This window comes from Lynx canadensis, chromosome D1, assembly GCF_007474595.2.
Source record: "Lynx canadensis isolate LIC74 chromosome D1, mLynCan4.pri.v2, whole genome shotgun sequence".
Taxonomy (NCBI): domain Eukaryota; kingdom Metazoa; phylum Chordata; class Mammalia; order Carnivora; family Felidae; genus Lynx; species Lynx canadensis.
In genome coordinates, this window is record NC_044312.2 from 115,310,570 (window position 1) to 115,432,465 (window position 121,896).

Below are 121,896 nucleotides of genomic sequence, written 5' to 3' on the forward strand. Positions count from 1 at the left end.
TGGACACAGCCAAGGTGGCTCCCAGCCCAGCTCCACCCTTCTGGCACAAGGCAGAAGTGTACATTTCGTGTATGTTCCTGCTTGTGCTTTGGAGCGGGAAGGCAGCATGCAAGCAAGGGCTTCAGAGTGCAAATCTAGAGGGGCATGTGGGCAGGGTGCACACATGTGTCCTTGCTTGGAACTAGCATGTGAGAGGTGGCAGGTGGGTGGCTAGTCATTGTGCACTGTGGTGATAGTACTGATGGGGGTACAGTAGGTGTACCTACTGTGGGGGGGCATCAGTAGGTGGGAGATATAGGTACGTATGTGCCTATGCTCTCAAGAGGTACCACCTATATTCAGTTTGGGCCCAGACCAATGGCTCTGGGCACTTTCCTGAGAGCACGTGTCACATGTGAGCACAGGTTGACATGACTGGGTAGGCTGTGCTCTGCCCAGGGATGCCTGCTGAGTAAGCCTTTTTCCCATTGTGGGTGCATATGTTTATTATGACAAATGTTCAGCAGCCCCTGGGGAACATCTGCACATAAAGGTAGGAAGAACTGCCGCCTCTTCAAAAGGGCTCCAAGTTGGCTATAAGCTGCTGCTTCAACTCTTTCTAGGAGGGTCAGCAGGGTGCCCCTACCATTTGGTAACCTCTGCTGGGTAGCGTCCTCACATCCAATGGTTTTTAGCAGGCAGGCATGTGTATGTAGAAGGGCCAGCACATGCCAAGCTCCAAGCTGAGAAGGAGGGGGCGGGGAAGGTGCCTGATTGCAGGGTAGTTGCGATGCTGGACCCCACCTGAAGTGCTATCCCAATACTCATCCATCCAGCTCTCAACCTCCCTGTTTTACAGCCAAGGACACTGAGGCACAGAGAGGTTGAGAAGCTCTCCGAAGGTTACGTGACTGATACACTGGGAGCCCAAGTGCCCAGGTTCAGGCACCTGGCCTGGGGGACACCCCAGAGGCACTATACTGTAGCAGCCACCCCTCCAGACCCCGACCCGATGGCCAACAGAGAGGAATCACTCCAGAGTCCCCCACCATCCATTCTTCCTTTCTGCAAAGTCATTTACAGGGTTTGTAAACTAGCCCTTGCTTCTCCAGTTGTAAACATAGAAACAACCCTCCCTTGACTGGCTCCCTCTTGGCCACCCCTGCTCTTCCTTCCTTTTGCAGTGGAACCACTTGCAAGAGTTGCCACTGCTGCTCTGGTGACCGGTCCCATTCTCTTTAGACTCCCTGCGGCCCTCCCCCGCCTCCAACGCTGCTGTCCTCAGGGTCACAGGGCCCCCACCTCACTCACCCAGGCCCCTGCTTGATGGGCCTTCCTTTTCCTTCCCTAACTTCCAGAAGCTCCCTGCTCCTGGGTTTACTTCGCACATCCCCCAACACACCGCCTTTCTTCAGAACCTACCAGGAACTTCTTGCTTCCCGCACCTGCGCTGCCCCCACCCGAGCCCGGGCCATGGTGGTCCCTGAACTGCGGTCACCGAAGTGGCCTCCTGACCGGTTCCCTTGGGTCTGCCATCGCCGCCCCGCGGAGCCCGTAAGCCAGCACACGTCATCCTGCCCTAAATGCTCCTTCTGGGCCCCTAGCGCCTCTGGCCACTCCCCGCACTGGGCCCAGCCATCCCAGCCTCCTTCCCGAGGTCCGGCGGCTTCTCGGTGCTCTCCCCACAGCGGCCCAGCTCGGCCCCTTTGAGGTCCAACCTCACCACTTAACACTGGCTAGTCCTCCCAGGCTCCTGAGCCCCGGATCCTACCCTGCTTTATCTTTCCTCCTAGCACGAGTCAGCTTCTCCCACACCACACGGTGTAGTGATTTACAGTGCTCGTGGTTTCCTGTGTCCGGGTCGGACGCGACGCGGGGCTGCGGTGTCCTCCGGCTGTGGCCAGCACCCGGAGGAGCCCGCGCACGTAGGACTCCGTCAGTGTTCGGTCGGGACAGCAGGCGCCCGGGGCTGGGGGCGTGGCCAGCAGCGGGGAGGGCCGGGCCGCCGCGTGGGGGCGGGGCCACAGGCGTGGGGCGGGGCTAGATCTCAGGGGCGGGGTCTCAGGTGTGCCGGACCGCCGCTTCCATTCGCCCTGGGCCGCGGGCGGGGGCTTGGGCCGTACCAGCTCCCGGCGGGGGAGGGCGGCCAGGAACAGCCTACCGTCGGAGGCCTAGACACCACAAATTCCTCCAGACACTGGTCTTCCTTGGCGGTGGTCCAGCATTGAACAGTGTTTCCAAAGTCTCGGGGCCCTCGGCTGCGGCGAGCGGCGCCATCCGCCACCTCAGGCTCTTCTTCCCCTCCCTTGTCCCAGTGGTTCCCGCCAACGGGCGGGGCGGGGCGGGAGGGCCCCGGAAGCCGGCACCGTGCACTTCCGGGTCGGGGAGCGCGCGGCGGTGGCGGCGGCGGCGGCGGCGGCCTAGTCGAGGGTGTCGCTCGGGCGGCGGCGGTGAGCGCCCAGGCGCAGCCGGAGGGGCACGAGGTTCTCGGGTACGTGCGGGGCCCGCGGCGGTCCCGGGGTCCCTGCCGCGCCCCGGCCGCGTGGGCCGTCCTCGAACGCCGCGCGCTTTGTCTGAGGCCTGCCCGGCGGTGCGAGGCCTGCGCCGCGCTGGCCCCGGGCGGGCGGCGGGGAGCTCGGCGCGGGCGGGCGGGCGCGGGGCAGGGAGGCCTCGCGCCGAGCCTGGGCGGCTCCTCGGCCTGCGGGCGGGTTTCCGGGTGGCCCGCCTCAGGTCCCCAGTCGCGGGGAGCGCACCCCGCCCCGTCCGGTGCCCCCCCCCCCCCGCCAACTCCGCGTTATCGCTTTCCCGTCTGAGCGAGGTGTGACCCTTTGCCAACTCGTTTCCAGCTCCCGGTCGTCACTGCTTTCGTCGGCAGCCCGAGTGGTTCGCGGGATGATTTCCTGTTAACTTACGTAGTCTTCACAACAAACCCCGGGAGTAGGGGTCGTCCTTCCTCTTCTACAAGTGAGCCGAGCCGAGCCCCGGAGAGGTTAAGTAACTTGCCAACGGGGCGCACAGCTGCTGAGCGCGCAGCCAGAGCGCCGAGTTAACGCAGCCCGGGACTCTGGGGCGGCGCTCTCTTTAGCGGCGCTCATGTTACCCCGTTGTCAGTTCAGGAGACTGCATGCCGTTCTGGCGTCTGCCTGGCGCGCCGCCTTCTAGCCAGTGGTCATACGGGTAGAACGTGAGGTTGAGGTGAGGTTTGACTTGGCACTTAGCACACCCTCCCTGTCCCAGGACCACCGGCAGGCTTCGTGTTTATGGGAGAATGTGGAGTCCGAATAACAGTAGCTGGCGTCTTCCGGTGCATTCTCTGCACCCGGCCAAGTGGCAAGGCTCTGACGGGGCAAGCTTGGCTTTAGTCCTCTCTGCAGCCCCCCAGCACGGACCCTCCGTGGCCATCTCAGCCCTGCGAAGACCTCAATGGGCTCTAGCTTTTTCACTTCCGTTGCAGTTTGCAGTTCCAAGGTCTCCTGTCCTCTGTGGCAGACGGTGAATGGAGAATGACAGCCCTGGCCCAGTGTGCAGTGTTGGACCTGGCAGCCTTGCCCAGGGCCTGGCGACGGGCACTCTTGCTTCCGGTCTTGGCATAGGTGCCAGTTAGCACCGAAGCTCTTGCTTCCTTAGTGACGGTTGGAATTGTAGGTGCTTTGGGTTCCTGCATTTGAAAAGAGAGAGAAATACTTTTTCTGGCTTAATTATTCCCCCTGGATGCCCTGAGTCTAGAGTTTGAGCAGGAGAACCCCAGAGCACCACCAGCACTGCCGAGGGCGGCCAGCAGCCGGGAGGGGGCCGTGGGCCTTCCTGCCAGACAGCTTCCCGGCCTGTTATCTGGAACACAGGGGCAGAGGTAGGGACGGTGCATCTGGGTTGGGATGTCTGGGCTGGGGCTGCTGGTGGGCCATTAGGTCCTAAGCTGGGGTCCCCGTTAACGAAGAGTTCTGATTGCAGTTCTGACAGGGAAAGGGCTGTAGGGATCTCTAGTTGTGGCCTCTGCCTTGGTATTTGCACAGGTGTTTGCTCTGGAACGTAATTTCAGGGGCCACCTGGGTTTTTTTTCCCCAGTGTCCTAACTGTCGCGTGACGGAATAGGAAGGGACGATGTTCAGCCTCCTAATCGACCCTCCCCTGCCCTGGTAGAGCTTTCCCTCCCCAGCAGTGGTGGGATTACAAGGCCACGGGACTGAACCCCACAGGGGCGGGGACTCAGGGATTCGACCCCATTCCTGGGCTGGCATTTCTGGCAAGTCCCCGGGTACCAAACCCCATTATGGCCTTGTTGACCTCTTCAGGCAGCCCTCGGAGGCAGGCCTTGCCACTGCCCGTTCTAGGTGGACCTGGGTCGTAGTGCACCGGAGAAGCAGGGGTTGTTTTTCCTTTTGAGCTGGTGCTTGTGTGACACGTCATCAGGGTAAGGATTTGCACCCGGAAAACTGCCCTCAGCTGTGCTGTGTTGTGTCTTCGGTGGCCTTAGGGGTTACATTTTCTGGTGTCTAAGGGTTCACTGGAAGGTCTACGTGTGATGGTATAGTCGACCCTTGAACAACACAGGGATTGGGGTACCTGTCCCCATGCAGTCCAAGTGCCACATACAACTTTTGACTCTGAAAACTTTATTGTCAATAGTCTGCTGTTGACTGGAAGCCTTACCGATGACAGAAACCACTGGGTGACACGTGTTTTGTGTATGTCACAGGTCATGTTCTTATAAAGTAAGTTAGAGAAAAAAATGCTGCCAAGGAAATCCTGAGGAAGGAGAGCACATTTGTAGTATGGTACTTATCCAAAACAGTGTCACGTGTCAATGGCCCGGTGTACTTCAAACCCGTGTGATTTGAGGGTGAGCTGTATTTACCCCCCTTGTGGGGCAGGAGAGTGTGCTGCACACAGCAGGGGCGGGGTAGGTACTGGAGCAGCTGTCCCAGGATGACTTTGTGGAATCCACGTGTGGGAACGCTCACGACAGTGGCCAGAGCGTTCTAGGCCCTCTTCCCTGAGCCCTGAAGCCATTGTGCCCACAGAAGTGTCATTCTCCTGGAAGGTCTGTGGCATGTCGTGCCCCATAGTCTGTGTGCCTCTAGCAGGAGTCATGGCCAGGACTTGTAGGACAGGCTGGGTCCCTGCTGTGTTGCTGAGTCACCAAGCACCGAGGGTGCAGACCAGACCCTTTGTTGAGTGGGACTGTGGCCATTTTCTTTGTTTTTTTTTTTCTTTTAATTTTTTTCTTAACGTTTATTTATTTTTGAGAGACAGAGACAGCGACAGAGCACGAGCAGAGGAGGGGCAGAGAGAGAGGGAGACACAGAATCCGAAGCAGGCTCCAGGCTTCGAGCTGTCAGCGCACAGCCGGACGCGGGGCTCAAACTCACAAACCCTGAGATCATGACCTGAGCCGAAGTCGGACACTCAACCGACTGAGTATGGCTCATTTTCTTAACCTTAGAGCACTAAGTACGAGAAAGGTGGTAGCTTTAGGGGGTTAATAACTCCACAAAACCATCGCTTAATGCGTTATTTTCAGGTGGAAGCAATATAAGGCAGTTGACAGTTTCATCACGTTAACATGCCCTCACTGTTTTAGGAAACATCATCCTAGAATCTGGGGTTTGTTTAAAAAATTTTTTTTGAGTTTATTTTTGAGAGAGAGAGAGCATGAACAGAGGAGGAGCAGAGGGAGAGGGAGACACAGAATCCTAAGCAGGCTCCAGGCTGTCAGCACAGAGCCCGACACAGGTCTTGAACTCACAAACCACGAGATCATGACCTGAGCCAAAGTCGAATGCTTAACCGACTGAGCCACCCAGGCGCCCCTAGGATCTGGGGCTTTGTTAGGGAAGCTAGGTAGGCACTCTGGAATCTGAACCTGACCTTAGCCCCACCAGGAGATTGTTCTCTGGGCGCATCTGTACAAAGGTGGTGGTGATAGCCCCTCTCCTGGGTGCCATGGTGCGTGTGAAGCTCTTGACGGGTGGCCCATGGCCCGTGGGAGAGAAGCCTGCACGTGGGATCCGCGAACGAGAACCTTGCCTGGCGCTCGGGCATGCTGGCCTAACCCAGCTTCCTGCTTTGCCGCTCTGCCTTCTGGTCTTTTGTGCGACCCCTTTCCTCTGACCGTGGAGAGTGGACTTGGCCCAAAGCACACTGTGCACGGAGAGGGTTTTCTTCATTACGTCTTAGTTAAGTGTGTCCTCCAAGAGTCATCTGGGAGACGAGGTGAGTGTGTTGTTGAGAAAGGAGCCCTTATTTGGGCTCCAAAGTTGGAGGCCTGGTGAAGGAGGTGGATTGTGTCTTCTGCGTTTGCAAGGTCGTTTGTCTCCGTCTTCTGTGTCATCTTTGCAGCGGTCTTGCAGAGTAGGCAGGACAGGTGTCCCCACTTGGAGATCAAGAGCCCGAGAGCAAGTGGCCGTGGTGGCCGAGTGGTGGAGCCCGACCTCCGCAGGACCTCCGCACTCCGTGCTGCTCTTGGGCGGTTGCGTCTCGCCAGTGCCCTGTGGATGCTCTCGGGGTGAGGTCAGAGCAGCCCCGGCTGACCCGCAGCCTCCCAGCGGTGGTCTGATGAGCCGAGGTTGGGCTGGCCAGCTGTGGCTGAGAGTGACATGGCAGGGGATGCAGGGAGGGGGTTTTGTTAGTCACCTAGGCCCTTCTGGCACCCCCCACCCCCCTGCATCAAAAACCCCGCTTTGCCTCAGCTTGTGATAAGCCATTTCATTCGTGCCTGGTGTCAGGATTCTTCAGGAGTGTTAAGGTGTCGTGGGTGCCTGACTGAAGAAAAATGTTGCCAGACTGAGCTAAATTAGGTCCATTATTGAGATTTGACTTTGAACATCACTCTGTAGATGGGAATCGTTATCTTTTTTTGCACGTATGCACAGCTTTGTGGTTAGAATTGCTTTGTTTCTTTGTTTTTGTTTTTAATTTGAGAGAGAACCTTAAGCAGAACCTTCATGCCGGGCGTCCCACCACCCTGGGATCATGACCCGAGCGGAAATCGAAATCGAGGGTGGGACGCCCAGCCCACTGAGCCCCCCCACGCGCCCCTAGAGTTGTTGTGTTTGTTCTATATCTCACGGCTTGGCCTCGTGTCTTACAGATGAACACGTGTCACTGGAGTGACTGTTGGGCTTGCAGATGGGGGGAGTGTTGCATCCTGGGACAGTTAGGAATTACCTGACTTTGGTTAATTTCAGAGCCAAACGCCAATGTCTAGCGATGGATGACGACAGCCTGGATGAGCTTGTGGACCGAAGCCCAGGGCCAGATGGACGCTCGCGACTCAACCCTGCTGTCCTGGCCAGCAGCGCTGGTGAGCAGGTCCCCCACTTCTCCCCCGGAGGTGGGCCAACGGGTGTTGGAGCTGGCGTTGGTGGCTTGCACGTTACCAGGTTGTTGGCTCTGGGAAGAGCTGGAGTTCCCTTTGGAGGGTTGTTGACTCGTGTTAATTTCAACTCTCAGTCTTTGTTAAAAAGTTACTCTTTGCTTTTAAGTTGGTTAGTGATACGTTTTATTTGTGTCGGGACAGATGCTAGTGGGGAAGAATGTGCTTTCCCTGCATCTGTCCCCTTCCAGCCCACCTTCCCCAGCCCCACCTGGGCAGCTACGCTTTGGCTGGTGCCTGGAGCACCTCCATGCAGCTCTGAGCCAGCCCTGGCCTTTTGCTGCCTTGATTGTGTGACACTTCCCCTGGGCTTGTGTCTTCATCTCTTTCACCTTAGAAGACAGCGGTGACGGCAGCAGTGGCAGCTCTGAGGATGACACGGGCAGTGAGCGCAGCTACAGCACCGACGGAGAGGACGACGGAGAGGACGAGGAGGGCGGTCTGGAGGACCAATCTGGTGAGAGCGCTAGCGTCTGAATGGCTTCCTGGTATTTCCTCTTGCGGGGGCATAGTGGAGCCCGCTGAGGGCCGTAGAAATTACGAAGAGGCTCCTCGGCCGCTCGTCGGGCCTGGCAGTCCCCTAAGGCGAGCCCTCGCTTTGGTTGTCATCCTCTGCGTCAAGAGTTCAGTTTGACGACACAGCCTCACAGGCCTCTTCCCTGGTGACGGCAGGAGACTCAAATGTCTAAGAGGGCGGAGCATCACGAAGTGGGGTCTTTCCAGGACCAGCACACGGGGGGGTGCACTTGGTGGCCCCAGCTCCCACACCCGCAGGTACAGGGCAGGGTTAGCCTAGCTGAGGTTCGCTGTGGCCCGGGGCCACCTGGCCAGGACTCTCAACAGGTCAGTGGCGTCATCTGTGGTTTGTTCTCGTTCTGACCAGAGCCTGAGAGCGCTGGCAAACGCAGGAGATGACTTCATTGAGGAATTCACAGCGCGGGTTTCCTGGTTGGCATTTGTGCCCTTCAGCTGCTGCGCAGGGAACGTTGCTCGAAGCGACTCTGGTTAGGCTGACAGCGCCTCCTTCACTGTCCCTTCTAGCTGCCCTGGCTGTGCATGGCCTGCAAGGGCCCCAGGCCGGACTACCCTGTCCAAGACCAGCTGTGATCACCTTCCTCTGAGGGAGGGCACGTGTGGCCCTCTGCTGACAGGGTGCTGGACTTTGGAAGTTTGGCTCATGGCTGCTTTCCTTCTGGCATAGTCATTAAGTCAGGAGAGGCATAGTCTTAAAGCAAATACCATGATCTGTGTATTTGACTCTGGCTCCCGTGGTTATCAGTGTTAGAATGTTCCAGAAAGGGAACCTTTCATGTTTGCGACAGTGCTCATGAGGGACCAGGACTGAAGTGGCATGAGCCAGTGTGAGTTTGCAACTTTGTGTGTGTTGGTGACCTATTCTTCCAGAGTTAGATTTTTTTTTTTTTTAAATGTTTATTTATTTTTGAGATAGAGAGAGACAGAACATGAACGGGGGAGGGTCAGAGAGAGAGGGAGACACAGAATCTGAAGCAGGCTCCAGGCTCTGAGCTGTCAGCACAGAGCCTGACGCGGGGCTCGAACTCACAAACCATGAGATCATGACCTGAGCCAAAGTCGGACGCTTAACCGACTGAGCCACCCAGGCGCCCCCCAGAGTTAGATTTTTTAATAAGTTTTATTTTTTTCCGGAGAGAGCAGAGCGCTAGTGGGGGAGGGGCAGAGAGAGGGCGGAGCCCAGACGCAGGACTCAAACACACAAACTGGGAGCGAGATCATGACCTGAGCTGAAATCAAGAGTGGTACACTCAATCGACTGGGCCACCCAGGCGCCCCCAGAGTTAGGTGTTGAATCCTGTACACAGGGATGTGAGGTCCTGCCCGAGTTTGCAGGTCACGACTCCTGCTCTTCTGCATATCCCCCAAGATTGAGTTGGGGCGTCGGTCTCAGGCACAGACAGTCGGCGCTGGCAGGGCTGAAGCCAGAAGACATCCTCCCTCGAGCAAAGGTCTGAGGGCCTGTTGGATGCCAGAGAATCTGGGCAGGGCCCGAGGGAGCGCAGGAGCCAGCTCGGCTGGGGTCCCTGCTGCTCCTGAGCTCACCACTTAGCAGCAGACACAGTGGCACAAAGAAGCAGTTATAATAAGGGTCATACGTGTCAAGAGTGGGTGTGCAGGGGTGTCGCGGGAAGGGCGCTCTATGGCCCTGGAGAAGCAAGAGACTTCCAGAGAGGCCCCGTCTAAGCTGTGATCTGAAGGACAGGAGAGAAGGAGATGCGGGACCGGAGCCTGCAGGTGGCGAGGAGCCCCAGGAAGGGAGGCCGCGGGGCCCTGGGCGTGGCTGGCGGGCCTGGAAGCGTGATCGTGTGCCCTTCGGTCTTTGAAGCGAAAGAGGTGCCGTGTGGGAAGTGTGGTCAGACCTTGAGAAGGGAGTTTCCTACAAGGGCACTTCCTGCACCCCTTTAGGCCTGGCCCTTCCCAGGGGTGCTTTTTCTACTTGTTGCTTTTCTTGCTGTAGTGTTTGTTCCTGAAAACCGCTTGACTGCTGTCTGCTGAGTTTCCAATTTAAGTATTATCTGCTTAAGTCTTACCATAAAACCTGAGGACTTAGGGCTCTGATCTGCGTGTGGCCTCGCCCCCGCTCCCCAGGCTGCGCGCTCACGAGCGCCGCAGGGAGCCGTCGTGGACAAGGGAGTGTGAGTCACGGTGGCCGGCTCCGGGCACGGCCCTGGGCCACTCCAGTCTCCTCCAGCGGGGACCGTGCCCTTCTCCGGGACCCTGTGTTCCTCAGCACTCGGGTTTTCAGGCCCACTGCCCACTGCCAAGCCAGGCTGGCACCCTCATCTGCACTGTCCTCGGTTTGCCCCCCCGACTGGTCGGGAGCACCTCCAGCAGCCCCTGAGAAGGGGTGGGCAGAGGTAGATGAGTCGGGGCCTCACGCATCTGCACGAGTGTCCACCCTCATCAGTGCTGGTCACTGTCCCTCAGAGACTTCGGAGGCATTGCTCTGTGAGCCGAGGTGCTGCACAAGGCCCAGGTGGCCCTCAGGTGGACAGTTCTTTGCCTTTCGGAATTCAGTAGGAAGAGCCTGGTCACCTGGCTTCGACCTGCTCCTGCTTCCTTGGCCCTTTCCAGCAAAGCAGGAAAGCGGAGCAAAGTCCCGTGTTCACGCAGCTTTCTGCCTGGCCTTTTCCAAAATGTTGTACGTGCCAATTTCATTAGTTTCTTTTCTTTTTTTCCTTGCTGTGTAACGAATCGTCACCAACCTGGCAGCTCAGGACAGGGCGCTCACCGTCTCCGTGTTTGCGGGGCCAGCTGTCCAGGTGTGGGTGGCTGGTCCTTCGCGCAGGTCTCACCAGCTGACATCAAGGGGTCACGGGGCCACGATTCCCGTCTGAGGCTCAGGGTCCTCCGCCGGGGTCACTGCTTGTTGGCAGGATCCAGATCCTTGCGGGGGTAGGGCTGAGGTCCTGACTGCTGGCCGGCTGCCGGCCGGAGACTGTCCTCACCGCCTAGAGGCCTCCGTTCGTCCGCACGGCACGTCATGTCAGCCGCGGGAGCACATCCCCCTGACTTCTTTCTCTGCAACCATCTGGGGAGCACGGCTGTTAGAGGAGTCACCTGAATAGTTTGAGCCCCCAGGGATTGTTCCCTCCGCCATGCAGAGGGAATTGAGTCACTTGGTGTGTCCACACTTCAGTGGATTGGATGGGGAGGAGTGCTAGGGCTCGTGAGGACCCTGCCTGCCACACCTCTGGTGCAAGTGAATTCGGGTCTCTATTTTAGTGGAGTTTGGGAGGGAGAGAAAACTAAACGCACGTGTCAACTGCTGTGCTGAACTCAAAGTGTCTCCTTTTCTCCTGGTCAAGTCCCAGCCTTAGAACTTCTCAGAAACCGATCAGAACTGTTGTGGCCAAGTTGCCTAGTTAGGGATCTATGTTCCCTACATCCCCAAAGAAAGAAAAACGAGAGCTATAAGAGCGGTGTCACTCGGAGACAGATGGCTTGTTAACATCATGCTTTGAGAAGGGTTTTGGGGTCACGTGGCGCCGTCTGGAGGCTGCTGTGCCGAGCAGGGCCACCGCAGGGAACCCAGTTGTCAGAAGGGGGTGGCCCCTGGGACCTGCCCTGATCGTGAGGGTTCTGATTCTGCCTCCAGGTGGGGGCTAGAGGAGCTGGTATGGCCACTCAGCCAGTGTCACATCCCCTTAGCTTGGACACAGCTTCAGGGTGAGGTGCTCGGGGATGGTTACACTGGGCAGGGCTGCAGGAAAGGGATCTGTCCCTTGAGTGTGGGGTTTGGAAACACACTTTCCTGAGTGCAGTTGTGGGCTGCTTGCTTCCAGTGTCCCGGCTCACAAAGTTGTGCTCCTTCTTTCTCAAGGTTCTGAAGATTCTGAAGAAGAAGGAAGAGAAGAAGGAGGCTTGGAAACGTTAGTGGCCGTGGCGGATACTCAGGGGACGTTGGAAGCCAATGGCGCATTTAATTCTGACGATGATTCCGAGAGCTGCCCAATTTGTCTCAATGCTTTCCGGGACCAGGCCCTGGGGACACCGGAGAACTGTGCCCATTATTTCTGCCTGGACTGTATTGTGGAATGGTCGAAGGTGAGCGAGGCTCTGAGGTTCTTCCTTCAGGATGGCCTCTCTCCGTTGACTTTTTGTTTTCATTAAGTTTATTTATGGGAGAGGAGCAGAGGGGGGGGGGGAGAGTGAGAGAGCCCCAGGCAGGCTCTGTGCTGTTAGCACAGCCCACGAACTATGAGATCGTGATCTGAGCCGACATCGAGAGTCAGGCTCAACCGACCGAACCACCCGGGCACCCCCCTCTGTCCACTTGCAAGTGACCCTGTCAGTTGCTAGCCTTTTGCTGGCGCTTCTCTCTCCTCTACAGTAGAAATTGGGGCCACAGGGTTGGGTCCTAGACCGGTCTTTGCTTTGTTGGTGTGCCGTTGGGGTTGCTGATAAAGCTCACTGTGGGGTGTTGGATGAGGAGGATTATTTATGGGTTGGTATCCCTGGGGGACCTGTCTGCAGAAATCCTGAATGACCTGGGCGCAGTGTGTGGCCAGCAGAGTCAGCCTAGTATGCTGTAGTCTCACAAGGTGGGGTCATCTCAAAGAGGCAGAGAAAGCACGCGATTCAGTTTGGCAGTGAGTCATAAACGGCAGTGAAGGGAGCCATCCTTGAAACAGTCGAAGGGAATTTACCAGAAAGACACGGTGTATTTCGTGATGAATTTTAGAAGCAGGAGCCCCCTTGTATTAAACTTTCTACCGTGAGACATTTCAAAGAAGTAGAACGGTACAGGAGGAGCGGTGTGGGCCCCCCACCCCCATCTTCAGGAACCGTTAAGTCTGCTTTCCGTGTTTTGTCTCATCCTCTCCCTCCTCCCCTGTAAGTTCACCAACATGGACACAGTGTGAGGGTGGCAGACCTCCATGCCACCACCTCACTCAGCGAGATTAACAGCAGCACCGTAGCCTCTAACCCCAGCCCTGCTCCCCGTTTTCCCAGAGAGCTCAGAGCGTCTCCAGTGGGAGTTTGTGTGACCTGTCCGCATGGCCACGCGGCTGCTGGCTCCCTATGGTGTCTGTCGATGGAGGGTTTCCCCGTCCTGATGCCACTAGTTCCTGCTCTGTGGCGCTGGAACCATAGCACATGTCAGATCAAGGTTTAGGTTTTTGTGGCGGGCAGAGCCTTGGAAATGGAGGAACACCACCAGGTGGTGGTTGTCTCCTAGTCGGTGTTGTACTGGAATAGTGCGAGGAGAAAACAAAGGTGTAAGTGTCATGTCGGAGAAATTATCATTTGCAAGCAGTAAGTTATCGATACAGATATCTTACCGAGGAGCTGCTGTAATGTGGAGTTCGGCAAGATGGCCAGACGCAAGATTAATACAGATTAAAAGTTACAGTATACGTAGAAGTAAGTCCTGAAAAGACACGTGAGACCTTTAGAGAGGTTTTCTAAAACCTTTGAGACTGACTGAAGAAAGCACTTTCTGGAAGGGAAATCCCACCTCAGAGAGATGGCAGTCATGTACAAGTTCATTGCCACCCTAACCAGAGCATCAGGGCCTAGCAGGGCCGTGAGATTCGTAGAGGAGAGAAAGCAAATGCCAAGAATTGGCAGTCCTTTTGAAAAAGGGCAGTCGCGTGCCAGCTGTTAGGATCTGTACAACTCCGGTGAGTATACCAAGTTGGTCCGGGAATGGAGACCAGGCCCCGGGAGCGTGGCGGGGACTCGTAGGGACAACCACACATGGCAAACAGCAGGTAGCGTCTCACACTGCGGGGAGCGGGGCTCTCCAGGCATGTGGGAGAGATGGAGAGGACGGGGGCCCGCTCGTGCCCCGCCCCCCCCCCCCCCCCCCCAGGGTTGGAAGTTAGCAAGTGGTGCTCTGAAGCCTTCGTGGAAAAATGCGGGAACTGTCGGGACAGGGAAGGAGGCTTAGCGCAGTGTAGACCAGAGACCCGGGAGGATGGGAGCCCCTGGACCTCCCAGAGTGGAGGTGGTGTAACGTGTCCAGCCACGTGGCTCATGCACCGTTGCCCTGTGAGCTGGCGAGAGGATGGGAGTCCGTCTGCGCAGACCCTGCTCGGGTGGGTGGGCGGCTTGTCTTTACCCGCCGCGTGGGACACGGCACGGGAACCGGCGACCGTTCGGACGCACCTGCTGGTGAAGAGTGGGCGTGTGCAGCTGGAGTCCCGGTCCTGAGGGCAGGCATCTGGAGCCCCAGGGGACGGAGCAGGGGTGGGTGGGAGGGGCTGGAGGGCTTGGGTGCTGACCACACAGATGTCAATTTGTCAGGTTTCGAGTGCATGTTGTTGGGTATGATCTGCACGATAGAGGTATTTTAAAACAAACTTCTACATGTCCAAACCGTGTTAGTAAAGAAGAAACATTTGTCACATTTGATGGGCAGCCGGCCACACTATATGAAGAAATACCAGCATTTACTAAGAAACAGATGTTGAGCAACCTCGTGCACGCGGAGAACCGCGGCCCAGGGGGTAGGGGACGCAGAAATGGCCAGCATCCTGGCTGGCCTGGCTGGAGGCCAGCCCAGGAAGGCCCCCATCCCGCTTTGTGCCTAGCATTTAGCATGTGCGTGCCACGCGTGCGCGTGTGTGCGCATACGTGCGTGCATGTTATGTGTGCGCTCACAGCTAGCCTGCCTTCCCTCCTCCCCAGCAGGAGAGCAGCCCTGCACGGTGGGGGCTTGTCTTTTGGCTTCGCTGCTGTGCTCCCAGCCACTCGGCACAGGGCACGTGGACCGTAGAAAGTAGATTTTCAGCGTAAGACGAAGTTCTCACTTCTAAGGGAATGTTTTATTTCAAATGTGGTATTAATCGTGAAAACAATCCTATAGGATCCCGATGCAATTTTTATTTCTTACAGAATGCCAATTCCTGTCCAGTTGATCGAACTATATTTAAATGTATCTGTATTCGAGCTCGGTTTGGCGGTAAAATCTTGAAGAAGGTAAGTGCAGATGCTGTGCTAGAGGGCCCCTCCCCACACCTTATCATGTTGGTCCCTGTCTAAGGGGAGAACGAGCGCTCACAAGCTGATTTGCTTTCCTGAAGTGAGTAGATACTGGTTAAGTGCTTTTGAGAAACCCGCGGAAGTGTCTGGAGCGCGAGCAGCGGCCAGAGGGGTGTGCTGTCTTGTCGACGGGCCCGCGTGCGGTGGGCGGTGCAGCTGGCTTGTCCCTCGCACTTCCTCTCCCCCGCTCCCACAAGCCTTCTCTACAGCTCACAGCTTCTCTTCGGCCACGGCAGCCACGGGGGAGGCCAGACCTGGGAGAGGACGCCTGCTGTCTCTGTCTCGGGACCACGCATCTGCTGGTGCTGGGCCGGGGCGGGGCTGTGTGCCGGCGGGGGGGCTGGGGACAGGAAGTGGTTCTCCTTTGTTCTTTTACTTGTCTGCTCGTGAGAGGCTTGAAGGGCCTGTTAACATCTTCTGTTGCTGAGGAGAAACATTACAGAGACTCGAGGACCCGCCTTCGACGTGTGTCGTGCAGCTAGCCATAGACCTGCCGTTTTATTTACATGGCGCACAAAGCCATAGATGCGCGGGGACTTGGCTCTTCGTGTGCAGATTTCTCGCGGGCACAGTGCTGGGCTGGAGGTGGCGGCTCTGCTTCTGCTCGTTCGGGCCCCCGTCACCTGTCCCAGACACTGTCCTCCTTCCCTGGAACCGGGGCCTCCGTTTCCGTGTAGCCGGTCCTCACCTACCTGGAGCATCTGCCACCCAAGTGCATGTCCCCAAGCCCTTCCTGTGTGTGCGGGGACCTGGGGGGTGGGGAGTCCAGGGGGCACACCGGCTAGTGCGGTTGGGGAAGATCGGAGAGTGACTCCAAGGCCAGTGCAGACGATGCCGGAGGCTGGGGAGGCCCCCGAGTCCCATCCTGGCCCCGGAGTAAAGGGCGAGTGAGCGGTGGGGTGTGTGACCTGGGGTGCTGACGCGGACGGACGGAGAGAAGCGCGGAGGCCGTGTTGTTCCGGGGCGCGGGGAGACGGGCAGGGGAAGGAAGCGTCTGAACACCTGGTGCGTCTCAGGCCCTGGATCACGGAGTCTCGGTGGTCGCGCCTCCTTGCCTTCCCGTAGTGGGCTGTTCTCCGTGTGCAGCTGTGACCACCGCTGCCACGGCGCAGCAGCGCGCTTGACCGCCACAGCCACGGTTCTCGAGAGAATGAAGGCCTCCGGCTTTTAGTCTCTTCCCTCTTCACGTCTCCAGCGCCGCTGCCCTGGGTGTCCCCACCTGCTTGGTCTGCGGGACCTTTCCACGGGTCGTCCTTTGTTTTCCGTTGGGTTCGCTGTTTCTCTTGGCTGACTGCCTGCACGTGGTTGCCGTGTGCACTTTGCCCCAGAGCCTCCGGGCCCACGGAGCCTGCGTGCGTGTCGCGAGGCGGCTCAGTGTGCTCTGCGCCAGCCCGGCAGCCGCGCCTCGGATTTGGGCTCCGCTTGTCGCTGACCAGCGGGGCTTCTCTGTTCCAGATTCCAGTGGAAAACGCCAGAGCCGGCCGGGATGAGGAGGAAGACCCCACCTTTTGTGAAGTGTGTGGCAGGAGCGACCGGGAGGACCGGCTGCTTCTCTGCGACGGCTGTGACGCAGGGTGAGCACGGCGGCTTCCGCGGCAGACGAGGCCTTCGTCCCCCGCTCCCTGCCGAGCCCAGCCTCTGAGACTGGAGTGTTCACGTGTCAGGGGGAAGTCCTGCAGGGCTGCTTCTGTGCTTTGTACCCACAGATCTTCTCTGTGATGCTCGGGGGGGCCACGCCCCCCGGTATTCAGAACGCTGAATCCCAGGCTGCTGGTGGGTAACCAGCAGGTCTCCCAGGCTCTTTAGTTCCCGCTATATTTATTTATTTATTTATTTTTTAAATTTTTTTTTCAACGTTTATTTATTTTTGGGACAGAGAGAGACAGAGCATGAATGGGGGAGGGGCAGAGAGAGAGGGAGACACAGAACCGGAAACAGGCTCCAGGCTCTGAGCCATCAGCCCAGAGCCCGATGCGGGGCTCGAACTCACGGACCGCAAGATCGTGACCTGGCTGAAGTCGGACGCTTAACCGACTGCGCCACCCAGGCGCCCCGTTCCCGCTATATATCCTCTACCCGTCCCCCCAAGATACTCTGAGGAGACTCACAAAGATGCACGTGACGCATCGAGACTGCGGAAAGGTGCGGGGCACGTGAGAGATTGGGGCTGGGGGCCCAGAGAAGGGCTTGTGCAGGACCCCTGCTTTCTGTGAGGGCAGGTGACCCTGTGTCCAGCAGGCCCTGGCTCCCGGGAGCCTTTCTTGGGCCTCCTTCCAGCACAGGAGGCGTTGCTGGGTGTCTAAGGAATTTTTCTGCCACCAGGCTGTGGTGAGAGGGCTGCAGAAACTTCTCCTTTGGGGCACGAGTGGCAGAGAATCCCGCGAGGCTGGCAGGTTTGGAACTTTCTCTTGGGTAACAGGTAGCTCCTTTGAGGCCGGGACTGAGAAGCAGCAGGAGGTAGGAAGTGTCAAGCCCTGGTGGGCCCAGAGCTGGCTCTGGAGGCGCAGAGTTTATTCCCTTTGACTGCTGACCGGAGCCCACCTTCCGGGTGCCTTCCTCCCCAGACAGATGCCATGTGCTGTGCGTTTTGTCTTCCTGAGGCACCTCGCAGGGGCCTCCCTCTCCAGTCCCACCTGCTAGGCTCAGATACGCGTGGTCTGGTCTCCCTTCTTGCAAGGCTCTGCCTGTGCGCGTGCTGGATCAGTGCTCCAGCGTGGGGTCTCTGGGAGTCGCCTGGTCTGACAGCCCCCGCTCACTGGTGGCTGTGAGTCTGGCGGACAGGAGAGTGCTGCCTTGGGTGACAGAGCCAGCGCCCTGCTCTTGCTGTCCCTGTGCTAATTTACTGACGGGACTGAGTGCAAGCAGGAAGCTGAAGAAATGTGGTTTCGTAGGGACCTGGGGCCAAGAGGGTAGCTTAGCCCTCAGAACCCTGCTCGCACCTGAAACAGATCCTTTCCCGGTGTGTTCGCGGCCATTCTGGGTATGTGAAGGAAGGGCCTAGGACAGCCGGATGCTGCAGGAGAGGCCCTTCGAGGTGGGAAGAAGGCCTGCCTGTGGCCCTTGTCGCTAGCCCTGCCTCTGCAGCCCACGGCCCCCCAGCCGAGTGCTAAACTTGGGTGTCTTCTGCTGGCCTTGCGGACAGCGCTCTGTACAAAAAGATGCTGGTGGAGCTAAACGTTACGGCTCCTTAAGTGTAGGTCTGACGTGTCCAGACGTCCTCAGACTGTTAATATTTGCAGTCTGCCCAATTTGTTTTTTTAATTTTTTTTTATTTTTGAGAGCGAGAGAGAGTGGGAGAGGGACAGAGAGGGAGAGACAGAATCCGAAGCAGGCTCCAGGCTCTGAGCTGTCAGCACAGAGCCTGATGTGGAGCTCGAACCCATGAGCCGAGAGATCTTGACCTGAGCCCAAGTCAGACGCTTCGGTGACTGAGCCCCACAGGCACCCCTGCAGTCTGCTCAGTTTTCGTTAACGGTTGTTTTTTAACTTAAAAATCAAGTCTGAAATTACTATCCGGAAAATAGAGTCGTAAGGTTTTCTGTAGATAACAGGAACGTGCCACATCCTTTCGTTGTTACAGGAAGTAAGATAAAGAGCGTCTCTGATTTTTTAAACTTCTCTGTTTAACATAGAGGTGCAGTCACTAGGGAGACAGTTGACATCACCGCATCACGTAGCCACAGCTGTCCTTGCTGGGTAGGCGGTCCATTCTCGGGGGCTGTGACTGCTGGGCAGAGCAGCATGCCTGGCACAGGAGCTATGCCCCCATCCTCATGGGCATCTTGTGGCCCTCACTGGGTGTGAGTCTACCCCGTGGGGTGACTGTGCTGGACGTAGGCTGGCCGGGTTGGGCACCCGTCACACGCACCAGTGGCCTCTGCTTGAGGCCCTGGAGCTTGTGTGAGGAGAACGTAGGGTGGCCCATGTCGGATCCTTGGAATGCTTTGTGAGATTTTGTTCCCGAGACCACATAGGGGAGGGTCTTCTGAGGCTGGAATCTACTTGGGGTTTTGGGGCGCTCCCTAGGACTTGACGCTGGGCTGAGTTACACTCTAGGAGGAGCCCCCTCACCCCCGTCCCTGCGGTTCTCATGTGAGGTCCTGGCGAGGGGTTCATGGAGTGAGGGCTTCCACCTGGAATTCTGTGTCCCTGGCTGCTCGTGTGCCAGCACCGTGAGCAGCACGTGGTCTGTAAGCAGAGTTGAGTCTGCCCTCGTGTCTTCGGGGCAGGGTGTCCGCATGGGGTTTTGCCTGGCTCAGGGCTGTGTGGGGTCTTGGGATGAAGTTTGGAGCAGGCTGGCGCAGGTGGCCCATGCCAGCGGTGACTCCTCCCAAACTGCTTTCCATGAAGACTGGATTGAAGCACCTGGAAAACCACGCTTAGGCTACATTTCCATTTGCTTTCAGCAGACAGAACCTTTCTTTTTCCCTGAGCTTCTCAGACTGGAGTATGAAGTGTAAGGTGTCAACGTTTGAAACTCTCGGGGCTGCTGAGTGACAGCCGGGTTGGGGGAGGGCAAGCTGACGTCTGCTACCCGGAGATGAGCCTCCAGCCACAGGCAGGCGCCAGATCCCTGCCACGGTCAGTGGCAGAGCCCCCACAGGACGCAGTGGCCCGGGTCAGGTGGCCACTTTCTTAGCTCGGTCCGTCCACGTAGTGTGCCTCCCGTGCAGGGTTCAGGGGCTGTCAGGGCCCCTTTTGGTGAGCAGAGATCCCCGGCATGCCCCCGGGAAGGACTGCGGGAGTATCGCCAGCCTGCTGTCTCCCATCTGAGCACACCTCTGGGTGGGCTCCAGGTGCCTCAGGGTCAGGCTCTGAGGAGGCGACCCAGGCTGCCAGCAGCACCTTCTTGCTGTGTGCTCGTGGTGTCCCCTCTGCTGGGGAGAGGGAGCTCTGGGTCCCTCCCTTTCCTAAGGACCTGGGTCCACGGTGCCCACCCTCATGACCTCATTTAATTCCCCCCTTCCCCAGAGGCCCCATCTCCAAATACGGTCACACTGAGTGTTTGCTTTCAGGGGACACAGTCCAGTCTATAGCAGGGTGCACGGCGGCCTTGGGGCACATTTGGATGACTGTTGTGTGGCTCACTCAGTTACGGCAGGGAGACTGACGCTTGTCTGCCACCCTTGTGTTCCGGTAGGTACCACATGGAATGTTTGGACCCTCCTCTCCAGGAGGTACCAGTGGACGAGTGGTTCTGTCCCGAATGTGCTGCCCCTGGAGCTGCTCCCACCGCTGGTAATGTTTCCTTCTCCGGCAGGGCGTGCTGAGGGGGGCGGGGGCTTCTCGTCTTGTGGGAGAACTCGCAGGGCTCTCCGGCAGGGCAGCCCAGGCTCCAGGGGGATGCCCCCCCCCGCCTCCCACTCAGTCCCCCTGCCAGGATGGGGGCGTGGCAGCCCCACATCAGTCCAGGGTTTTCTTTCTTCCCAGATGCAGGTCCCGTGACTGAGGAGGAGGTCTCCCTGATCTTGGCTGACGTGGTGCCCACCACCAGCCGGCTTCGGCCTCACGTGGGGAGGACCCGTGCCATTGCCAGGACACGACAGAGCGAGAGAGTCCGAGCGACCGTGAACCGGAATCGGATCTCCACCGCCAGGAGAATCCAGGTGGGTGCGCACGACGCTGTGGCTGCGAGGCTGCTCCTGGCTCAGCCCCTCTGGGTGCTGCCCGCCCCCGTCCTGGTGCACCTTGGCTGCCCAAGTGCTCTGGGTGGTGGGCACGGCGGAGGGGTGCGGACGGCAGGGTGGGGCCTGCGAGGGCAGCGGCGTGCACCTGCGGGCGTGTCCTGGCTGCCGTGCAGGGAACCGAGCCCGGCGGGCCCAGGGGAGCAGGAGCAGAGAGCTGGTCTCTTCCCGTCCACAGTCCTGCAGGGAGGGCCCCACGCCGACCCTTCCAGCCTCCCTCCGGGTGTGCGCCCCATCCTGTAGCAGCACCAGCCGGGGTCAGCAGTGCCTGTCACAGGTCGGCGTGCTCACCCAAGGGGGCGTCAGCCGATGGGGAGGGGCGGAGGACTTTGTGGGGGCTGGTGCCCCACGCCGTCACCCGCTCCTGTGTCCACCTGGTGCCCTGCATCTGGCTGCTCTTTCCTCTCTGTCCCTCGATCTCTTCTCTCCGGTCCCCGGACTGTGCCGGCTGGCTCTGCACCGGCACGGTGTGCTGACTCGTTGGCACTGGCTGTGCCGTTGGCTCCTTGCGGCCTGCCTGGCCCTCATTCTTTATTCTCACCCTGAACTTGCTTCTCAGGAGCACCCCCCCCCCGGCCCCGTAGTGCCCACAGGAAGCTCTTGGTGGCCGTCTGGCTTTTGCGGTTAGCCTGGCGGGGGCGTGTGCAGGGTTGACCCTCGAGGGCTCCCCGGCAGGGCTGCCCAGAGTCCTCACGGGGCACAGCGGGCGGTATGAACAGCCTGAGGGCAGTCGCCTTGCTGACGGCACCCTCCTTCTCGTGTAGCATGTCCCACGGTACCTCATGTCTTCTCTGCTGGATGAGACCATTGAGGCTGTCGCTGCCGGTCTGAGCACTGCCGTGTACCAGCGCCCCGTGGCGCCCCGAGCCCCCGCAAAACGCAGGAGGAGAGCAGGTAAGCCCGGGTGTGCTGGCTCAGCGAGGGCCGCACACTCGCCCCGCAGGGCCTTCCCCCGGAGTCCCTCCTGCCGCCGTCACCTGGGTTTTCAAGTAGCAGAAGTGGCACACGGACGTCTTGTGGGCCAGCTGGGTCTGGTCCGCGTCATCCTTGCGAACACCCACTGTGGGCGGTGAGGTCCCTGCGGCCGTGCTCTCTGCGTGCGTGTCGTGGCCGCTTGGCCTTCGTGTCGTTGGTTAGGAAGCTTCTGGAGAATTTGGCAGAATTGCCTTTTCTTTTCCCTAAATGCCACAGTAGATCAGGAAGACCCCGGTCCTGGACTTTGCTGTGTGGGAGCAATTACAATGATTAATTCGTTGCTTTCTTGCCATGTGTCTCCAAGCTGTGCGTTCTTCAGTCAGCACTGTGCTCCCAGGGGCCCCTTTCCTTCTGCTCCATCACGTGTGACCAGTGCGGCCTCACGGACACCTGTCTTTTATTTTTTTTTTAATTTTTTTTTTTTTTTTAACGTTTATTTTTATTTTTGGGACAGAGAGAGACAGAGCATGAACGGGGGAGGGGCAGAGAGAGAGGGAGACACAGAATCGGAAACAGGCTCCAGGCTCCGAGCCGTCAGCCCAGAGCCTGACGCGGGGCTCGAACTCATGGACCGCGAGATCGTGACCTGGCTGAAGTCGGACTCTTAACCGACTGCGCCACCCAGGCGCCCCATGGACACCTGTCTTATTCACGGCTTATGATCCGAGGTCTTTAAAGTCCGCTTCATCGAGATAAGAATGTGGTGTGTCCGCTCCGTGTGGTTCCAGGTTTGATAGGCGTAACGTCCAGCTGGCTTGGCCCTGCCCGTCCCAGCCCCGCCAGCCGGGTCCCATCCTAGGCGGGTCCCGTCCCAGCCAGTTCCCGTCCCAGCCCCGCCAGCCAGGTCCCGTCCCAGGCAGGTCCCGTCCCAGCCCCGCCAGCCAGGTCCCGTCCTAGGCGGGTCCCGTCCCAGCTGGTTCCCGTCCCAGCCCCGCCAGCCAGGTCCCGTCCCAGGCAGGTCCCGTCCCAGCCCCGCCAGGCAGCCCTGCTGTTCTCCTCAGTGCCGGGTGTCAGTTTGGTGTGTTTTCAGACTTCACGTAACGAGACCTTTGTGAGGTGCTGAATGTGCTCCAGCTTAGCGTGTGTGGTTGTGGGTGCCAGTGGCTGGCTGGCTTCTGCTTGTTGTTGAGGGAGCCCCCCCCCCCACAGTCTGCCCCCCTATACACGGAAAGGCTGCACTTCGTCCCCTTTGCTTGCTGTCGAGGGTCGACTTTGTGTTGTGATCACGGCCGTGGAGGACAAAGGCGTGAAGTCCTGCCCGTTCGAGTACCCGTCTCCTGTGGGCAGGGTTTCATTTCGGGTCAGCGCAGGACCCGGCTCCTGGCTCGTTGGGTAGATGTGCGTCCCAGGTCGCGTAGCACTTTGTACCCCTGTCGGCAGTCTGTGAACCAGAGTGCTGCGCGTCCTCGCCCACGCAGGGACTGGGCGGCGTGTGTCCTCACCATGCCAGTGAGCTTCCTTGTGACTCGGTGTGTGTTGGACGTGCCCTGTGTCCCCCACCGTCAGGGCGGAGACCCGGTGCTGTCCCAGCTTCCTGCTTGGGGCTGTGCTGGAGTGGCCACCTGTGTCCGCGTGCCTCGTGTGGCCTCTCCCCTTTTTCGGGGATGCTCTCTCCTGTCCGCCGGAGCAGGACTCACAATAGCAAACTGAGCTCCAAGCGAGTTCTCTGCCAGGGGTCGGTCATCGCTCCCGGCTGTTGGAGCTGGGGAATCCACACCACGGTCATACCGTTCCTGAGGTTTTCCTCGTGTCTCCCGTCTGTGTCTCCTGGTGCTAGAAACTCGACTCCTCAGGGCCAGCACCGTGCCTGCTCGCTGATTCTCCATTAGACAGTGGCCTCAGGGTCACGGCTGGGTTGTGCCAGCGCTGAGCAGGCAGGACTGACTGCAGGGGTTTTCCTCCGTCCCTCACGCGCACACCACCAAGCCCCTGGCGTGCACTCTACCTGTGTGCGGGCAGCTGCGTAGATCTGTGCTTGGTTGTGCCTTTTTGCTGTTTTGGTTTTCTTTTGTTGGCTTTGCTAGTGAGTTTTTTAATGCTTTTTATAGACTTCTGCCAAAGTGGTGGAAACATTGGGACGAACGAGTGGAGTCCCCACGGAGCCAGCCTGGCCTGGCCTCCCTCTCCCTCACTCACCTGCTCCCTCCCAGGAGCCCTGGAAGCACGGCCTTTGTGTCTTGTCTTTTCCTTCCTTCCTCCCTCCCTCCCTCCCTCCCTCCCTCCCTCCCTCTCTTCCTTCTTCTTTTCTTTTCTTTTCTTTCTCCTTTGGTTTTTAAAAAAAAATTTTTTTTTAATGTTTATTTGTTTTTGAGACAGCGCGAGCAGGGTAGGGACAGAGAGGAGGTCACAGAATCCAAAGCAGATTCCAGTCTCTGAGTTGTCAGCACAGAGCCTGACGTGGGGCTTGAACTCACGAACCATGAGATCATGACCTGAGCCGAAGTTGGACGCTTAATTGACCGAGCCACCCAGGCGCCCCATGTCTTTTTTTTAAGTTAAGCACAGTATCACTGTTGCACCTGAGGAGGGGAACAGAAATTCCTTAACCCCATGAGTCTGTTAGTATTGAAGGTTCTAATTGTATCGTAAGTGAGGTAGAATTTTTAAAAATAGTAGATTTGAATCCAGAGCCAAACAAGATCCACGTTGCACCAGCAGCTGTGCCTGGTAAGTGTCCCTGTGTCGTCTTGATAGTGGGGTTGCCCGTACACGCTGCTCCCCGGCGGGCAGAGACCGCGGGCCGCTGGTGGAGCTGTAGGTCCTTAGCTCTTTGCTTTTGCATTTGCCAGCTGCCCGGGGAGGGGGCGGGGGGGTGGGCAGCAGTGACTGCTGGGCTCCCTGGCTGCGGTCTCTGCGCTCCGCGCTCCGCTCAGACCCGCGCTCGCACCGAGGAAGGTGCAGAGAGCCTTTGCTCCTGGCACTGGCTACTTCCCACTCCTGCGGTTTTTGTGGGCAAAGCACTTAAGGCGTTGGCTTGTTTCCTTTATTGACCAGTTCTCAGAACCACCGGGTGACTAGTAGCCTCCTCACCAGCGATCACGATCGTTTAGGATTTTTAGCCCCATCGTGAACTTAGGGAGCTAGATACATTTGATGCGTATTAAAACGTACGTACGTCATGAGGGCCGATCCCTCTGTCTCCTTAGAATCCCCTCCTTCCAGGCTGAGGTCCCTGCGGTTTTCCAGGGGGTGTTGGAGTGTCCTAGAATTAGGGTCCCCCAAGCCCGTGGTGGCACCCCTGAGGAGACGGACTCACCTGAAGCCTGGGTGTTCGTGCGCTTTAATCTCTAGGATGTGTTACTGGAAATACGTGGCGGTTTTTAAGTCTGTTGGAAGGAGTCCTCTGGGCAGATCAAGCAGACACAGATCTTTTGTTGCATTTTACTAACTTGGTTGTCGGGGGGTTTTTTGTTTTTTGTTTTCCCCCATTTAATTTTGTTTCATAATGATGTAAAATATTTACTGGTGACAAAAGTCAGATTTACGGATCAGAGCAAACTCCAGAGTCACACTCTGTCCTTGCTGTGCACTGCGTTCCCTCTCTTGCTCCTTTGTGAGGAAGCACTGTTTTTTCGTGATTTCTCCATTTACAAACCTGAAGCCACTACGTATAGTTGTCTGCGTGCCGGGTCCTGGCAGTGCACGGCACGTCCGTGGAGGGGGAACACGTGGGGTGGGGTGGAGTGGGGGCCTGAGGGCGCACAGTAAAGCACAGACTCTCAATGTCCTCTTTGTAGGAAGACGGAAGAAGGTGTCAGGAAGAAGGAAGACCCAGTCCAGGTCGTCTGTGAAGACCAGGGGCTCCGGGACGAGGTCTAAGAAACGCCAGGGTCGTGCCAAGAAGAGAAAAGGGAAGAGGTCAAAGGTAGCCCCTCGGATAGCGGGGTGGGACTCAGACGAAGCCTCCTTTCTGTGTTTACTTAGAGAGTCGCTGATAAACATGACCCTTTTCTGCAGCAGAGAGTAAAGGTGGGGCTGGGACAAGAGTTTTGCCAGGACCCTTTGGAGCTGGGCATCCTGAGGGAGGGGTCGTGTGCAACTCCGGGCACCCCAGAGGTGGGCCCTGCGGGGTGCGGAGGGGCAGACAGGCCAGAGGGTGGGGAGCGGACGCCGTCCCAGGCTGTTCCTTATCCTCGTTCGCGTGTCTGCCGCGGGCCTTCTGAGTGTGTGCGCGCCTCCCCCGGTGAGCGCCCGCCTGTGCTGTGCGTCCTGCTCCGTGGTGTCTGTCCTCACCCCAGCTCCTGGGCTGGACGGTTAAAGCACACCAGTACATAAAACATAAAAAGCTCAGTTGCAGCCAAGCGTTTGCCGCATCCGTGTGTGAATTCCTGCTCAAGGTCGTCGCCTTTGCCCGGTTAACACACACGCACGTGGTATACGCTCACATAGACGTTTCTGTTAGTTCTCGGCGGGGCATTCGAGCACCTGCTGTGGTGGTTCGTCCAGACGGAACTCCTGGAGGGACAGGAAGCCGAAGCTGCGGCCGCACCCAGTGGGTGCTGGCACGCCCGCTTCCCGCCGTGCAGACGTCAGCCCTCTGGCTCACTGCCCTTCACGCCCCGAACAGCGCCGACCGCGTGTGTCAGCGTCTCCCTGCCAGGGTGCCCCAGGGGTTGCTGCCCGCACGTGCTTGGTGTGGGAGCACCCGCCCCCCCAGCCCTCGTCCTCAGGTGGATGGACATCACCGGACGGTGGTTTTGCGTTGCGGGGGTCGGGGCTGTTGGGATGTAGTCCTCAACTCTGGGGCAAAACCTCTGAAACGCTATTGTTCCCCCAGTGGAGGCCGTCAGCTGGGGTTTAGCGCTTACTCAGTCTGGTGTGTGTTGTGCAGACTAGTCCTTGCACTGGTGTTTCTAGAGCCTCACTCGCCCTTCCTGGTTTTTTTGTGACTTCGGTTCAGAATGAAGCCACAGCTCGGTCCCGCATTGCACGGACGCTGGGCCTCCGGGGTCCCGTCCGCGGGGCCTGCACCCCGTCAGTGCACAAGCCTGCGGACCCCTCTCTGGGACTGATGCGTGCAGACATCGGGGTGGCCACTCTGTCGCTCTTCGGAGACCCCTATGAGCTGGACCCCTTTGACAGGTAACCGCAGGGAGGGGCTTCCCCCTCTTTTCGTGGACAGTGGGCCCCAGATCCCACATTTGTAAAGAGAGGGTAACGGTTCCTGAGTCTCCCACCCTCGTCGGACCTCCCCAGGTGGTGCCCAGAAGGGACACCGGAGGTCCTCAGCCACTAACAGGGAGAAAGCTGTTCTGCGTGTCGGTCCCTGCTGCCCTGGGCCCGCCCAGAGGTGCATGCAGCTGCTGACACGAAGCTGCTCGTGGGTCCCGTGTTCGGGTTTGGGGCACAGGTGCCACCATGTGTGTGCTTGACAAGGGGTCTCCTGGGCCTTCCGTGGGGGTCACCGCTCCTGTGGCCCGTGTGCTCTCTCCAGCAGCGAGGAGCAGTCTGCGGACCCTGCTTCCCCTTTGAGCGCCAAGAGGAGGGTTCTGTCCCAGTCGGCACTGCGCTCTCACCGGCCCGTGGCCAGGCCCGTGTCCGTGGGGCTCTCCAGGTGTGTGCCAACAGGGACAGTGGGGGGGGGGGGGGGCTGGCGCACCTCCTCTCCCAGGGCCCCTCCCTTGACCGTTTGTCGAGGACGTGCCACCGTAAAGGGCACGAGGAGCAGGAGGAAGGCTGCAGGTGCTTGAGGCTGCTTCTGCCCGCCCATCTCTGTCACGGGACTGCTATCCAGGGCGGCCACCCCTGGCTGGGTGCCTTCCTTCTATTTCACTCCCGATTTAAAAAAAAAAACAAAAAATGAAACAAAAAAACCAACGAAACCAGTAAATAGCCTGCCTGTTGGTAGCAGTTGGGGCCAGAAGCACCAGAGGATTTTTCACCTCCAGGCAGCCTGCTTGCTTGTCTTTTGTCAGAGCTGCTGGGGGCAGGGGTGTCTCATGCCCTCCCCACACCGAGGTCTGGCAGGGCTGGGACCTGGGGAGGCAGCAACGGGTCTGTACCTGCAGGAGGAGTGTTCCTGCCGCGGCGCCCGAGCCAGAGGTGGACGAGGCCCCCGTCCCGGACCTAGTGGGGAGCATCCTGTCGGGCCAGAGCCTCCTGATGATGAACGGTGCAGACATCACCATCCACCGGGACGGCTCGCTCAGTGCCAAGAAGGCAGGTGAGGAGGCCTCTGCATGACACCCAGTGGAGCCTGCGGGGGCGCCCTCTCTGCCTCGATGCTCGGGGCGGTTGAGAGGGGCATGTGAGCCACGGGTCCTGACGAGACCGTTGAACTAAAATAGGTTTCTGTTCAGAACGTACCTAAAAGCAGTTTTCTATGTGAGGTCATGCTTCCGTTAAGTCAACATCGCTTTCTGATCAGAGTCTGCAGGCTGAGTTTAGATGATGGTGGGGTCTCCGGGCAGCCCACAGACCCTGCGTGGCTGGCATGTGGCTGGCATGTGTTCTCTCAGAGCCCACGGAACCGGCTGCTGTGGAGCCCTCCCCTGCACATCCGGGCCCTAGAGGGTGTTCGGGGTTGGGGGTGCCCAGCCATGGGGGGCAGGGCAGCGCAGAGCCAGGCGGCCCCTCCGGGGCCTCCCTGTGTAACAGGCACAGGCGCTTCCAGCGGCCAGTGAGCACTGCTCGTGGGTGTGGCCGGGGGCCTCTCACCCCGTGCCCCCAGGAGCACAGGACTCTAGCCCAAGGCATGAGTAGGGATAGGAATTTAAAAGCCCAGCTTCTAAGAGAAAGTCATCTCGATCTGGACCAACAAAATGACCGCTTTTTAAAGGAGGCAGTGGAAACTGATGGCCACTCACTCTCGTGTCTTTCAGCACCCGTTTCCTTTCCGAGAAGCTCAGGCGCTCCACCTCGAGGGGGCAGAGGCCCCGGGGCCTGCCTGCTGCCCGGAGCACCACGCTCAGGCAGCGGGCTCCAGAGTGCGGGGCTGCGCTGCCACGGCGGTCCCACCCCCTCCTGCGTCCCCGCTCTCACCCCAGCGGCAGCCGTGAGACTGGACTCCTCCGTGACCCCTCCGTCAGGTCAGGCTCAGAACCTGTCAAACGTAAGCAGGCCTGGCTTAAAGCACAGTGACGCCCCTGGATGTGATGGCGACAGCAGGCACGCTCGGCCCCTTAGTTCCGTGTCCTCTAAGACCTCGGGCAGCTGCTCTCACTTGCCGCGTGCCAGTGCGCTGCAGGGACAGGCCGTGAAGCCAGCTCCCAGGAGGCCCAGCATCTCAGAGCTACCCAGGATACCGAAGGTCAGAAGGGAGGACGGTGGCGGCCGGCGGGCGGATGCGGCCCCCGCCAGCGAGCAGCGTGTTGAGATCCCCAGCTCCTGCATCAGCCGGCTCACGGGCAGGGAGGGCCCCGGGCAGCCCAGCCACGGCGCCCGTGCAGAGGGCGAGCCCAGCAGCAGGGGCCCACAAGAGCCTGGCACACACTCAGGGGGTGGATCCCAGTCCCCCGCCACGCTGGGACCCTCAAAGGGGAAGGGTGTCAGCTCGACCTTCGAGAGCTTCAGGATCAATATTCCCGGGAACACGGCACACTCCGGCAGACTCTCTAACCCCGGCTTTTGTAACACGTTCCGGCCTGTCGACAATAAGGTGCAGAGGAAAGAGAACCCCGCTCCCCTCTTCTCCATCAGGAAGGCCAAGCAGCTCAAGAGCGAGATCTACGACCCCTTCGACCCCACAGGCTCCGACTCTGGTTCCGCCGGCAGCAGCCCCGAGCGCCTGGGCTCTGGCCTCCTGCCCTCTGAGATCACGCGCACCATCTCCATCAACAGCCCAAAGGCGCCGGCGTTGCAGACCGTGCGCTGTGTCACCTCCTACACGGTGGAAAAGGTCTTTGGGACGGAGCCTGAGTCCCCTCGCGGGTCCTCCGCCAGCACGCTCGAGCTCCGGGGCGAGGGGGCTGCCGAGGGTTCCTCCGACCTGGAGCGGGAGGGCCAGGGCGTGGCGTCCAGGGCGCAGAGGCCGTCCCCCCCAGAGCCGTGGGAGGACAGGGACCAGCTGCCCTGCAGTACCTTCTTTGGCTCCGAGGAGCGGACGGTGACCTGCGTGACCGATGTAGAGCCAGGGGCACCACCCAGCCCGGGCGCCCCGCAGACAACTACCCACAGGGTTGTGGAGCTGAGGCCCCCGTCCTGCTCCCGCTCCACATCCAGCTCCCGTGGCAGGAAGAAGGCCAAGAGGAAGCGGGCTGAGGCCAGGGAGCACAGGAGGACCCGCTCCGGCTCCCGCTCAGGCTCCCGCTCTGGGGAGAGGAGCTCACGGTCGGTGTCTCCACCGGTGGGTGAAGGGCACCCCAAGAGGCAGCAGCCCAAGGCCCGGGGCCGCAGGTCCTCCAGTGACCACTCCAGCAGCCACGAGCGAGCCAAGCGGAAGAAGGTGAAGGATGAGGGCAGGAGGAGGAGGAGGGACTCTTGGGGACGCGGCCGGCGGCGGTCACGGTCCCGGTCCCGCTCAGGCAGCCCCGGCAGCTCCTCCCATGAACGCAGGGAGAGCAGGAGGAGGAAGCGGAGGCGGTCGGGGTCCAGGTCTCGGGGGAGGGAGTGCTCCCCCCCCAGCAGCCTGGAGAGGGCCCGGAGGCACCGGCACACAAGGGAGCGGAGCCCCCGGGAGAGGAGCCCTCGGGAGCGCCCCCGCGTCAGGTGGAGCTCCCGGGAGCGGAGGAAGCGCAAGTCCGGGTCTCCACGGTCGCCGAGCACGGAGCACAGGTCCCGGGAGCACCAACGGCCTCGTTCCCGTGAGAAGCGGCCGAGGCCTCGCTCTCCAGAGAGGAAGTTGGTGCCCCCTCCCCAGGAGGAGCAGAAGCCCGACAGGGAGCAGCCGGCCAAGCCACTGGTCTCCGTGGGAGCAGACGCCTCTCCAGCAGGGGCCGAGGCCCACAAGGAGGCCCCGGATGTGCCCGCGGAGTGTCCACCCGAGGACCTTGATTACGGGGACTCTGTCGAGGCCGGGCACGTCTTTGAGGAGTTTTCAAGTGACGCTTTCTTCCTGCAGCTTGATGACATGAGCTCTCCGCCCTCCCCAGAGAGCACGGATTCCTCCCCAGAGCGAGACTTCCCACCCAATCCCGTGGTGCCCCCAGCCAGCCAGCAGCAGGACCCTGCCCTGGTGGCTGTCATCAGACGCGAGGTGGCACTGATCCACGATGATGAGGCGGCGCAGCCCCTGCCCCAGGCACAGGGCCCCCAAGAGAAACCCTTGCTCCAGCAGGATGCTGCTGGGGCTGCCACGGCGCCTGGCACCCTGGGAAGCCAGGCTGGGGTCGGGGTGCCTGCGGGGAAGGAGGAAGGCGCCTCTCAGACCCCCTTGCTGCGGGCGAAAGCCCTGGTGAAGAGAGTCACCTGGAACCTGCAGGAAGCGGAGAGTGGTGTCCCTGCCGAGGAGCGAGGCCTGCGTGAGTAGGGTGGCAGGGTGGCCAGGGCGGCGTGTGAGGATGGGGGTGGCCCGGAGCGGCCACCAGTATGTGGGGGCGGTCTTCTCTCCCTGGGTGGTACACGGACCTCTTTGGCCACTTCAGTAGCGTAGGCCATGGGGCAGGGAGATGGCTGCAGCCTGGCCCGTGGTCCTTGCTGCTGGGATGCTTTTCTGGAATTTCCCGGCCAGGAAGCAGCCTGTGGCCCAGGGGTAACCACAGAGCACCCACCTCCCGTGTTGGTCCTCAGGAACGCCGCTCCACAGGCCTCAGAAGCCCCGGGAGGGGGCCTGGGAAACAGAAGACGTGGGGCCCTCGGTGGTGTTCCAGCAGGCATCCTTCTCTGAGCCGCCTGCCCCTGGCTATGCACATGCAGAGTCTGGCTTCCCGGACGCCGAGCCCTCTCAGGTAGGTGCCTGGGCCGGAGGGACGCGGTCGTGTGCCGGGCCACACAGGCTGTGCCGGGCTGGGGCTGAGGGACTTCCCCCTCTGCCGGGGATCTTCCTGCCGGGAGCCTGAGATCTGTGCTGAGTGATCCACATTTTTGCCCAGGTTTATACCCCCAACCTGCCCACCGCCCCAGCTCTCCCTTTGAGTCTCCCGCCCTACGTGCCAGCCAGCCAGCCCACGGTCCAGTTCATCCTGCAGGGGAGCCTCCCGCTGGCGAGCGGTGGGGTTGCACAGAGCCCAGCCCCGGCGCCCACTGCCCCGACCACGGCTTCAGAGCCAGCCGGCCACGCCGCTGTCGCTGGCAACTCTGAGGAGAGAGCGGCTGCTCCCAGGCCTGCCGCGGAGAAGGCCAAAACCGAGGAGGTGAGTGTCCGTCCTCCTTCCTCAGGGGCGGGCTCCTCTCCTTAAAGGGTGCCCCCGGGGCCGGGTGGTCACAGGTGTCCTTGTTCTCAGTACATGAAGAAGCTGCACACGCAGGAGCGGGCAGTGGAGGAGGTGAAGCTGGCCATCAAGCCCTTCTATCAGAAGAGGGAGGTGACAAAGGACGAGTATAAGGACATTCTCCGCAAGGCAGTGCAGAAGGTGGGTGTGGGCGCCGCACCCTGGTCAGGTGTCCCCGGGGGCGGGTCTGTGCTGTCTCCCGCTGATGCGGGCTCCGGAAGGTGCTCCAGCCCAGGGTTGTGCAGCCAGGCCTGGGGCAATATTGGTGTGACCTGGCCACCAGGGGCCGGTTGTGTCCCATCACCGCAGCTCATAGGTGCTCAGGAAGAGTAGACAGTGTGTGTGAGGGGACGGAACAGCATCCTTGTCACTCGTTAAATAGGCTGAGTGGCAGAGGGTAGTTGTTAGCACACCGAGCTTGCAGCCGGGAGGAAGACAGGACCCCGGGAGGTGGGCAGTTCTCAGACCCAGCGTGTCGGGTTCAGATCTGGAGCCCACTGGCTGCACCACTCGGGCTTGGAGACGGACGCTCAGCAGTCGTGGGAGGCAGGTGGGCAGGTTGTGCTCTGTCCCTTGGGATGTGGACTCTGAGGGCCCATGATCACTATGGGGACATCTGAGTAAACTGTGCCTCCCCACCACCCCCTGCCCCCCAGATATGCCACAGCAAGAGCGGGGAGATCAACCCTGTGAAGGTGGCCAACCTGGTCAAGGCCTACGTGGACAAGTACAGGCACATGCGCAGACACAGGAGGGCTGAGGCCGGCGAGGAGGCACCCCCCCAGGGCACCGAGAGCTGAGCCGGGCACAGAGCAAGGGGGCACCAGTCCCCACCCCCGAGCCACTCTGTTGGGAGAGGCAGGAGCAGACCCCTCTGGAGACAGCCATCACTCCTGTGTTCAGGGTTCCTGTGACCACACGTGGTCTGTGCCCCTGTCTTGCTCACGGTTCAAAACTGGACTTTTTTATATGTATATTATAGATACACACTGTTTCCATGGTGTTCTAATTTATCAAAAATGGATTATCTTTAGAAACTTCTGGATTGACTCAGTATTTGAAAGGTGAAGCCTTTGGGATCAGGAGGGGCCAGGGGAATGCAGGGGGGCTCCCCGACCCAGCTCACAGATGGCCTCGTTTTATTTTCTATCCTATTAAGGGAAGGCCCTTCCCACGTTTTCTGTTTGATGTTCTGTAAATGACGCGGTTTGCTCCCTCCCACGGGGCAGAGCACAGCGTTGGTGGAACTGGAAGGCAGGAGAGCCCTGCACACGGCACAGAGTCGGCCATTCACGCGTCCCCCTCCCCAGCACACCCGGCAGGAGCAAACACCTGCTGTCCCCAGAGCGTTTTGTATTCTGAGTAGAGTTTGTTGGCTCTGAAGCGTGTGGCCTGTTTCTTCATCACGAAGACAGAAAAGGACGGGTGTGCGGGCGGGTGAGGGGTGGTCACCTCCCTTCCGGGGCATGCGCGGGGAGCCTCGAAGTCTGGGGGGCCCCTTCTTGAGTTCCGGTCCCACCCCTCAGCCCGCCCCTGCTCAGGACACCAGCGCTGGTTTCTTGGTTTGCTTTTATTGGACTGCAGAGGGCTCTGGCGCTTAGGCGGGCTGTTCCACCTCCATGAGGAAGTGCTCCAGGGCCTCGTAGAGGCTGTTGCAGCTGGACAGGCAGAGGCCGAGGCTGCTGCTGTCCAGGGAGGACACGCCTTCTCGCTGCACGTACTCCAGGTGCGCCCGGCACAGCCACGGCTCCAGCTGCAGGGAGGATGTCGTCAGGCCAGACGGGCTGGGCTGCCTGCGGCCCTGCCCACGGGACCCCGTGCCTCACCTTCACCAGGACCAGGCTCTTCTCCTTGGGCCTCCCAGCCGACAGGTCCTGCCCAAAGCCCAGGTAGATGGTGTAGTGCGGGGAGCGCCGACGCCGGCAAGCCCGGAACTCTACCAGCTCTGCGGGGCAGGGCTGTGGTGAGCAGGGCGAGGGCAGGAGAGGGGCGGGGGAGGGCAGCGGCCCCCGCCCCCGTCGGGTGCATCACTGACCTCGGAAGAAGGCGCTGAAGTCGAAGATGGGGGTGTCCTGGTTCCTTTGCAGCAGGCACGGGGGCGTGGAGGGGCTGGCGGAGCCCAGGGGCCCTCCCACCTCCCAGTAGACCTTGCATTTGCCCAGGCGCCGCGCCCACAGCCTGGGCCCCCGGAGCTCCAGCTGCAGGCCGGGGGCCACGTGCTGCAAGAGCTTCTCTGTGTAGTGAAGCTGCTTCTGGTCCGGGAGCTCGGCCGGGCTCGGGAAGGCCACGTGCTGGGGCTCTGCGGCCTCGGCGGCTGGGCTGGGGGACCCGTACAGAAACACGAAGCTCGGACGCCCCACGGTCTCCTGCAGCACCGTGCGGCCCTTGTACATGATGGTCACCTCCAGGGCCCCCGGGCTGGGCTCTGCCTGTGACCCGATCTGTGAGCGGCCGGGCCCGGCCACGACCTCACCTGCCGTCCGGATGCCAGGCGCCGCCTCCCGTGGGGGCTGCCAGGGCTCCAGGGCTGGGGCCGGGCCTGCGTCTGGGGAGGAAGGCGGAAGCTGGCACCGGGTCCCCCGGCCCCTCCCTCTTTCACGCCCTGCGCCCGACTGCTCTCACCTGTCACCGGGGCCTGCCGCAGGGCCGGCAGCCTGGGGCTGGGGGCTGTCTCCACTGCCCTCGGCAGGTATGGCACCATGTTGGGGAGCGCTGGGCCTGAGGAGGGTGACCGAGGGAGCAGCTGTACTGGCCCAGCTGTGGCTGGCGCTGTCTCTGCTGGTCACCCGCCCCCCCCTTCCCCTTTCTCTACAATGACTCTGCGGTGCTGCCTGCTCCTCCCCCTGGCACGGGGCCCCGCCAGGCAGAGCGCTCCCACCCAACCCAGCGTCTCACCAGGGACCTCTGGGGGGATAGGGTCCAACCCCCATGCAGCTTCCAGCAGATGGTCCTCCAGGCAGCTCTGCTGCAGAGCCTGGAGCAAGAGGTCCCCAGCATTGCCAGCGGGGCCCCAAGGGGAGCTGGGGGCACAGAGCTCAGAGCTCAGCCCGGGCCCCTGCCTCTCAGCAGCAGCTCCCGCCGGGCACGGCCTAGGGAGCCCACCCTGCAGGAGAAGGGCCAGCGTAAGCATCTCCTGGCTCCATCGAGGAGTGGAGACCCCCACCTGGGAGCCGGGAGGGCAGAGCAACCTTACCATCAAGGGTCGGGCGTCTTCCGGGGCCTTCTCGTCCCCCTGGTTAGTGCCTGGGCCTTCTGAGGGAGAACTGGGATGAGACTCGGCAATTGGGACACTGGGTGTGGATGCCCCCGACCCGTCCCCCACTAGTGCCAGCAGGCCACATAAGCTTTCCCCGCCCTCCCCAACCGGGCTCCAGCCTCTTCCAGGCCAGTTTCAGAAACCACAGATCTGCCCAGTGCAAAGTCCCAACGTGTCCTGGCACCGTGGCTCCGCCCTGGACGACCTGCCTCCCGCGGGCTCCTCACCTCTCCACCCCAGTGCGGAGCTGAGCGCGTACACCTTATGCGGGTCGGTGGGGTCCCCCGAGTTGTCTTGCAGCATCACAAAGCGCTGGGTGCTGTGCAGCGCACAGCGGAAGTTGGTTTTCCAGCTGGCGCGGAGCGGGCCTTCGGGAGCCAGCTGGTCACTTCCGCTGTTGCTGGGCGGCCACCTGCCGCGGGCCACGGCCCAGGCCTGGGGTCAGGGGGAAGAAGGTGTGAGCTTGGGGGCGCGGGCCGGGGCCTGGGCCGGCCCTCCCGTCTGGCTGGAGGCCCACCTTGAAGATGCGCGCGTCGGCCTCGCCCAGGTCCTTCCGCGCGAAGTGCTTCCAAGGCACGCGGAAGCGCGTGCGGGCCGCGTCCAGCCACCGCAGGCCTTCGTAGCGGCCGCTGCCGACCTCCCCCAGAAGCCAGTCCGCGAACCGCGGGCGCGGGGGCCCCCTGCGGGCGGAGGACCGGCGGGGTCAGGGCGCGGCCGGCCGGGTGGCGTGGCCGCGCACCCTGGCGGTGGGACAGGCGCTCACCTTTCGGGAGCCGCGGCCATGACTCCCTCCGAAGCCCTGGGCGGAGGGGGCGGGGGGCGGTGCTGGGAGGGCTGGGCACGGGTGACAGGGGCTCCCCGCGTGTCACCGAAGATGTCGCAGGCGTGGCCCCGTTGTCAAGGTGTTGGGACCACAGACGCGGGGGGAGGGCTGATGGCCACGACGTCGCCAAGGCGTGGGATTCTTGCCGGCGGTGGCCGTGCTGTGACCACAAATGTGCGGGATCCGAGCGGCCGCACGCATGAAGTCACAGGTGTGGAGCCAGAGCCCAGACGCGGCGCGAGGGCTCTGGCGGGACCCTGCGGAGACACGACGGGACGGCCGCTCGCGGGGGGCGGGGAGGGGGGCGCGCCCGGGACGCCAGGAAAGCGAAACCGCCGGCGGCGGGAAAGCGAAACCGCGGGCGGCGGGAAAGCGAAACCTAAACCTTCGTGGGGCGGGAGGGGGGAGGCCTCCGCCGGCAGCGCCCCCACCTCTCAGTCCCGACCCGACTCCCCCGGCCGGACCCTCCCCGTCGCCGCGCCGCGCCGCGCCGCGCCGCTCGCCCCACACGTACCTGGGCGCCGGGTCACCGGGGCGGGCGGTTCGTCTTCCCGGGAGGCCGGGAACCAGCGCTTTTATGGAGGCGAGGCGGGGGCGGGCCGGGGGCGGGTCCGGCGGGGGGCGGGGGGAGGGGGCTGCAGGTGCAGCCGAGGAAGTCACGTGCTCTGGACGACGGTGCCCCAGGCCCCTCGCGCCAGCTCCTGGGTGCGGGCGGGCGGGGGTCGCGGAGGGGCGGCGGGAGGGGCCGGCCCTGCGGGGTCCAGTCACTCCTCTCCCTCAAGGCGCCTCCCGCACATGCCGCCGGCCGGGGGCCCCTGGCGACTAGCGGAGGGGCTGGGGGGAGGCGCTGGGGAACCTCGCACGAAACCCGGCGCTTCTTTTCTCAAGGAAAAGTGGGCAAAAGGGAGACAGCGTGGGGCATGTGGCAGCTGTACGGCTTGGAGTCTTGATGGGAATCGTTCAGACAAGAGCACTCGAGTGCCCTTGAGAAGACATTTGCAAAGAGATTCGTGATGACTTTTCATTAGGAAAAACACTGACGATCCAGAGAGACAGTGTGGTGGCCGTCAGAGAGGAAGTCCTGCCGGCGGTCCTCCCCTGGGGAGGCCAGTAGAGGGGGCTCTGGTTCCCCTCGGCCTCTGATTGTAGCCGACCGGCCCCACCTGCCATGCTGGCCCACGGCCTGGGCCTGCTGCCCGCTCCCAGCTCCTGTCACCCCAGGCAAGCCTCTGCTCGGAGCCACAGGTCACAGCCCAGACGCCAGGCAGGGCCAAGTGCCTCAGAGCACGGTGCTTGCTTTCTGCACCGAACCTCACCGAAACACTGGCTGTGACCCCCTGGAAGGTCCCCAGGGAACTTGCTCTCCAAAATGAGTTCCTGAGGGCGGCTCCTCAGTTTCCCCAAGGCCAAGAATCTGCATGTCGTGTCGGGAGGGGGGATCCACAGCGCAGGGTGCCCCCCCTCCAGCGCGGTTAGACCAGGAGAGGAACTGGGCCACCAGCTGGCACCGGCCCGGGAAGCCCCTTGGCTGGCAGGCACAGCAGGTGGTTTACGGGAAGCGGCCTCGCCCCGGCAGGCAGGGGCCGGGGACGTCCCAGCATATGGGCCGCGCCGTCACCTCCCACCGGCGGCAGCTCCAGGGGGACCCTGCGCGCCCCGGCCGCCCATCGACTTTGGCGCAGCCGAGCTTGGAAATCGTCGCTTTATTGTGCATGGTGCAGTGGGGGCGGGCGAGCAGCGCAGCCGACCTCAGGGTGGGCCAGCGAGGGACGCAGGGAGCCCAGCTACACGTAGGTGGAGCTGGCGTCGTCGCGGGAACCCCCGCCCGGGCCCTCGGCCTCGGCCTCGGCCTCGGCCTCGTCACTGCTGTCCTCGCTGCCAGAGTCGGCAGCGCCGGCCGCGTCCGAGGCGGGCGTGTTGAGGACCACCACGTCGGCCTCGGCCCCGATGTCCTCGCCAAACCACACGGCCTTGTAGCCGCCCTCGGGCCGCCGCTCCTTGGTCAGGATGGACCTCACAGCCGCGGGGCCGCCCCCATCCCGGGCCACCTCGGGGGACTCGGAGGCAGGGTCCAGGGACTGGAGGCTGGGGGGCTCCGGGGGTGCAGGCTCCGGGGCCACAGCCGGGGTGGGGGCAGGTGAGGGGCTGGGAGCCGGTGCCCAGTTGGACTCTTGGGGAGCATGGAAGGCCTGATTGTCAAAGCCCGAGAGCTGGGGGTGCTGGTGCTCCTGGGGAGGGGACAGGGGCAGCCAGGACATCAACCAGGACCCCAGGCCTGGGCTGGGCCCCACCCCTGGTGCCCTCCCCAGAGACAAGGATCCAGGCTCTCGTCCTTCCTTTCTCTGCCTCTTTCGGCCTCCTCCCCGTTCCGTGGGCTACGGTGTCTGCACCCCGTGTCTCCTCGCCTCCCTCTCCTGCCCCTTTTCCGTCTTCCCCTGTCCCCCTCTCCGTCTTTCTGTGGCTCGGTCCTCACCTGCACAGCCCTGTCTCCTTGTCTTTCTCTGTCCCTGTCTCTCTCTTCCCCTGTCCCTGTCCTGTCTGCTCCCCCCCAGGCCCCCGGCGCCTCACCTGAGCTTTACCAGAGCAGCACTTGAACCGGTGGCCGTAATGCTTATGGACGAGGATCAGGAGGGCGATCAGAGTCAGAACCAGCAGCGCGCCCAGCACCCCGCCCAGGGCCGCCATCTCCACGGTGGAGAAGCGCTGGTCCTCAGTGTGGCTGACTCCTGGCTTGCTGTCCCCTGCCGTGCTGCCTCCTCCAGGCTCTGGCGTCCCTGCAGCACCGACAGCCACTTACCGTTGGCGCCTCCGGCACTTCCCAGCCTGCACCAGGCTCTGGACGCCTCGAGCACGAGCCGGGCTTGGCGTCCTCCCAGAGCTGCGGTTCTGGGGAGTGGGTGCTACTGACACCCCAACTGAGGGGCTGTGTGTTCCCAGGGGCCCTGGGGGGGGGGGCCAGGCTGCTGAAGAGAGGCAAGGGAGCTGGGGATCCGTGCCCCCTGGCTCCAAGGGGAAGGCAGGGGCCTAGCACCCTAGGAAGGCGGTTGAAGGCAGTGCTGGGGCCTGGAATTGCGGGGCTCCTCGATCCCAAATCTGGCTTCTGCCCCACCCTCCACACACCTTCCCAGTTTACCTTGTTGGGGCCCCCGAACCCATCTCTGCCCGGACCAGAGCAGACTCCCTTGCGGCCTACGGTCGGCGAGGTCCTGCCGGGCCAACCTGGGGTGGAGCCTCCCTGCTGTTACTCCCAGGACCACTCACGGTATGAGTCAGGGGGCATCCAGGTGACTCTAGGGCAACCGGGAGGTGCTACCTGAGGGCTGGGGGGCCCCGCTGGGCCCAGGGGACATCGGCTGAGAGGTTCCTGGCTTCAGCGTCTGTGTTGAGCCCCCGCTGGGTGAGGCTGGTGGGAGGGAGGTGCCGGTTCCCACACTGGGGGGCCTCCCAGGCGTAGATGAGGCAGGTGGCCTCAGACTTGTGCCCGAGGGAGGGTGCGGGCCGGTGCTCCACCCAGAACGGGTCGTGGAGGACCCCTGAGAGGGCCTCGGGGGCCTGGGGGCTTCCGCAGTGGTGGCTCTGCTCGATGTTCCTCCAGCCTCTGGGGATGTGGGGGGCTCTGGGGGGCCTGGGGGACCTGGGGGCCAGGGGCAGGATGCGGGCTTGCCTCTGCCCCCAGCGTGCCTGCCTCAGGGAAGGCACCGCCCTGGCTGTGGCAGAAAGCCCCCCCTCCCGCCGCTGAGCCGTCCCCCGGGTCCCCCGGAGGCTCACCTGTGGGGGTGGGCGCCTCCTCTTCTAGGACCTGAATTTCCACCACTGTGGTTGCTCCACTTGCGGTCACTGTGTTCGTGGCCTCGACCTGGGGCAGAGCGGGGGCTTGTCCCTCGTAGGCCCCGCCTTAATCCCTGCCCCTCGGAGACGTCCCCCTGACCTCACCTCTGCATAGAAGACCCCCTCGTCTGCCAGCAGGGCAGCGGTCACCACGGTCTCGCCATCCATCCGGAAGTTGGTGTTATTGGTGATACAATAGGTGGTGGCGGAGTCCGAGTCCTGGACACTGTCCCAGTGAGTCCTGGGCCCGGGCTGCCCCCACTGCCCCCCAGCCCACCCACAGAGGGGCCGCTGCCTACCGGGAACTCAGGGTCCCGGGCCCAGATCCTCAGAGGCTGGGAGGGGGAGGCCGTGTCCCTGACCGGGACGCCCGCGCCAGAGCCGAGCGCCACGGTGCCGCGGTACCGGCTCTCGGGGAACTGGAGCAGACTCCCGTTGGCATTCCGGGCCTCGATCGTGACCCGGGTCACCGAGTAGCGGGCGTGGTCAGCCTGCTCGCCCTGGGGGTGGGGGGGGGCCGCGGTGACCAGCAGGTTCTGGAGGGGCGGGCGCCGCAGCCTGGGGCTCGGGAGGGGCGCTTGGAGGCCTGGCCGGGGGCCCACCTTGACCAGCAGAGTGAAGGTCTTTGGGCTGCGGACGGCCCCGGTCATGGTGAGGTTGCCCGAGTAAGCGTCTATGGCAAACGTGCCGTCGTCTCGTTCTGTGAGGGTGGTGGCAGCGTCTGGCCTCTCGGTCCCTCTGGAGGCCTGAGGCCTAGAGTCCCGGCTGGCTCTGCCCACCCGGCAGGTGCCCCTGGGGCTTCCTCCGCCCATGGTGGGGATGGGGTCCCGGGCGTCGTGTGGGGACAGAAGCAGGGCTGTGGCGCACACTCACCACTCACGATGCTATAGAGGATGGACTGGTTGATGCCCCAGTCCCCGTCCACGGCATAGATGGGCCCAGGACGCAGGGTGAGGGGGCCTTGCTGTGGGAACGGGGACAGGAGGAGGCACCATGGGGCTGGTGTGACGGCCCTAGCACGCCCCCTCCCGCTCCCCTCAAGGGGGCAGCCGGTCGTCTCTCACGCCTGCCGACCACACCCTCTGGGACCCGGCCAGTTCTGATCGGATTGATCCGAACAGCTGGAGTTTGGAGAGGCAGCACAGGCGCGGGACAGGGTGAGGTCACACAGGGTCTGGGCTCGGGGATCCTCCGTACGGCGGGAGGCCCTGGAGCCCGCGTCCAGGCCCCGCTGCCCTCCGCTGCCTCAAGGTGACTCTCGGGGCCCAGAGGGGACAGTCAACCGGTCAGAGAGGCGGCTGCCCCCTGGAGCACCGCCGTGGCCCCTCCAAGCCACCACCCTCTGGGGCCCCAGGGGCTGTCTGGCTCCGCCCCAGGACAGCTGAGCCTGCGCCCTCCCGCCAAGGTCAGAGAGGCTGTTCACGTCTCCCCATCCCGGGTTGGGTGCGACTGGCTTTCGAAGGGATGTCCACATAAAAACGACAACCAAACTTGGCACCCAGGCCACTCCCCCGGTGCCCATTCTGCCCCTCCCTGCCCCCAGTACCAGCGTGTGCCCTGTGGGGACAGCCCCGTGGTACTCGGCTTGGATGCAGACGTGAGAGTCTGAATAGGCGCAGGGCAGGAACCAGGGGGGCCGAAGGTCAGCAGGCTGCACCTCCAGGATCACGGTGGCCGTGGCCGTGTGGCTGGGTGCTACGTTCTGCTCCTGTGTGTCCTGCAACAGCCGAACCCGGCTGGGTCAGGCCCGGGAGCCCCGGGCCGGGGGCGGCTCAGGTGGGGGCTTGAGTGCCCAGGCCTGCTTACCCGCACCAGCAGCTGAAAGGTCATGTTCTGACACCGGTAGAAGTCCAGGGACCGGTCCAGCCGCAGGGCGGGGAGGTTGGTGCCCACCAAGGAGAAGAAGTTACTGGCGCCCTGGGGAGGTGGGAGGGGGATGGGGCTCAGCCTGAGACCCTGGGAGGACCCGGGGCGGGGCGGGGGCCGAAGGGAGGGTCTGGGGCTGGTGCGGAGGCGGGGGACACTGACCGGGGTCACCTCCTGGAGGGTATAGAACAAGATGTCACTCTTGTCGGGATCGTGGGCCTCCAGCTTGGTCTCAGGGACGACGATGGTGTTCACTTTAGTGTCCTGGGGGCACGGAGGGGGAGTGGTCCAGCTGTACCCCTGCACCCCCCCATGGACTGATCTCTGAGGCCAAGCCATGGCCGCTAGCTCTCTGCTGTCCGGCCCCTCGCCCCTGGCTCCCCTCACTCACCTCAGAGACATTCTCAAGCTTGGTCACAAAGGGGAACACGGGTGCGTTGTCATTGATGTCCAACACAAACACAAACACCCTCAGCAGGGTCACCTAGGGGGACAGGGTGGCGGTCAGCTTCCTCCCTGCAGGTCCCCACCCCAGCGGAGGGCCGCTCCGATGGCCTGGGGTACGGTTCACAGGGACTGCGGACGGACAGCAGGAAGCGACTACTGAGCACAGGAGGTGGTGAGTACCCTGGAGAAAAGTCACCGGGCACGGGTGGGCGGGGCAGGAGGGTGGCCAGCGAAATCCCAACTGAGAGCGATGGTGAAGCAGTCGAGTTGCCTCGAGAATAATTCTCAAAGGAAAAGGAAAACAGAAAGGAGAACACACAGGTTGGAAGAGGCTTAAGAGGGAGCGCGCGACTCTTGATCTCGGGGCCGTGAGTTCGAGCCCCACGTTGGGCATAGAGACTACTTAAATAAATAAACTTTAACAAGAAAGAAAGAGGGAGGAGAGAAGAAGGGAGGAAAGAGGCTTGAGACACAGAGCGGCCAGTCTCATTAGGTGGCCACCCTGGGGTCTTGACTCAACAAACTGGGAAAGACCCCCACTGTGGGGAGAGGCGGACATCGGGGGTCTTGTGATGCCGAGAAGTTTCTACTTTTTCCGGGTGACAACAATGTGACGGTCGTGTCTAAGAAGGGTCCTTGTCTTTCAGAGGCTCGTCCCGAGATACTTGTGGGCGGTGTGCCATGATGTCTGTGGGGGACACCCACAGGCCTCGAGGACAGGGAGAGTGGACAGTGGTTCCTGTGAGCTGACAGGTGCATGGGGCTGGGGTTGCAGCTTAGAATAGACTGGTCAAGAGATGGTGAGAGAGGCAGGCAGGCGCACCTCCGGGGAGAGGGCACAGGGCCAGCTGGAGCGGGGTCGGGGTCCGTGCACCCAGCCTTGCCCACCGCACAACGCACTTGGCCTTGGCTCTAAGTGAGAAAGCAGCCGGGGGCGTCCAGGGCAGGGATGGGCCGCTTGCTTGATCACATCGTCCTGCCACGATGAGACTGGACTGGGGTGGCCAAGGCCGAGAGGGGAGCGAGCAGACCAGTTGTCAGTTTCTAGAAAGGAGATGCTGGTGGCCAAGGGTCTGGTCAGCTTAGAGTCCAGCTTGAGGCAGAACGACCAGATTTTGCTGCCAGACGTGAGGGGGCAGTGGGGGGCGAGGGAACCAGAAGGGTGAGGCTCCTCCCGTGTTGGGGGGGGTGGTCTGGAGCCCAGGGCAGCGTCTGGGCTGGAGGAAGTGTGGGCGCCAAGCCGGGAGTGACTCTTGAAAACATGCCACAGGGTGAGGTCACCAGGGAGTGGCCCTGGACCAGGCAGAGTGCTCTGATGTCACAGGGTCAGGGTGGCAGCACAGGGTGGAATGGGGGGGGGACTCACCACGGTGTCACCTCTTCTGCACTCCAGCTGTGCCTGCAGCATCGTGTGCTTCTGGGGGGGTGGGGGACAGACAGGTGTCAGAGATCACCTGCCCCGCTGATCGCAGCACGCTGGCCCCGCTTCACAAGCGAGGAGACAGGCCGAGAGGGGCAGGCGCTCACCCGGGGGCCCCAGCATCAGTGCCAAGTCCAGAGGTCACTCGGCGCCCCCAAGGGCCCCACGCCCCCTGGGGTCTGTGCTCCACGAAGCCTTGAGGCCCAAGAGGGCTGGGTCATTGCTTGGCAGGCACAGAACCCTCAGGACCCCTGGGCAGACTGAAACCCAAAGACCCTGGAAAAGCCGTTCTCCGGGGAGGGGGGGAAGTGTGGGTGCCCGCACAGGTCCTGTGGAGGGAGAGCCCCCCAGCTGCCCCCGCAGGGGTGCCCCGCCTAGGCCCGCCATCCACACCTCGTAGTCAGGAGTCACATCGAGGAACAGCTGAGTCCCCTGGATCCGAAACGCCAAGGGGGTGGATGAGGGTCCGAGGGTCACCTGCTGGCCTTCAGGGACATAGATGTCAGCCAGGGGCTCGCTCTGATTCGTGTTCTCCGAGACTTCGAAGTAGGTGTTGCTCACAGAGCAGACTGGAGAGTGGGAGAGGAGGGGTCAGTGCCCTCCCGCCACCCGCCTGCTGCCCAGCTCCACCGCCACCGCCCCGCAGGTACCCTGGGCCTGGGCCGTGGCCACGAGCAGCGGCAGCAGCAGGGCCCAAGCCCCCATCTCGGCGGCCGTCCGCCAGCGGGACCCTCTGAGCCGCTGGTGCTGGTGCCTTCTCAGGCTGGGCGACCTTCGCCCCTGCCGGGCACCGCCCCACGTTATGATCCTTTACAAGCCACCGGCCTCCACCAAGGGGGCTCTCGCCGGCCGCCTGGCCAGGCCCGGCCCGTGGCCAGGAGGGGAGAACTGGTGGTTGCCCAGCTGGGCCACATGTGGGGGCCCACGGGGGCTCAACTCACAGACGCCAAGGCGGGAGGCGGAAGTCGCTCAGAGAGCTGATCAGGGCACCGTGGGCCTGGCTGGGGGAGGGGGGTGGTGGTGGGGTGGCTGGGGGTATGCCTGGGGGGGCAGAAGCTGGGGCAGGGCGTTAGAGCCTGGAGGAGCGGGGACTGGGGCGGGGCCTCAGCCCTGGCTCCTGTGTCTGCCGTGCCCACCCCCCAGGCCTGCTGCCCCTCTGCTGGACGCTTCTGCCCGAATCATCTGGGAGCCAGCTTCAGAGCCCAGGTGCTCCCGGCAGGACCACCCTCTTCCCACACCAACCACCTAGGTCCGGAAAGAAAAGGTTGTTTGTGTCCGGGGTTACCCCTGCCTGTCTTGGAAACAAGCCATTCTCCTCCAAGGGGGGCTGGGCAGGGCCACCGTGATGGGGATGGCATCAGGCAGCTGGGGGCTCCCGGGGGGCAACCCAGCTCCCCACGGGCTCTGGAGCTTGACAAAGAGGGGGTCCTGGCAAGGCTCCCGGGCCCAGGCACCCGACTGCCCTACCCCCAAGGGCCCCCCCAAGCTCTCAGCAGCTGGGGAGAGGCCACTGGATGGGGACAGGAGAGGGGCTGCCGTGACCGTGGCGGTCGTGGGCCTTCGGGTCTCTAGGCCTTTGCTCTGCTGCTGCTGCTGCTGCACTGGGGGCTCCTGGCGCCTCTGCCTGCGCTGGGAGGGCCTCCATGGCTTCCAGCGACCCCAGCACCACTTGGGGAGTCATCACCGTCCCCATTCCACAGGCTCAGAGTGGTCAAGCCACTTGTCTGAGGCCACAGAGCTCGGACCAGGAGCCAAGACATACGCTTGGGTCTCTCTCTGTCTCTCTGGAGCGGACTCCTGAGCCCCTAGGTGACAGTCCTGTCACTCTCCGTGCCCCCTCAGACTGCCTCCACCACCTGCCCGGCACACTGACCGCAGGGCCCTGGGGCCGGGGCTGGAAGACATCCTGTGCCCCCCACCCACCCAGGGCCCCTGAGTGTTTGCGGAGTAGATGACAGGGGTGCAGACCGTCTCTGGGGAGCTCGGTCAACGGGACAGGAGAGATAAGGAAGGTGAGGCGCCCTGCTGGCTTCCCAGGTTTAAAGGGCAGCTGGGTGTGGCTGCAGCCCCAGAACCTGTGGACAGGGTCCTTCCGCCCTGCAGGGCTGCCTTGATGGCACAGAGGTGGCGCACTGAGTGAGCTCATGGGGCCGGTGTCTGAATTCCTCCTTTATTGGTGACAGGTGCAACCCCTCCTCCTCCCGCTCCACCCCTCCTTGGCCTGGGCTCCACGGTGCTCCCCTTGCAGACAGACGGGGGGAGGCTCCTTCTTCCTCAGGGCCTCATCCGTGACATCTCAGCAGGAGGCACGGCCGGCTGTGAAAATGCGGCCCCAGACCCGCGTCCAGGAGGCAGCTGGGGAGACCAGGCCTCATCCAGGGGGTCCCTCAGGGGCATCCTGTGGAGACAGCCAGGTTAGGGGCTGGACGCTGCCACCCATCTGGCCAAACTGTGCCTCCTCTGGTCACCAGCTCTTTTTCCTTCCCAGACCCCCCCCCTCCCCGCCCCTGCCTGTCCAGTTCCTGCCGTGGATCTAGGGTGCCGCAGGGGACCAGGGGGAGGGGCTGGGGCAGAAGCTTGTGGGTGGATGGGGGGGGGGGGACGGGCTGGTGGTGGTGGCTGGGGCCAGGACGGGGGGGGGGGGGGGGGGGGGCTGGTGGCGCTCACCAGGCCTGCAGGGCGGGCGAGTGGGGCCACTGCAGGCAGAAGCGGCCCTCAGACGACTTGGTCCAGCTCGTGCCGTTCTCTGTGTCCAGCTCGCTGCCCCCCACGCCAAGTCGGAATTAGTCCTGGAGCTGGGGGGCGCCGCCCCCCGCGCCCCTCCCTCGGCCCCGGCCCCTCACCGGCGCCCCCCCACCCCGCGGCCCCCCCTCCCCGCGGCCCCGGCCCCTCACCTGCGCTTCCCCACCAGGCCCTGCAGCAGTCGCTGCAGACGCGCGCTCTCCCGCAGGCGGCTGAGCTCGCTGGTGAACGTCCCATCCGAGTGGCGCGGGGCCCTGGGGAGGGACGGCGGGGCCACGGGCCAGGTCAGGGCCGGGCGGGGGCGGGGCGGGGCCGAGGGGCGGGCGCGGGCGCGGGCTCACCTGGGGGGCGCGGGGCGCGCGGCGGAGCCCGGCAGCAGCAGCGGCGGCGGCAGCAGCAGCAGCAGCAGCAGCAGGGGCCGCATGGCCGTGGTGGGCGCGCAGGGGGTGCTGAGCGCTGCCGCCGCCGCCCGGGCCCCGGCCGCCCCTTTATAGTGTCCGTGCGGGGCGGGCCGGGGGCGCTCGGCACCGCCCCGGCTCCGCGCAGCCCGGCCGCGCCCCCATCGATCGCGCGGGAAGGTCAGGGCCGCCCCCCCAGCTGTCGCCCCGGCTGGCCCGCCCGCCCTCAGCGCCGCGTCGGCGCCCCTCGGCCGGCTGGGGATGTGGGGGGGTGGGGGGGCGGGCCTGCACGAGGAACGGCAGGAGCAAAGCCTCAGAGCCTCGCCCCGACGCGCTACCGAGGCGCAGAGGGGCGCGGGGTGGGGGGCGGCACGAGGGCGGAGGCCGGGACCAGGGGGCGTCCACCCGAAGCGCGGACTCCGCTGGAGAGGCCCAGGCCGGCTGCAGGCCGAGCTGGGGTCGAGCCCCCCGGGGCGCCCTGCATTTGAACTTTCCTGCGGCCGAGCTGGGGTCGAGCCCCCCGGGGCGCCCTGCATTTGAACTTTCCGAGGACGGACAGGAGGTGGAGGTGCGGAAAGGGGACAGAAGAAAGACGGCAGCTGGGTGACTCCCGCTCCCTCGTTTCGGGTTTAGGTCAGGTTCGGCTTCTAGAACCAGGACTGCTGACATCCGTGAACAGAAATTAGGAGTCCAGTAAACGGACTTATTGTAAACTAGTAGTTCTTGTGTTAGACTTTACATTCTTTTTTTTTTTTCTTAAGATTTTATTTTTAAGTAATCTCCACACCAAGGTGGGGCTCGAACTCACAACCCTGAGATCAAGAGTGGTGCGCCACCAAGGGAGCCGGCCCAGCTTCACATTCATTTAAAAATAGTAGAGGGGCGCCTGGGGGCTCAGTCCATTAAGCGACCGACTTCGGCTCAGGTCATGATCTCAAGGTCCATGAGTTCGAGCCCCACGTCTGGCTCCGTGCTGACAGCTCAGAGCCTGGAGCCTGCTTCGGATTCTGTGTTTCCCTCTCTCTCGGCCCCTCCCCTGCTCACACTCTCTCTCTCTCTCTCTCTCTCTCTCAAAAATAAACATTAAAAAATTTAAGAAAAATAATTAGTAGACTTTTTAAAAGAGCAGTTCGAGGGTCACAGAAAAACTGAGCAGAAAGTATGGAGCAGACCCAGGCCCAGCCCCCCTGCCCCTAACATCCTGCGGGACAACTGATGAGCGTCCCGGTCCAAACATTAGCTCTGATGGCCTGTCACGTAATTTACTTCAGCGCTCATCCCAGTGTGCAAACGAGGGTTTTCGCAGATGCACGATGAGTGCATCCAACTCAGTGCCCCTAATTCCTTGTGCCCCAGCTGCTCGTCCTTCAGTCCCCAGTCCCTGAACTTTGCACCGACCCCACTGTCATAGTCCCTGGTGTGGACGCACCACAGCTAACCCACCCACCGACCAAAGGACACCTTGGTCGCTCCCAAGGGTTGGCAGTTATGAACAAAGCTGTGATAAACAACCGTGTGCAGGCTTTTGTGTGGACATCAATTTCCAGCTCTTTGGGATAAATACAAAGCGCGTGATTGTTGGATGGGACGGTCACTTTTGTAAGAAACTGCCAGACTTTCCCAACGCACCGATCCGCGCTCCTCCCGGCCCCGAACGAGACGCACATCCTTGGTGCGGCGTTTGGGTTTTGGGCCATTGTAACAGGCGTGTAGTGATAGCTGCTTTCTTTACACGTGTTTTTAAGCAGCTGCTGTGGCTTATTCCTGCACGAAGTCGGCAGATTAAAACGCCCTGTGCTTTCACACCGTTCACAGGTCGGTCACGTCCACAGGAACACGCCCACTCCCGACACTGGTGTCAGTCAGACTTCTCAGCACCTCAAACACTCAAGCCCCCGGGGAATAGCTTCCTAAGAAAAATATTCCCGTTTATCAAAAGGACACTAAAATTGAAGTTTACAAAATCTACAGCAAAATTAACGTGCAGTAAAAAAATGAATTTTGGCACAAGTCTTGGCTCGTGTAACCACCACCACAGTCGGGACACAACACCTGCACTCCGTCACCCCAGAGGCTTCCCTCCCGCTGCACCTCTGGGGTCACAGCCTCGGCCCTGAGCGCCTCTGGTCACAGCTTCATGCAGTCACAAGCAGTCACTGGCTCAGAGGGACAGACGGAGGGTGCGGCCAGGGAGAGGCCTCCTGTCACAGGATATTTGTTTCTACCGCCTTCTCTGCTGCCCAGGGTTTCTCCAGGGACGGCCCCTCCCTGTGCCCTCCCACACCTGCTGTGCGGCGGTTTGTCCCGAGTGGGGGGAGACTCGCCGCCGAGACACCCCTGCCTATGCCACCGCGCCGGGAATCAGGAAGGAGGACGCCTAAGAAACGTGGCGCTGCCTCAAGCTTCGCTTCCCATTCTGTGCTCTACTTTGAAACAAACAACATGGGGTACAGGCCACGACTGCAAAATGCCACCTTTATAAAAGATTTTAAAAAGTTCTAATTTTTATTTTACATTGATTTATTTTTTGAGAGACATAGAGAGACAGAGCACAAGTTGGGAGGGGCAGAGAGACAAGGAGACACAGAATCCGAAGCAGGATCCAGGCTCCGAGCCGGCAGCACAGAGCCCGACGCGGGGCTCGAACCCACGAACCGTGAGATCATGACCTGAGCCAAAGTCGGACGCTCAACCGACTGAGCCACCCAGGCACCCCAGGATTTTTAAAATTTTTAAGTCATCTCCATCCCCAACGTGGGGGCTCAAGCTCACAACCCCAAGAGCAAGTGTTGCACCAGCCAGGTGCCCTGCAAAGTACCACTCCCAACCCACAGGTTTCAGGGAGCACCCCACCCCCACCCCGGGTGCCCAGCATTTCACTCTCAGCTGAGTCCTTGTTACAAACTCACAGAGATGTCGCTTACATGAACAGCCATTCAAAGCCCCGGATCGGACATCACTCTGTGCAGAGATCCTCATAATGGCCAAGTTCAGGGTCCAGGATTCGCAGGAAGAGGAAGCTTCATTTTCCCGGGGTGAGTGTAGGAGGCAGTGCGTTCCAAGCTGGAAACGTAGCTCAGTGTGACGCCGTTTCATGCCCTGAATAAGCAAAGAGCAGAAAGCAAGCTCCACTCCTTTTTGGGGGGTTTTGTTTCAACCAAGATTTAAATGTCAATTTCAAGTTAATTGTATCTACCGTTGGTTCTCATTAGGGGCGTTGTAGGAAAGCACTGAAGGGAATCCTCTCTCAAACCTACACTCCTCTACTCTTCCCTGCCTTCCCTCGGCCACACAACTGCACCGTGGAACCTGATTCAGGTGCTGGCTTCATACTTTCAGGCTATCAGCCTGGCGCTCACAGCGATATCACGTAACCTTATTTTAGTCTTAATGAACATACCCTCTTAAGGACTGGGGGAAAAACAACTTGCTTTTATTATTACAGAGAATTAACACCACACAAAAGTAGACAGAATAGTATAATGAACTCTTATGCACCATTGCTCAGCGTCGATCGTTTATGACCAATCTTACCTACCCCTACTTTCTCTGTTGTTCTCAAATGAATTTTGGAGCCGAATTTGTATCATTCTCAGAAACCGCATCGTTCATCCGTAAGGATTTCAGTATATATCTCAAAAAGATAAGGACTGCGGTCTGCTCTCCCCACAGATCACCCAGGAAACCTGCTGGTCAGACAGAGCTGAGTTATCGAGCGCCTGGCAAGGAGGGACATTAGCTGACAGTCTTAGTAATGATTTTAAAGGAGGTATGAAAGTGAAGTGGTTATGGGGATTCAGGATAAGGGCTCAGTTGCTTTAAAACGGGTCTTTCAAAGCAGGGATCTGGTGGGGACTACAAAAGGGTCGTGAATGGTTTAGGGTGGGTGAACACAGGGAGGCAACAGTCCTAATATTAATGAGGTGGAACTTATTTTGTTACATTTTCGTCTCCTGTGCAAGATAAGACACCTCCCATATATCACCTCCCGAAGCTTCGTTATTTCAAGTCCCAAACGAGACCTGGAATTTATGTTGTGTGTGACGTGAGGTAGTAATTTCACTTTTGTCTAGATGGCTGTCCAGTTGCCCAGCGTCAGTTATTAGTACAAAGACCATCCTTTCTCCACTGCCCTTCGATGCGTTTTATTTGTAAGTCGCCCGTCTGCATACACTCAGGTCTACTTCTGGGCTCTCTGCCATGTGCCAGCGGCCGAATATCACTCCTGCGGCGTCTCAGGTGCGATGCCTTAATTATTCACCGTCTGAATCACAGTAACCGTTTAAGTCTTACTGTCTAATACATCAAATGCTGTCCCTGTTTTGCTTCAAGGACGTCTGAGCTATTGTGACCGTTTGTATTTCCATTTAAACTTCAGGGCAACTTGTCAGGTTCTACAAGAAGATACTGCCAGGGGGTTGATCGGAACTGCATCACACTTAGATCAACTTTAGGAGGGCATCAAACTGTGGTTTTGGGTCACATCTCCTCAATTACTAATAATGTTGAGCATCATTTCATGTGCTTCTTGGCCATTTATGTACCTTCCTTGGAGAAATGTCCGTTAAGTCCTTTGCTGATTTTAAAATTGGGCTGTCATTTTGCTACTGAGTTCTAAGAGTTCTTTATATATTCTGGATACTAGGCTCATCAGCTATGTGATTTGTGGATATTTTCTCCCATTCTGAGTTTCCTTTTCACTCTCTTGACAGTGTCCTTTGATGCACAAAAGATGTTAAGTTTAGGTGCGCCTGGGTGGCTCAGTCGGTTAGGCATCCGACTTTGGCTCAGGTCATGATCTCACAGTTCATGAGTTCGAGCCCCATGTCAGGCTCTGTGCTGACAGCTCAGAGCCTGGAGCCTGCTTCGGATTCTGTGTCTCCCTGTCTCTCTGCCTCATTTCCACTCATGTTCTGTCTCTGTCTTAAAAATAAATAAAACATTTAAAAAAAAAGATGTTAAGTTTATGAAATCCAATTGTTTACTTGTTTTCTTTGTGCTTTTGGTGTTAGGATTAAGAAACCATTGCCAAATTCAAAGTCATGAAGATTTGCCCCTATATTTGCTTCTAACAGTTCTATAGTTTTAGATCATATATTTAAATCTTTGATCCATTTTGAGTTATTTTGTGTGTGTGGTGTGAGGTAGGGGTTCAACTCCACTGTTTTGCATGTGGGCGGCCAGTTGTCCCAACACCATGTGGAAGAAACTCTTCTTCCCCCAGTGAACAATCTTACACTCTTGTTGGAAACAAATTGATTATAAATGTGGGGGTCTACATCTCAATTCTCAACCCTATTCCATTGATCTATAAGAAATCAAAACCGTACTGGTTTGATTCCTGTAGCTTTGTAGTAAGTTTTGAAATCAGGAGCAGTTGAGTCCTACAACTTTGCTTTTCTTTCTCAAGATTGTCTTGGTTATTTGTGGTTCCTTACATACAATTGCATATGAATTTAGGAGTGACTTTTCCATTTCTGTAAAAGGGGGGCCCTTGGGGTTTTGATAGGGAGCATACCAAATCTGTATGTTGGTTTGGAGAGAAAAGCCATCTTAACGACATGGAGTCTACCAAGCCACGCGCATTGGATTTACTCATTCTTGTCTTTAATCTCCAACCCCCCCCCCCCCACCGGCAATGTTTTGTAGCTTTTGGTGGACACATCTTTCACCTTCGTGGTTAAATTTCTAAGTATTTTCTTCTTTTCGATGCTGTTGCAAGTGAATTATTTTCTTCATTTCATTTTTGGATTGTTTGTTGCTAGTGTATAGAAATATAACTGGTTTTTATATGTCGATATCATATCCCACAACTTTGCTGGGTTTATTTATTAGTCGTAACAGGCTGAGGCTGAGGGTGAGGGTGAGGGTGAGGGTTTTGTTAGATTTTCTATACATTAGATCATGTCATCGGCACAGAGAAATCGTTTACTTTTTCCTTTCCAATCTTGGATACCTTTTCTTTCTTTTTCTCGCCTAATCGTTCCAGTAGAACTTCCAGAACATGATACGAGAAGCAGCAGAAGTGGGTGTCCTTGTCTTATTCTTGATCCTAGGGGAAACGCTTTCCATCTCTCACTATTGAGTCCGATGTTCGTTGTGGGTTTTTCAAAGATGTCCTTTATCATTTCGGGAGGTTTCTTTCTATTCGTAGTTTATGGAGTCGTTTTATCATAAAAGGGTATTGGATTTCATCAAATGCTTTTTCTACATCGGTTGAGATTACTAAATGGATTTCCACCCTCCGTTCCATTAATGTGATATATTACATTGAGTTTTGTCTGTTGAATCACCCTTGCATTCCTGGAGCAAATCCCCGCTTGGTCATAGTGCATAATCCTTTAAAAAATGCTGTTAGATTTGGTTTGCTCATATTTTGTGGAAGAGTTTTGTATACACATATTTATAAGGGTTGTTTACCTGGAGTTTTCTTTCTTGTGATGTCATTGCTGAGCCCTGAGAGTTCTTTATATATGTTGTATAGAAACCGCTTGCTGAAAATAGGATTTGCTGATATTTTCTTACATTCTATGAGTGGAAATTTCAAATTTTAATGAAGTCCGGCTTATCTTTGCTTTAATTTGTAGACCAAGCTTTTGGTGTCATGTCTACAAACTCTTTGCAAGGGGTGTCTCGCTGGTTCAGTGAGAAGAGCATGTGATTCTTGATCTTGGGGTTGTGAGTTTGAGCCCCATGTTAGGTGTAGAAATTACTTAAATGAATAAATAAAAACTTGAAAAAAATTCTTTGCCAAATCCCTGGTCACAAATATGTTCCCCATATTTCCAAGATTTTTATAGCCTTACATTTTACATTTACATCTATGATTCATTCTGAGTTAGTTTTTATGTAGTGTTAGCATTAGATCAAGGGGCTGGGGGGGTGCATGTGAACATCCGATTGTCTCAGTTCCCCTTACTGGAAAGACTGTCCTTTCATTTGTGCACAAGACATATCTCCTAATTTATTTAGGTTTTCTTTTATTTATTTTACCAATATTTTGTAGTTTTCAGCATATGGATCCTGTACATGTTTTTAGATTAAAACATATTTCGTGTATTTTTATAGCTGTTGTAAACGGTAACGTGTTTTTACTTTTTTTAATTTTTAAAATGTTTATCGTGAGAGAGAAAGAGAGAGAATCCTGAGCAGGCTCGCACCGCCAGTGCAGAGCACGCTTCGGGTCTCATCTCACGAACCTCGAGTTCTTGACCTGAGCCAAAATCAAGAGTGGGACACTTAACTGGAGCCACCGAGGCCCTCCACGTGTTTTTACTTTTTAATTTTGGCTTCCAATTGTTTACTGCCGGTATACCAAGATATAATTGATCCTTGCGTGTTGACTTTGCATCCTGCTATCTGGTTAAACTGACTTATTAGTTCCAAGGCTTTTTTTTTTTTTTTAATTTTTTTTTTTCAACGTTTATTCATTTTTGGGACAGAGAGAGACAGAGCATGAACGGGGGAGGGGCAGAGAGAGAAGGAGACACAGAATCGGAAACAGGCTCCAGGCTCCGAGCCATCAGCCCAGAGCCTGACGCGGGGCTCGAACTCCCGGACCGCGAGATCGTGACCTGGCTGAAGTCGGACGCTTAACCGACTGCGCCACCCAGGCGCCCCTAGTTCCAAGGCTTTTGTAGATTCCCTGGGGGTTTGCTTAGACAGTTGTGTCATCGGTACACAGGGACATCCTTTCCAATCTGGATGTCTTTTATTTACATTTTTATTGCCTGACTGCACTAGCTAGAGTGGCAGCACAATATTGAACAAAAGGTGAGAGTTGGGCGCCCGGTTGGCTCAGTTAAGTGTCAGAACCTTGATTTCAGCTCAGGTCATGATCTCATCATCATGAGATCGAGCCCCGTGTGGGGTTCTGTGCTGACAGCACAGAGCCTGCCTAGGATTCTCTCCCTCTCTCTCTGCCCCTCTCCCCGCATCAAAATAAATGAGTAAACCTTTTTAAAAAGGTGGGAGTGGACATTCTTGCTTCTGAGTTTAGCTGGAAGGCACTCAGCCTTGCACCACAAAGTGTCATGCTGGCGATACGGTTTGAAGGTGCCTTTGTTGGGTTGAGGGAGTTCCTTCCATTTCCAGATCACTAAGCACTTTTATCGTGAATGCAGGTTAAATTTTGTCAAATGTCTTTTCTGCATCAGTCAATATGATCATGTGGTTTTTCTTCTTTGGATTGCTAACTGGTATTTTACATTAATTTGAGTCTGTCCTTTTCAAATTAAGCAGCTAATGCTATGAATTTTCCTCTGAGCATAGTTTTGGCTCTATCCTATAAACTTTGATATGACGTATCTTCACTTTCCTTAGTTCCAAATATTTTATAATTTCTCATTTGACCCATGGATTACTTAGAATTGTGTTAATTCCAAAATTTTGGGGGATTTCCTTGTTATCTTTCTGTTGATTTCTAGTTTAATTCCTTTGTGGTCAGAGAACATACTTTTTATGATTCTCATTCTTTAAAAAATGTCTTAAGCTTCTTTTTTCGATGCAGAATGTGGTCTATCTTGGTGAAGTTCCATGTGTACTTGAAGAGAATACGTATTTCTCTGCCGTTGGATAGACTGTTCCATAATGTCAAATATGTCTGCTTGGTTGGTGGTTGTTCAGATTCTTCCATAGCTTTTCTGATATTCTGTCTGCTCGTTCTATTAATTAGGAAGAGATTCTTAAACTTTTGAACAACTCTTGCGAGCCGAATAAACATTATCGTGAGTGTCTTAAGCGTCCCATAAAACTCTGTGGCGAATGATTACAAAACTGGCTCCGAGACCTGCTCAAGTGTCACCACCAGGGTGACGGCTCCAGCTTCTGTCCTATCCTAGAGGGTCATAGACCTACTCCTCAGTCCCGGGAGGATGGAGTGGCCTCTCAGGACCCATCCAGCCTTAGAGGTGGCACATCACAGCTTCACTGGCCAGAGGCTCTGGACAGAATTAGGACCTCCTCCTCTCAGGCTGCGCTGCCCAGCCCCGTACATTTTATTGAGCCTCACCAAAGTTGGTCTGCAAACCTGGGGTCACAGATTTTTTGTGAAGTTTGTTATTTATGGCTAATTTTTTTTAAAAATTTTTTTTTCAACGTTTATTTATTTTTGGGACAGAGAGAGACAGATCATGAATGGGGGAGGGGCAGAGAGAGAGGGAGACACAGCATCGGAAACAGGCTCCAGGCTCCGAGCCATCAGCCCAGAGCCTGACGCGGGGCTCGAACTCACGGACCGCGAGATCGTGACCTGGCTGAAGTCGGACGCTTAACCGACTGCGCCACCCAGGCGCCCCTAATTTTTTTTTAAAGGAGGCTTCACACCTAGTGCAGAGCCCAACGTGAGGCCTGAACTTATGACCCTGAGATCAAGACCTGAGTGGAGGTTAAAAGTCAATGCTTAACCACCTGGGTCGCCCAGGCACCCCTATGGCTACTCTTTGTGGATGTATGGTTCTATGAGTTTTTTTTTTTTTATTTTTTTTTTCAACGTTTATTTATTTTTGGGACAGAGAGAGACAGAGCATGAACGGGGGAGGGGCAGAGAGAGAGAGACACACAGAATCGGAAACAGGCTCCAGGCTCCGAGCCATCAGCCCAGAGCCTGACGCGGGGCTCGAACTCCCGGACTGCGAGATCGTGACCTGGCTGAAGTCGGACGCTTAACCGACTGTGCCACCCAGGCGCCCCGGTTCTATGAGTTTTGAAAGCTGTATTTGGACACCTGGCTGGTTCAGTCCAAGGAGCATGCAACTCTTGATCTCAGGGTCATGGCTTCAAGCCCCATATTAGGTGTAGAGATTACTAGAGAAAAAAAAAAAACAACTAAGCTTTAGGGGTACCTGGATGGCTCAATCAGTTAAGCGTCTGACTCTTGATCTCAGCTCAGGTCTTGATCTCAGGGTCATGGGTTTGGGTCCCATGTTGGGCTCCACGCTGGGCATGAGCCTGCTTTAAAAGAAGAAGAAGAAGAAGAAGAAGAAGAAGAAGAAGAAGAAGAAGAAGAAAAAGAAGAAGAAGAAGAAAAAAGGCTTTATAAATAAATAAATAAATAGTATTAGCTTTGTAGGCACCACCTAGTCCCATCACCTCCCAAACTCTCACTCTTTGTGAGCCCTGGGCGCCACTTTTCTTCTCCTTCTTTTTTTAATGTTTTTGGGAGAAAGAGAGAGACACAGCATGAGCAGGGGAGGGGCAGAGAGAAGGAGACACAGAATCCGAAGCGGGCTCCAGGCTCCGAGCTGTCCGCACAGAGCCCGACGCGGGGCTTGAACTCATGAACCACGAGATCGTGACCTGAGCTCAGATGCTCAACTGACCGAGCCCCCCAGGCATGGTGGTCACTCCTCTAAATGCATACGCCCCTTACAAGAAGTCTTCAAAGAACGCGCGCTGGAGCCGAAGGGAGAAATCGAAAATCCCACCAACTGTCCATGGAGGCTCTAACACCTCTCTCTCAGTAATTAACAGAACAGACCGGAAAGGAGCCAGGACACAGAAATCCGAGGAGCAGCGTCCTGATCCGACTGGCGCACACGTCCACCTCCTCACAGCAGAACACACTGCCTTCCAAGCAGAACATCTGCGGTGACAGATCATGTTCTGGGCCATAAGCTAGACCGTAGCAAGTGTAAAGGAGCCGAGGTCCTCCGCAGCACCTTTTTCTCACTGGGATGGAACAAACAAAAGGCAAACGACAGGAAGTCGACAAGGAAATCTACCAACATTTGGAAACAAACCATCACAGTTCTACGTGACCGTGGTCACAGAAGAGAATTTTGAGCTGAACGTGATTGGGGGTGCCTGGGGGGCTCCGTCGGTGAAGTGCCCGACTTGGGCTCAGGTCATGATCTCGCGGTTCATGAGTTCGAGCCCCGTGTCGGGCTCTGTGCTGACAGCTCCGAGCCTGGAGCCCGCTTCTGGTTCTGTGTCTCCCTCTCTCTCTGCCCCTCCCTGCTCATGCTCTCTCTCTCTCTCTCTCTCTCTCTCAAAAATAAATAAAAACATTTAAATTAAAAAAAAAACAAGATAATTATCTATGCAGAAATTCTGAAGAAAACTAAAGAAAAAAAACCTTGCATTAATAGGGTTTCGCACAAGGGAAACACAAAACTTGTACTTCTACACGTTAGCAATGAACAGCTGGAAATGACAGTTTTAAGCAGAACCACTTACCAAATACGCCAGAAGCCATGAAATACTTAGTTGTGAATCTTACAAAATATGTGCTGAAAACAAGATACTGATGAAAGACATCCAAGAATATCCAAATAAATGGAGAGATACACCCACGTTCATAGATCAAAGACTTAGCCTCATGAAGATGTCCGTTTGCCCTAAATCATTGTATGGATTCTGCACGATCCCGATCACATTCCCAGCAGGATTATTTTTGTAGATACAGACAAGCTGACTTTAAAATCCATACATACAGACAGAACTGGAGAAGCCAAAACAGTGTTGTGAAGGAACAAAGTTCAAGGGCTCACAGAGCCCGATTTCGTGACTTGCCGTGAAGCCGAAGTGGCTGAGGCTGTGTGTTGGCGCTGGAAGGAAAGACAGACAAAGAAAAGGCGCTCAAGTGATTTTTTGACAAAAGGTCAAAAGCAAGCCAGTGGTGAAAAGATGGTCTTTTCAACAACGGGAGCGGGTTGTTGTTGAACAGCCACAGGCGAGAAAAAAAGAACCTCAGCTTGTGCCTTCCACAGAAGAATCACCTCAAATGCGCAGTTGGGAGAAGGAAGCGTCAGGCTGCGGTCCGGGGGAGTATTTTCACATCATACGTCCGGCTTTTTTTCCCCTGCCCTTCTAGTGTGCGACGGCACGTCCTTGTGATTTTTATTGTCATATCCACGGTGGCCAATGACACCGAGCACTTTCTCACAAGCTTACTGGCCGTGAGAGTTCTCTGTTTGTAACGTGCCTCCTCCAGACCTTTCCCCTCGTTAAAACTGGACTGTCTTTTCTCGTTGACTTGACGGGGCTCCTCGTATATTCTGGATCTGCACCCTGTATCAGAGACCCACACTGTACGCGCCCTTTCCCGGTCCAGACTGCCTTTTCACCCGTAATGCTGGCAGACATCTGGGGACCAGGAGGAAACGCCAGGCAGATCAGACGCTAAAGATGCGCTACTTGGCATCCAACCCAAGATCACAAAGCCACCCCCGTCTTGGGACTTGTGTCCTGTGAGAGAATGACCTTCCTACTGCTCCAGTCACTAGGACGGTGAGTTCTCTTGCTTGAAGCTTCAGAGAGGAAGAAAGCCTTCCTCCCTCTACTAATGTGCATGAAAGGGATCGAGCTCAGCAAGTTGGCCACTCTGTTCCCTGCTGTCTTTGAAATCAGGATCCCGGATTCCTGGCAACAACTCTGTGCTCCAGACCCATCCTGAGTGTCCCAGCCTCCCGGGGTAGGGGGCAGCCAGAAAGGGAAACTGAGGGGTCCCATGTGCATCACATGATCCCACAGAGGGATGCAGGCAGAGCGCCCACTTCACGGCCCCTTTAGTGACACTAAAGGTAGGTGTCACTCTGATTTTTAGTAAGTCCATAATGGAAATTCTGGCTGAGGGGCGCCCGGGGTGGGGAGGGCTCCTCGGTTGAGTGCCCGGCTTCGGCTCAGGTAGTGATGTCGCAGCTCGTGGGTTCGAGCCCCACATTGGGCTCTGTGCTGACAGCTCGGAGCCTGGAGCCCGCTTCGGATTCTGCGTCTCCCTCTCTCTCTGCCCCTCCCCCACTCACACTCTGTCTCTTGTCTCCTTCAAAAATAAATAAACATCAAAAAAATTTTTTAAAGAAAATTCTGGCTGAAATACATTTTCCATCTACGTTCTTTCCGTGCACATTTGTGACCTGATAGAGGACAGTCCAGGCCGACTCTGTCATGTACAGCTGTCTCTGGCTGACTCTGAGTGTCCCACGCATCTGCTCTGTGATAGCCTTACCTTCGTGGACCTGGGGACACTGCCCCAGGATCCTCCCATGCTCTCACGGTCCTGGGGTGGCAGGTGGGGTGATGGACCCGGGACGGCCTCAGTGCTCCAGGGAGGAGGGCCCAGGATCTAGTGATTGTGGGCTTGGTGGGTGCAGGTGAGAGGGTTCTCATTTGGGGCTTTTTCTTCTCTGTGAAGAAGGTGACTCCTTGGAGAGTGCCTTCCTCCTGTTACGTCATTTAATGCTAAGCAGTAAGCACCAGGCAGTGGCCGTGGTGGGGAGTAACTGGGCGTGGTTTCGGTCAGGGACGAGAGGATGGGGTACAGGGCCCCAGACCGGCGTCTGCAATCATTTCGGGGGGGATGTCCTGGGGCACGTGAGGTTGGGTCGGATGAACGAGGGAAGCCTCATCAGGGGGCCCACGGGGCCGCCGGCGAGGAGTTCGGGTCTCCCGGTGCCGGGTGAGCAGCGGCCCCGCCTCCGCCTGGAGGCGCCTCCCGGAGCCCCCCCGGCCCTCCCCCCGCCCCGGGGAGCACACAGCCCTCCGGCGCATGCGGGACGCGGGGTGTCTGGGGCCCGGCGGGACGGCGCTGGCGTCGGGTGCCCGCACTCCCCCAGGGGTGGTCCGGCCGACCTTCCACCCCCGGCGTCTCCGGGCGCAGACCCGCGCGGACCTCCCCCGACCCTGCGCCGCGCGGCGCGACGCTGGGCCCGCGCGTGCCAGTCTTAACGCCTACCTCGTGGGCGCCCGCACTTGTCCGCCCGCCCGCCTCCCGGGGCGCCAAAGTCCGAGACGGGGCGCCCCTCCGAGCGCCCGGGGGCCGGCCGCGCGGGGCGGATCGGGGCGGGACTCCGGCCGGGCTCGGGGCGGGCCCGGGGGGCGGGGCTCCGGGGTTCGCGACCCGGGCTCTGTCCGCGGTGCTGAGCGCCCGCCCGGGCGCATGGGGCAGGTGCGCCATGGGGAACCGCAGCGCCGCGGACGCGGATGGGCTGCTGCAGGGGCGCGGGCCGGGAGCGGGCGGCGGCGCGGGGACCCCCGGGGCGGCGGCGGCGCTGGCGGGGGGCGTGCTGCTCATCGGCGCGGTGCTCGCGGGGAACGCGCTCGTGTGCGTGAGCGTGGCGGCCGAGCGCGCCCTGCAGACGCCCACCAACTACTTCATCGTGAGCCTGGCAGCCGCCGACCTGCTGCTCGCCCTGCTAGTGCTGCCGCTCTTCGTCTACTCCGAGGTGAGCCCGCGGTCCCGCCGCACGCGCGCTCCTCCCCTACGCCTTCGTCCCCTGTCCCCGTCCGCACAGGGGACCCGAGCGACCCGGCCGCTCGGCTTCTCGGGAACCTCGAGAACCTGTGCAGACCCCAGGACCGCTGGAGCCTCGGTCCCCTGACACTCTCCCCCCCCGCCCGCCCCCGCCATCTCGGTGTCCGTTAGCCCGCTCGGCTGGGCGACTGTCCGCCCTCCCTCCGCTGTACCTGTACCTCGTCCCCCTGTTTTGGCGTCTGCTCCCCAAGAGATGCCTTTGTCCTTCAAGCCAGGGAGGGACCTCAGAAACAGGTGACTTTGGCAGTCCGGCCACCCACCACCCCCTCAGCTGGGTTCCATTCCCCAGGGGAGCCAGATGGAAAGGCAGATTCATGCTCAGTCCCCCTGGCTCTCCCTGGGGCGCAGAGACACATACACATCACTGCACAAACCACAGCCGTGTGTGACCAGGCACACGCACACAAGAGCACCCAAGGGAAGGAGACCCTCGCTCACAAACATGCTCTGCCCATAGCAGGCGGGGTGTGGGGGTGTGGGGGGGGGAGGGGGCACTCAGCTGCTAGGAGCTGAGGGGGAGTGAGCGGGGCTGCAGGAGGGGAGGCCCTGACCCCTGACAGTGGAAGCAAGGGCAGGGGCTTCTGTGAGCTCCAGAGCCCCCGTCAAGAACCAGGGCCCAGAAGCTCCATCCCCAGACCAGGTCTGGCCCTTGGGTGGGTCCCGCTTGGTGCCAGCCCTGTCTGCTTTGCCGTTTGGGCAGAGAAAAGCTGCTTAGGGCTGGGCTGGGCTGGGAACTCGGCGTCAGGGGCCGTGGGGGGAAGGGAGGCTCCAATTTTCTAAGGGCAGACATGGTGAGTCCCGGCCAGGCTGGGGCAGAGCTGGACAAGGACACCCATGACCTGCCCCTCCCCCAGAGCCACAGACAGACGTCACTGACTGAGGGCTCCTAAGCTCCTAATCGTCCCAAATCAGCGGGAGGGGATTTAGAGGGGGGGGTGGCTGTAGAGGGGGGTTGGCAGTAGAGTGGGGGGGGGATGTGGGGGGGGTGGCTGTCTGCTCCTTTGCCTTTGGTGGGGGCACTGGGCACAGTGAGGAGCCTTTATATCTTTTTTAAAAAATTTTTAATGTTTATTTTTGAGAGCGACAGAGACAGACAGAGTGTGAGCAGGGGAGGGGCAGAGAGAGAGAGGAAGACACACAATCTGAAGCAGGATTCAGGCTCTGAGCTCTCAGCACAGAGCCTGACGTGGGGCTCGAACTCAGGAGCTGTGAGATCAAGACCTGAGCCCCGCCCCCCCAGGTGCACCGCAGAGACTTTATATCTTTTAGGTGATTTATCCTCAGGGCAATTCCGTGGATGCTGTCTTCACCCCTCCTCTACAGATGTGAGGTGATAATCTCGAGTCCCAGAGCAGTGACAGTTTAACCAGACAGGTGGACTCTTAGCCATCCTGTGGGGAGGAAATGGGGGCAGGGGCTTCACGCTCCAGGGCAGCAGAATCCCTGGGACCACCCCTACCCTGGGATCCTCTTCCCAGAGATCCAGCTCTCAAGCATTGACCTCACCTACAGAGTCTCCCCCAGGCCTTTCTCAGTTTTAACCGGTGGGGGTGGGGGTGGGGGTGGGGGTGGAGGTGGGGGGGAGGGTTGGAGGGGTGAGGAGAGGTGTGAGGGGGATTGGAGAGGGGTGAGGGGATGGGGTGGGGGAGGGGGTTGTGTGGAGAGGGTTGGAGCGGTGTGGGAGGGGGAGGGAGTGTGTGGGGGTGGGGAGGGGGGTGGGGAGAGGATTGGAGGGGTAGGGAGGGAGTGTGAGGGGAGTGGGGAGGGATGGGGGAGGGTTAGAGGGGTGCGGGTGGGGGAGGGGGTTGTGTGGGGGGAGGGTTGGAGGGGTAGGGAGGGAGTGTGAGGGGTGTGGGGAGGGGTGGGAGGAGGGTCGGAGGGATGGGGTGGGGGAGGGAGTGTGGGGGGTGGGGAGGGGGGTGGGGGAGGATTGGAGGGGTAGGGAGGGAGTATGAGGGGAGTGGGGAGGGGTGGGGGAAGGGGTTGAAGGGGTGGGAGGTTGGGGTGGGGGAGGGGTGTGGGGGGAGGGTTGCAGTGGTGTGGGAGGGGGAGGGAGTGTGTGGGGGGGTGGGGAAGAGGTGTGGGAGGGTAGGGAGGGGTGGGGGGAGGATTGGAGGGTACAGACCGGTGTGAGGGGTGTGGCGAGGGGTGGGGGGATGGTTGGAGGGATGGGGTGGGGGAGGGAGTGTGGGGGGTGGGGGAGGATTGGAGGGGTAGGTAGGGAGTATGAGGGGAGTGGGGAGGGGTGGGGGGAGGGTTGAAGGGGTGGGGGGTGGGAGTGGGAGAGGGGTGGGGGATGGATGGGGGAGGGGTGGGGACGGTTGCAGTGGTGTGGGAGGGGGAGGGAGTGTGAGGGGTGTGACGTGGGGTGGGGGGGAGGGTGGGGATGGGAGTTGGGGGGACCCTGGGACCCTCGCCCAGCTCAATGTGAAGACTGCTGGGCCTGTGGACCTCTGGCTCCTTCCCGCTCCCCGCTGATAATCAGTCCCCGCTCCCCCAAAAAGGAGGGGGGTCGGAAAGAGCCGGCGCCTGGTTCCTGGCCCCGGGGCCACTGCGGGAAGACTGTCAGCGGGTCTTGTGTCTGTTGCCCCCTCCCCCCCTCCCCGGGCGCAGGTCCAGGGCGGCGTGTGGCTGTTCAGTCCCGGCCTCTGCGACGCGCTCATGGCGATGGACGTCATGCTGTGCACCGCCTCCATCTTCAACCTGTGCGCCATCAGCGTGGACAGGTGAGTCCCCGCCGCCCGGCCGCGCGCGCGCGCCCCCTGCCCCGTGCCGCCCGCCCTCACCGCGCCCCCCTGCAGGTTCGTGGCCGTGGCCGTGCCGCTGAGCTACAACCGCCAGGGCGCCGGGGGGCGTCAGCTGCTGCTCATCGGCGCCACGTGGCTGCTGTCGGCGGCGGTGGCGGCGCCCGTGCTGTGCGGCCTCAACGACCCGCGCGGCCGCGACCCCGCCGTGTGCCGCCTGGAGAACCGCGACTACGTGGTCTACTCGTCCGTGTGCTCCTTCTTCCTGCCCTGCCCGCTCATGCTGCTGCTCTACTGGGCCACGTTCCGGGGCCTGCGGCGCTGGGAGGCGGCTCGCCAGGCCAAGCTGCACTGCCGGGCGCCTCGTCGGCCCAGCGGCCCCGGCCCACCGCCCCCCGAGGTCGGCGAGCCCCCCGAGGCCGTCGCGCCCCCCGACGCCGTCCCAGCCGAGCCGCCGCGGCAGGCACCCAGGAGGAGGCGCGCCAAGATCACCGGCCGGGAGCGCAAGGCCATGAGGGTCCTGCCGGTGGTGGTCGGTGGGTACCTGCCCTGGGGTCGGTGGGCGCAGTGGAAGGTGGCAGTGCCCCCGGTGGGAGGAGGTGCCCAGGGCGGGCTGGGCGCCGCGGGGACCCGGGTTCACCGCGCCCTCCGGCCCCGCCCCCAGGGGCCTTCCTGGTGTGCTGGACTCCCTTCTTTGTGGTGCACATCACTCGGGGACTGTGTCCTACCTGCGCCGTGCCCCCGCGGCTGGTCAGCGCGGTCACCTGGCTGGGCTACGTCAACAGCGCCCTCAACCCCGTCATCTACACCGTCTTCAACGCCGAGTTCCGTACCGTCTTCCGCAAGGCCCTGCGCCTCTGCTGCTGGGCGGATCCCTCCGCGTGCGCCCACTGCGTCCTCTGCGAGGACCCGGGCCCAGGAGGACCCGGCCATGCCTCCGGGGGCAGGACCCCAGCAAGGGAGGGGGTTTTGTACGACTAAGATTAAACAAATTCCTTCCTAAACACCTGCTGGGGAGGCTGCGGGCTGCGGGAGTGGGCTGGGGGGGTGTGGGGAGGAGCGGGAGGAGGGGCCTCTGCCCCACCTGGAGCCCAGACCCCGCGCCAGGCCAGTGAACCCCTCCTTCCTTCTGAGGAAGCCCAGAGAACAGACCCCACCAAACTGGCTCCTGGCTCAGGGTCAGGTGGGAGGGATGCCAGTTCTTCCCCTAGGCTGGGCAGGGAGGCTCCAGAAAGGCCCATTCAGCCTCGCCCATGGAGAAGCTTCCAGAACCAGACCAGCTCTTGCCTAAGAAGGTTTGGGCTCTGCTTGTGGGGCTGTCCACGGGCTCACCCATGGTGACTCACACCCTCCTCCCAACGGTTCCCTCCCTGACACACCGTGGCACCAGCTGCACCCCCGCCCCCAGCTGTTGCCCCTCTTTCAGTGGAGAGTGTAGACAGCTGTCCTGCAGGGAGGAGGCAGTTTCCTGAGACTTCCCCAGTGGGAAGGCAGCCACCGTGGGCCATCAGCAGCCGGGCCCCCTGCTTCTGCAAGGACCAGCCAAGCGTCCACTCCACTGTCCTTACAGACTCAGCAGAGCCGGGCCCAGGTCAGAGCACCGCTCCCGGCCAGCTCCCGGCTTTGGTGATGTCCCAGGCCCCAAGGAGATGGGGCCGGGGGGGCCGGGTGGGTGGGCCCACCAAGGCAGCCTCCTCGATCCTCTGCCTTGAGGCTGCCCGTGAGGTGGCGAGGCCCAGAACAGGGGAGCCAGGAGGAGGTGCCCGGCCTGAAGCAGGGCAGAGCCACCAAGCTGCCCCGTGTGCTGTGGCTGACTGGCCCCCCTGCTCACAGCAAGGCTCCTGTTCCTAGGGAGGAGGGGGCAGCTCTGAGCCCCTCCGACCAGGGGCAGCTCAACCTGGACTTCATCTGGGCCCTCCCGGTCCTGGGGCCCCAGGGTTACTATTCCCGTGTCAGGGACACTGTCTGTGGTTCGAGGCGCGAAGTTTTCTTGCGAACCTGAGAAATTACAGGCTGTGAGGCTGGGTGATACCTCAGCATGTTAAACTCTTCTGTGGACAGAGGGGGGCCGCCCCTTCCCTCCTGCTCAGGGTCTCAGTGGGAGTGGGGAGAGGGGCACCCGGTGGACCCTGGCCCTGGCGGCTGCTTGAGTTTCTGGCACCTTCTTGCCCATGAAGTGTGAGGGCAGCTGCAGCAGACACCCTGAGTCTCCCCACAGGGAGCAGCCCCGATATTCAGACAGGAGCCCCGGATGGCCGTCCCAGGCACAGACACCTGCTCCGAGCTGGGTCTACGGTCCCTCCCGGGGGTCTCAGACTTGGAAGTAAAGGGCAGGGACAGGGCCACTGGGGCCCTCAGGCTGAGGGCAGGGTCAGATTCGGGGCCCCACGTGCCCCCGATGCTCCCTTCACGTGTGCCCGTGGAGCCGCGCCATCGGGACGCGGCCAGCAGCTCCCCTGCCGGCCAGCTGTGGGCCCCTCCCCACCGGTCTGTGGGCTGACCGACCTCGTGAGCTGCACCCGCCCTCGGCGACAGAGCTGAGAATGGGCTGGGAGCTGCTGGGGACCCCACCCCCTCCCCGCTGGCCCTCTGGACAGAATCTGCAGCTCCCAACAGAGGGGGACAAGGTGGGCGAGGGGGACGGGGTGGAGCAAAAGGTACATGGGAGCCACAGAGGGCCTGGCGGACTGGGAGGCCCCCGGAGGCGCCTCGGCCATCAGGCTCACTCAGCCGCGCCCGATGCTGCCAAGGGTCACCCCAGCCTGCGGCGCCCTGAACGGCCCAGCCTGTGCTGACCGCCGGCTGACAGAGGCCGGCCCCTCGCCTGTCCCTGGAGGCTGGAGATGCCCTCAGAAGCCCTGACGTGGAACTCTGTGGACCAGCCTCGAAGCCTGGGCCCCCAAGGGCAATTTCCAGAAGCCTTCCCCCAGCCAGGGCTAAGAACACTTCACAGGCCTAGAAACGATAGCCTTTGAAGCGCTGCCCCCACAACGTGCATTCCGGAGTGTTGTTTTAAGGAGTTGGCCGCCAGAGGGAGGCAGTGGCTCTGGGGCCCGCACGTGAAGTCTTTCCTGGCAGGCGGGTGGCCGGCGTCTTCAAGTTGGGGGGGGGGGGTGCTCCCAGATCCCTTCTGCCGAGGCTGACGTGCCCCCCAGTCCCCTTTCCTGCCACCTCTACGCTGAGCAAACCCAGGGAAGCAGGGGGGTGGCCAGGGCTGAGATGTGCCCCTCCCCCCACATTGTCTGCAGCACTGCGCCTCTGAAGATTGTGCCCAGTGGGGGGCGGGCAGTCTGGGGGGCATCGAGGTCAAATCCCGGCGCTCACCACGGCCTCGGCTTGGGGCACGTGCCCAGATTCCTCAGCCTTTATCTCCCTGAGAGGTGCTGGCAAAGGCAGGAAGGTGAAATTCGGTGACTCCAGTACGTGCTAAACTCAGTAAAAGAAAATCCAAGCTTAGTCTGCAGAGGTCATGAGGGCAGAGGCAGCAGCTTCTGGGGAGCAGGACCCACGACGGGCTCCCTGAGAGCAGCCGACTGGGGTCTGTGGCGAGGCCAGGCCAGGCCCACGGACCCGAGGGCGCCTCTGGGAGCCAGGCTCGGCTCGGGAGATAGAGCAGCATCTCCGGGACCCCCATGCTCACACCCCTTCCTATCAGGACTTTGGCCACCCCCTCAGCTCGTTCTGGAGCCAGCGTCCCCAAAGCCAAGTCTCTAGGGTGCTACAGACTTGGGAGAACTTTCTGGAAGTAGGAGCCCAGGAAGGGTCAGGGCTGGGGGAATTCTCCCCCTCCCACAGGGGTGTGAACGTGCACAGTTCGCAGAACCGGCAGATGAGCGTGAGAATCCAGGGAAGCGTGCCATCGTGCCAGCGCCCAGGGGCTGTGCCGGCTGCACACACAGGGCGGGTCTCCGGCTGGGGTGGGCCTTCACCTCCCCCCCACCCCCGGAACAATGGAGCTCCCGAGCCTCACGAGTGCAGAGAAAACAGGGCGACGGCAGGCCAAGGGCTCGGGGGCCACGAGGGCACTTCTGGAAACCCACAGAAGCTTCCAGAACATGGGCAACTTCCTCAGGCACCACCCTCGGTCAGCAGAGGCGGCAGGTCTCGTTTCCAGAGCCAGCCAAGTGCTCCAGGCGCCGATCCCTCTCTGGCCCCCTGTGCCCCCTGCCCCTCAGTGCAGGTGGAAAGACGCAGGGCTGGCCTGGCCTCTGGGTGGTCGGGGTTCTCGGGGTATAACCTCATGCTAGAGAGAAGGAAGGCCGTGTGGCGGCGACCATCAGGCAGCGAGTCTGGGCCGTATCACCTCAGAGACGGGGCCTGCGGCTCCCAGCAGGCGGGTAGCCAACGGCCGCCGGGGACAGTGCCACCACCCACTCGCTGGTCCACACACTTGGGAGTTGTGGCCTCCGGGCTGCGCGTCAGGAAACACAAAGCTGAGGCCCCCCCACCTCCGGGGCATCTGGGAAGTTGGAGCTGGAGTCACCCGTCCGGTGGGGCAGAGACGTCCGCTTTATTGACAGACACGTTATGTACACGCGTGTTACGGCACACGACACACCCGTGGGGAAGACCAGGGGATAAAAAGAGCACCGAGAGAAGGCGCCAAGGGCCCGGGGCCGGCGTCCAGCCGCTGCCCCGACCTCCCTCAGGGCTTCTGGGCAGCAGGGGCTCATTTCCAAGGGCGCAGGTCACTTAGAGTCTGTTAACAACTTGACCAGCAAGCGTTTTCACCTCCTCAGCATCCTCCGGAGTCCCCGACCTGCGGCAGCCCGGCGGCACCGTGGAGAGGGGACCCAGGGACCCTTACACGGTGACTTTCTCCATCACGCTGTCAGTGACGTGGACTTCGTCCGCCTGGACGGTGACAGCCGCCGACTGGCCACACACGTGCTGGTGGTCCTTCCAGTCCTGAAAGGAAGGGCACGCCCCACGTGACCTGAGTGTGACCTGGGGAGCAGGGCCCGAAGCCCACCCTCACGTGGGAGGCGCCGGCTCAGATGGCAAACAACCGGGGTGAGCCCCGAGGACACTGACACCGTGAGGCCCACCTGCACTCTGATCCCTCTGTGGCCTGAGATACAGAGAAAAGAAAGTCATGCCTGCAAAGAAATATTTGTACCCGGTGCCGTCGCCCACGGTGTTATTTACACCGGCAAAAACGAAGAAACAAAGCTGGGGCCTGCCTCACGTCCACAGAAGGGTTCAGTGGCTGTGGCCCACGAGAAGACTGGGGACAGGGCAGGTGTGCTGAGCAAGATACCACCTCCTCGTGAGGGGGAGCCCACCAAGTCCCCGGTCAGGGCAGATGCTGTCGGGCTGTTGGCAGGGGGAGAGGGGGCTGAGCTCAGGCAAGGCTGGAGCCCGTCTGCAGGCAGTGAGAAGCCACCTCTCAGCCCAGACTGGGGCTCTGGACGAGGACCGGGGGGCTGGACAAACGAGGGCCGTGTTAGTCGAAACAGACGTAACCGTCGACTGGAGGTGAGGCTAGGGCTTGGTCAAGAAATGACGTGATGGGGGGGGGGGGTGGTGCCTGGGTGGCTCACGCGGTTAAGCGTCTGACTTCGGCTCAGGTCACGATCTCACATTTCGCGAGTTCGAGCCCCGTGTCGGGCTCTATGCTGACGGCTCGGAGCCTGGACCCTGCTTCGGATTCTGTGTGTCTCTCTTTCTCTGCCCCTCTCCCGCTCATGCCCCACCCCCTCAGAAATAAAGAAACATTAAAAAAAGAAAGAAAGAAAAGAAACGACGTGATAGGAACGAACACAAACATGCTGGGCAAAAGCAAGTACAGATGGGGTGCTGTCCAGGACGGCAGGGTTCCGGCTGGTCGTCTCTGTGCTGTCCTACGTTTCCTAGGTTTTCTACAACAAGCCTGCCCTGTTCTCACAGTAAAATAATTATATCCCAAGAACAGAAGTCTCCCCGGGAATCACCCACAAACTGTGGGAACGCACAAAATGTGTACAACTGCACGGGCCGGCCCGGGCCATGGCATCACACCGCACGTGACTGTGAGCTCGAAAGGCGTCGTGGTGCAAACACGACAGTGTTTTAGGGGAAAACAGGAGGCCGGCACAAGTTCTGAGACACAACACCCACAGTGTGATCTCCATGAAAAACTTTTTTGATACACTGGACTTCACCAACATTAGAAACTTTTGCCCTGCAAACCTGCTACTAGGAAATTAAACAGACAAGTCACAGGCTGGAAATCCTGGTTAATCACGTATCTGATGGAGGCCCGTGTCCAGAGCGTGCACAGAACCCTCTATACTCTTACTGAAATGACCCAATTCAAACGGGGGCAAAAGGTCTGAACAGACGTTTCCCCAAAAAAGACACACGACTGCCCGCTAAGTGAATGCGAAGGTGCCCAAATGACTGGTCGTTACAGGAATGCCAGTTAGCACCTGGTGGACAGCTGGTGGACAGCTGCGGCCGCTGGACCACGCCACGTGCTGGCGGGGGAGGGGTAGCCCCCGCAGCCACTTGGAAAAGCGGTCTGGAACTTTCTCGGCAAAGCCAAACACAAACTGCCTGCACGACCCCGCGAGCCCACGCCGAGGTCCCAGCCCGGGCAGGGGAGGACACGCCCACCTAGGAAGGGGCGCGAACTCACAAACTCGGAGAGAGCGGCACTCCTGGTGATGGCCAGAGGGAACAGGAGAAAAGGGGCAAAGCCCGGGCTCGTGCCCTGGAGCGGAAGCCGCGAAAATGCGCCAGCGCGAGGAGCCAGGTGCCCGAGACCACACATCACAGCACTCGCCACGTGACGTGCCCAGAGGAGGCAAACACACGAGGACAGGAAGTAGACTCGTGCTTCTCAGAGGCTGGGGAGGGGCCCACGGGGTCCTTCAGGGGTGGTGGACCGTTCCACGACCGAACTGGGATGTCGGCGCTACAAGTACTAACGATCACCAGGTCGTACCCTGAAAACGGGCCCATGTCGTGGAGTCCGTGCACACACGGCAGACGAGATGCGGAATGGAGACCACATCTGCGAGTTATAACCTACCAGGTCATGGCCCTTGTCACCCCGCAGCACTGACCTCCCACCCACGTGTTCGCAGGAGGGATCGAGGGAGCCGTTTCGGACGGGACTGCTGGCCGTCACATCAGCTTTTACCGGTCACCACGAGGAGCCCAGGCCTCTGTCTTCACACCCCCCACCCGCTGTTCATTTTGGGTCCAACATGAGAATTACGGATTTTGAGATTCATTTTGTATCGATTTACAGAAATAAAACCAAAGCATGTCTTTATCAATAAGACACATCAAAGGAGAACAAAGTTAACACAATCCAGGGAAAAAGGGAGTCTTCGTCCACAAAATTATACCTAAAGTTTAGCCTGCCTGCTTCACAAGCACACAGCCCCAGGCTGCAGGTCAGACAAAATCTCATCTGAAGCGATTCCATCGGGAAGCAAACCCACGAACCGTCCGTGTGATCGTTCCGGTTCAAGGAAGATGCAGAAAGCGAGGCCCAAGGTTGGCCACATGGCAGCACCAGCCTGGGGCCCGCCACCGGCCCTGGCCACCCCACGTGCCCGCTCCTGCCCGCTCCTCCTCCGCAGCCCCGGGCACAGGCTGCTGCCCCGAGGCTCTAACAAGCCCGATGCCCCCTCCTCGGTGCTGACACCTACAGGGGAAGTGCAGACTTCCGGTCCCCAAAACTCTACCAATTGCGGGTGGAGGGACCGACGGGCTCCGGGCTACCAGCACGCGTGGGAGGCAGGTCCTGCCCACAGACACACCTACAGGCCACCTAGCACTTGACTGCAAGATGCTCTCGCGCACTCTCCTGGGGCCGCGGGATGTGCGCACATGCCCTTCCCCCCCACGGCACTGTGGGAGCGCTCAGCGCTCAGGCATCTGCAGACCCGCTGGAACTCGATGTGCACTCGGCCCTGACCATTGTCCCCACCCACCTCCGTCTGCCATCTGCTATTCCTGCTCCAGAAATGCTGGCGACAGAGGCTCCAGAAAGCCACCTGGCGGGGACAGTGGTGTCGGCAGGCACACAGCTACCTCTTAAGGCAGCATGGGGGCCACGCTAAGGGCTCCATTAGCCACTATTTATCCATGAAATACACTGCCCTTCTTAACTCTGCTAAGTTTCAAATCAACACCAAGAAGAGACAGTGACAGCCTTGCTGAGTGTGGGAGGGAGAAATTAGGGACACCTGAACCAGCTAGCACCAGCGACTCCAGAAAACAGCGGCCGACAGGGGAGACACACACACACACACACACACACACACACACACACACACACACACAGGAACAGCCGCTTGCCCAGGCCGCAAATGCCTGACCATGAAGGCCTCGGGCCACTGCACTCAAGGTGTGTGGCTTCTTCAGGGCTTTGGTCCTGCGGACACTTGCAGGAGACTGAGGCCGGGCAGACAGGACTAATGGGCGGACTGTGCTGCGGTGGGCGAGGGAGGGAGCCAGTGCAGCTGCCTCTCCTAGCGGGTAGGCGGTGGCAGTGCAGAGGGCATGTGCATGGGGCGGCAGGGGGGCACGTGCGTGGGGACAGTGTGGCGGGGGGGCACATGCGCGGGGACTGGGAGGCAGGTGGTGCATACTTGGGGACCGGACAGCAGTGGGGGGGGCGGCGTGCTAGGGGATGGGGCAGCAGGGGGCATGCGCATGAGATCAGGACGGCAGGGGGCACCCAGGCGGGATTAGGCACGCACCTTGCGCTGGCAGAAGGTCGAGCAGTAGTTGACTTTGTGGCAGCCGGTGCACTCGCTCAGGGCCTCGCGGCCACAGTTCACACAAGACTGCTGCAAGAAGGGACACGGGCGTCAGTGTCGCGGGGACGCCTCCCGGTCACCCCAAGAACCAGCTCCCTGTCTTCACCTAAAAGGGTCTGCGCTCACCCGGGGAGAGGAGCGGCCGCGGGGGCACAGGAATGTCTCCAGAGGCTGGGAAGGCTCGTCTCTGCCAAGTAAGCAGCCAAGTCCGAACCCGGGAATGACCAGCCTCTTCCTGAGCCACCCGGACCCACGTCACCGGCTGCTGCGTGTCCACAGTCCGCACCCCAGCCACCAGCCCAGCCGGTCTCTGTGGCTTCACAGAAGTGCACACTTTGTGCCCTTTCCCCCGAAATTCCACAAGTGCAGCTTTTCCCTGAACTCACGGAGAATGGCTCACGGTAAGAGACCCGCCCGTTGCAATGCGGGCACCGGGCAGCTGTGACCACCAACCACCCCCACCCCCGCCAAAGCAGGGAGCTACGCCAGGCACAGGCTGGAGCACAGGGTCTGTGCCGGCCGGATGGCAGGGGGTCTGTGCAGGCCTGACCGCGGCGAGGGCCTGCGAGGAAGGGTCAGCGGGCCAGGGTGGAACCACACGCACGTTAAGTCGGACTCTTTACGGAAGAGTCCGGGCTCTGCGAGGATGCGCACAACCTGGTGAGCCGCGTCCGGGTTCTATTTGAACTTCTGCTTCCTTCCTTGCCGGACATTATTACATCTGGCACTCTCACGTTTTCCCACTCATAAGCCCCCCGGAGTGTGCTCGGTCACTGCCAGGAATAGGAGCGCCAGCCGGAATCCGAGGTGCTCACTCGGTGCCCCTGCCTCTGCTTTACGAGACCCAATACTTAGACACGAGACAGTCTGTGGCCTCATACAGAAATTAGCCTGGGGAGAGGGAAGGCTTCACGCCGAGAGGAAGCGGAGCATGGAGAGGGGGGAGGCGGCGCTGGAACCCCACAGACAAGAGGCTGTGGTGCACGGGGCTCACCAGGATGGTGCCTGCACGCACCGGGCTCCTGTGCTGGGTGAGCCTTCCTCACCGCCCTCGGGGCTGTACGCCGGAGGAGGAAGCAGGGGTCTGAATCCTCTCCTGGGACGTCTGGCCCTGAGGGCCAGACAGCACGCGCTCACCTGGGCCTCCCGTATTTGCGCTCCCAGCACCCAGCAGTGTTGATGGGGTGCAGCGACCCTGTGACCTGAATCAAAACGTCAGAACGAAGAGACCGAATGGGGCGGTTCCTCTACCACGTGTACGTGCCTTTGGTTCCTGGGCCTTCCCAGGGCACTCTGGGAAACGTTGTTTTAAGTTTATTTATTCATTTTAAGAGAGAGAGAGAGAGAGCACATGAGCCAGGGGAAGGGCAGAGAGAGAGAGTCCTAAGCAGGCTCCGTGCTATCAGTGCAGAGGCCAATGTGGGGCTTGATCCCACAAACTGTGAGATCACGATCTGAGCCAAAATCCACAGTCAGATGCTTAACCCGCTGAGCTACCCAGGCGCCCCCGAGAAAATTATTTTTTTACCAAAAGTAACTCTGTGGTCTGGACCAGAGTGAGACACGCCAGCATGAACCGGTGTCCGCTCAAGGTCCGGATACCGACAGACAGGTGCAGAAACCCGAGAGCCGTCTGTACACACGGGTCGTTTGTACACGTGGCTCCGACTGTCGGCCGAGAGGCCCAGAGTGACAAGGAGCACGCCAGCCCCAGAACGTGGCTCCCAGGACCATCCTCCAGGGAAGGAGCCGGGGCTCCCGGAGAAACGGCTGCTCCCGGGCCCGGGGCAGCAGATGCCAGGAAGGAACGAAGTGCCCACCAGCAAGTGCACTGAGGGGAGGCGCCAGAGGGACACAGGAGCCAGAGGTGAGCTCCCAAGGGGCCGAGGTGCCCACATGAGAGCAGAGTAAGGCCTAGAGTATAACCTGGAGTGTGAAACGTGTGGAAACACACCCATCCCAAGTCAGACAAACGGATAAAAGACAAATCCCCAAAGCAGAATTCCAAAAACACACCCAGACTCCCCACGCCCCCATCCAGGAGGAGGACAGCCCCACCCCCACCCTGGGGTGGACAAGCTCGGTGACTCAGTGTGCAAAGGGAAAAGACACTTTTACAGAGAACAAACCTCTGAGTCTGCACCCTGCCTGTGACATGCCCCCAAAATGTGCACGCTGAGCGTCTGGGCATTGGGGCCTCTAGGTTCACATCAGGTCGTGGGGGTGGGGCCCCTATCATGGGGTTAGTGCCCTACAAAGACAGACACCAGAGAGCACTCTGGGCCCATGTGGGGTCCGAAGTCAGGAAAGAGGCCCCACGGACCAGACCCTGTGACCTTGCCCCACCCTGACTCCAGTCCCTGGCCAGCTGACGACCACACCCCAGGTGTTCCACTTCCGCTGATACACTTGGATGCCAGGTTACACGCACCTCTTAACTAAGCACAGAAGAGCAGTGGGGAGGCCACCGCTGGCCGGGAGGAGCCCCCGTGGCGCCCCCAGCCAGATGCCGGACACCGTGCCCTGGGTGGGGGAGACAGGACGCTGTGCCCTGGGCAGGGAAGGGCATCTGCTCTTGGCCCAGGTTAACCTCTGGCGAGCTAAGTACACACAAACGCAAACGGCTCATGACGACAACTGGTAAAACACCCTGAATGGTCTCAGCCGGCCTAGACTTGATCTTCTGTTTAAATTCCAAATAAAACGTCCACGCGGGGAAGTGCAAGGCCTCCTCCCTCTGCTGCAAACACCTGGCTTCTCCTCACTTGCGGAGATCACGAGGCCAGCGGACCCACCTCTTCCTGACTCCCATGGCCTTCCCAGGTCGCATTTTGTCCCCCTGGTCCCCCTAGCACTCGGGGGACACTCTGGGACGGTGCTACCAGCATCCGCCTCTGCGGTGGCGAATGGGTCCCCACACTGCAATCAAACAGGAGGACCGCTTGCAAATAACAAACCTTTGAGGGCACAGAAACTTCTCCTGCTCTCCGCAGGGAGGGGCTCTGCAAAGGGAAATGGGCTCTCACCCCGGCTGATGCCAAACGCTCCCGCCACACCAAGTCCCAAGACAGAAAGCCCCCCCTCAATGGGGCTCTGCCCCGAGGGGACGCCGCACCCCCACGCCCCGAGGGCCGCTTCCCGAGGCTGGGAGTGCTCTGGGTCTCCTCACACGCTGCTCGAGTGGGGGCCTTCCCGCCCTTCTAACCCCTCCCGACCCTGTGAAGTCCCCGGAGAGAGGGCCCTCCACAGTTCAGGCAGATGTGAGGGCCCCTCATTTCGAAATCCAAGGGCCCAGAGTCCAGCTGTGGCCACCACAGAGCCACACAAGCCGGACCCGTCGTCCCGGTGTGGAGCCCGGGTCTGCCAGTGCACGTGACCTCACCAGGCTACCCAGGCAGCAGGGCTCCACTGTCAGGAGCACAAAGCTGAGCTTTCTGCCCAGCTGGCCCTTCTGTCTGATGGGAGCCCTGCGTTCACAGGGCAGGACACGGGGGGAGAGCTGCACAGGGCACAGGCGGAGCACGACGGGGTCCCCAGGCTCCGAAGCACAGAGCCGCCCTCTGCCAGCCACCAGGGCTGGGGCACCCACCAGGTCCCTGGCTGAGAACCCACAATTCGGCGGTCATCTAGGTAACACAAACTGCTGTTTTCCAGTTTATGCTTCTGCATCCGATCTGAACCAGCAAGACGCAGACATTCCTTCCTTTTCGTTCCTTAGATGCTCCAGGACAGCTGTGCAGAGACAGGCTTCCTCCCCAGAGGGACGCTGCTGGACAGAAGGACGGACAAGCCCACAGCTGGCGGCTTCCCGGCACAGGGCCTGGGCCACAGGACATGGTGGGGGCGGTCCCCACAGCCTCCCTTCACCCCTCAGATCCCTTTTAATTCTGGGGGGAAGGTACCGGCAACACCCGTTCAGTGACTCAAACGGAACCTGCCACTGAACAGGCGACCGGCTAACAACCTTAACTTGTGCGACAACAGGGGTTTTTTTAAAGTGCTTTTTCTAAGGAAACACAAATCACCAAATTGACAACAGACAAAAAGGGCGCCTGGGTGGCTCAGTCAGTTGACTGTCCGACTCTTGATTTCGGCTCCGGTCATGATCCTAGGGTCACGGGATCGAGCCCCGTGTCTCAACGTGGAACCCTCTTTAAGATTCTCTATGTCCCTCTTTCTGCCCCTCCTCGCGAGTGTGTGTGCACTCACGCTCTCTCTCTCAAAAAAAGGTAAATAAATTAAAATAAAAACAAAAAAAAATGGGCAAACGGTCTGAGGAGACACTGCCCCAAAGCAGACACACGACTGTCCAGCAGCCCCTGGCACGGAGCTCGGCGCCGTCGGTCAGGGAGGAAAAGCAAATCCGAGCCACGTGAGACCCCACTTCACACCGACCGGTGTGGCCAGAGTCTCACGACCTACACGCCACGCCAAGCAGTCAACGTACACATGTAACTGGAAGGGAGCAGACAAAGAGACCGGGCATTAAAAACAGTTCTAGAAACAGTGACTGAATCAAACTGAATCAAAACCAAGGTTCGAGCTAAACCTGCCCTCTCGTTTACGGTGTCCTGTTGCCCTGACCGGTCTGGCCTGGGGCCTTGCTGACGCGGGAGCAGGGTGAGCCCGTCCCTGGAGACACTGAACCGTGTCTTCCCGAGGCCACACCCCCACGCCCTCCTCCGTGGTCTCCCACACCCCACCCTGCACCTGCCCAGGTCACCCGAGGTCAGGCCCCAACAACCAGGCACAGCGGGCTCACCCTGCTGTGTGCGTTCCTTCCCGCAGAAGCCACTGTCCACACCCGCCCCCCATCTCCCGACCCACCCACATGCTTCCCCCCCGTGGCCCAGTCTGCTGCCGTGTGGCACGCGTGCGTCCTGTGCGTCCTGTTTCCACGGAGCTGTGAGCCCTCACTTCTTCCTTGAGAGAGTCATCCAGCCTCCGCGTGCCTTCGCGCACCCCAGCGCCCTGACATCATCAGCAAGCCCCCCAAATTTAAATACAACGACAACCACACTCAGGTGCATCACAGCCAAACTGCCAAACACCAAAGGCAGAGACAGAACAGTCCTCGACACAGCCAGAGAGAGACGCAGGGCGTGTAAGAGATCAGGAATCCCGGCGGCACGACGCACGACGAGGACGGGCTAGCATCAAGGTGCTGGTGACCACCAGAAGGCGAGGTCACTCAGGATGTGCTTCCGAAAGGAAAGGTGACACGTGGGCGTCTCCACACAAACAAAGGACAGAAAATGCAGCACCTGAGGCGCAAGCGGGGCCGAGGAGCACGGCCAAGGCCAGCACGGGTGAGCGCACCAGCACCCCACACGCGGGGGTGGGACACCAGCCTGTGACATCAGCCCGCGCACGCGGGGGTGGGACATCAGTCTCAGAGACTGAAGCTACAGGTCCTGTCACGGAAACGAGACTCTGTCAGAATCCAGTGATGCCAAGAAACCTAGAATTCTCAAACACTGGAGAACCCAGCAAGCATTATCTTTGGGTAAAGAGATTAAAACCTTTTTTTCTGCTTTTCTCTTTCCTATAAAATTCATCACTGATTATGTATTAGTTTGGAACTCTAGCTTTTAAAAAAGGTTTTTTAGGGGCACCTGGGTGGCGCAGTCGGTTAAGCGTCCGACTTCAGCCAGGTCACGATCTCGCGGTCCATGAGTTCGAGCCCCGCGTCAGGCTCTGGGCTGATGGCTCAGAGCCTGGAGCCTGTTTCCGATTCTGTGTCTCCCTCTCTCTCTGCCCCTCCCCCGTTCATGCTCTGTCTCTCTCTGTCCCAAAAATAAATAAACGTTGAAAAAAAAATTCTTTAAAAAAGGTTTTTTAATTTATCTCCTTCTTCAGAAGAAGCAACATTTTTCTTCCTTGGAAAAACATTAATCACACGTTAAGTCGTATAGAAAATTGAGAACCTGCAAAGCTCTTCTTCCCTCTGATCTATAAAAAATGGGAATAAACTAACAGAAATGTTCATATTATAGATATGGTAGGGAAAAAAAACCAATCTGACTTTTGTTTACAAACCAAAGTCCACATTTACTGTAACGGAGAAAGCTCCCGTTAAGAACACATCGCTGGTGTGCCCCCCACCCCCACCTCCCGCAGGACGCCTCCGAGTGCACCACGCCTGCCGCGCACACGCCTCGGCTGGTGCTGCTCCGACCCTGGTGACCCTGGTGGCCTGCGCCCACCGACACCTGGGAGACTGGCCCTAAGCAACCTCCAGGCCGCGCACAAAAAGCCGCAGGGGCTGCAGTGACGAGCTGAGAGAATGTCCCCCGGCTGCGCTCCGTGAACCCGGACTCCCGGGATCCTCCTTCGGAAGAACCTGCTGGAAGCTGGAAGTGAAACAACACGGAGGCGGCCTCCATCAGGCATGGAGGTGCAGGCGGAGGAGCTCAGACGCGGAAGCTTCCAGCTGGTAATGGGGGAGACGCACGCCTGCCAAACACCCCAAGGGACGCATCTCCAAACTCAACAGAACACAAGGCACGTTTTCACCACGTGACAATAATCTGAAAGTATAAATAATGCCCGTGACAGGTGAGTGTCCAAAAACTATGGCTGGTGTGTAGAACATTTTGTCCCTTTTGAAATAAGCTGATTTTATTTATAAAAGCACAGGGGCGCCTGGGGGGCTCAGTCGGTTAAGCTTCCGACTTCAGCTCAGGTCATGATCTGTGGTTCATGAGTTTGAGCCCCACGTCGGGCTCTGTGCTGACAGCTGAGAGCCTGGAGCCTGCTTCGGATTCTGTGTCTCCCTCTCTCTCTGCCCCTCCCCCCTTGTGCTCTCTCTCAAAAATAAATAAACTTAAAAAAAATTAAAAACAAAAGCACAAATATCTTCCCACCAATAGCATTCAGTTATCTGTGAGAAAGGCTTCATTTGTAAACGATTCTCTAGCGGTGCTCTTCCAGGAAGGTAGGGGACGGCCGCCCCCGGAGCCAGCGGAAGGCGGGGGGGCAGGTGGCCGCAGACCCCGGCATCTGCCTGCACCGACATCACCTCCCCGGCATCTGCCTGCACCAACGTCACCTCCCCCAGCATCTGCCTGCGCCAACGTTACCTCCTTGCGATCTGCGTCCGCCTGGACTCTGGCCTGTGCCGCGGCGGCTTCTCTGTAGGAGCTGGCCTGCTTGGCTTGTTCGAACAGTGTCTTCAGTTGCTGGGCCGTGCTGAGCAGGGAGTTGACCATCTCTTCCAGGTACAGCCAGTTCCGAGGCTCCGACATCTCCAGCCCGCTGACCACCGAGGGGGAGACGGCTTTCGTGGGGGTGGAGGGTGGGACGGCCAAGGCCGGCAGGGAGGTCAACACTAGAATATTCGGAATGCAAATAAAACAAGAAATTAATGTGTCTCCTCCCTTCAAAGCGGTCTCTGTTAAAACTTCTAATCCAATGTTGGAAAGTGGAGGTGCCTGGGTGGCTTGGTTGGTTGAGCATCTGGCTCTCGGTTTTGGCTCAGGTCATGACTCAGGGTTCACGGGATCAAGTCCCACATCAGGTTCTGCGCTGAGAGACAACCTGCTTGGGACTCTCTTTCTCCTTCCCTCTCCCTGCTTGCATTCTCTCTAAAATTTACAAAAAAAAAAGAGGAAAGAAAGAAAGAGAGGAAGAAAGAAAGAAAGAATGAACGAACTGCTTAAAAAAAAAACTCGGAAAGTGTGGGGGCAAGGGACAGACATAAATACCACACACCACACGGCCTCCCTGTAAACTGCCCCAGAAGATGGGGAGACATTCTTCCAGTCACAGCACCACACTTGAAAGCCCCCAGTGCTAGCACCAGAAAGCACACACGAAGGCCCAACCACGGACGTACGGGGCTGGAAGCCAGGCGCTCACGGATGACCCAGACCACAACGAAATGTGCCCCGTGCAGGGGGGCCACCCGGACAGCAAGGGGACAAGGACAGCCTGAGGCAGCGGCTCCGACCGCGACGCATCCCGTCAAGTCCTCCCCGGCATCCACGGCCACACATGGGGTCCTAATTAAGGGTCACGGAACTCAGGTGTCACAGGGGGAGGACAGCGTTACAAAGGTGGAAAGGAGGAAACCGGGAGGGACCCTGTGGTCTGGACGGGGCCAGAGCGGAACACACGTGCGCGTACGTCCCCACCTCTGTGCGCCGCGCGGCCCGTGGGCAGGGACACCCGAGTGCGGCGAGCATGCCCCTGGCTGAGCGATAATGGTCTCGCGTCCAGCCTCCCGGGACAGACGCCCCGATGGGCCCGTGCAGGGGGTGGGGAGGGGGAGGCACACATGGTGAACAAGCCTGCGAGAACGGAAGGAGGGTGGCGCGTCTATAAAACTACACGTTTCTGTCGCCGCGTCATCTAGAATGGCAGAAACGAGAAACGCACAAACGCCCGCCAGCTGGTTTCGGAAGCTCCCTTTAAACGAAGCGTACTGACGGGGACGTGCCCCAGCTGTGTGATTAAGCGAAGGACCAAAGCCGCCAAGCGTATGCGGTGCGAGGCCGTCCCGTGTCAGACCGGGAGCGAGGCAAACACCTGCACTTCCGCTTCCGCCCGTACCGAGCCCCGCGCCGCCCCAGGGAACACGCCAGAACTCACAGCCTCCCTCTGCAAGGGCCTGGCGTCGTCTCAGGTCCGTGCGGACCACCCAAGTGCGTTCACAAACGCAGGCCCCGATCCGGCGCAGCGACGGGAAAGAACTCACACGAAACCTACTTCGTCAGAAAGTCTTTCCCAAGAGCGACCCCAAGGCCAGAGTCGGCGGGTGCCGGACGTCTCTCGCACCCACCTATTTTGGGATGAGACGTTGGCAGTGCTGCTTCCGGGAAGGGTGCGATCTGGCAGCTGTCCTGATACCCTGGGTAGTGCGGCTCCGGGTGGCCGACTCTGCACGGGGGCTGCACGCCTGCCTCTTGCACTGTCGGGGACGAGAGGGACAAGACAGCCTTGGGACCCGGCTGGGGCCTGGCTGGGGCTGCACAGATTTTAAATCTCGACGTGTCTCCAGCTGCACCGTCCAAGGAGGTAGCTTCTGAGCCCCAGAAACGCGATGAACTGTTTGAATTGCTAGTATCCGGGATCCACCGGGTGAAGTACAATGCTAAACGTTAATCTCCACTTTCTTTCCGCTTTCTGGACGTGGCTAGTGGAACATCTACAAGCACACGTGGCCTCAGGAGTCTCTGCCTTGCAGCCAGTCCACAGCAGGAGTCGGCAAACTGTGGGCATTTTCTGCCACAACTGATAGACCCGCACGCCTGCCCGGCGCCCGCCCGCGCACGCCAACCCGACGCCCCCGCTCCAGGCTGCTCCGAGCCGCAGGTTAACAGGGGTTATGCGTGTGGCCCACAGGGCAGGTGCCAAGGACAACTCACCCGTGGCTCCCGCGAAGACATCGCCCTGGGCCGGGCTCTCTGAGATGACGGCGGTGGCCTCCACGGTGGACGCCCGGTCAAAGGTCAGTGCGCCCGAGGTAGTGATCTGTCCTGAGGGGGTCACGGTGACTGGAAAAGCAGAAGTGCTTTTTACCACCGGCTTGACCACGGCGCAGGCCAAAGCCTGGACACGGCACGTGCCCCAGGCACCTCTGCAGGGGCTGGAGAAGACCAGGGACCCTGCACCTCTGACGGGAACCAGGGCCAAGGCGGCGGGCTCTCTAGGACACCCTGCTCACATCTGAACCGGCAACAGAGGCACGAGCTGCCTTGTTGGAAAACAAAACATAAAGTTGGAAGTAACTGCGAGACTCCTTTGTGGCTGGAATTAAGAAAGACGTTCCCAGAGGTTGGGGCACGCGGGTGGCTCAGTCAGTTGAGCGTCTGACTTCGGCTCAGGTCGTGATCTCACGGTTCACGAGTGTGACCCCACGTCAGGCTGTGTGCTGACAGCTCAGAGCCTGGAGCCTGCTTCGGATTCTGTGTCTCCCTCTCTATCCCTCCCCCACTTGCACTCTGTCTCTCTCAAAAATAAATGTTTAAAAAAAAATTAAAATAAAAAAAGATTCACAGGGGTTGAAGACGAGAGCAGACTTGCCCCCACGGCCCTTCTGCTGCCCCATCCCCTTGGCCGCAGGAACCACGAAGAGAGAGCGCCGCGCGCGGGGTGGGAGGGCAGGGGCGGGGGCGAGGGGTGGGGGGACCGCTCTCTGTAGATGCTTGTTCACAGCCTCGGGCAAAGGCGCTGGCTGCAGACACCTGTCTCGTCCCTGCCTCACCCCACTCTGGTTCACACACAGCCAGGGTTTCCCTCCGTCCACCTGGTCCCCACTCCGAGACAACCGTGTGAGGCACGTGGACACGGGGGCTGAGCAAAGGTGTTCCTGCGGATGCCCCCTCCCAGAAGGCATGGCTCCTGGTTCGTTCCATTAGGGAACACCTGCCGGGGGCACGCCAGGGAGTCCACGGAGATGAGGAAAACCCCCCCAGGGCGGCCCCCACAGAACAAGGGAGCCCCAGGGGTTGGAGGGGCCGCGCCTCCGCCTCGTTCAAACTCACAGGCGGTGGCGGCGGTGGCGGGAAGCAGCGTGATGTTCTTGGGGGGCTCCTTCTTCACGGGGGTCGCAGGCGGCTCGTTCTCCTTCTTGCGCCTTTTGTAGGGGACGAAGAGCCTGACTGGGCCGCTCTGCGGGGAGAGGCGCAGTGAGACGGGGCCAGCGCTGTCCCCGCGCCCGTCTCTGCCCACACGGGGGGGAGGGGGCACAGCAGGACCGCGGGCGGGAAGCTGCAGAGGCCCGACCTCTCTGCAGGCCCCAAGGTCCCTGAGGGACAGAAAAGATTCTTTCTAAAAGAATACACGAAAAGCGGCGTTTAAAAACAAGATAACGTTCGTCAACGCACAGGATTCCCAGGGACTGCTAGAAGACAGAAAACAGAGAAGGACCCGGCAAAGGAGAGCCTCTGCCCCATGGGACAGAACATTCCAGCAGGACTGAAGAGGCTTTGGGAACAGACGAGAGGAGTAGCAACGGCAGAAGCCAGCCCTGCACCTGCCACCTGGCTGTCCAGCCTCGGGCAGGAGGGGAGGCCAGTCTCTGGGGTCACAGCCCTGCCCCGGCTGCGGTCCCCCGAGGCCACCCAAGCACATGGCGCCCTCCGCTCTGTGAGCATAAAGGGGGTCCTCGGAAGCCCTGGGTCGTGCCTGCTGGCCATTTTCTTCTGTGTGGCTCTCGCGTCCCGTTTCTTTGCAAGTCTTACAACGTTTTGTCGAAAGATGGACGCTTTAGTGATGTACTGTAGCAACATTGAGACGGACTCCTTCTCTCCAGGGTTCCTGCTGCTGATCAGGTCAGCAACCTGGCTGTCCCCAGGCAACAGGGAGGGTGTCACACCCAGCAGGGGCTGCGCTGTCCCCCAGCAGACTGCTCACGGCTCCGAGGCCTGGGGGCAGATCCAACTGCATTAGGGCTCCTTCATGGGGAGTTTTTGAGGCAAACCTTTGAGGTCTGTTCTTATCCCAGACGGATTCTTCTTAGCTGCCACCTTCCCTGCTTCTCCGGTTTGGCGGGTTGCTCTCACTGCCGACCAGCCACCTCTCCAGGGCTCGAGTCCACGTGGCAAGGCTCTAGAGCTGGGGGGGAGGACGCTGGTGGCACGGTCTTCCTGCCCTGCCACTCCTGGGGGTGGCCTCTGCCCTCAGAGAGGAGGCTGGTGAGGGAAGGAGCCCCCAGTCTCTTGGCCACACCTGCCCCGAATTCAGTTTCTGCGACTCAGAACCAGGGCTGCAGATGTCCCAGTGGGCGGAGGGAGCCCTAGGCCACGAAGTTCTCCCCTGTGTTTTCTTCCCAAAATGTGGGTTTCGTGTTGTGGATAAATTTGGATCTGTGATCCGTTTCGAATTCATCTGCACACGAAATGCCAGGTTGGGGCCGAGTGCAGCTGTCCCCACCGCCATGCAGCCGACACCCTCTGCGGCCCCGCCGACCCCTCGCCCTGCCGACGCGCACGTCTCCGTCACAACAGCAGTGAAAGGTCCTGAAGGGCCGGGACCCCTCCGACTTCAGTCCTTTCCTCCGAATTGCTCTGGCTGTCCTGCTTCTTTGCTGTTCTTACCGACTACAAAACCAGCTTGTTTAAAGCTCCACAGGGCCCCGCAGGGATTTCGAGGAACCATGTGGAGCCTGCAGACCGTGAGGACAGCGCCCGAGCCCTCCCTGGGCCTCCAAGCCCGGCCACGCCGCCTCGGCTCAGGGCTTCCCGCGTTTCTTTCCGCAGCCGGGTCTGGGTGTGTCGCACACGCATCCCGCACGTGTCCTGTTTACACCCGTCTCCACATTCTGCGGCAACTGCAGAGTGCTCACAAGTTTTCTAAACTCCCTAACGGGACGATTCCCTCCTACTCTCTTCCCCCTACGAGATCTCGGAGTGCTCTCCCTGGTAGTTTCTCCAAGTGAACTTTAAAGCTACTTCATTTTCACAAAAACATCCCACTGTTCGCTCCACAAGAATATGTAATCCATACACGAACTAGACGATCTTAGGATATTTCATTTTCCACCCAAGACTGTGATAGGTCTCTCCAATTACATCTCCTTTCAAATCTTCTAAAAATTAACCAGATAGCTCATCAAAATAAAACCAGGATATCTCGTTACACAGCTTTCTAGTTCACTTGAAAACATCTCAAAATAGAACTTCACAGTAAGGAAGGCTGAAACCAAACTAAGACATTCAGACGCTACACGTTACTCTCACGTTTTTGAAAGCTACACGGCCACAAAGGTTAAAATCAATGAAAACGTTCATTCTTTTTGAAGCTGTTAGTTGAGAACATGGAAATGTTTCAAAAGACCTTAAAAGCCCCTCATAATTTCAACGTAGTACTTTTAGGACATAACATTAAAAAACACAGGATAGGGGCGCCTGGGTGGCGCAGTCGGTTAAGCGTCCGACTTCAGCCAGGTCACGATCTCGCGGTCCGTGAGTTCGAGCCCCGCGTCGGGCTCTGGGCTGATGGCTCGGAGCCTGGAGCCTGTTTCCCATTCTGTGTCTCCCTCTCTCTCTGCCCCTCCCCCGTTCATGCTCTGTCTCTCTCTGTCCCAAAAATAAAATAAACGTTGAAAAAAAAAATTAAAAAAAAAAAAAAAAAAACAAAAACACAGGATATAAGACAGCACACACGCACTCCCCACGACCGTAAAGAACACCGTGTGCTCAGTTTTGGGGTTAAGATGGCGACACTGGAGCAAGTTCCCCGCCCGCACCACCTGCAGCATCAGAGCGACGCCAGAGACGCAGAGTTTGAGAGAGAAACGTGACAGCCCCTGGATCGGCCGCAGGGGCGCCAGAGCCATGTGCGGGGCAGGGCGTGGGGTCATCGCAGCGGCCCTGCCCGCCCACGCGCACCCCGGCCCCACCAGGTGACCCCCCCGGCCGCTCACCAGGGTCATGTCGTCACAGCAGGCGGCACAGGTGCATGAGGCAGCGTGAGGATTTAAGATCCCGTCCTGAAATTCAGAGAAGACACGGTACGTGAGAAAGTCGCCTTTCGGCAGCTGTATGGCATGTCTGTCGCTCATAAACACAAAACCCTGTCGCTTCCAGAAACGCCTCTTCCTCGCACTTCCCTGTCGTACAAGGCGGTTATCGGCGGCAGGGTCCACCGAGTCCCTTCTGGGAGGTGAAGACTCTACGAGCGTTATTTCTTGACCAACACGCAAAGCGCTACCTGCAAACAGCAGTGAGAAGCCCGCCCCTCTCACGACAGGTAAACCGGGGCGGGGGGGGGGGGGTGGTCAGCATCTGGGAAAGGTCACGCGCCTCCAGGGGAAGCTACGGTGTTGCCTCAGCACTCCTGGCAAGCACCGTGGCACCGAATGCGTGAAACACCAGGACACTAGGCGAGGTCACCTGCCCGGGGCCAGGCGGCCTCTGTCTGACCGCACATGCCGGCCACGCCCCGGGGCCACCGTGGGGACCCCCCGCCGTAGCTGCGGGGGGACGGCGCGCACACACCTGAATGAGGCACTGAAGCGGCCTGCCCGCGTAGCGGATGCTCCTCTTCCAGTCCTTGCTGCTGGCTCTTCCGGCCATGGCTTCGAACTCAGTCGGGCTGTACCAGTTCTCCCCCTGCTTGATGCATCGGCCCCGGCCGCCTGAAGTGACACGAAGGACCGGCAAGTGGCCGCGCCGCCCGCCCCCAGAGGCCTCGGCCGGCTCCTCCTCAGATGGGCCGCAAACGCCACAGCCCCCCTGCCGGGCCTGCGTGACCCCCCCCCCCCCGCCCCCACGGCCGGCCCGCAGCAGGCAAGCCCCCGCCACGAAACCACACTCGCAGGCCCACCGCACCTCCCCGCCCCACTGTCCACGGCCACCGCAAGCTCACCCTGGTCTCACGATGACCTGCTGCCACCTGCCCCACCCTGGGAACTTTCCCTGTGGGAACTCCTCTTCCCCCGCTTTCCCCCCTCCGTGGGTTGCTGCGTCTTCTCACTGCGTCCCCACCACGCCCCAAACCTCTCCACGGCCCCAGCTCTAGTGCCCGGGGCTGTGAGCCACGTCCGCCCCGGCACGGTCGACACGTGTGTGGGGCCGCGAGGGGACGGGCGCTGTGGGGCCGCGAGGGGACAGGCCTGGCCCACACGTGTGCGCTGTGGGGCCGCGAGGGGACGGGCGCCTCACCTGAGCCGAGCCTGCTCTTGAACAGCGTGCCGCTGATGTTCCGGCAGCGCACAGGCAGCTCGCTGTCGTACACCGAGGGGTCCCAGTTATATTTGGTTCCGCCTCGCTCCTGGCCTGGAGCTGCAGGAGTCGGAGGGCACTGCGGGCCTTGGGCAAAGGAAGCGTTTTGAGAGTAAGAGACGCCGGACGCACCCAAGATAACCAGGCGAGTACAACCACACCGACTGGCTTATAACGGCAGGTCGCCCGGCTGCCCACAGACCACCCCGACTTAGCAGCACCAGGCAGCTCTTTCTCGGCTCGTAAAACCCCACTTTCTCTACTTAAACAGGAACATTTATATTACAAATTCACCACAAAAATAAACAGGTCGCCCCCAGCATGAACTCCACGAGCGCCCAGGTGTGCTGGCACCTGGGGTGAGAGGTGCAGCTGGCCCCTTCAGCCCCGCCGTCTCCACGATGCTCCCGTCCGTGTGCACAACAATCAGCGTGGCCTTCTCTGTGTTCAGGCTGTCCCCGATCTGCAGGGCTGTCCTGCCAGACTGGAGGAAAGAACGTTCTGTGAGTCTCCCAGACAAACAGCTGCGGGGCCTGCCACTCGGTGCGACGGGACATGGGCCTCGCTGACCGTCACCGACAAGGGCGCCAACCGTGCCTCCGTGGGCTCTTTCAAGATGCCAGTAAAAGACCGAAACACGGGCGCCCGGGTGGCTCAGTCGGTTGGGCGTCTGACTTTGGCTCAGGTCATGATCTCCCAGTTCATGGGTTCAAGCCCCACATCGGGCTCTGCGCTACAGCTCAGAGCCTGGAGCCTGCTTCAGATTGTGTCCTCCCCACCCCCTGTCTCTCAAAAATAAACATTAAAAAAATTAGAAAATAAAAAAAAGACTGAGACACAGAGCCAAGAACGAGAAAAGACACTGCCATGTCTGGGTGGCTCTGAACAAATGCTCAGTCACTTACCAAAGTTAAAAAAAACAAATGTGTCCCCCACACAAGGCCTGGAAAGAGAAAGAGCCCTCACGTCCACCTGAGCAGCTCCTGCAAGTTCACAGGTCTTGAGGGAGGGTTCTGAGGGACCAAGTCCACAGGCACAGCAAGGGTCTGGGGCAGGACTCTCTTCTCATGCTCATGTCCCACACACAGCTCTACTGATGGCCACCAGACGCCAGGGCCTCCCCAACCGCACTGCTCACACACCTGTCCACAGTGGCCGGGTGCTATCGTGACAGCACCTACTTCCTCTGGGGCAGCCTGGCCCTGCCCTTCAAGCAGCCCTACCCCCCCCGCCCTCCTCCCCCATCCCTGCGTGAGCCAGACGCCCTTCCCTGTCCTTGCTGGAGGAGAGACCCACCGTGCTGTCCCTGGGTGCACATCGCTCAGGTCTCTGGCAAACTCAAGGCCTTGCCCAGAGAGTCCTGGGGTGGACGACACTCTAAGCGGCCTGCTCACACCCACCATTCTGGGACGTTCTAACACTTGCATGGTCAGAGCATGGAAGCAATGAAGGCAAAGTGAGAAGACATTTCCCAAAATCTGAAAATCCATCAGGGGGGTGAGTACACCTCCTTGTGGAGCTGAGGGACCCCCACCCATGAGCACGCGCACACCTGCACACGCACCCAGAGCCGGGGCTCATCACCCAGAGGGTCAGGGCCTCAGTAAGGGTGTTGCACTGCTCGTGTCTGAATCACTAAAGACACACAACTCTCTACTGAAAAGAGGGAATGTTCTGTGTTCATTTACGAATCACAAAGTATTTTCCTTATTACTTTTTAAATGTTTGTTCATTTTTGAGAGAGAGAGAGAGAGAGACAGAGAGAGAGAGAGAGAGAGAGAGAGAGAAACTGAGCAGGGGAGGGGCAGAGAGAGAGGGAGACACAGAACCGGAAGCAGGCTCCAGGCTCTAAGCTGTCAGCACAGAGCCTGACGTGGGGCTCAAACCCATGAACCGTGAGACCATGACCTGAGCTGAAGTTGGACACATAACCAACTGAGCCACCCAGGCGCCCCAAAGTATTTTCCTTATTAAAGCCAATGGAATACACATATATTTGAGACCCCCCCCCCCCCTTGTCAGTTTCGTCTCCGGGCCTCCCTGTCCTCAGAGCCCGCTGCAAGGACCATGTCCAGGAGGCACGGTCCAGGCTGTGCCCTGGTTCCCTGACCCTCTGGCTCCAGCCCCTTCTAGAAAAGAGGACAAGCCAGAATCTGCTTCTGGGAAGGAGAGACCCGTTGGAGGCATGAAATTGTCAGCTGGCTATCAGCTTGTACGCATGCTGACACCCTAAGAAATAAAGCAAGTTTCTCAAGTCTGTACTCTGCTACTAAAATTAAGAGGGTGAGTCTGCTGTTTGCTGCCATTCCAATGATAGCAGCTTTGCGTGCAGGTGTGTAGAGTCCTAGGTGTGTGATTAAGGCTAAAATAAAGAGAAACGGTAACTAACAGTTCTGGCAAAGCTCCAGGAGAGTCCCCCATTCTGTGGTTGTCGGGCAAGGATGGGAGATCACAGCACACTCCTCCTGGCGCCCACACAGCCCTGGGCAGGGCCTCTGGGGGAACCGGGGTCAGGGAGGTCACACTCTGGGGTCTGGGGAAAAGCGCTCAGGGAGCGGCTTACCAGGACGTGTCCCGAGAGTGAGGCGGCATTTGCCACCGACGTGGTGAAGACGTTGTCTGCAGAGGCGCCCACGTTGGCCACGGTCACAGTGGTCACCTCTGCAACACAGAAGCCTGATTCAGCACGCCATCAGAGCCAAGGGCCTCCCACCAGGGCCCCAAAACAGCATTTCCCAAACAGGTATCTGCACTTCCAACCACGGGACTCCCAACATTCTTACACAAAGTGCTCACTCCACATTTCTGGACCACAGTCTAAGCAATCTGGGCCTTAGAAAAAGAAAAGAAAGAGGCAGCTCTCCAGCCCACTAGAGCCTTTTATTCACAGTGAAAGCCCACCCCCGCCACACTCCCACTGAGCTGGCAGCAGGCTCTGCCAAACTGCCCCTGGGCTTCTCGTTCCCTTTAGCATAAAACCATACACCAAGGTTCCAGGAGCCCGGTGACCATCCTGTGGCCAGGCTCAGGCAGTGTCACCTACAGAGCTCCCTCCCTTGCTGGCACCCTCTCGAAGGTCAGCGCAGGCCAGGGCTCAGGTCTCTCCTGCCTCCTCCTGGACCGCCTCTCCCATTCACTGCCCACGGAGAGGCTTTCCTGCCAGCTCCTTGGCTGGGCAGGCGGTCCCCTCTGTCACACAGCATTCTAGAATGGCCCATGAATAGGGCAGTCTCTGACTTGGGAAATGCTCACAAAATACTGGTGGAAAGAGTCCTGCATATTCCACTAACCCAGCGCCCACCAAACTGCACTGAAAATAGCTGTTCCCCTTGTCTGCTCCTCCAGCAGACCACAGCCTACGTCCCTGTCTGAACGCACGCTCAGGCCAAGCAGCTATCAGGCCCGAGAAGAGGGAGCCCCAGAGAGGAGACACAACCTGCCGAGTTACCTGCACCTGGAAGGTATCTAACCTCAGCAACTTAAAAAAGTTTTAATGCTTCCATGGATGCAAAAACACAACTATCAAATTCTGCAGATAAAAACATGCAACGCCAATACATTTCTCTGATGCCGTGACGAACTATATCATGTTTCTTTTCTGCATCCAGAAAACATACGCAAAAAGCAAAAAAAAAAAACAAAAAACAAAAAAAACTGAAGAAAACTGCACGGTCCAAAGTCCCAACATCAAAGCAGAGTTTAGCGACGAGAACCGAATACTCTAATAGCCACAAAGCCTTCTTCCTTCTTTTGTGAGGACCCCAGACAGACCACACACAGACCAGCAGCTCTGGGGCAGCAGGCCAAGTCCCCCCGCCTACAGCTGCTTAGGGCTGGATAAACACCGGAGTGACAGGACCACCAGGACACAGGCTGCTGGCTCCTTAGGGGAAAGTGCCTGACAACACGTGCCGTGCCGGCAGTAACTCAAGGATGCACTTCCTGGGTCCCCACACTCAGCTAGAGAACTCCCAGCTGGGAAGGGATACAACACTTGGGAAAGTCTCTACCTTCTTTGGGATGGCGATCTGGGAAGGCACTACTCCTAAAGGAGGCTTTGGGGCACAGTCTGAGGCTCCACGGGTCATGACACTTGAGAACGAGAATGTTCTGTGTGGCAAGAAACAAAACCATGGGCCAGTTTTCCCCTGGGAAAGGAGCTTGCCGGGAATGGTAGGGGGAAGGGAGGATCCATAAAGGAGATGGGATGTGCGGGGCCAGGGACGGACCAGGAGGGGAATCTAAGGAGTCAAAGCATGATGCCGACCTCTGCTCCCAAAGGCTGCAGGGCCTCCCAAGCTGGATGAGCACTGCCTTGCTCCCCAGCTCTCAGGTCACCCCTGAACTGGACCTTAGGATTCCAAGTGACCAGACACACCCAACCTCAGGCTGCTCCCGGGCAGGATCCATGTCTGATCCCCACTCCCCTAATCTTCCCAGCCCCCCTTGTCACCAGCACCAGGGACAGACAGAGAAGACAAGCAGGGCAAGAGGCAGGTGCTGAGAAGGTTCTGGAAGGAGCACAGGGTGCTCTGCAGGAAGGAACGGGGCTTGCACAAGGTCAACGGGTTCGGGAAGCATGTTCAGGGAAGTGTGCACACTGGGCAGGGTCAGGCTGGTCACATGGGGCAGGTGTGCAGGAATGGCAGGGCACACGAGGTAGGTGTGAGGCGTGCGAGAGGCATGTGCTCGGAGAGAAGGGGGCAGGCTGGTCCCCAGGGCGCGTGCAGCGGGCGGTGGGCGCGGGGCTGGCGTGGGCTGCTTGTGTGCGGTGTGTGCGGGGCAGGTGCACACAGGTGCACGGGTTTGTGTCAGGGGCCGGCGCGCGTGGGTCAGGTGCGGACAGGTGCATGGGCTGCGTGTGGGGGCAGGTGCGCACAGGTGCCCGGGTCGTGCGCGCGGGCGGGCGGCACTTGCCTGCGAAGGCTGCGGCCGCGGCGGCCTCGTCGGGACCCGGCAGGGCCTCGGCACCCATGTCCATGTGCCCGGACTCGGCGGCCATCACCGCCACGGCCGTCACCCGCCGAGTCTCGCGCTCTGCCTCCGAGTCTCCGTCCTCCTCCGAGTCCTCGTCCCTGCTGAGCACCGGCTCCTCCGCCTCGCCTCCTGCCGCGGCCGCGGCCGCCGCCGCAACAGCGGCCGCGGCCGCCACCGCCGCCGCCTCGGCCAGGCCCAGCTGCTTGGCGGCCGAGTCCGAGTCCTCCATCCGGACTCCGCCGAGCCCGCCCGAAGGCGCCAGCCGGGGCCGCCCGAAGGCCGGGACGGAGCCCGAAGCGCGCAGCGCGAGGAGGGCCGCCCGAGCCGGGCCGAGCCGAGCCGAGCCGGGCCGAGGCCGCCCGAAGCTGCCAGCCGAGCCGAGCCGAGCCTGCCCGAAGCCTCCCGCGCCGCCGAGCCGAGGCTGCCCGAACAGGGGCCGAACCGGCACGAAGCGGCCCAGTCGAGCTCCGCCGACGGCCGAGAGTCCGGAACCGAGGAGGGCCGAAGCGGCCCGAAGTGCGGAGCCGAGTCTGCCCGAACTGGTCCGAGGCTGTACGAGGGCTTCCGAACGGCTCTGCGCTAACCCCTCCTCAGCGCCTGGGAGGCCGCGCCACCCTTCGTCCCCCGCAACAGGGTCGCCGACTGTGGGGGCCAGAATCTCGCCGGCCTCCGACGCAGCGCGGCCGGGCCAGGAGAACCTTTCGTCGCAGGCTCCGCCCACCCCCGCCTCGAGCGGGAGCCGAGTGCGTCCGAGGTGAAGCCGAACAGAGCCGAGCGTTGCCGAGCCCCGATACTCCGAGCCGAGGCTCTCCGCCTCCTCCTGTACGAAAGTGCCCGAGCGCTGCCGGACGGGTTGATCGGGCCTCGGCCGCGGATCGGAATCAACTCCCGAAGCGCGGCGAGGTCGGGCCCCTTCGGGAGCAGAAGCGAAAATGGCCGAAGGGACGCGAAGAGCGCGGAGCCGAGAGACTGCCGGGATCGCGGCGGACTGGGCGGGCGGGGCCGGGCGGCAAGATGGCGGCCGCGCGGCGAGGTGAGGGCGTGGGGTGGGCGGCTGGGGGGCGTCAGGGGGCCGCGAGGGTCTCGGGACGGCGTGGCGCCCGTCGGCCGGAGGCTGGGGCTGGGACTCCGGGCGGCGGGGGCAGAGATCATGCCGGGAAGGGGGGCCGGTTCGTTTTGGTTCTTTCTGGTGTCGGAAAGGCCGACCAGTCTGGGGTACCTCGTGGTGGTTGCGATTCCGCGGTTTTGAGTAGATTCGCGAGGTGAGGCCCCGGGCCCGTTGAGAGCCTCTTCCCCTCCCTGGCCTCACGTCGCGTGTCCTGCTACCACCTTTCCGTGGCCGGCCCCCGGTTTTGCGCAATGCGCGCGGTGGCGGCAGGGGACAAGGGCCAGGGCAGGGGACAGGGGCACAGGGACAGGGCCAAGGGGCTGGCAGCAGGGGCAGGGGACCGGCGGCCGAGGGCAGGGGCAGGGGCAGGCAGCAGGGGCGTAGGCGTCGGCCCGGGCTGGCTGCAGTGTGACCCGTGAACTGCCACACTGCCCTGCGCAGCGGCTGCGCGCTTTCCAGAGAGCGAGGGCGGCCCGTGTGCCGTGAGCCCCTGGCGCCCAGGGAGCTGGCGGGGCCCCCGCAGGTCGGGAGGCACCCCGTCCCATTGCCAGCAGCTTTGTGTCCGAGACAGAATGCTGGGCGATGCGGCAACCCCCCGGAAAGCTGGTCCCCGCCAGCGTGTGCTTCAGTCGTACAGATACCCCCCCCCCCCCCACCCCAGCCCCCCAAGCGTTGACTCCTGGAAGTCCAGTGAGTTGTTAATTCTCGCTGTGAAACACCCCCAGCTGGCAGACAGGTGGGCATAGCTTATCTTGGTCCGCGTCCTGCCCGGGTCGCCAGGGTCTGTGCCCATGAGTGTGCCATTTACGGTGCTGACTACTCAGTCCACATAGCAGCTGATGTGTGCACCGCTTGGGTAAGAAAAGTGCGGGATGGGATGGGGGCTGTGCTACTCTGGGTTGGGGTTGTCTTTGTCTGTGGTAGCGATCGCTCAGATGAAAAAGCCCACTTTGCACACCCCAGCTGTCAGGAATTACTTGCGGGGAAGACAGAGACGAGGGAGTGCGCTGGGCAGCAAGCGGGACGTCCTGCAAAGAGGTGGTCTCCGTTGTGCGTGTGCTTGAGGCAGAGCAGAGCCCTCTCGTCAGACCTTTGTGAACGGCCGCTGCTAGCGAGACGTGTTTCCATTTGGTGAGAAACTAGGTTTACGCCGGGGCAGGATCCCTGTGCACACCTTGTCTGTCACGCGGGGACACGTTCGTTCTCCGCACCTCCACGTGTACTCCTGACACCCCTGTTCAGAGACACGCTGTCACTACAGTAAATCATTTACCAAAAAAATGTTAGGTCCTGAAAACCACTGCTGTATTTAGTCACAATGAACCGTTATGGGTCTGAAACCCTTAGAGCCGCCAATCTGATTACAGCTGCCTTTAACGTTAATTATGTAAAATCCTGCGTCACGTAAGGTTTTTGTGCAGCCTTTGTTCCTGAGCTGCCACGGTTCTGATCCGTCACAGTGGCCGGCCGGCAAGTAGATCTGAAGTGTCTGAAGCTGGCCTTCAAGAGAAGAATCAAAAGGGAGGAAACCCCCAGTTCACATGAAATCCACCCGATACCGACAAGTATCTAGGTGGCGGAGTTTAGCTAGAGCCTGGAAAAGAACAGGCCGGGTTTCAGGAGCACGCCGCCTGTAACGTGATGCAAGCTTATAAATGACCCGTGCTCCACTGGCCCTCCCCTGGCTGCCGCTCCTCGAGGCTGAGTTCTGATCTGTGTCCCTGATTCCCTGGGCTGACCCATTTAGGACCCCTGCCCGAGTGAGGCACCACAGAAAGCCCAGATCTACTCACCAGATCACCGGGGCTGGAGAGAAGACCGGCCGGGCTGGTTCCCATCGCTGGTCCGCTTGCCGCCGGCAGTATAGCTCAGGCCTCCCAGAGGGTCCATTTGGCAAATTTTCAGTCATTGCTGATGTTTCTGCGTGTCACAAACGTGCCACTGGTGTGAGCCTCTTCACACAGGAAATCTGCCCCAGGACACATTCGATGGGAGGATTAGAGACACTCAACACCCGTGATGCCAAGACCACTTCACGGGGAGAGAGGCTGTCAGCTTAGGAGGAGGGAGACCTGTGGCTGCCGCGGGTGGGAAAAGGCCCAGGAGCCACAACAGTGCGAGAACTTGGGTTGCCGCTTCAGGAAATGCGTATCTGAGGGATATTTGGGGCCGTGTGTGAAATTCCAGAGGAAAGCAGGGTCTCTCATCAACCACACACAAAAGAAGGATTCGTACCCTGAATCGGAAAAGGTTTTCCTCTAGTTCTACCCACGTGGTAAATGTACAGAAACCTCAGAAGATGAGAAGAGCTGTCCTCTGTCTGTGTCCAGGGCGCAGTCCTTCCCTGTCCCGGCTGGGCTCAGCTCGGCCACAGACAGAGCCTTCTCCTCTCCGCCTCTGAGCTCCCAAGTACACACCCCGGCCCAGCCTCAGCTTTCGAAAAGCCAACGGTCAGATCCTCGGATGGACAACCGCAGGCCCAGATAAACGTGGCTTCTTTCTGTAAATATGGGATCGCAGAATGGAGCCGGGGTCCTGGGTCAGCGTTGGACATGGCCCAGGAAAGCATCCGGGTTGGGCCTGGGGCCTCCCTGACGGATACTTTCTTTTCTAGGGAGAGCTTCATCCGCGGTGGTATCCTTCTGCTGTGCCCACGTGTCCCCTGGTGGGCCTCCACAGCACGGTTCCTGAGGGCTGGTTTGCCGGACTCTTGAAGTCAGCTCTGAGTTTCCGCTTTCTGCCCCCACCTTTTCTCTAAGTTCTGAGTAGAAATTCCACGTTTCAGTGGGAGGGACGGTCACTGACAGATGCAGAGAGTTCTAGGACTTCCTCCAGTGGAGCGTGCTGGCTCCATCACCCTCCTTCTAGGCCCTGCACCTTGAGTGGGTGGCTGCCTGCCTCCCCCAGGCCCATCTGGAGCAGAAGAGCAAAGACCCCTCAGTTTGAACACTTACAGAGTCCTTTTACGTAAGCAAACAGGAAGTGTACAGAGCTCGGGAAAGTTAGTGGACATTTAACTGCCCCCCCCCCCCCAAAGAGAATACATTTTCTTTGAAGGAAATGAAAAGAATTCATTATTTTCAATCTCGTAATCTGGGCCCGGATCAGGGTGGTGCCCGCAAGGAAGCCTGGCCATCCTGCCCGCAGTTACCAGGGACACGCCCAGCCCTCTGGTTCCAGGATAGGACATCTGTGACAGGGGAGGAGTGTGGGCAGAAGCCTCCGCAGGCAGGGAGCCGGTGGCCGGGTCTCCATGGCCACCCGCAGGTGCCTACACTGGGCCTGCCTGTGTCGGGCCCCTGGGAAGACGGGGCAGAGCTGGCCCCCTGGGGTGGACGCACTGCGAGGCTCTCTGGGTCTGCCTGGGACCGAGTCCTTAACCACTGGCCAGCTCTCGTCCGTCTCCTTGCAAGTGCTGCTCTACCTGAGTGGGGGGTATTATGCCCTGTATTTCCTGGCTACGCTCCTAATGATCATATATAAAAGTGAGTCTTTTTTAATGTTTGCTTTTGAGAGAGTGGGGGAGGGGCAGAGAGGGAGGCACAGAATCCGAAACAGGCTCCAGGCTCCCCAGCTGTTAGCACAGAGCCCGACGCGGGGCTCGAACTCACCGTGAGGTCGTGACCTGAGCTGAAGTTGGCCGCTTCACCGACTGAGCCACCGGGCGCCCCATAAAAGTGAGCCTTAATCATAGAGGCACATGGGAGGCGCCCCTGCCACTGCCCCCCATAACTGGAGTTCTGCTCTGTTGCCTGTTCTCCAGGTCAGGTTTTCAGTTATCCTTGTCCTTACCTGGCTCTCGACCTGACTCTGCTGTTTCTGATGGGGATTCTGGAAGCAGTTCGGTTGTACCTGGGTGAGTCGACTGAAGACCTTGTGGTACTTAGGGTCACAGAATTACTAGCTTACGCTCTGGGAGCCTTCAAACATCTATCCCTTTATAACGTGGTTCTTAGAGACACTTTTGATGTCAACCGCTTAACCACTTGCTTTGCAAGCTCGCCTTACGACGCCATTAAGTATTAATTAGTTTATTCAGAAGCTTTACTCAAGAGACGAGTAATACTGGGAGCAGCACCCTTGGGAGAGGCGCTTCTGTTTGGGAGTCCTGCACAAGCCACAAGGTGACCCGACAGCACTGAGATTGGAACCCAGCTCGGCCAATTGCCTCGGGGGCCCCCAAATCTCCACCTCACCTCCTGCCTTCTCCTGTTGGCCTCAGCAGTCTGGAGAGGGAGGATCTGAAGTGTTCTCCAGGCGACGGAGCCTGGAAGGGGAGGAGGACCCCCGGAGCCTGCTCAGTCCAGGCCACTGCAGGTGCCCTCAGCCAGCTCCCCATTTTTATTCTCCCAACAGCGTGAGCTCTGCCGTCTATCGCACCCCACCCTGCGCCGGCCAGGGCTCGCCACGCAGGGTGCACACGGCTTCCAGCCCCATCTCGTCCCTGCTGCCTTCACGGCCACAGGCACGCACGTGCCAGCACGTCTGTGTTCTAAAACAGGCTCACACCGTGCGTGTTCTGCTGATGGGTGTAGGAAATGCTCCCTCTGTTGGAATAGCAGAGGGAGCCGATGGCAGCTGACACTTCCAGGCCCTGGCACATAGCACGTTCTGCCTGCACGTGTACGCCAGGGTGCCCCATCACCAGTGGGGACACAGGCACATGCCATGGTCATCAGACCCTCCGGACTCTGGTGGACAGAAGCAGGTCTCCTGGGCCGTCACGGACGAGCCCACAGACCTGGGAGGGGGACAGAAGGTGCTGGGATCGCGGGGCGCCTGTCCTGCCTGTCCCTGCCCAGGCGCCTCGGACACCTGCAGTCAGGGATCAGCGTTTCCTGTGACTGCCTATTTGTCTGTAAAATGCCGTGCTGGTTTGGTTTTTTTGTTTGTTTGTTTGTTTGTTTGCAAGTGTGCATGAGACCTTCCAGAACTGATCTTAGCCCACAGTGAAATATTTTTGGAAATTTTAAACAAAATCTCCTCAGTCCACTTGGAATTAGGGAAAGGTGTCAGAATGCAATTGGGATCATTCTTAGAAAACCAAGTTCCCTCTCCCACCCCGACAACTGACCCAGAGACTGAGGTTCAAAAATCACAACTGCACTTGGTTTTGTCCTCACTGGGGAGAGCACACCCCTCGGCAGTGTTTGTGCTTTGTGACATTTCCTGAGTGATGTGGTGGCCACCATAGATCCTTTCCCCGGGAGCCGTCAGCCCTGTGTCCAGGGGGATGTGCGGGCGATTAACTCGCGTCTGGCCTCCCTGCAGCCTCGGGGCCGTCCTGGGTGCACGTGGGTCCGAGTAGGCGTCCCGGAGCCCGGCGCCCACTCGTCCGTTTGTCCCCCTCTCCAGGCACCGAGGGCAACCTGATGGAGGCCGAGGTGCCGCTGGCCGGCAGCCTGGTCCTTACAGCGGGCGGCGCCCTGCTGTCCACCTACTTCCTGCTCTGGCAGACGCTGGTGCTGCGGGCCGACTCCACCCTCGGCGCCGCGCTCCTCGCGCTCCACAGCCTGGAGGCCGTCCTGCAGCTGGTGGCCATCGCTGCCTTTGTCAGCTAGGCGGGCAGCACCCGGCTTTGCCGGGCAGGACAGCTCTGCACAGAAGCCCCCGCCCGGGAGCTCGGCCGTCTCCTCCCCCGGTGCTGGACGGAAGGGCACCGGTGTGGACGGGTAGGACGGTTTGGAGTGGTTTACGAATGTTGGGTGGTGGGGTGGCCAGGAACCCAGGGCAGAGCAGAGAGCCGGGGGAGTTGCGGGGAACAGCCGCACGAAGGGTCGGGAAGGGGGACCGCTGGAACCTCTGCTCCGGCCCCGCTTTTGGCTGGTGAGGATCTCCCTCCGGCAGCTGCCCTGACCCCCGACCCAGAAGGGAACAGGCCCTTGGGAAAGGAGGTGGCCGAGCTGTGGCCACAAACCACCGTTCCCTGCCGGGAGGAGCAGCCTGGCCGTGTCTTGCCGGTTCCCCCGCGGCTGGGAGGGCGCAGGCCGGGGCGGTGCGTGTTCCGTACCCACCGCGCTGCTGCTCTGCCGGGGGCTCCAGGGGCGGCATGGGAAGCGGGCAGCCAGGCCCCGGGCTGCTTAGGAACCGTGGGCCCTGGTGTCCGGGGGGACGTTGGCAGCTGCGGCTCCTCTCCCCTGGGGGCTCCTGAAGGAAGGACGGGCCGAGACCCTGGCACTGACGGCAGGGAGGCAGGGAGTGGGCCAGCGGCGAACGGCCCTCCACTGCCCCAGCCTGGTGCCTCAGTGCCCCCACGTCCAAGCCTCGGTCGTTAAAACGCCAGGGACGTTTGCACTGTGCTCCTCGCATTCTGTTTGTGCCTTCTTCCCCCTTCGCAGATCGTAATGGCTCCCGGAAGACACCGAGCTCCTGCTCTCCGGGACCTTTACCTGTTCACGCTGTGCACCGTCCACGTCTGGAACAAAACGTTGGGTATCTGGACGTTTTCTCTACCGTTTTGTGGAAATAAATGTTTATACCTCCCTGAATGCCTCCTGAGGCCGCCCACCTCTTCCATACCCAAGAGCACACACCCCATCCAGGCCTCCCCCAGCAGCCCCAGGAGGAGGGCTTCCCCCGGAGGACAGCCAAGCCAGGCCTCAGGGCCAGTCCGGGACCTCCACGGGGACTGGCTTCCTCGAGGGGCCGCAGCGGCGCCCCCCATGGCCTCTGTCCTGGCAGCGGCGAGTGGGAGCAGGACCTCTCTGCGCTGCCCACTCTGGCTCTGGACCAGCGGGCGTCCTCCCGCCTCCCCGCTGCCTTCCCTGCTGCTGGCGCCGTGCGGACTCGGGAAGGACGGGACGGGTGCGCTTGCCTCTGGGAGCGCCCAGCCAGCTCCCCTGCAGACTCTGGCAGCCGGACACCTGTGGCCTTCAGGGTTCATGATCTCCTGCCCCGAGCTGGGCTCCGGACACCCCTATCACTTTGTTTACATGCAGGTGGCGGTCAGCTGCCACGGAGGGCACCACAGCTCCACGTGGCCACCAGCCAGCCTGGGACTCCAGGCTCTCTGCTGCCTCCTGATCAGGGTCAGTCCTGGTCTGGGGACAGTGACTTTCATTTCAGAAGTGCTACAGTCCCCACCTCAGCTGCTCCCTCGTGTGCCGGCCTTCCCACTTTTTGCCCGTCCAGGCTCCGTCTCCGGGAAGGACGAGGGCAGGCCCGTGCCTTCCTCTCCCAGTGCTCAGCAGAGTAGGAGAGAGAACCAGGAAGCCAGGTCCTGCCAGGGCTCGGGGGCAGGGCTGGGCCCAAGGAGAAGGCCACTTCCTGCCCCACCTGGGAGAGCTCACCTGTGATGCTTCAGACAGCAGGCAGGGAGACCCGCCCCCGGGGTCCTGGTGACCCGTGAAAAGGCAGTGCCACTGACCATCCAGAACCCAGTGTGCCTCCCTTCCCCAGGCGGTTCCCCAGGAAGCGCTCCACGTCAGTGCCAGGCAAACAAGGCCAACTGCCCTGGGCCCCTGCCTCCTGACACACCCGTTTCCACCCCCACACCACCCCAGGAATCCTAGCCAGAGCCCTTGGGTCCTTGCACGTGCCTGGGGGTGCCCACCGCTGCCCGGACCTGCCCTCTGCCCCTTCTCCACTTCCTCCCAGCCAGCTGGCTGAGCAGGGGCATCCTGGGAGTCCATTCAGGACACCTGCCCTACGCTGAGGGCAGAGGGTGGGGCCTGGGCCTAAGGAGGGGGGCACTGCCAGGAGTGCCCTCCCCCACCTGTTCTGGTCCCTGGCACCAGTGAACGGTCTGGGCCACAGGATCCCCACCCTCCCGTCTGACACCCACATCCCTCTGGGGATGCCCATGTTGGTTGAGGCTGCGCGAAAAGACTATAGGATCTCCTGAATTGTGGAGGGGAGGGCCCCTCTCCGGCCTGGGAGGCTCAGCGCGCAGAGCCCTGGGGTCTCTGGCCTCTGATCATAACTTTGACACCCACTTGCAGACTAAAGCCTGGCCCTAGCACTCCCCCCATCCCTCCAGAGCAGAGGGGCCAGCTGAAGGGGAGGGGAGTCTGTCCCGGGGCCCCAGAGAGAGCCCCTCTGCCGCGGCAGCTGAGGCTGGGGGTACCTGGCATCTGCTAGGGCTCATCCAGGGCTGCCTCGCGAAGATCTCAGAGCCTCGACCTGCTCGGTCACACCGGCGCATCTCCGGGGTGAGGGGCTCCAGATCCGCCTATCCGTCCGCGGGCGCCCCGGCTCTGGGGGTGGGTGGGGTCTGCAGGTCCAGGGGGTCCACGGGGGTGGGTGTGGGGGGCCGAGCGCAGGGAGCCCCGGGGGGCGGGGCCGAGCCGGAGAGGCGGGGCGTCCTCGTCCTGTCCCCACCCCTCCCCCCGCACCCGCCGGCTCCCGGGTCTCTAACCTGCCGCTCGGGTTCCTCCTCGCGGCCCCGCCCCGGCCCGGCCCAGCCGCGCGTCCCTCCCGCTGCCCGAGCCTGGGCGCCGAGGCGAGGAGACGACAGACGTGCGGAGGGACGCGCGGACCAGGGCACCCACCGGCGGCGCGGGCACGGGGCCGGGAGCAGCAGGTGAGCGCCCCCACGGTTTCCCACCCAGCGCACCCCGATCTGCCGGGCAGCCGCCCGCGCTTTGGCCAAGGAGCGACCCAGGAGCCCCGCGAACGGACGGCGGTCCGGCTCGGCCTCAGTTTCCCCAGGTAGCCAGGAAACTGGAGGCTCTGGCCTGAGTCCTTGGGCCGGGCCGGGGCGCCAGGGGCAACGGGGTGCGAGAGCGCTGAGCCGAACCTGCGGCCAAGGAGCCCGGTGCCGTTGCGGCCTGGTCTGCCCCGCCTGGTCCTGGGGCGGCGGCGGTGACCTGAGTCAGCCGGCCCCCTCCCAGCCCCGGGCTTGGGGGGGGAACCCCTTCCTCCCCAAACCCCTTCCTCCCCCAACCCCCCCCCCCCTTCCACGGGACAGGCTGGGCCTCCTTGGCGGCCAGACACCAGACAGAGGTGAGCCAGTGGCTCTCTGTTTGTCAGGTCAGGAGGCACTTCCTGGGTGTCTGAGCGAGAAGGAAACATCAGGCTAGGGTCAGGCTCTGGGTCAAGGGGTGTGGGAGTTTCAGGGAGGAGGAGGCTGGGTGCTGTGTTGCAGGGGCCTGCCGGTGCCCCGCCTGAGGCTACCCTGGGTCCCTTCTCCCTGGGCCAGGCTGGCCTGGGGTGGTCCCTGTGCATGAAGGTGTCCCTGGTGGCAGGGGAGGAGGGTAGGCAGGCTTGAGGTGCTTCTCAGGCGCACCCACAAACCACCTCTGCCCCCACTCCAGGTGGAGGTGGCCCCAGCAGCGCTGGGAGCCGGGGCCCAGCTGGTGACGTCTCTCCTTCCCCACCTCTGCACTCTCCCCCCACCCCTCCAGGGCCCTGCCCAGGCCTCTCCTGATGCCTGCCTAGAACAGGGCCTCAGTGGCTCGTCACTCCCCTGGCCCTGTCTGTTGGGTCCTCTGTGCCTGCCTCCCCAGTGAGCCTTAAGCCCACTCCTCCCCCACTCGGGCTTCCCAGGCCTGTCCCTGCTTACCAACCTGGTTGGGCCCTCCCCAGCCTGTAGCTCCCAGACCCCAGCACGGCCAGCGCCTGGGGGGGGTCCCCCGTTCCAGGGCTCCGCCCAGCTTCCTCTGGGCTTTAAGCCGACTCCTCCCCAAGGTCACTTGGCCTGCCTGCGCGAGCTGGAATTTGAACTTGGGGCTGGTGCCTCCACCCTCCCTGCCCTGCTCGGGCCTCCTCCACGGCCCAGCCAGGCACCCTGCTTGGCCTTCCCTTTGCACCCGGAAAATGGCCGCAGTAAAACCAAAGTGCAGCCTGGGCCCCAGGTGTTGTCCGGTTCCCTTGGGGTTGCCCAGCTCCCCTGCCCCGGTCAGCTGACTGGAATGGGCCCGTAGGCGGCCCCTCCCCCAGCTGCTCCCCAACCCAGATGCCAGCTCCTGGACTCAGCTCTTTGGCTGGCCCTGCTGAGGCCCCCCGCCGCCCTGCTCCAGGGAGGTGAAGGCCACAGTGTTCCCAGCCTAGGCTCCCCAAGGAGAAGGGCCATGTGTCAACCTGTGCTTGTCTGTGTGTGCCCAGAGGCCTGGATTTTGCCCAGGTGTGTGTGTACCTGGACACACGTGCCCAGTGCCCTTGGCTCAGCCCATCAGGAATTCCATTAAGCAAACACTTGGCTCACTCACTGAGGTCATGAGCATTCCGGACATTCTCCACGGGCGGATGGTCAGAGGAATCTGACCAAACCCCTACTCCCACCCATCCTGAGAGAGCCAGGACCCTCAGTGGCACATGGGAAGGGGTGATCCGAAGCCCCCAGACCCCTCACACCTCCTGGAAGCCCTCCTCATAGGTGGGACCTGATCAAACCAGAAAGTCCTAGGGTGCTCCCCACCCCCAGGTACCAGCACTCCTGGCCTATGAGTACCCACTCCAGCAGACCCCCAATACTGAACCCCCCACAGAGGGACAGTCTTGTCAGAGGTCCCCATGGGGCACAGACACCATAGGACATGTTAGCCTGGCCCAGGGATGCCAGGCTCTGCTCACCCCCCTGAGGGTGGGCTCCCTCTGGACTGGGTTCTGGGTCCTCAGGGCCACACCTTCCCCCCAACCCCATCCCAGACTCAGTCTCATCCTGTGCTGCTGTCCTCTCATGTTGGCTCCCACCTGATTCAGGGCCTTTGAACATGCATTCCCTCTGCTTGGAAGGTGGTTCCTCCCCCAGTCCCGTCTCAGAATCACCAGGACACTGTCCTTGCAGCCCCACGCCAGATAGCCTCGGGAGTGGGACCCCTCTACTGGCCCGCCCTGGGGCTCCCTGTGGAGGACCGAGGGTCTGGAGTGAGATAGGGGCACACGTCTGACAGCTGGGACATGGGCTGGGAGGTCCTGCCACATCCAGGAGGCAGGGCTCCGCTCCCTGAGGACACCCCGCCCAAGCACACTGGGGAATCTGGCCAGGACGCCAGGGCTGCAGCCTCTGGACCTGCGTTGGGTGGAGCTCCAGGAGACCAAGCCGCGCCCTGGGAGCCCTGAAGCCACTGACCAGGCCCCAGTGAGGTGTCAGCTCGGCTACCCTGTCCACTAGGCCTTGGACCCAGGCCGCACAGGCCTCCATCACCCCCCATCGCCAGCCACGACCGAGGACGCCATGAGCCAGCTGGGGTCCGTGAGCTGCTGCCCCGGTGCTGCCAAGTGAGTCCCCACCCCCACCTGCGGAGCAGTCCCCAGGGAGGGGTGCGGTGTGGGCCTCGCCCTCACGGCGCCCCTCCCCTGCAGCGGCAGCCTGGGCCGGTCGGACGGTGTGGCCAAGATGAGTGCCAAGGACCTGTTTGGTGAGTGAGTCTCCTGGACGGACGTGGCCGTGGGGTCTCGCCCACTCCCCTCCCCCCAGGCTGTGCTGGGGCTGGGGCACCAGGGGAGAGGCACGTGAGCCCTGGGTGCCCGAAGGAGGCCCCCGGACCCTAATTAAGCAACAGCTAGCTGCTCAGGCCCCTCCCTCCCTCACCGTAAGGAGAGAGGCCTTTACTAATAATTCAGGAACCATCAATATTGATTCGGCCGCCCTCCTCGCTGCAACCAGATAGCCCAGGGGGGCGGGGTTCAGGCTGGGTGGAGGCCAGGTGTCTGCTCCGCGGGGGCGGGGCCTGGCCAGCCAGGACCTCCCCCGACTCTGCCCCTCCCCGCAGACACACACTTGTGCCTTTGGACTCGGTGCCCTGTCTGGAAAGTCAGGAGCGCCAGGGAGGGGCCGGGAGATGTTGGCAGGCAGCTCTGGGAGTTGGGGGAAGCCCTGGATTGGACCCCTTCCCAGGAAGGTTGGCAAGGGGCCTCCATGGGAGGAGTTGTTGAGACTCCTGCACCCCTCAAGGACAGACCCCTATCACTGCTCTGAGCTGGGGGTCCTTTCCTAGGCAGGGACCATCCTGGGGGGGGGGGGGCTCACTCACATCTCATACCCTTGAGTCCTTTCTGGTGGCAGCACCCCTCGCCTCCATTTGGCCCTCCCTGTGGCCCAACCTGGGAGTGCAGTCCCACCTGAACTAGGGGCTGTGGGTCCTGCCCTCTGGGGTGAGTGACCGGTGGCTCCCTGCTCAGAACAGAGGAAGAAGTACTCCAACTCCAACATCATCATGCATGAGACCTCCCAGTACCATGTCCAGGTGAGGCCAGCCCCTGAGGAGCACTCCGGTCCCTGGGCAGGTGTGGGAACTGAGGCACAGAGGGAAGGGGTCAGCCCAGCTTCTGACACCCACAGCGGGCAGCCAGAGCCAAGGACTGCCCCACGCCTGTCCTCCAGTCCTGGGAAGGTGACAGTCTGGGGGACACAGGAGCCCTGGAGCTATGTCAGGGGAGGGGAGATGCCGGTGGCCAACACAGGCCAGGCAGGGACAAGCCTCGGGTGCTGTTCGGCAACGCTCGGATGGGAAAACCTGCTGGAGGGAAACTGGCCATCCTGGCCCCCAAACAAGGAACTAGATTAGGAGGCATTAGGCGGGACAAAGACACACTTCCTGAGCTTCTGCAGAGAAAGCCTGGCATGGCCAGTTCTGATGGGCTCGGCGAGAGGCCAGACTGGTTAACTGAACTTAAGACCAGCTGCCAGCTCAGGAAGGTTTTTACTCTAGGTCAGTTTTGATTCACACTTAGAACTCCGGAAATATGTTTTTTAAGTGACCTTCCTGGTTCCTAGCCACTGTCCAAACCTGTAGGACAACAGGGCTGAGAATGGCTGAGAAGGGAGGAAGGGGGGTGGCCCTGGACCAGGAAGGAAGAGCTTGGACCAGGAAGGGGGGCCCTGGACCAGCAAGATGAAGACCCCCACACGCACACAGAACCCCCTCACACCCACAGAAGCCGGGCGTGTCACTACTTTCTGAGCTCAGGTTCCTGGTCTATACAACGGGTCTGCAGAGACATTGGGAGTCCCTAGGTTCTTGAATTGGGCTGTGTTGAGGGAGCAGCCCTCCCTGCCACGCTGGTGGCTGCTGCTGGCCCAGGGCCCAAGGGCAGGGTACCTAGTGAGGGCAGGTCAGCGCGTCCCCTTCCTTCCCAGGCAGCTCAGCCGCCTCTCTCGGGGTCGTGGGGACTTTGCCGTCCTTGGTGAGCCATCATCTATGCCACTGGGGACTCCCAGCCCTTCCGGACTTTGGTCCAAGCTAGCCTGTGGAAAGACCCCAGCCCAGGGGCACCCCTCCTGCCCACCCAGCAGTCAGCAAGGCTGGGGGAGTGAGTGGTCTGGCCTGGCCCTCCCAGACGAGAAAGCCAAGGCACAGAGAGAGGGTGGGAGGTGGGGGCAAGATCAGACCCACCCTGGCAGTGGGGGGCTGCTCAAGCCTCTAAGTTAGCGTACAGTGACGCTGAGGGGGGCGGGGGGCGGTTCTGTTGCAGTCAGTGCCACCGTGGTCAGGACACAACAGCTCCATTACCCCAGAGCTCAGTCGTGCTGACCCCGGTGGTCAGTCTTCCCCACTGTCAACAACACTGCTCTCCTACATCCCTGAAGCTTTACTTTTTGGAGAATCCCTCCCTTCCCATAACTGAATTCATATAGCTTATAACACTTTGTTCTGCTCAGTAAACTTATTTCAAGAAAGCGCACGTGTAGAACAAGTCTGTGCCGTAGGCTGCAGTGGCGGGGGGGGGGCATCTCCACCAGCCGTGCCCCACCCCTGGGGACCCTTCCTATGGTCCGTTCTGTCCACCTGCGTGTACACATCCGCCTTCTGGACCGCGAGGAGGCGTTTGCGCACATCGTCAGGTGTGTGGGTGAGAAATATTTTCTCCCAGTCTGGCTTGTGGATTTGACCTGTCTTTCGAGGAGCGGAAGTGTTTAATTTTGATGATATCCAACCATATCCACTTTTTCTTATGGTCAGGGCTGTTTTCTTGGGTTTTTATTTATTTATTTTTTTTGAGGGTGGGGAGTGGTCATTGCCTGACCCAAGGCTCTGAAGATCTCTTCCTGTGTTTTCTTCTAGAAACTCCAGAGTTGAGGCTTTTACACTCAGGTCTATGATCCATTTGAAATTAGTTTTTGGGTATGAGACTTAAGGGTAAGTTTTTCCCTGTAGCAAATGTGCAGCCATACTGAGAAGACTGTCCTCCTCCCGGAGGTTGACTTGCTTGGTGCCCTTGTCAAGAAGTGTTTAGCTGAATGTGGACGGATCTGTCCACGGACCCCTTTGCCTCACGGTGTCTCACTTGCAGCAGCAGCTGTATTATCAATCTTGAAATCAGGCAACGTGAGCCCTCCAACTTTATATTTTCCTCAAGACGTTCTCGACTTTTCCAAGATCTTTGTGCTTGCTTTTACCTTTTAGAATCAAACTGTGCATTTCAATCCCCCGCCCCCAGAAAAGCCCGCTAGAGTTTTCACCGGCATTGAGTCAAACCTCTGAATCCACGTAGCGCGAATTGACATCTAAATGATCCCGGGTCTTTCCCGCCTGTGGACGCGGGATCTCGTCCCGTATCAGTGGCTTGTCTGACTTCTCTCGGAGCGTTTGTTGTTGCCACCGCCGAGGACTTGCGTGTCTTTTGTTAAAACACTCCTCGGGTATTTGGCTTGTCGACACTGTTGTAAATGGTACTGGTTTTTCTTTTAAAGCCATTTTCCAATTGGCTGTGCCTAGCGCACGGAGGAACCTTTGAACTTGTGTGCAGGGACTGAGTGTGCTGAGACGCTGAATTCACTTACTTGTTTTAGTGATTTGCTTGTAGATCCTTCAAATTTACTCTGTATCCAATCAGGTTGTCTGAAATACAGCGCCTAATACCTTATTCGGAGCCACGTTACTTTTCGTAGCTCATTGCCCCGGCCAGGATCACCAGCACAGTACTGAGTAAAAGCAGCAGAGTGGACATCTTTGCCCTGTGTCCAATTTTAGAAGAAAAGATCCAGGATTTCCCCATTGTATATGCTATATTTTTGTAGATACGTCCTATTACCGAGGAAGCTCTTTTCCATTCTTTGTTTGCTGAGAACTTTCATCGTGGAAGGTGTTGAACTTTGTCAAATGCTGTCTCTGAATCTACAGAGATGTATTCACCACTGTTAACGTAAGTCAGTCACACTGATAGGATTTTTTCGAATGTTGAACCGACCTCGCGTTTCCGGGACAGACTTCATGTGTGCATGTGTGTTACTCTTTTTATGTGTTGATGCACGAATTCGCTAATATTTTGTTTTCGCATTAATGTTCTGTTAGAGATGTTGGTCTGTAATTTTTCTTTTACTGCAAAGCCTTGACAGGTTTTGGTGTTAGAATTATGGTGGCCTTAGAAAAGTGAGTGAGAAAGTGTTCCCTCCTCCTTGGTTTTCGGAAAGAATTTGTGAAAGATTGTTTTTATCTCTTGCTTAAGTATTTGATAGGATTCACTTATGAGGCCCTCTAAATGCAAGGTTTTCTTTGTGGGAAAGAAAGGTTATATATATGAATATATTTTTTAAAGAGCATGAGAGTACATGCATATATATATATTATATTTTTTTTCTAGAGTGCACACATATCTCTAGATAGATTTTTAAAAATTTTTTAAATCTTTATTTATTTTTGAGAGAGAGACAGAGTGAGAGCAGGGGAGGAACAGAGAGAGAGGGAGACACAGAATCCGAAGCAGGCTCCAGGCTCCAAGCTGTCAGCACAGAGCCCAACGTGGGGCTTGAACTCACAGACTGTGAGAGCATGACCTGAGCCAAAGTCGGATGCTTAACCGACTGAGCCACTCAGGTGCCCCAGATTTTTTTTTTTTTTTTTTTTTTTACAGAGTGAGAGAGTTCGAACATGAGAGCAGGGGAGGGGCAGAGAGAGAGAGAGGGAGAGAGAGAATCCCAAGCAGGCTCCAAGATGTCAGTGAAGAGGCCAGTGCAGGGCTCGATCCTATGACCTTGGGATCATGACCTGAGCCAAAATCAAGAGTTGGACACTTAACTGAACCACACAGACGCTACTTTTTTTTTTTTTTTTTTTGGTTATTGATAATTAGTGTTTTCTCTTCCCCCGCCCCTTGATCAATCTTGCTAGGGTTTATCACTTTCATTAATCTTTTCAGAACCAAATTTGGGCTTTGTTGATTTTTCTCTATTGTTTGTTTACTACTTTGTTGGTTTCTGCTCTTAATTTCCTTCCTTCCACTTACTCTGGGTTTTATTTGTCCTTTTCCAGTTTCTTAAAGGAAATGCTTATATCACTGATATTAAATATTTCTTCTTTTTGAACGTTTATTTATTTATTTTAATGTTTATTTATTTTTGAGAGAGGGAGAAAGAGCACAAGCTGGGGAAGGGCAGAGAGAGAGGGAGACACAGAATCCAAAGCAGGCTCCGGGCTCTAAGCCATCAGCACAGAGCCTGACATGGGGCTCGAACCCACGGAGCACGAGATCATAACCTGAGCTGAAGTCAAACACTTAACTGAGCCACCCAGGCGCCCAATGTTTATTTATTTTTGAGAGAGAGAGAGAGAGAGCATATGCAAGGCGGAGGAGGGACAGAGAGAGGGGGGGCGAGGGCAGAGGGTCCGAAGCAGGCTCCGTGCTGACGGCAGCCGGCCCGACTCGGGGATCGAACTGACAAACTGTGAGATCATGACCTGAGCCGAGGTCAGACGCTCAACCAACCGAGCCCTCCAGGTGCCCCAAACATCCCTTCTTTTCTAATATTCATTTACAGCTGTACGTCCCCCTCCATGAGCTCCTTTAGCGAAATCCTGCAAGTCTGATGCCCATGCCTTTATTGTCATTCAGTTCGGAACACCTTCTGCCCTTCCCTGGGGACCGTGTGAGCATTTGCAGCTCCAAACGCCCCCGCCCGCTGCTCGTGCTGTGTCTCTACGTTGTGCTGTGCTGTGTTTTCGTTTTCGTTTGTCTCTCGAGTATTTTCTTATTTCTCTCGTGCCTTCGTTCACCCATCGGTTGTTATGTAGGAGCGTGTTGCCGAATTTCCAATTATTTGAGGGTTTTCTAGTTATCAAATGGTACTGATTTTTTATTTTACCACCACGATGGTCAGAGAGCGCACTGTGCGGGGTTTCCATCGAAATGCTAGACTTGTTTTGCGGCCGGGTGCGTGGCTTTATTTGGTTTGGTTGTGCGGGTTTTGCTAACAACGTGTGCTTTGGGGCTCACCCTGCCTCCCGCGGACGGCCAGCCTTGTGTCCCGCTGCCCACTGATCCCTCTGACTGCTGATGCTCACGTAGGTTGGGACCACCCTTTCTTGTCACACTCAGTGCTGCAGGGAGCAGCCCGGTGCCCGTGCCACGTTGCACGCGTGTTCAGGTTATCTGAGTTGTGACAAGGGAGTGCGTTCGCCTTTCCAGGTGTCCTGGGCTTCTCCCCAGAGCACCTGGCGCATGCAGGGTGGGGATCCCACTTCTGCACAGTTAACCTGCACATGTGACCCGCAAGGACCCGTCAGTGCCGGGCAATAGAAGAGGTAAAACAGTGCACCTGGGGGGCTCAGTCGGTCACGCATCCGACTCGCGATTTTGGCTCAGGTCATGACCTGATGGTCTGTGAGTTCGAGCCTCACGTCCAGCTCTGCTTGGGGTTTCTCTCTTCCCTCCCTCTCTCAAAATAGATAAACTTGAAGAAAAAAAAAGTAAAACGTTCAGCAGTCGATTCATTTCAGAAGTAGTAGTGTCAGACTTGCACTCACGATTATTTTATTGAGATAGTATGCAGTCTCCTATATTAAAAAGTTATGTTGGTTTTCCTGGAGACTCTCGGTTCGTGTCTTTTGCCAATTTTTCTACCGGGGTGTTACTATTTTACTTAGTCACAGATCTTTTTCATTCGTGTATTCATTTATCATTGGTATTCTTAATAACTTTGCTTAACAAAGTAGAGCCTTGAACAAGTAAGAGCTGTCACTGTAATGCATAGTGGTCTTTATAAATATTAAGAAAACTAGCCTTCGCTATATCTATTACATCTGTTTTTCCCAATTTTTTTTTTTTTTTTTTTACTTCGTATATGGTTGTTTGTTTGTTTGTTTTTCCCAAGCAGATTAAGTCACATTTTTCGGTCTTTTCTTCTGGGCATCTGGATTTTCTTCCTTGCTTAGGGAAGTCCCTCTGTGAAGAAGGCCTTTCTGAGATCTTCAGGAATCATCCAGTATTTTCTTCTAGCACTTTTGTAGCTGGGTCTTGACTGCCTAGAATTTAATATAGTGTTTCCCCGACTGTCGAAGCATTGTTGACTGACTTCAGCGGTGGGACACATGGGGCAGTCTGGAGGGAGGAGGAGCCTGGGTCAGTCTTGGAGACAGAGGAAGGAGGAGGGTCCCTGGAAAGGGAGGGCTTGGCTGGCCAAGAGTCCCCAAGACCCACCCCACATGAGCTCCCCACATGGCCATTCCAGCATGTTCACTGAGGGCCCACTGTGTGCCAGCCACTGTCCCTGGCACTGGGGAGATAGCAGTGAACCCAGCAGCCAGAAAAGAAACAAAGGAGCACATCATGTTCAGCATAATGTCGGATCGTGGTCAATAAAGACAAGGCAGGCCAGGAGCTGGAGTGATGCCGTGGCCAGGCAGGAACAGCAGGTCTGAGCAGAGCCCTGAAGGAAAAGAGAGCTGGAGAAGAGTAGGGGAGGCAAGGTGGGGACAGACCATGCAAAGGCCCCGCGGTGACCCCGAACCAGGTCTTCTGGGGAGCAGGGAGGCTAGCGTTCCTGGAGCCCAGCTACAGGAGGTGGGGAAGGGTGAGGGATCGTCTGTGTAGGACTCCCAAGGGTTTTATCAGGGCATGTCCGCGGCCCCCACGGACATCCACGAAGGCAGAGCAGAGACCTCCCCTTAAGGTAGGGCTGTGTCTCTTCAGACCCCCCCGGGCAGGGATGTCCGCCCCCCCACCCCAGGCTCCCAGGGTTGGGCATGACCCCTCAGGCCCCCGGGGTGCAACCCCTCGGCCCTGGTTCTGGGCACTAGGAGGGCTCTCCCCAGAGTGACTCCCCCGCCCGTCCCCAGCACCTGGCCACGTTCATCATGGACAAGAGTGAGGCCATCGCGTCCGTGGAGGACGCCATCCGGAAACTGGTGCAGCTGAGCTCCAAGGAGAAGGTCTGGACGCAGGAGATGCTGCTGCAGGTCAACGACCAGTCACTGCGGCTGCTGGACGTGGAGTCCCAGGTGCGGTGGTGGCAGGGCCGCAGGGACACGGCCCAGCCGCTCAGCGGGGCCTCCGGGCGGGGCGCGCGGGGAGGGGGTGGTGGCTCCATCTGGGGGCGGAGCCTCCCGCGGGGCGGGGCCTGCGTTGGGGGCGGGGCTCCTGCGGGGGCGGGGCAGGCTGGGTAGGGCGCGGGGCCGCAGGCAGGGCAGGGAGACCTGGGCGGGGCCGAGCATCCGGGGGAGCCGTGGCCCAACAGCAGCGCCTCGTCCACCCCTGGCAAGAGCCCGTCCACCCGCCGCGCCAACACAGGGCCTGGCTATGTCCGGGGGTCCGGCGTGCCACGGCTGTGGCCACGGCCTGGCAGAGTCCGTGCCTGGGTCTGCGTCGGCGCCACGCCCCTCCTGTGTGCGTCTGTGTCCGCGGGCGCCCCCCACGGGCCGGGCTCGCCACTCACGCCCGCGCCCCGGGCACCGCGCCCCCGCACCGCGCCCCCGGGGCTGGGAGCGCGCGTCCGCGGCGGTGCCCGCGCTCGAGTCACGAGTGGGGGTCGCGACCCTGAGGCACCGCCGAGCCCACACCCGAGCCCCCTGCCTCCCAGGAAGAGCTGGAGAACTTCCCGCTGCCCACCGTGCGGCACAGCCAGACGGTGCTGGACCAGCTGCGGTACCCGTCCGTGCTGCTGCTCGTGTGCCAGGACTCGGAGCAGAGCAAGCCCGACATCCACTTCTTCTACTGCGACGAGGTGGAGGTGAGGAGGGGGCGGCGGCCGGGGCGGGGGCGGGGTCCCGAGCCGGCCTGACGCCCCGTCCCGCCAGGCGGAGCTCGTGCACGAGGACATCGAGAGCGCGCTGGCCGACTGCCGTCTGGGGAAGAAGATGCGGCCGCAGACCCTGAAGTAGGTGCGGGAGCGCGGCGGCGGGCAGGGCCGGGTGGGCGGCGGGGCCGGGCTGAGCGGGCCTCTGCCCCCCACTGCAGGGGCCACCGGGAGAAGATCCGGCAGCGGCAGTCGGTCCTGCCCGCCCCCAAGGGCCCAGCCCCCATCCCCTTCCAGCGCCACGGCGGTGACTCTCCGTCCAGCAAGAACCGAGTGGGCCCGCCCGTGCCCCTCGGCGAGCCGAGTACGCGGAGGGAGCCGGAGGGAGCGGGAGGGGGCGGCCGCCGTCGGTGGCACCTGACTCTGCCTCCCGCATCCAGGCTTCCGCCGTCGGGAGTCGCAGGACGAGGAGCCGCGGGCTGTGCTGGCCCAGAAGATAGAGAAGGAAACGGTGGGTCTCGCGGCCCGAGCCCCCATTCCGGCCAGCCCCCAGCCAGCAGCCACCTCCTCCCCGAGGCCAGGGACCAAGAGACAGTGCGTGGGACTGTCCCTGCAGCTGGTGGGGGCGCCTCAGACTGACCCCTGCCTCCGCTCTGACCCCAGCAAATCCTCAACTGCGCCCTGGACGACATCGAGTGGTTCGTGGCTCGGCTGCAGAAGGCGGCCGAGGCTTTCAAACAGCTGAACCAGCGCAAGAGGGGGAAGAAGAAGGGGAAGAAGGGGCCAGCAGGTGCGGAGGGGGTGGGGTGGAGGCCGGAGGGGACAGCGGCTGGGGTTGGGGGGATGCCTGAGAGGATGGAGAGAGCGCGGCGCGGCTGAGGCGGATGGATAGTGGTCACGGGGACAGGTGGCTACCGGGCTGCAAGAGGTCCGGTCTGAGCAGGTGGCTGCCGGGTGGCTGCTGGGGGCAGTGACCGGGCCAGCCAGGTTCATAGGCACTGCCCCACATTCCAGAGGGCGTCCTTACGCTCCGGGCACGGCCCCCCTCGGAGGCCGAGTTTGTTGACTGTTTCCAGAAAATCAAGCTGGCTATCAACCTGCTTGTGAGTACACTAACTCTTTCCCACCCTCTGTGCCGACATCGGGGGGGCCCGGGTCCTTGCCACCCTTATCCCCGACGCCATCCCCCCGTCTGTCTGCCCCCACGTCCTGTTCCTCTGTGCCGGCATCGGGGGGTCCCGGGTCCTTGCCACCCTTATCCCCGACGCCATCCCCCCGTCTGTCTGCCCCCACGTCCTGTTCCTCTGTGCCGGCATCGGGGGGGCCCGGGTCCTTGCCACCCTTATCCCCGACGCCATCCCCCCGTCTGTCTGCCCCCACGTCCTGTTCCTCTGTGCCGGCATCGGGGGGGCCCGGGTCCTTGCCACCCTTATCCCCGACGCCATCCCCCCGTCTGTCTGCCCCCACGTCCTGTTCCTCTGTGCCGGCATCGGGGGGGCCCGGGTCCTTGTCACCCTTATCCCCGACGCCATCCCCCCGCCCATCTGTGTGCCCCCCGCCCCAGGCCAAGCTGCAGAAGCACATCCAGAACCCCAGCGCTGCGGAACTGGTGCACTTCCTCTTTGGACCGCTAGACCTGGTGCCTGGGGCTGGGGGGGTGGGGAGCAGGGCCCCGGGGTGGTTTGCCCCGGCCGAAGGTGGGGGGACGCAAGTGCCCACCTCGGGCAGGCAGCTGGGGCCACGCGTCCACGCTGCGAGCGTGCTGGCCTGTGGTGCTGCAAGTGAGCGAGCTGGGGTTGGGGGCCGGTGGGCAGGGCCCTCTCTGAACCCCACTGTGCCCCAGATCGTCAGCACCTGTGGGGGCCCAGACATCGCATGCTCCGTCACCAGCCCCGTGCTCTCCCGCGACGCCGTGGGCTTCCTGAGAGGCCACCTAGTCCCCAAGGAGACGACGCTGTGGGAGTCACTGGGGGAGACATGGACGCGCCCCCGGTGCGTCAGCAGGCGGGGAGCGCGGGGAGGGGTGATGCAGGGCGTGGGGTGCGAACTTGGCGGGTGGGCTGGGCTCCAGTGGGTGGGCGTAGCTCACCCCCAGGACCTCCCACCCCCAGCTCTGAGTGGCCACGGGAGCCGCAGGTACCCCTCTACGTGCCCAAGTTCCACAGCGGCTGGGAGCCACCCCTGGATGTGCTGCAGGAGGCTCCCTGGGAAGTGGAGGGGCTGGCGTCTGCCCCAGATGACGAGGTCAGAGCACCCACAGCCCCCCCCCCAGCGCCGCTGGCCATCTGCGTCCTCCACCAGTCAGTGCTCACCTCTTCAGCCCACCTCTGTCCACTGCCCTCACCACGCCTCCGTACCCTGGCCCTCACCCCATGCCAAGCCCAGGTGGTCCTTCTTCCCCACAGCCGACTCCAGTGAGCCGACTGTCCTTTCGAAACTCCCCAAAACACAGCCTCGTACCTGAGCCCACACCTCCGGTGGACGTCCTCCCGCCAGTCAGCTCCCCGCACGCTCACAGGTAAGTTCCTCTTAAAAACGAGAGTGTGGCACTCACTCCTAGAAATGCGGAGATTCTGACGTGAGTATGCTGCCACCAGGTGGCGGCAAATGTTTTGTTCGTGCTGTTCAAAATACCGTTTTTCCAAACTAGAACCAGGTTTTCCTTCTAACTTTAGAACACATCCCAAACTAGCCATAAACTCATCAGCCTAAGCCATCATCCTTTTCTGCGTCTTCTCGCGTGCGTTTCAGAATTGCCGTTAGAAGTTTACTAAGGCGCCAAACTTAAGTGAGGTCACCAATCCCTGTCACCTCGTTGGCACTGATTTAGGCTTAACCTCAGAGCCAGAGAGGAGACTGAAGGTCTGAGCTACGGACGGTCGTTCTCCCCGCCCCCCCCCCACACACCCTTCAACAGACTCAGGGCCTGGGGGACTCCCGTCCCTTCCTCCCCCACCTCCTCCTTTCTGTTCCCACTCCTGGCCCCGGATGTGTCTGCGATGCTCGTCACCCTGCCAGATCCCAGGATTCGGTTTCAGGAGGGGGAGGGGGCCGAAACCTGTACCTTAAACGAGCACGCCCCTCTCCGCGGCACACCGGCAGCTTGAGGTCCTCGGTGCCCCGCCCGGGGCCACCCTGGAAGACACATTTTCATCGTCTGGTCTCCAGTCCGGCCAGTCCTGGCTCCGGAGCCACGTCAGCCTCGGCCCCCTCGCCTGCATGGTGTCCCGAGGCCCACGGCTGTGTGAGGAGGCGGCGGCCCAGACTGACCGGGGGGGGGGACAGCCCGGCCCGGGGGCAGCCGCAGGCCAGCTCCTTGCTGCGGCCGGAACGCCCTCGGTCAGGGCAGCCCCTCACCCCGCGCCCCTGCAGCTCGTGGGCAGTCCTCTGTGCCGTACCGACCGCCCCCCCTCGGTGATCAGCTGCTCCCAGGCGCGGCGGTGCCCTGTCATTTCTCGGGTACGGGTCTGGCTCTGGTTCCCCTGGGGGGCCGGGCCCGGAGACCCCTGACGTGGGCTGGGCCGGGGCGGGCCTTGCTGTGCCCACAGGCCCCGGCGTCCCACCCCGCTGCACGGCCCCCACCTCCGCGTGGGGCCCCGGGCGCTCTGGGGCTGTCACAGTTTCTGTTCCCGGCTGACGCGCCTCAGCCTGTCTCCTCTGCGCCCTCAGAGAGCCGAGCGGAGCAGCACGCACCTGCGAAGCTGCTCCCCGGGCCCAGCCCTGGGCCTCAGCCCTCCTGTTCCGCGCAGGGGCTACGAACCTGCACCGGCCATGGCCAAGTACGTCAGGATCCTCTATGATTTCACGGCCCGGAATGCCAACGAGCTGTCAGTGCTCAAGGACGAGGTCCTGGAGGTGAGCAGGAGCCTGGGCCGTGGGAGGGCGGGGCGGGGGGGACCGCACGCAGCAGCCAGGCTGCCTGATGCCGGCCCGTGGCACGTCCGTCCCACCCCGTCCCCGGGATCCCGACCCCCAGACTCCAGTCCGGGCCCGCAGCCTGCCCGCGCCGCCCCCCCCCCCCCCCAGACAGCCTGGCTGAAAGGCTTCCCGGTCTTGGGTCTCTCAGAGGGGGCCCAGGGGCCCCTGTGCTTGGCTAGGCGGGGCTCATGCTGGAGGATGGGCCTTCCCTGTGGCCATCTGGGGGACCCTCCAACTCAGCCAGGGTTCGTCATTCACACCCGGCCCTGGAGCCCCCTTGAGGCCCCCTCCATCTGGTGCCAGTCGTGAATCCAGGCCATCCGCTGGGGGACAGAAAGTGGAGCGGGCGGGGGGGGGGGTGATCTACACGCACAAGGCTAGAGGCACCTTGCAGGAGGCCGCTGCAGCGGGGTGGGGGGAGGTAGCCGCGTGGGTGGGATGGAAGGCTGGGCAGGGCGGGGGCTCCTAGGGGCGGCTCATGGCAGCCCCATAGGACTGGGGGGAGGCTGAGCTTAGAGACGCCTAGAACTCTCTCTGGCGCACCTGTAAAGAGGGGTTCCCGCCCCCTGCGCTGGTGCCCGTGACGAGAGGAAGGGGTGCCCACAGGTGCTGGAAGATGGCCACCAGTGGTGGAAGCTTCGGAATCGCAGTGGCCAGGCCGGCTACGTGCCTTGCAGCATCCTGGACGAGACTCGGCTGGAGGACGTCCCCCCAGAGCAGGTGAGCGGGAGGAGGGGGACCTTGCTGTCGCGGAGGAGCAGGTGCAGCCACATCTCAGGAGAGACGCCCCCTCCCGCCATCCCACCCCCAACCCCCCCCACAAAACATCCCACCACCCCCACCCCCCACAAAACACCCCCGCCCCCTCACCCCCCACCCCACACCCCCCAGAAAACACTCCCACGCCCCCCACCCTCCACCTCCACATCCTTCACCCCCCACCCCCATGCCCCCCACGAAACACCCCCCCACCGCCCCCCCCAAACACCCCACCCCACCCCCTGCTCTGAGTCCTGGAGTCCTCCCTGCTGGCCGGGCCCTGAGAGGGGGGGAGCTGAAGCTGGTGGCACCCCCACCCGCTCGCCTCTTTCCCCCACCCTTGCAGGCCAGTCTGAAATACTGGGGTCCCGCCAGCCCCACCCACAAGCTGCCCCCAAGCTTCGCAGGGAACAAAGAAGGTGAGAGGCGCTCTGCTGGGGGATGAGGGCCGGCGGACGGGTGCGGGTCCGGGGCCCGGGGTGCCCTGGGGGAGGCAGGGGGAGGAGGGTCCCCGTCCAGTGTGGGGGAGCCCAGGATCAGCTCGGGCGGGGCCTGAGTGCAGGGCGCCCCCCGCAGAGCTGATCCACCACATGGACGAGGTCAACGACGAGCTCATCAAGAAGATTAGCAACATCAAAACGCAGCCGCAGCGGCACTTCCGCGTGGAGCGCAGCCAGCCCGTGGGCCTGCCGCTCACCTACGAGTCCGACCCCCACGAGGTCCGCGCCTGGCTGGAAGCCAAGGCCTTCAGCCCGCGGTGAGCGGGGCCCGCAGGCGGGGTGGCGCGGGGGTGCGCGAGGCCTTCACCTGGGGGGGGGGGCCCGCCCTGACGCCCACCCCCCTCCCGCCCCCGGCCCCAGGATCGTGGAGAACCTGGGCATTCTGACCGGAGCCCAGCTCTTCTCGCTCAACAAAGAGGAACTGAAGAAGGTGTGTGGGGAGGAGGGCATCCGCGTGTACAGCCAGCTCACTGTGCAGAAGGCGGTCCTGGAGGTGAGTGGGCGTCCCACGCCGCCCGGCCCCTCGCTCCCCGCCGCCGCCGCCCCCCTACCCGCGCTCCTAGATCGCCTGCCGCGGGGGAGGCCGTGGGGCCCTGGCCTGCGGGGCCCTAGGCTGAGGCTGCCGCACCCCTCCCTCCCCAGAAGCAGCAGGGTGGCTCGGAGCTGGAGGAACTCATGAGCAGGTTTCATTCCAAGACGCAGAGGAGAGTGGAGGAGGACAGCTAGAGCCGGCCGGCAGGGCCCACCCCAGTGCTTGGAGGGTTATTTTTGGATGTGTGTATGTTTCGTATCATGGACGGGGAGTAGGGGGCGGCTGGGGGCGCCTCACCTGCCTCGTGGCACGTGGCCTGTCCTCAGGCTCCCCAGCGCCTCGGCCCCCCCCCAGGCTGCCTGCCCCAAGGCCCTGTTCCGCCAAACTAGCCGCCCGGAGATGCCAGCCCCTCACGCACCTGCCCCTGAAGCCAGAGCCGTGGCCTTTCCAGCCCCGCCCCGCCCCCTTCCCGGCTTTCAGACCCACCCCCTCCCTGAGGCCCCAGGACCCCCACGCGGCGGCCGGGACTTATCCCTTGCCCCCCCCCCCCCCGCCCCGTTCACATGGGGGCTCCTCCTGGCGCTTGTGACCCTGGCCCCAACCTCGTGCCCCTGGCTGCTGCTTCTCACGTGCCTGTGGATGGGCTGCGGGCCAGAAGGGCAGGAGGCCCCAGCCACCCCGGGCGCCGAGCGGGGCCTCGCCCCCAGGTATTGCCCACAGCACCCACCCAGCGCATCGCTCCCCAAAGGTGGCCGGGGGGGGGGTGCTGGCCCCAGGTTCCCCTGGGGCAGGGTGCGGGCTCCACCCTTTCAGGGAGCGGGGAGCCAGGTTGGACTGGATATGCTCTCACCCAAGCATGGCCTGCGACGCCCCCATCCCAACGCCGCTCCCGCCCCCAAGGCAGAGCCCAAGAAAGGAACTTTCTCTGACCGGGTCTCAGGCCAGGCTCACCCTGCGTGCTGTGTGGGCGGGGGGTGAGTCTTGGAGCCCTGAACTCTGCAGAGATGACAGGTGACCAAGGTTCAAAGGCCGTGTCATTAAACCAGTTAAGTATGCTCGCAGCCAGTCTGTCTCCTGCGGGTGGGGATGGGGTCACTGTGGGCCTGGAGCTCCCCCCTGCAATGGCACCCTTTGTAAGAGCCACTGGGCAGAGGGCAGGCCGTGGACGTCCCAAGTGAGGCCACTTACCCTGGACTCCAGGGGGTGCGCCCAGGAGCCCCTCGCCTGCACACGTGTCCGAGCGGGCCTGGGGGATGTTTCTGGGAGGTGAGGGCCTGAGGGGGGCCCTGCCCATTCTGCTGGCCGTGACCCCCGACTCAGGCCAGGGGTCCAGAAGGCCCAATCTCAGCCCAAAGCTGAGTGAGGGAGGCACCCTAGGGGAGGGTGTGGATGGACGGACATGGGACTGGGTTGGCCGTCAGCTGTGATGGCGTCAGCGCAGGAGCGGGGGGGTCCCTGAGCACACAGTGGGCTGCGCTCTGCACCCCAGGACACTTGACCACAGGCCAGTGCCCACCTGAGCTCACATGGGCCCCACCCTCGGAGGAGGCCTCTGGCGCCCTCTGCTGGCAGCTCTGAGTGCTGTGGTGCTTGGCGTCCAGGGGGCACCCTAGTACCTGGCCGGATGGGGAGCATCTCCACCCGTGTTTCCCCCAAGCAGCTGGTGGACCAGTCCTGGGGTCTCTATGTGGCGGGCAGGACAACCGCAGGGGTCTCGGAGGCAGAGGTTGTACCTGTGGGGTTGGGGGACGGAGAGGGCTGTCTTCGGGTCTGGCGCTGAGCCCGGCCCCGCCCTCAGGCCTCAGAAGCCCCAACTCTCAGCTGGGACAGGCCATGTGGGGCCGGGTCTAGGCAGCAGGGCTGGGTCAGCAGGAGCTGGGACTGCCGTGCCCTCTGGACCACCACCGAGCCTTGACCACTGGGGCCTCTCCACCCCAGGAGAGGAAGGTCCTCCCCCAGACCCGAGGCTGGGAGAGGAAGGTCGATCCTCCCAGGCAGAACCCGGGAGACAGGGAAATAGTACGCAGAAGGAAAAGGGATCAGATGGGGTGTTGGCTCTCCTTCCAGAAACCCACAGCTACCTTCAGTCCGGAGCCACCGGGAGGGATAGGCCTCTGACTGGACGCCCCCCCCCCCCACAGCCCTATTTGGCTGAACCCCTCCTTTGGAGCAGTGGTGGGGACCTGGGCTCCCCCTGCTCCCAGTCCCCCCACTCGCCCGCCCCCTGCCCCCACCCAGCAGGGTTCTGCCTTCACCAGGATGGTACGGGCTTTGGGGACACTGCCTTCGCGCTGGGGAGCGCAGTGATGGGCCCAGAGTCCCATAGCTATCAGGACAGCTGTGAGGAGTCACTGTGCTCTCTGCTCTGAGGGCACTGCTGTCCAGGGCTCCCAGACTGGGGATGTCCGAGCTCCGCCCTCCCTGGCCCCCTGGTGACCTCAGTGTCTGTGAAGTAGGCAAGGCTGAAGAACAAGACACTGAGGGGCCAGGCCACTTGCCTAGGGCCCCAGAGCAGGGGAGGAGTCTGACTCCAATGCGGTTTGGCCTGATTTGTGTCCCTAACCTCTCACCTCCTCGCCTCCCACACCGGACTGGCCAAGCGGGGAAGAGGAGGGTCTGGAGGGGTGGTGGGGACCACAGAGCGTCTGACCATGGGCGGAGCCAGGAGCGGCACACTGGGCAAGGGGGGTGGGCTGCCGTGTGGCATCCGCCCTGTGCCCGGCTACGCTGGAGCGAACGTCTCCTTAGACAACGCCCGTCTCTGTCTCGGGGACAGGCGCGTCTTTGTGGCCCTCCCGCGACCGGCGTGGCTCCCCTCTCCCCCTCCCCGACAGCTGATCTCACATCCCATGGCTGAGCCCGCACGGGGCGGTCAGGGGGTGAGGAGGCTTCCCTGCCATTTAAAAAGAGGCTTTTCCTTTTCCTTCCTGCACGAAGCCCGGCGTCCAGATCTGCACAACACACGTCGATGCCCCTCCTCTCGCCATGTTGTTTGAAGAGGACCTGTTTTGCGCTGAAATGCGCTCGTTGTGTGTCGAGCGCTGGCTCCCCAAGATACCACCATGTGACTGTGGCTCGATCTCGAGCTACAGGGGCTCGCCTGCCTGTCGACACTTAGCGGGGTCTGAGGGGTGAGCGGGCGAGGTGGGGTATTGTGAGGTTTCAGGGTCTGGATTAAGCCAGGGTTTTTAGACGCTTGACGAGGACTGGGCAAACGCGAG

At 60.3% G+C, this 121,896-nt stretch overlaps 8 protein-coding genes across 25 annotated transcripts; 4 read left to right on the top strand and 4 right to left on the bottom strand.

The window, feature by feature from the left end:
* The first annotated feature begins 2,368 nt into the window (after window positions 1–2,368).
* On the top strand, window positions 2,369–33,230 carry PHRF1 (PHD and ring finger domains 1). 6 transcript variants are annotated; one of them, XM_030331020.1, is made up of 19 exons: window positions 2,369–2,470; window positions 2,826–2,943; window positions 7,167–7,282; window positions 7,692–7,811; window positions 11,715–11,938; window positions 14,735–14,818; window positions 16,337–16,455; window positions 20,022–20,119; window positions 20,312–20,487; window positions 21,330–21,459; window positions 25,278–25,405; window positions 26,441–26,622; window positions 26,975–27,094; window positions 27,549–27,703; window positions 28,362–30,938; window positions 31,207–31,364; window positions 31,509–31,769; window positions 31,860–31,988; window positions 32,504–33,230. In XM_030331020.1, exons 3-19 carry the CDS (start codon window positions 7,189–7,191, stop codon window positions 32,645–32,647), a joined length of 4,899 nt encoding a protein of 1,632 aa, XP_030186880.1. In that variant the 5' UTR covers window positions 2,369–2,470; window positions 2,826–2,943; window positions 7,167–7,188; the 3' UTR covers window positions 32,648–33,230. The 6 variants fall into 6 exon arrangements, with proteins under 6 accessions (XP_030186880.1, XP_030186881.1, XP_030186883.1 ...); XM_030331021.1 differs by having other exon boundaries at window positions 26,978–27,094; XM_030331023.1 differs by having other exon boundaries at window positions 20,318–20,487.
* Window positions 33,231–33,399: 169 nt separating this feature from the next.
* On the bottom strand, window positions 33,400–36,492 carry IRF7 (interferon regulatory factor 7). 2 transcript variants are annotated; one of them, XM_032594959.1, is made up of 10 exons: window positions 36,441–36,492; window positions 35,867–36,183; window positions 35,621–35,783; window positions 35,331–35,538; window positions 35,041–35,096; window positions 34,743–34,950; window positions 34,470–34,565; window positions 33,883–34,392; window positions 33,674–33,792; window positions 33,400–33,600 (listed from the first exon to the last, which is right to left on the bottom strand). In XM_032594959.1, the coding sequence occupies exons 2-10, from the start codon at window positions 35,884–35,886 to the stop codon at window positions 33,445–33,447; spliced, it is 1,536 nt and encodes a 511-aa protein (XP_032450850.1). In that variant the 5' UTR covers window positions 35,887–36,183; window positions 36,441–36,492; the 3' UTR covers window positions 33,400–33,444. The 2 variants fall into 2 exon arrangements, with proteins under 2 accessions (XP_032450850.1, XP_030186888.1); XM_030331028.2 differs by having other exon boundaries at window positions 35,041–35,099.
* A 1,138-nt stretch (window positions 36,493–37,630) lies between these two features.
* Window positions 37,631–44,301, bottom strand: CDHR5 (cadherin related family member 5). Its single transcript, XM_030331026.1, has 15 exons — window positions 44,138–44,301; window positions 43,881–44,056; window positions 43,434–43,484; window positions 42,012–42,104; window positions 41,783–41,884; window positions 41,561–41,671; window positions 41,301–41,471; window positions 40,628–40,718; window positions 40,357–40,454; window positions 40,054–40,254; window positions 39,860–39,973; window positions 39,695–39,782; window positions 39,240–39,560; window positions 38,495–38,700; window positions 37,631–38,154 (listed from the first exon to the last, which is right to left on the bottom strand). The coding sequence occupies exons 1-15, from the start codon at window positions 44,190–44,192 to the stop codon at window positions 37,711–37,713; spliced, it is 2,322 nt and encodes a 773-aa protein (XP_030186886.1). The 5' UTR covers window positions 44,193–44,301; the 3' UTR covers window positions 37,631–37,710.
* A 1,460-nt stretch (window positions 44,302–45,761) lies between these two features.
* On the bottom strand, window positions 45,762–48,294 carry SCT (secretin). The gene is made up of 5 exons (XM_030333868.1): window positions 48,257–48,294; window positions 46,571–46,912; window positions 46,382–46,483; window positions 46,155–46,247; window positions 45,762–45,885 (listed from the first exon to the last, which is right to left on the bottom strand). Exons 1-5 carry the CDS (start codon window positions 48,292–48,294, stop codon window positions 45,762–45,764), a joined length of 699 nt encoding a protein of 232 aa, XP_030189728.1.
* A 12,225-nt stretch (window positions 48,295–60,519) lies between these two features.
* On the top strand, window positions 60,520–64,626 carry DRD4 (dopamine receptor D4). Its single transcript, XM_030333957.1, has 4 exons — window positions 60,520–60,789; window positions 63,492–63,604; window positions 63,680–64,158; window positions 64,287–64,626. The coding sequence occupies exons 1-4, from the start codon at window positions 60,520–60,522 to the stop codon at window positions 64,601–64,603; spliced, it is 1,179 nt and encodes a 392-aa protein (XP_030189817.1). The 3' UTR covers window positions 64,604–64,626.
* A 3,482-nt stretch (window positions 64,627–68,108) lies between these two features.
* On the bottom strand, window positions 68,109–92,379 carry DEAF1 (DEAF1 transcription factor). Of its 6 annotated transcripts, none has more exons than XM_030333396.1 (12): window positions 91,968–92,372; window positions 89,614–89,711; window positions 87,345–87,534; window positions 86,991–87,137; window positions 86,325–86,464; window positions 85,751–85,816; window positions 82,869–82,995; window positions 81,750–81,878; window positions 81,164–81,292; window positions 79,464–79,711; window positions 72,322–72,411; window positions 68,109–68,530 (listed from the first exon to the last, which is right to left on the bottom strand). In XM_030333396.1, exons 1-12 carry the CDS (start codon window positions 92,254–92,256, stop codon window positions 68,426–68,428), a joined length of 1,758 nt encoding a protein of 585 aa, XP_030189256.1. In that variant the 5' UTR covers window positions 92,257–92,372; the 3' UTR covers window positions 68,109–68,425. The 6 variants fall into 6 exon arrangements, 5 of the variants coding, with proteins under 5 accessions (XP_030189256.1, XP_030189257.1, XP_030189254.1 ...); XM_030333397.1 differs by having other exon boundaries at window positions 87,405–87,534; window positions 91,968–92,370; XR_003972501.1 differs by lacking the exon at window positions 68,109–68,530 and adding an exon at window positions 73,376–73,583 and having other exon boundaries at window positions 72,325–72,411; window positions 91,968–92,375.
* A 97-nt stretch (window positions 92,380–92,476) lies between these two features.
* Window positions 92,477–101,344, top strand: TMEM80 (transmembrane protein 80). 5 transcript variants are annotated; one of them, XM_030333869.2, is made up of 6 exons: window positions 92,477–93,060; window positions 95,750–95,769; window positions 96,527–96,620; window positions 96,899–96,991; window positions 98,491–98,807; window positions 99,474–99,623. In XM_030333869.2, exons 1-5 carry the CDS (start codon window positions 93,042–93,044, stop codon window positions 98,694–98,696), a joined length of 432 nt encoding a protein of 143 aa, XP_030189729.2. In that variant the 5' UTR covers window positions 92,477–93,041; the 3' UTR covers window positions 98,697–98,807; window positions 99,474–99,623. The 5 variants fall into 5 exon arrangements, with proteins under 5 accessions (XP_030189729.2, XP_035920200.1, XP_035920201.1 ...); XM_036064308.1 differs by adding an exon at window positions 94,099–94,266 and having other exon boundaries at window positions 92,992–93,060; window positions 95,750–96,620; XM_036064307.1 differs by having other exon boundaries at window positions 92,981–93,060; window positions 95,750–96,620.
* Window positions 101,345–101,572: 228 nt separating this feature from the next.
* Window positions 101,573–119,736, top strand: EPS8L2 (EPS8 like 2). 3 transcript variants are annotated; one of them, XM_030333391.1, is made up of 21 exons: window positions 101,573–101,656; window positions 104,189–104,295; window positions 104,380–104,435; window positions 105,199–105,263; window positions 112,071–112,232; window positions 112,811–112,960; window positions 113,028–113,107; window positions 113,188–113,330; window positions 113,407–113,477; window positions 113,630–113,756; window positions 113,981–114,069; window positions 114,531–114,605; window positions 114,810–114,958; window positions 115,078–115,210; window positions 115,372–115,484; window positions 116,716–116,821; window positions 117,491–117,604; window positions 117,990–118,062; window positions 118,220–118,400; window positions 118,504–118,636; window positions 118,786–119,736. In XM_030333391.1, the coding sequence occupies exons 2-21, from the start codon at window positions 104,252–104,254 to the stop codon at window positions 118,867–118,869; spliced, it is 2,148 nt and encodes a 715-aa protein (XP_030189251.1). In that variant the 5' UTR covers window positions 101,573–101,656; window positions 104,189–104,251; the 3' UTR covers window positions 118,870–119,736. The 3 variants fall into 3 exon arrangements, with proteins under 3 accessions (XP_030189251.1, XP_030189250.1, XP_030189253.1); XM_030333390.2 differs by lacking the exon at window positions 101,573–101,656 and adding an exon at window positions 101,753–101,784; XM_030333393.1 differs by lacking the exons at window positions 101,573–101,656; window positions 104,189–104,295 and having other exon boundaries at window positions 104,377–104,435; window positions 105,204–105,263.
* The last annotated feature ends 2,160 nt before the right edge of the window (window positions 119,737–121,896 follow it).

Bases quoted from the DNA above. Each gene is read 5' to 3' on its own strand.
- IRF7 (XM_030331028.2), bottom strand. From the start codon at position 35,886: ATGGCCGCGGCTCCCGAAAG. The intron at 35,539-35,620 runs GTGGGCCTCCAG...CCCTGACCCCAG, and splicing joins CCGACGCGCGCATCTTCAAG to GCCTGGGCCGTGGCCCGCGG. The intron at 33,793-33,882 runs GTCAGTGATGCA...CCTGCCCCGCAG, and splicing joins CTTCAGCGCCTTCTTCCGAG to AGCTGGTAGAGTTCCGGGCT.
- CDHR5 (XM_030331026.1), bottom strand. From the start codon at position 44,192: ATGGGGGCTTGGGCCCTGCTGCTGCCGCTGCTCGTGGCCACGGCCCAG. The intron at 43,485-43,880 runs GTGTGGATGGCG...CCACCCCCCCAG, and splicing joins ATGTGACTCCTGACTACGAG to AAGCACACGATGCTGCAGGC. The intron at 38,155-38,494 runs GTGAGGCGCCGG...TCCCCTCCCCAG, and splicing joins GCTGCTCTGGTAAAGCTCAG to GAGCACCAGCACCCCCAGCT.
- DEAF1 (XM_030333394.1), bottom strand. From the start codon at position 92,256: ATGGAGGACTCGGACTCGGCCGCCAAGCAGCTGGGCCTGGCCGAGGCG. The intron at 82,996-85,750 runs GTGAGCGGCCGG...CTCTCCCCGCAG, and splicing joins GCTGTGACGACATGACCCTG to AGCGGCCCAGTCAGGCTCTT. The intron at 81,293-81,749 runs GTGAGTTGTCCT...CGTCCCCGACAG, and splicing joins TGTCTTCGCGGGAGCCACGG to TGCAAGAGGCAGGCGTGCAG.
- TMEM80 (XM_036064305.1), top strand. From the start codon at position 99,480: ATGGCTCCCGGAAGACACCGAGCTCCTGCTCTCCGGGACCTTTACCTG.
- SCT (XM_030333868.1), bottom strand. From the start codon at position 48,294: ATGTGCGTCTCGTTCGGGGCCGGGAGGAGCGCGGATCG. The intron at 46,484-46,570 runs GTGAGCCCGCGC...GTCCCTCCCCAG, and splicing joins GCGCGCCCCGCGCCCCCCAG to GGCCCCGCGCCACTCGGATG. The intron at 46,248-46,381 runs GTGAGGGGCCGG...CGTGGGGGGCAG, and splicing joins GGCCTGGTGGGGAAGCGCAG to CGAGCTGGACACAGAGAACG.
- DRD4 (XM_030333957.1), top strand. From the start codon at position 60,520: ATGGGGAACCGCAGCGCCGCGGACGCGGATGGGCTGCTGCAGGGGCGC. The intron at 63,605-63,679 runs GTGAGTCCCCGC...GCCCCCCTGCAG, and splicing joins TGCGCCATCAGCGTGGACAG to GTTCGTGGCCGTGGCCGTGC. The intron at 64,159-64,286 runs GTGGGTACCTGC...CCCCGCCCCCAG, and splicing joins GGTCCTGCCGGTGGTGGTCG to GGGCCTTCCTGGTGTGCTGG.
- PHRF1 (XM_030331020.1), top strand. From the start codon at position 7,189: ATGGATGACGACAGCCTGGATGAGCTTGTGGACCGAAGCCCAGGGCCA. The intron at 11,939-14,734 runs GTGAGCGAGGCT...TATTTCTTACAG, and splicing joins GTATTGTGGAATGGTCGAAG to AATGCCAATTCCTGTCCAGT. The intron at 16,456-20,021 runs GTGAGCACGGCG...GTGTTCCGGTAG, and splicing joins TGCGACGGCTGTGACGCAGG to GTACCACATGGAATGTTTGG.
- EPS8L2 (XM_030333391.1), top strand. From the start codon at position 104,252: ATGAGCCAGCTGGGGTCCGTGAGCTGCTGCCCCGGTGCTGCCAA. The intron at 114,070-114,530 runs GTGAGTACACTA...CCCCCGCCCCAG, and splicing joins AGCTGGCTATCAACCTGCTT to GCCAAGCTGCAGAAGCACAT. The intron at 118,063-118,219 runs GTGAGAGGCGCT...CGCCCCCCGCAG, and splicing joins CTTCGCAGGGAACAAAGAAG to AGCTGATCCACCACATGGAC.